The sequence below is a fragment of the Solanum lycopersicum genome, chromosome 7, assembly GCF_036512215.1.
Source record: "Solanum lycopersicum chromosome 7, SLM_r2.1".
NCBI classification, from domain to species: Eukaryota; Viridiplantae; Streptophyta; class Magnoliopsida; order Solanales; family Solanaceae; genus Solanum; species Solanum lycopersicum.
The window spans coordinates 14,940,158-15,084,336 of NC_090806.1; the positions used below are offsets into that span (position 1 = coordinate 14,940,158).

Genomic DNA, 144,179 nt, shown 5'->3' on the forward strand with positions numbered 1-144,179 from the left:
CTGAAATTTATCAACTTGTTATCATGTTAACAGTTTTATGGATATTTCAGACATTTTGATGTAAAAAAAAGTGTTTAACAGCACTTATTTGTCAAACACGTCAATAACTTTTTTTAAACTACAACACTTTTATCTAAATACATAACTATTTATTTTAAAAATAAGATCTAGCACTTTAAAAAGTTACTTTTAAAAAAATACTTTTTTTAAATCAATCCAAACGAAATCTTAGAAAAGAAAAGTGAAAGGAAGAATATTATCATTACACTTGTAGTGCACGTGTTGCCATAAAAATAATATAAAATAATAAGATGAAATTACTAAATTACCTTTAAGAAAATACATCTATTAGTGCATTTTGTAGAACTGCATAAAGCAGTGTTTGTACGCCCTCAAGTCGCACTTCAAATAAAGAGTCTCCCAATTGGTTGTGCATTGGATCTTAAAGAAGGTTGCCCCTCAATGGAGCATTATCACACAGTTGGAAAGGTTATAAAACCTCATTTCTCGAACCCAGAATTTCAAGTGCCTAAATGTATTCAGGGAAGCTAATTGGGTGGCTGATGCACTTTCAAAACACAGCCACAAGACAACCACTCCACAGGTTTACTTCTGTCACGACCCAAATCGAGCCGCGACTGGCACCCACACTTACCCTCCTATGTGAGTGAACCAATCAATACAAAACCCAACATTTCGAATATAATAACACAATATAATGCGGAAGACTTAAACTCATTAATGAAAATCAATTAAATAACTTCTAAAAACTCGACAACTATTATTATCCCCAAAATCTGGAAGTCATCATCACAAGAACATCTATCCTCAAATTACTAAAGCTAAGAGTATCTAGAAAGCTTAGAATAAATAAAAAGCTAGTCCATGCCGGAACTTCAAGGCATCGAGACATGAAGAAGAAGATCCAGTCAAAGCTAGAAGCGTTAGCTCACCCTGAAATCTGGTGTAATGAAGATTGGCTAGAGTTGCGGTTGAGTTGAAGACGACGGCACGTTTGTTGCACTCCACAAATAACAAGGAAAGAAACATACAAGTAGGGGTCATTACAAAACACGGGTACTGAGTAGATATCATCGGCCAACTCAAAATAGAAAACAATATATATCATATCATATCATAAATCAACTACAATACTCAATCTGTAGCGAAAACATGTACAAGAATCTGTGATAAATAACGTCAAGTACCCTCATGAGGACTCAAGCCTCCATATCATACTCATTTGAGAAATAGGTTCTTTTCGTTCGAATTTATTAACATAATTCCAAGATTCATTATCTTTATTCCTCTTGTGTAGTGACACTCCGCTCCCCTACTACTATGTGTCGGAACGTGACACTCCGATCCCCTAATTCTACGTGTCAGTTCGTGACACCCGATCCCCTAGTTCTACGTGTCGGTTCGTGACACCCGATCCCCTAATTCTACGTGTTGGTTCGTGACACCTGATCCCCTACTTCTACGTGTTGGTTCGTGACACCCGATCCCCTAATTCTACGTGTCGGTTCGTGACACCCGCTCCACTAATCTTATTCTGTTAATTCATCAAGCCTTCTTTTATACCAAGGCATCATCAATCTCATTACTTTAGTTCATCAAGCCTTCTTTTATACCAAGGCATCATCATTAACAAGGGGTTTTCAAGATTGGAGTTTTCAAGATTTGGGATTCAATAGCTTCATCATGCTTATTTCATCACAATTATATAATCATATTCATGCAAGCATACAATTAAGCATATAGAAGACTTTACAATACAACCCAACACATATCATTCGCTATTAAGAGTTAACTACGAATAGTATAAAAACCATAACCTACCTCCACCAAAGATTCGTGATCAAGCAAGCAATTTCCTCAAGATCTTTGCTTTCTTCTTCGTCTCCCTCTCTCTCTCTCGATCGTTTCTCCCTCTCTTTCTGTTCTTTTTTTTCTTATTCAAACCCTCTTTCTTTTACCCTAATTAGCATATAATTAAGTATAAAAGATGATGAGTTTAACCTACTAACTAACTCAAGGTTACCTCTTTTAACCCTCAACTAGTTAAATTATTAACATTAACCCACTAAATTTATAATTATAGCAAGAATAGTGCAAAACGTCCCTTAAAACATTTAAAGAAATACGACCCCACCTAGGATTACGCAGCCTGTGACGGGCCGTCGTGCCTGCGACGGTCCGTCCTGCTGCTTCCGTCACAGAGTTCAGAGACTCGAATTTACTGAAGGGCCTGTGATGGCCCGTCATGCTTGTGACGGTCCGTCCTGCCACTTCGTCACGAAGTTCAGAGAGTCGATTTCAGTACCCAAATTTCAGAATTCTAAGTGTTTTGGAATGAGACCGCCTCGACGGTCCGTCGTGCCCATGACGGTCCGTCGTGGGTTCCGTCGTCTCAGCCAGTTTTTCCAGAAATAAAATCTCCTGCTCAAAACGACTAAACAGGTCGTTACAATAGATACCAATTTACCCATTGTTCGTCCCCGAACGATCACAAGAAGAAAAACAAGGGCGAACTGGAGTACCTGAATCTGTAAACAGATGTGGGTATCTTTCTTGCATTTCAGCCTCTTTCTCCCAAGTGGCTTCTTCAACGGGTCGATTCTTCCATTGAACTTTGATAGATGCAATTTTCCTTGACCTCAACTTGCGAACTTCTCTATCTAAAATAGCAACAGGCTCCTCCTCATAAGACAAATTCTCATCAAGCAAGACTGAATCCCAACGAATAACATAGTTTCCATCCCCATGGTATCTTTTCAACATAGACACATGGAATACCGGATGCACCCCTGACAATCCTGGGGGCAAGGCTAATTCATAAGCTACCTCCCCCACGCGCTTCAGAACTTTAGATGGACCAATATACCTTGGGCTTAGCTTACCTCGCTTACCAAACCGCATCACCCCTTTCATGGGTGACACCTTCAGCAAGACTTGCTCACCCTCCATAAACTCCATGTCTCTAACCTTTCGATCCGCATATTCATTCTGCCTGCTTTGAGCCTCTAAAAGCTTTTCTTGAATAGATTTCACTTTCTTCAATGAATCCCTCAAAAGGTCAGTACCCCAAGGTCTAACCTCAAATGCATCAAACCAACCAATGGGAGACCTACATCTTCTCCCATAAAATGCCTCGAATGGAGCCATATCAATACTTGAGTGATAGCTATTGTTGTATGAGGACTCTGCTAAGGGTAAGAAGTTATCCCAATGGCCACCAAATTCTATCACAGATGCACGAAGCATATCCTCCAACACTTGAATCGTTCGCTCAGACTGACCATCGGTCTGAGGATGGAACGCAGTACTAAGGTCCAACCTAGTACCTAATTCAGCATGCAATGTTCTCCAAAACTTAGAAGTAAACTGCGTACCTCTATCTGATATGATGGAGAGTGGAACTCCATGCAATCGAACGATTTCTGAGATATAGATTCTGGCTAACTTCTCTGCATTGTAGGTCACCTTGACCGGAATGAAGTGAGTAGACTTAGTTAACCTATCAACGATTACCCAAATGGAGTCAAACTTCCCCAATGTCCTTGGAAGACCAACCACGAAGTCCATTGCAATTCTCTCCCACTTCCATTCAGGAATGGGCATTCTTTGAAGTGTTCCTCCGGGCCTCTGGTGTTCATACTTTACTTGCTGACAATTTGGACATTTGGCAACAAAATCAACAATGTCGCGTTTCATTCTACTCCACCAAAAGTGTTGCTTTAGGTCACGGTACATCTTGGTGGCACCAGGATGTATAGAATATCCGGAACTATGACCTCTGTAAGAATAGTGTGGATCAAATCATCAACACGGGGCACACATACTCTTCCCTTAATTCTCAAAACACCTTCCTCATCCATTATTGCTTCTTTAGCCTCTCCTCGCAACACCATATCCCAAATTCGGCTTAGTTTCTCATCATCAAACTGTTGCCCCTTGATCTTGTCAAGAAAAGAAGATCTCGCCTCCACACTGGCCAAAAATCCTCCCTTCTCATTTACTTCTAACCTTATAAAGTCGTTAGCCAGAGTCTGAACCTCTCTAGCCAATGGGCATCTAGAAACTTGTAAGTGGGCTAAACTACCCATGCTCCCTGCTTTTCTACTTAAGGCATCTGCCACAACATTAGCCTTTCCTGGGTGATACAGGATGGTAACATCATAATCCTTCAGTAGTTCCATCCATCTCCTCTGTCTCAAATTCAAATCTTTTTGAGTAAAGACATACTGTAGGCTACGATGATCTGTGTACACTTCACACTTAACCCCATATAGATAGTGTCTCCATTGCTTTAAGGCAAACACTACCGCAGCCAATTCCAAATCATGGGTCGGATAATTACGTTCGTGCACCTTTAATTGCCTTGAAGCATAAGCAATTACGTTCTTCTCTTGCATTAGCACTGCACCCAAACCCGAATAGGATGCATCACAATAGACAATGAAATTATTACCTTCCACTGGCAGGGTAAGGATTGGTGCAGTAGTCAACAAGGTCTTGAGTTTCTGAAAGCTTTCCTCACATTCGTCCGACCATACAAATGGAACATTCTGCTTAGTCAAGTTCGTCAATTGGGAAGCAATGGAAGAGAATCCCTTGACAAATCGACGGTAATAGCTAGCTAAACCAACAAAGCTCCTTATTTCTGACACATTAGTAGGTCTTACCCAATTCTTCACTGTCTCAATCTTAGAAGGATCCACCATCACCCCATCCTTAGAAACCACATGCCCCAAGAAGGACACCGCATCTAGCAAAAACTCACACTTGGAGAATTTGGTGTAAAGCTTTTTCTCCCTCAACATTTCCGATTCACTTCTCAAGTGCTCCTCATGTTCCTTCTTGCTCTTTGAGTATACCAATATATCATCAATAAATATGATCACAAAGAGATCCAGATATGGCTTAAAAATCCCGTTCATCAGGCTCATGAAAGCAGCAGGGGCATTCGTAAGACCAAAAGACATTACTACAAATTCGTAATGCCCATACCTGGTTCGAAAAGCAGTCTTTGGCACATCCGTTACCCGTATTTTCAATTGATGATAACCGGATCTCAAGTCAATCTTAGAGAAGACACAAGCACTTGTAAATGATCGAACAAGTCATCTATGCGAGGAATGGGATACTTGGTCTTAATAGTTACCTTGTTCAACTGCCGGTAGTCTATGCACATCCGAAAACTCCCATCCTTCTTCTTCACAAATAACACCAGAGCACCCCAAGGAGATGCACTTGGTCTAATGAAGTCTTTGCTCAACAACTCTTGAAGTTGGGCCTTTAACTCTCTTAACTCCGCGGGAGCCATTCTATAAGGGGGTATAGAAATGGGGCGAGTACCCGGTTCTAGATCGATGCAAAAGTCAATATCTCTATCCGGTGGCATACCAGGAAGATCTGCAGGGAACACATCTAGAAACTCACGGACTACCGAAACCGACTCAATTGAAGGTACTTGGGTAGTGTCATCCCTGAGATGTGCCAAGAAAGTTAAACACCCTTTACTAACCATTCTCTTAGCACAAATAAAGGAGATGATACGAACCGGAGTGGAAGTGTAGTCGCCCTCCCATAATAACAGATCTGTCCCAGGCTTGGCTAACGTCACAGTTTTAGCATTACAATCCAAGATCGCAAAATTCGGAGAAAGCCAAGTCATACCCAGAATTACATCAACATCAACCATTTCTAAGATAACCAAGTCTACATAAGTATTGCTCCCCACAAAAGTCACCAAACAAGACCTATGTACTTTTTCAACTATCACAGACTCACCCACCGGAGTAGAAACACGAATAGGCATGTCAAGCAATTCACAATGTAAATTAAGACCATAAGCAAATGAGGAAGATACATAAGAAAATGTGGATCCAGGATCAAACAATACAGAAGCCATGCAATCACAAACCAAAAGATTACCTGTGATGACAGCATCAGATGTCTCCGCTTCAGATCTCCCAGGGAAAGCATAACAATGGGCCCTATCACCTGTCTGCCCCTTGCCCCTACCATGTTGTGCTGTAGTGGCTCCAGTTTGTCCGTTACCCCGGCCGTTTTGGTGCCTACCATTACTTCGGCCACCGCGTTCTCCAGAATAACGGCCTCTACCATGACCACCTCTACCTCTAGCTATTGGGGGTCTATAACTCTGTTTTGGACAATTCCTCCTAATATGTCCAGTCTCCCCACATCCATAACACTCCCTGGAGTCAAGCATAGGTCTCTCAGAGAAGTGTTGACCAGTCTGAGGTGGACCCCCAACTACAGTCTGTAGTGAAGACTGAATTGGTCAGACTGAGTAACCTCCTGAACCCTGTCCTCTAGAGTAAGAACCATTAAACTCACCTCCCTTTAGAAACCTTTTTGATGTCGTTGCCATGGTGAAGTCATTTGGCTTCACTCCCTCTAACTCTATCACGAAGTCTACCACTTCTTGAAAAGATTTCGCTGTAGCCGCTACCTGTAAGGATGAAATTCGCAACTCTGGTCTCAACCCCTTCACAAAACGGCGAATCCGCTCTTGTGGACTGAAACATAGTTGGGTGGCATACCTGGATAATGCATGAAACTTAGCCTCATATGCAGTAACCGACATCCTAGCTTGCTCTAGGATCAAGAACTCATCTCTTTTCCTATCCCTCAGAGTCCGGGGGATATACTTCTCCATAAACAAGCTAGAGAATGATGCCCAAGTCATAGGTGGTGCCTCTGTTGGTTGACACTCAACATGTGACCGCCACCACATTTTGGCGTTCCCTTGAAATTGATAAGTCACAAACTCAACACCAAACCATTCTACTATACCCATCTTGTGTAGTAGCTCGTGACAGTCAACCAGAAAATCGTAGGCATCCTCAGATTCAGCACCCTTGAAGACTGGAGGTTTCAATTTCAAGAACTTACTGAAAAGTTCATGCTGATCATTTGTCATTATAGGCCCTGTAGTCAGATGAGAAAACGGGCCTATTTCCAATGAGGCATCCATGCGGGGAGCCACAGTAGCCGCATATTGTACCTCCGGAGCCTGAGGTGCTGGTGCAGAAAACACTGGAGGCGCTTGGCCTTGATCAGATAACCCGCTAAGATAAGCAAGAACCTGATTGATCATCTTTGGGGTAGGTTGGGGTGGTAATTCCTCATTCTGTACTTGTTCATTTTCCCCATCCTCCCCTTCTCTTACTACTTCCTCAGTCGGTGGAGGAGTCACCGCCCTAGTACTAGATGGGCCAGGCGTTCGTCCTCTTCCTCTAGAGGACGTCCTCCCGCGACCTCTACCGCGGCCTCTTGCCACTGCTCCTCTTTGAGCTACAGTCTCAGTGGCTGGCTCAGATGCATCTTGTCTTGCCGATGTTGATGTTGGCGCGGTTGTTGCTCTAGTTCTAACCATCTGCGAAATAGAGTGAAGATGGTCAGATACCAATTTGTATCACCTAGATACCAATTGGATCCAAGTAATAGCACGAAAGAAGGAAAGAAAGAATGGAATTTTCCTAAAGTCTTATAGCCTCTCAAAGAAAAGTAAAGGTGTCCCCCTACCGTTCCTTAAGACTTTACTAGACTCGTTCTTGTGTGATGAGACCAACGAACCTAATGCTCTGATACCAAGTTTGTCACGACCCAAATCGAGCCGCGACTGGCACCCACACTTACCCTCCTATGTGAGTGAACCAATCAATACAAAACCCAACATTTCGAATATAATAACACAATATAATGCGGAAGACTTAAACTCATTAATGAAAATCAATTAAATAACTTCTAAAAACTCGACAACTATTATTATCCCCAAAATCTGGAAGTCATCATCACAAGAACATCTATCCTCAAATTACTAAAGCTAGAGTATCTAGAAAGCTTAGAATAAATAAAAAGCTAGTCCATGCCGGAACTTCAAGGCATCGAGACATGAAGAAGAAGATCCAGTCCAAGCTAGAAGCGTTAGCTCACCCTGAAATCCGGTGTAATGAAGACTAGCTAGAGTTGCGGTTGACTTGAAGACGACGGCACGTTTGCTGCACTCCACAAATAGCAAGGAAAGAAACATACAAGTAGGGGTCAGTACAAAACACGGGTACTAAGTAGATATCATCGGCCAACTCAAAATAGAAAACAATATATATCATATCATATCATAAATCAACTACAATACTGAATTTGTAGCGACAACATGTACAAGAATCTTTGATAAATAACGTCAAGTACCCTCATGAGGACTCAAGCCTCCATATCATACTCATTTGAGAAATAGGTTCTTTTCGTTCGAATTTATTAACATAATTCCAAGATTCATTATCTTTATTCCTCTTGTTTCGGCACGTGACACTCCGCTCCCCTACTACTATGTGTCGGAACGTGACACTCCGATCCCCTAATTCTACATGTCGATTTGTGACACCCGATCCCCTAGTTCTACGTGTCGGTTCGTGACACCCGATCCCCTAATTCTACGTGTCGGTTCGTGACACCCGATACCCTACTTCTACATGTCGGTTCATGACACCCGATCCCCTAATTCTACGTGTCGGTTCGTTACACCCGATCCCCTAATTCTACGTGTCGGTTCGTGACACCCGCTCCACTAATCTTATTCTGTTAATTCATCAAGCCTTCTTTTATACCAAGGCATCATCAATCTCATTACTTTAGTTCATCAAGCCTTCTTTTATACCAAGACATCATCATTAACAAGGGATTTTCAAGATTGGAGTTTTCAAGATTTGGGATTCAATAGCTTCATCATGCTTATTTCATCACAATTATATAATCATATTCATGCAAGCATACAATTAAGCATATAGAAGACTTTACAATACAACCCAACACATATCATTCGCTATTAAGAGTTAACTACGAATAGTATAAAAACCATAACCTACCTCCACCGAAGATTCGTGATCAAGCAAGCAATTTCCTCAAGATCATTGCTTTCCTCTTCGTCTCCCTCTCTCTCTCTCGATCGTTTCTCCCTCTCTTTCTGTTCTTTTCTTTTTCTTATTCAAAACCTCTTTCTTTTACCCTAATTAGCATATAATTAAGTATGAAAGATGATGAGTTTAACCCACTAACTAACTCAAGGTTACTTCTTTTAACCCTCAAGTAGTTAAATTATTAACATTAACCCACTAAATTTATAATTATAGCAAGAATAGTCCAAAACGTCCCTTAAAACATTTAAAGAAATCCGACCCCGCCTGGGATTACGCAGCCTGTGACGGGCCGTCGTGCCTGCGATGGTCCGTCCTGCTGCTTCCGTCACAGAGTTCAGAGACTCGAATTTACTGAAGGGCCTGTGACGGCCCGTCATGCCTGTGACGGCCCGTCATGCCTGAGACATTCCGTCCTGCCACTTCGTCACGAAGTTCAGAGAGTCGATTTCAGTACCCAAATTTCAGAATTCTAAGTGTTTTGGAACGAGACCGCCTCGACGGTCCGTCGTGAGTTCCGTCGTCTCAGCCAGTTTTTCCAGAAATAAAATCTGCTGCTCAAAACGACTAAACAAGTCGTTACAACTTCAACATCCAACAAATGCCTAAGGAAGCAAGATCATACTATCACCTTGACTTGTTGCAGATGCGTAGCTTTAGAAGGAAGAAGACCAAAAGATAACCTCCTTGATTATTCTCACTTCTTTTCAACTTAGCTATAATTAAAATTATAGCTACTTTGAATAGACTAATTTAATTATAGGTTTTCTTGTAAAGGGAGAGTCTCCCTAGTTTATGTTTTCTAGATACGGTGTATTGGGAGGAGTCCTCTCATTAGTGCTTAGTATTTTGATTACATCTTTTTGTAAGGGGAAGAGTTGACTTACTTTGGGAAGTTGACTCCAAACCATCTTAGGTAGGAGGTAAGGTTTATGCCCCCCTCCTTGTATTTTTTTTTTTTGTTATTTATAATAAAACCGGGGGGTATTGCTCAGCCCCTGACCCACCTCAAGGGTCGTTTAACTAAAAAAAAGAGTAACATTTATTTATTTATATATCTATTCATTTTTTGTTGATGTTCTTTCAACAATTTAACTTCTTTTTATTTTTGTTTCCAAAGGAATTAGAATTATAATATCTTATTGGGTAACTAACAATACCTTTGCTTTTTGACTAGGATGATAGCGTTTGGTAAAAAAAAATTAAAATTGTTATAGATTAATTTAATTGTGTGAATGTTTCTATTCAATCTATTCCTAACATAATGTCTCATTAATGCATTACTTAATTATCTTTTAATGTATTTTGTGTAGCATTGTAAACGGATGATTTTACATCCTATAAAAGGGCATGCTTCACCCTTGTGAATGATAAACTTGAAGAGTTTAAATAATATTCTCCACTTTATACTTCTCAATAACATTTATCTTTCATTTCTTGTTTAGTATTATTGTATCTTCCTCTTATTTTACAACACGTTATCAGCATGGGTCTCTAACCAATTGAGACCTACTGAATTCGAAATTAATTCCAAAAAGTTAATCAACTTTCTTTTAGATTCAGATATAAATTTATGTGTTTATAACATCTGTAATAGGACTTGCATAAATCATTGATCTGTATTTTTATTACTGCATATATAAATTGCTTTAGGCATTATTATGATATTTTACTAGGCATAATAATCAATACGCTGCAAATTCATCTAGAAAAAGTATAACCCCAAAGTAAACATTACAAAAATCCTAAATTACTTAAATCATTGAGGACTTCTCCTTTCATTTAATTTTAGCACAGAGAAGTCTATGTAGTGAACTTACATCAAAAGAAGGGGGAAATCAAAAAAAAGCAAAATATGATAATTTCACAAATTGACAAAATATAAGTATATTACGTAATAACTTGTGAGAATTTTGCTGACATAGCTTTCTTGTATTCTCTACCAGTTTTTCTTAATGCCAAGAAAATTGACAAAAAAAGTCACATGTAAAAAGTATGTTAATAAAAGAGTCAAAGACTTAGACGAATTCACAATAGCCTTCAGTAAAGTCAATTTTATTCTATAAAAGCTTCTTATTGATATTACAACAGAACTAAACCTTAATTTCTAAAACTGAAACAACACATCCACTAGAATTGAATGTTATCACATATAAAAATTAAGGGAGAGCGTAAACAGAGACAATGGTGAAAGGTAAATTCAGAGAACAACGAACTGAAAGAGTCAAGGAATTAAAAAAAACTTGGACAATCAATCCTTTCTCAGACAACCCTACACTCCAAATATAGAGTTCTATGTTTTTTAGTCAACCAACTCCAACCTATTCTCTATCTTACTTTCTAAAAAATAATTTTCTTCTCTTCTCAATGTAACATTATTATTTCTATTTTGTTTTAATTTTCTCATTTTATAATCTAAATCTTTTCTTTGTTTTTTTCCAAATAGTCATCCTATATAATTTTCATTTTATATAAAAAAAATTGAAATTCTTTATTTATTATTAAATTATATTTCATTCTAAAATTCTAAAGTACAACTACGAATAATTGAAAAAGAAATTGATAATTACAATCACAATCATAATCACAACTTCTCTAAAGCATACACTACACACTTTCTTTTTCGAATATTAAAGACATAAAGTAACCACTGAATTTGTTTCGAATTTTTAAAAAGACATTTTAACTTTGCAACCGTCCTATTACCCCCACTAAATAATTTCAAACATGTCACGACCCAAATCGAGTCGTGAGTGACACCCATACTTAACTAACTAAGTGGGCGAACCAATGAATTTAACCTTAAATTATATTATACAAGAATAATGCGGAAGCTCAAAATCTGATTAATATTGTTTTCCAAAACCTAAAAGTCATCACAACAAGGACATCTAATCTCCAATTACAAAGTCTAAGAGTATCAAAGACACCAAAGTAAATGAATAAAATAGTTTATGTTTGAAAACTAAGGACATTATTCCATGACCAAGAGAATCCAACAAGCTCTTGAATGAATAGCTCACCCTTGAACCTGATATGCTGGAGGTTGACTAAAGCTGAGGGCAATTCGAAGTCATAATGTACACTCGTTGCACTCTATAAAAGGAAAACAAAGGGCTCAGTACGAGACAATATTTACTGAGTAGATATCATCATCCAACCCAAAATAGAAATTAATATACAATGAATAATAGTATGAACTCAAATATGACACTTAACAGGTGGTAGACAACAAACAACATGAACAAATGACTACATAATCAATCACAATATTAAGCACACCCATGAGGACTCATGCCTCCACGCCACGCTCATTTGGGAAATGGGTTCTTTGAGATTGAGTTTATTAAGTTAATTCAATATTCTTTTCCTTTAATGTTACTGTGTCGGAACGTAACACTTTGTTCCAATCATTATCGTGTCGGAACGTGACACTCCGATTAAAGAATACCGTGTCAAAACGTGACACTCCGATCCAAAAATACCGTGTCGAAACTGTCACACCCCTTTTTTTTCTCAAATCTCAATATTTTTTATTTTTATTTGTTTTGAATTTTTTTGAAAGAAAAAAAAGAGTTTTTCCAATTAAAGTAACATTTTGAAAAGGGATAATTACTATTCAGAGTCGCCACTTGGAATTGAGTTTTGATGTTACAAGTCACCTTATTTAAATCCCTAATCAAAAAGAAATTTGACTCTATCTTATATTGGTCTGCAAACTAGAAATTCGGGTAAGGAATTCTGTTGACCGAGGGGAAGGTGTTAGGCACCCCTCGAATCCCGTGGTTCTAGCACGGTTGCTTTATTAACTTTGATATGACTTGACTTAATTTCGGATATTATATTATTTAAACTTAATAATAAATTTTTATTTACCCAAATTATTGTTTAACTTATTTGAAACTGACTAATTTATATGAAATGATCTTATTTTTTTTATGCATACGTCCATTAATTTTAAACTTGAAAAATCCATTTATTTTAAATTATTTTTATTAACATTTGTGTGTATTTGTGTGTGTATGTTTATATTTTGAAAGTAGAATTTATATAGAAAAGAAATTTTAGTGTTTGAGTAATTTGAGGATTATTTTATTTTAGTTACATTTTTAAACGAGAGGTAAAATTTTGAGAGATTTACTATTAATTTTACAAATAAATTTTTTTTTAATGCTGCACGTTCTTTTAATTATCTTTGGTATTTTTTTATTTTTTTTATAATAAAGTAGTTTTTTACTTTTCGTTGACATTCTCTTGAACTCACTTTTTATCTTCTTTTTTTTTTTACTTTATTTTTATAAAAAACTTACCTTTTTGTTAACTTTTTTGTTATTATTTTATTTCTATTTTCCTTTTTTTTTATTAACTTTCTGTTTTATTAACTTTTTTTTATTTTATTTATAAAATTTGTCTTCTTCTCCTTTTTTATTTTATTTTTATAGATTTTGTTACTCTTCTTTTTTACGTTCTTTTTTTTTCATTCTTTTTTTTTTAATTTCTTGTTCTATATATTTTATAATTATTTTTTGCTTCTCTTCTTTTTCTTTTTCTTTTTTCATTTTTCACGTTCTTTTTTTTCTATTATTTTCTGTTTCTTTTTTATATATCTTATTTTTTAATGCTGTCTTCTTTTGTTTTGTTTTTTTTATTCTTGTGGTTTTTCTTTTTTGTTACCTCCTTTTTTTATTTTACGTTTTTTTTAGGTTCTACTTTTTATTTTATTAGTTTTATATTTTTTTATTTTTTTTTATTCTCCTTTCCTCTACTTCTTTTTTGTTTCTGTTTCTGTTTTTTTTTCTGTTTCTGTTTTTTTTTATGCTACCTTCTTTTTTCTTTTTTTTTTATTCCTCTGGTTTTTCATTCATTTTTTTTTACTCTTTCTCATTATTTTTAATTTTAGTTATGACTCTAAATAATATTTATGTATTTTCTCAATGATAAACTTTGATAATTCGAATTAGATAACTATCTTGTACTTATTCTAAAGATAATTTTTAATCCAAATAATGTGTAAAAAAACGCATTACACATAAGTTTTTCTTTTAATTACTAATCAATTAAAAAAAATTAGTTTACATCCTAGTGTAACAAGTTTATAAATTTTATTTTTATTTTTAGTAAAAAACTAGGCTCTAGAAGAACATTAACTTATTAAATTACAAAATCATTTAAATTGCATCTAATAAAAGTTTAGACAATAATAATAATACAAAAATGTATGATACATATTTTATTTTCATATTATTTTTTAGCAAGAAACATTTTTTTATTTCTCATTTTTCAGATCGAGAAAAAAAAAATCTTAACATGCATCACATATTGATATTGCATAATGATAACATACGATTCAAAGAACTTCATATTATTATATTCAAATTTTCATACAACATTACATTTAAATAATGCAAGAGTTTAGAATTACCCCGCTGTGAAGATGAATATCACGAAAAATAACTTCTATGATCTACTGATTTGAGTCACGAATTTGGAACCACGACAAAAAAAACTCTAACGCTGACCTAATTCTCAAAAGAATGACTCACTTTTCTTCTCTTTGTGTTTGCTCTATATATTTCTCTCTGTATTTCTCTCTTTTCCTCTCTGTTTTTCTCTGTATCTGTGTGTTCTCTATATTTCAATTGAACATGTTTTTTAATAATAATTTTGGTTGAGAGTTTGGTGCTAATTAAAAGGAACTTAATAGAGCTGGATTAGGATTTAATTTTAAATATTGTTGAGGGGATTGGGGTTGAGATAAGGATGGATATAAAATAAATAAATAATAATAATAGAAAATTAAATAAAAAAAAGTGAAATGAACGTCCAAAGAGAGAGAGAGAAGAAAAAAAATAAAAAATAAATGGGATGAGATTTTTTTAGTAAAATAAGTTAGGAAGTTGGGAATAATTAGGATAAGGGGAAGGTAATTTGAATATTTAGGACTCCCCTTTTTTCTTCTTCTACCATTATTTTTAAACTAATTAAAAGTTGAAGATTTAAAACAAATACCATAAATTCATAATTTTTATTATTAAAGTAATTTACACAATTTATTTATTTTTTATTTATTTTAAATATAACCCTTTTTTAAAAATTAGTGTTTGACTCTTTATATTTTGGTAAAAAATTAGGTGTTCACAGTATGCCCCTGTTTGCTTGAAGACATTAAGAGTTTTCATGCAAAGACGTGAACAATGTGACTAATGTTTTACTGAAATATTTATGTGAAAAAATTACAGTAGAGAAGAGGTTTGACTGTGTCCTAACTTTTAAAAACTACCTATCATATGTTGAGATGATAAGGAGCCAGGCGTAGTTCCAATGAGTTAGGTAGTCGAGTGAGGTTTTGTCGAGATTCCGATTCGTAGCTCCAGCTATTACATAAAAAAACAAAATGTAGAAGGAAAGATACGAAATCCTATCTATTCCGATAGTGCTAAGTCTTCATTTTGGATTCTCAGATGTCGCTTCACCCTCTTTGGGTAGGTTCATCTATTCCGAACTTTGCTCTGGACTTCTGAGTTTAAGACTTGAAACTTCATGACTTGACTTCAGCTACTGACGTTTTTCCGCATGATATTCTTGAAAACTTATTTTCTTGAAAGGATGAATTCTATTATTTTTGAACTGCAAATTTGTGTGCTATGTAGAAACCTGCACACAAAACAAATTTTTCTACCTAGTTTGCACTAGGAAATTTTGTGAGTTATTGATGAAAACTATAAAAGTCTATACTAATAATAAAAATAATGTTTTTATAGCCTATTACAGAATGTAAAAAAAAAAGACCAAAGGGAGTTTTGTACCCAAATTTCAATCAGGGGTTATTGTGCCCTGTGAAGACATGAAAATTAAAATAGGGGTTATTGTGCCCTATATGCAATCAAGAGGTTATTGCACCCTCTGAAGACATGAAAAATAAAATAGGGGGTTATTGTGCCCTATATGCAACCAGAGATTATTGTGCCTTTTGAAGAAAAATGATAGGGGTTATTGTGCCCTATATGCAATCAAGGGGTTATTGTGTCCTCTGAAGACATGAAAAATAAAATAGGGGTTGTTGTGCCCTATATGCAACCAGGGGTTATTGTGCCCTGTGAAGACATAAAAAAAATGATAGGGGTTATTGTGCCCTATATGTAATCCAGGGGTTATTGTGCCCTGTGAAGAAAAAAATGATAGGGTTATTGTGCCCTATATGCAACCAGGGGTTATTGTGCCCTGTGAAGACATAAAAAAAAATGATAGGGGTTATTGTGCCCTATATGTAATCCAGTGGTTATTGTGCCCTGTGAAGACATGAAAAATGATAGGGGTTATCGTGCCCTATATGCAATCCAGGAGTTATTGTGCCCTGTGAAGACATGAAAAATAGGATAGAGGTTATTGTGCCCTATATGAAACCAGGGATTATTAGGCCCTGTGAAGACAAAAAAAAATGATAGGGGTTATTGTGCCTTGTGAAGAAAAAATTAGGATAGGGGTTATTGTTCCCTATATGCAACCAGGGGTTATCGTTATTTTATTTTATTTTTATTTGTACATTGAACAAACTAAAAATAATATAATATGCCCCAGATTCAATAAAAAAATCATTTTTATTGTTATTATTATTTTATCACGCATATTATATGGAAAGTAAAGATTCAAGAACTTACCATCGCGGCGTTTGTCTCTCGCAAACTATTTACATGATTTTGCCTTATACCTGTTTTAAGTCAAAGAAATGTATTGTTAATTTTCCTACATAGTGGTTGGTTCATGACTTTGAATATTTTGTAAAGCTTGACTTCTGGATCCGCCCCGCTTGGAAGATTCATCCCATTGATGATTGTGCGAATATCTTGTAGATGTTTTCAAAACAGTCCTTATCTTTCCTTGAAACACTTTTCATGGACATTCTAACTCATCACCATTTTGTGCATGTTGTGTGGTTCATTCGTTCCCAAGCGACTCTTTTGCTTTATATATTTTCACTCGGTATAGATTTATGATATTTATTATCTCGATAGGTTCACAACCCTAGCCAATATGGTGCATGTTCCCAACATTCAACTGGAAATACCGTAGTCAATTTTGCTGATTTAATTTGATTTTCTCACTTGACACGAGTCGATACTGAGAAAGAAAAATAAAAACTCAAAGAAACACAAGCAATAATGACACGAATAAAAGGGTTATGAAGGAAAATTGTGTCTTTAGAAGTAGAAGATAAATAAGAAAATGTTTAAATGAGTGAAAAGAATCTTATCTGAAAGTACATGACAACTTTGAAACATGACATGCAATTGGACCGAACGTTTGATCTTTTTCGAGTTGTCTGAATCTCAGGAAACAATGTTGCACCTTTCAGTCTAAGCTTGACTTTTATCATGATTGCGCTCATGTCCAGACAAAATGTCATCATTTGATCAGTAACATCTTTCATGATTTTTCACCAAACCATCGTCTTATAGTGCCCGTAAGGGTTTTCACAACACTCTCTTCTTCATCTTTTCCATAGTTCACCAACATAATGTCTCTACCTTTAGAGAACTGAAGAACATGATTATCTTTTTATTGAGTGACTAGACCGAACCCTAATGAAGGGCTGCCTACGTATCCTTTTAGAAATCAGGTCAAACGTAGTTCAATGAACTTTCCGTGCTTTTTTTTTAATAATTTTTTTTTTAGTTTTTTTTTTCTTTTTTTTTTAGTTTTTATTTTTATTTTTAAACACCAGACCAGTGGTGTTTGAGATAAAAGAGGATACATTTTTATCTTCTCATCATAAGAATGAGAAGGAGAGCTAAATGTAGTATCTCTTGATCGAATCTGCATTGACAATTGTGTCAATTGCCTTTCCCTCCATATCCGCCAATTCCAAAGCTCCTTTGGATAACACTTGCTTAATAACATAAGGGCCTTGCCAATTTGGAGAAAACTTTCCCTTGGCCTCGTCTTGGTGGGGAAGGATACGTTTCACAACAAGTTGACCCACTTCAAAATTCCTTGGGCGTACTTTCTTATTATATGCCCGAGCCATCCTCTGCTGATATAATTGACCAAAACAAATTGATGTCAATCGTTTTTCTTCTATCAGTGCTAATTGTTCTAACCTCGATTTAACCCATTCTTTATCCTCGATTTCTGCTTCAACAATGGTTCGAAGAGAAGGGACTTCAACTTCTGCGGGTATGACAGCCTCAGTTCCATAAACCAATAAGTAAGGAGTTACACCGACTGACGTACGAACAGTCGTGCGATATCCCATGAGAGCGAAGGGTAATTTCTCATGCCACTTCCTAGATCCTTGCACCATTTTCCTAAGAATCTTCTTGATATTCTTATTCGCAGCTTCAACAGCCCCATTTGCTTTGGGACGATAAGGGGTTGAATGACGATGAACAATTTTAAATTGCTCACAAACTTCCTTCATCAAATGGCTGTTGAGATTCATTGCATTGTCTGTAATTATTTTTGGTATGCCAAAACGACATATGATGTTGGAATGAACGAAGTCCACCACCGCTTTCTTGGTAACTGATTTGAATGAGACAGCTTCTACCCATTTGGTAAAGTAATCGATGGCAACTAAAATAAACTGATGACCGTTAGATGTTTTTGGCTCTATTGGCCCAATAAGGTCTATTCCCTATGTAACAAATGGCCACGGAGCAGACATAGGATGCAACTCTAAAAGGGGTGAGTGAATCAAGTCGCTATGAATTTGGCACTGATGGCACTTGCGAACAAATTGGAAGCAATCTCGCTCCATGGTCAACCAATAGTACCCTGTCCGAATAATTTTTTTTGCTAGAACGTAACCATTCATGTGTGGGCCACATACCCCTGAATGTACCTCATTCATAATTGTTTCCGCCTCTTGATTATTCACACATGGTAATAAATTCAAATCCGGAGTCCTTTTATCTAAGATATCGCCACTTAAGAAGAACACATTGGCGAGTCGCCTAATAGTTCTTTTTTGATCTCTATCAGCATGCAGTGGATATTCTCTAGCTTTTATAAACTGTTTGATGTCGTGATATCAAGGCTCACCATATTCCTCTACCATAATTATATTGTAATAACCATGTTGATCCCTAACTTGGATTTCCAACGGGTCAATAGAGGTATTACCTGGGTATGAAAGCATCGATGCTAGGGTGGCCAAAGCATCAGCCAACTCATTGTGAAACCTGGGAATATATCTAAATTCAATGGACTTGAATTTTTTGATGAGATTTTCTAAACATTGTTTGTACGATATGAGCTTAATGTCTCGAGTTTCCCATTCGCCTCGAGTTTGTCAAATGAGCAAGTCGGAATCCCCTAAGATTAAGAGCTCATGTACACCCAGATTTATTGCATATTCAAACCAATGATGCAAGCTTCATATTCTGTTGTGTTGTTGGTAGAAAAGAACTGAAGTCGTGCTGTGGCAAGATAATGACAACCGCTTAGTGAGATAAGAATTGCCCCAATTCCCACTCCGTTTTTGTTGACAGCCCCATCAAAATATAATTTCCATACGGGGTCATTATCAGGAATTTCTTCCTCAATAGAGTTGATCTCTTCATCAGGGAAGTATGTCTTTAAGGGTTCGTATTCATCATCAATCGGATTCTCTGCCAGATGATCGGCCAATGCTTGTGTTTTCATGGCGGTGCGAGTAACATACACAAAATCAAATTCGGTAAGAAAAATCTGCCATTTTGCCAACCTACCCATCGGCATGGCTTTTTGAAAAATATATTTCAGAGGATCCATTCGAGATATGAGGTAAGTGGTGTGGGACAAAAAATAGTGCTTCAATTTTTGGGCGACCTAAGTTAAAGCACAACATGTTTTTCCTAATAGAGTGTACTTTGCTTCATAGGATGTGAACTTTTTGCTCAAGTAATACATGGCTTGTTCCTTTTTTCCCGTGACGTCATGTTGTCCTAGAACGCAACCAAAATAATTATCTGTTACCGAGAGGTATAAAAACAAAGGCCTACCAAGCTCTGGGGGACCAGTACCGGAGAATTTGCTAAATATTCCTTAATTTTTTCAAAAGCATTTTGACACTCACTTGTCCATTTAATAGCAGCATCCTTTTTCAATAACTTGAATATCGGCTCGCATGTAGTAGTGAGTTGAGCGATGAATCGGCTGATATAGTTTAATCTTCCCAGAAAACTCATGACTTCAGTTCTGGTTTTTGGAGGTGGCAATTCTTGAATGGACTTTATCTTGGAGGGGTCTAATTCAATGCCTCTTCGGCTAACTATAAAACCCAAAAGCTTACCAGATGGAACTCCAAATGCACATTTAGCCGGATTAAGCTTGAGATTGTACTTTCTCAACCTTTCGAAAAATTTTCTTAGATCACGCACATGGTCAATTTGCGTTCTAGACTTAATGATGACATCATCGACATATACCTCAACTTCGTTATGCATCATGTCATAGAATATTGTGGTCATAGCTCTCATGTAGGTTGCCCCTGCATTTTTTAGACCAAACAGCATGACCCTATAACAATATGTACCCCACGGGGTAGTGAAAGCAGTTTTTTCTGCGTCTCTTTCATCCATGAGAATTTGGTGATATCCGGCGTAGCAGTCCACGGAAGATTGAATCTCGTGTTTAGCACAATTGTCAACCAAGATATGAATTTTGGGTAGTGGAAAATTTTCTTTTGGACTTGCTTTGTTTAAATCTCGATAATCAACACAAACTCTGATCTTTCCATCCTTTTTTGGTACTGGCACAACATTAGCCAACCAAGTAGTGTATTGGACGACCCTAATCACTTTTGCATTCAGTTGTTTCATGATTTCCTCTTTGATTTTATCGCTCATATCTGCCTTAAATTTTCTCTGCTTTTGTTGGACAGGTGGAAAATCAGGATGTATGGGAAGTTTGTGAACTACCAAATCAGCACTTAACCCAGGCATGTCATCATATGACCAAGCGAAGACATCTTTGTATTCAATTAAAACTTGAATTATGTCGTCTCGAATAGTTTGATCGACATGAATACTTATCTTTATTTCTTTCACTTCTTCGGGAGTTCCCAAATTAAACACCTCTGTTTCGCTTAAATTAGGTTTAGGCTTATTTTCAAATTGATCCAAACCCCTTTTAATTTCTTCATCAGCTTCATCTTTATCATATTCCTTAGAATTAGGATTCATTGTTATGAGATCAGACAACTTTTTAGGATCTAATTGTAAACTCCGCATGCATATCATATTATTAAAGTTAACATAACTGAAATGAAAATAAAATGGCAAATATTAGAAAGAGTAGGAACACAGAAGATGACTAGAACTTTATTGCATTAAATGGTAAAGGATAGAAGGGTTAACAATAAAGCGAAACAACTAGAATGTGTGAATTACAACCCTGAGAATAATCCAAGGAAAATAAAATTAAAAAAAACAGCAAAAAAAACTACCATGACTCCTTTTTTGTTGGGAGAGGAGTGGCTTTCCAATTATTGAGTTGGACATTCGGGCCGATAAAATGCACATCCATATGACTAGTGCCCTCACCCTTCTGAGTCATATTTACCTCATTAAACATTTCCTTGATACCTTAACGCATTTCATCCACATCATTTTGGATTGGTAAGTCTGGACACGGTTCACCTTGAGATTTAATGAAAGATTAAGCAATATGGGGATCGACTTCGACAGATTCCAAGCATTTCTTTTATGATATTTTGCCCATTTTCTATCAAATCTAATTGGATTGGAACCCAAACTGAATGTATCTTGATTACACATTGGACTGATAGGATTCACAATCCCTTGCAACGACAAACCTAACCCCTTTCTTGGTTCATAGCCATTTTGTACCATTTGAGCCACCACCATGATGTAAGTAGAGGACAGAAGAGGTTGGAGGATAGGATTTCCTTCTAAGAACTGATTAATCATTATTATCTCTAAAGCGTGATAGTTGAGGGATTCACAACCTCTTTTAGCCTCAATGCATGGTATTGAAGGATCTCGGGTGATCGGGAGATCATCTTCACCATGGACAATGATTTCTTGTTTGTCATGTTCAAACTTAACCACTTGGTGTAGAGTAGAGTGCACAGCTCTAGCCATGTGGATCCATGGCCTACCCAAAAGCAGATTGTAAGACGTGTCCATGTCAATAACTTGGAAAGTGATTCCAAACTCCGCTGGTCCAATTGTAACTATTAAGTATATTTCACCAAGAGTATCCCGTTTTGCACCATCAAATGCACGTACACAAACATTGTTGGTACGAATCCTATCAGTGTTGATTTTCAAGCTTTGTAGAGTGGAAAGAGGGCATATGTCTACACCTGATCCTCCATCGACCATGACTCTCTTCACATAGTGTTCTTCACATTTCAGGGTTAAATTTAGAGCCCTATTATGTCCAGATCCTTCCAATGGCAATTCATCAACAGTGAAAGTGATTCTATTTACCTCAAAAATTCGATTGACCATCTTTTCCAAGTGACCTACTGTAATATTTTCTAATATGTGCCTCATTCAAAATTCTGGTCAACACTTCACGATGTTCTTTAGAATGTATGAGTAATGACAATAAAGAGATTTGATCAGGTGTTTTCCTCAACTAATCTATAACAGAATAATCTTGAGCTTTCATCTTTTTCAGAAATTCTTCAGCATCTTCCTCAGTGACTGGTTTTTTCATCGGCAACTGATTTTCTTTGATTTGTTTGTCCCTCCTTAATTCTTCCGGAGCATAACATCTTCCGGAACGAGTTAAGCCTCTTGTTTCATTTGTTTCTTCAACAATTTCTTTTCCCTTGTGAGTAACGACGACTTAAATGTAGTTCCACGGAACGGCCTTGGTGTTTGTGATAGGAAGTTGTGCTGCAATTTGTATCACAACTGGATCTTTCATACCTTTTTGATTTTGATCAAACATTGAAAATTTACAAGGAATGTAGCATTTTGGTCCATTCAAAGGTACATCTCCTCTTTTTATAGACTCAGGGACATACAACACTAGCTTCCTCGAGTTCCCAGAATTCGAACGTGCACCTTTAACAATTATCGGTGCCCTTTGTATGTGTTCTAAAACCATACTAGACTCTTCTCTTAAAACCTTGCTTTCCATTTTTGTTCTACTTGTTTGCTCATAATCTTCAAAAATGCCAACCATCCCCACAACACGCTCATTATTATGAGCAGGGAGTGGGTTATTGGTGACATTCGGTGCTTCCTCATTGCGTACCTCGATCACCTTATACTCAATTAACTTCTCAATGACTCTTTTTAGGGTCTCACAATTCTCTGTGCTATGACCTGGAGCGTTGGCGTGATACTCGCATATAACAGTTGGATCAAAACCTCTTGCATTTGGATTGACAACATACAGATTGACAGGTTCAACAGTCTCAATTATATCAATTTCCGTAACAAACTCGTATACGATTCCCCAATTGGGGTAAAATTTTCTTTTTGACCTTGTTCTCTAGTATAGTTTGACCGGGGACGTGGATTATATGACGCCTGGAAATTTTGTTGTTGTGGGCGAGAAACTTGTGGGGCAGTACCCCGCCATTGTTGGCGCGAAGGAGGCCGGTCATATGCCTGAGTATTGAGAACTGCATATTGGGACGGGTAATAATGCCGAGGAGAATTATATTGTTCTTGTTGGACTTGACAATAAGGACTGTTCATGCCTATTTGAACACCTCTTGATCCAGATGCCGACATGGACCCTTCCTCCTTCTTTCTTCGATTGGTAAAATTACCAGATCCACTTTGTATTGCTTGTGTGGTAGCTCTAATGGTTGCTTGACTCACAACCTTACCCAACTTTATGTCATTCTCTACCATTTCTCCGATCTTAATCACTTCAGCGAAAGTCTTGCCCATTGCGGCGAGAAGATAATGAAAGTAGTCAGGTTCTTGAGCCTGGAGAAAAACATCAATTAACTCATAGTCTTTCATCGGCGGTTTGACTCTAGTCGCCTGCTCCCTCCATCTTATGGCATATTCCCTAAAACATTCTGATGGCTTTTTTTTCATATTAGCTAAGGAATTGCGATCGGGAATAATATCAATATTGTATTGAAATTGTTGGACAAAATCTTGTGCCATATCATCGTAAACGTGCCAATGAGAAATGTCCTGATCGATAAACCATTCTGATGCTACGCCCGTTAAACTCTCTCCAAAGTAAGCCATAAGAAGTTCTTCTTTTCCTCCGGCTCCTCTCAACTGATTACAGAATCTTCTCAAGTGAGCCACTGGATCACCATGACCATTATATTTATCAAATTTTGGAGTTTTGAACCCTAGAGGCAAGTGAACATCTGGAAACATGCACAAGTCCTTAGATGAGACACTTTTGTGTCCTCCCAGACCTGCATATTCCTTATGTTTTGTTCCAAACTCATCATTTTTCTTGCAATTTCTTCATGTTCCTTATTCTTATTGTTTTTCTCAACTTCAACGGGAGAACTGTATTGGTGGTGGTAACAGTTAGGAACATTGAAAGTTAATTTAGTGGCATGACCTTGGCCGATTGATCTTTGAGTATAGGGTCTTCATTGGATTGTTGTACCAGTGTCGGTTGAGGGATTGTATTAGTTTGGACAGTAGGCATGAAAAGTGGATTATTCATCATTGATGGTTTTAACGGGTTTACTGAGGAAGTTTCAGCAATATTAGATGTGTTAATGTAGGGTCCAAATCCAGGTGGATAAACTGGGTCACTTGTTGAGACTTGGATGAGGAATGGAATATTCGCATTCAAATATTCTCGAATTGAAGGCGGAGGAGCTTGCCCATTCATCCAAGCTTCGTACATTTCGGTCATCTGTTATCTTAACATTTTCACCTCTTCTATAGGTACCGATTCTTGCGCAACCATTTGGGTTTGTGCGTCGTCATTTTCCAACTCTGTTTCATCTTTACGTGTCATTTTCTCTTTCCCTATTGATCTTGTATTATATTGATGAGATCCCAACTCTCCTCACAAACCAACCACCTTTTAAACTCTCTAAATTCTCATATATATATAAAAAATATGTGTTAGGATTCAACATATTAAGAATATTAAATTCACGTTGTATCTTATGCACCTAGATTTTCATATGTTATAATGTGTTTTGGAAGACTTTTATGTTTCATCCCGGCCTTGGACAACTTGCTTATGTCATTTGGTCTCCTACTTTACTTACTTGAATAATTTGAATGCATTTTGATTGAACCTATTAAAGGTTGCCTACGTATCATGTTTAAACATGAATCAGATCGTTACGTAGTTCATGTGGATAAATTTCTTCCAAAAGAAAAATACGACATTTGTTTAACTTGAAAATACCATTCAAATCAAAATAACCAAAATAAAACATCAAAGTACTTATTAAAAAAATGACGAACTAAAAAGAGGGAAAAATAATAATAAAAAAAAATCCATCTCCGACATTTCTTGATCATCAATTGCCCCCTAGGCTAGAGTAGACCTTGAACAAAGCTTTCAGCAGATGTGGGGCTAATGCACGCGCCTCTTGACCCAGGCTCTCATCACTTCGATGGAGATGACCACTATAAACATCAATCAAGCTCTCTGTCAACTGAAGCACTTGTCCTTTAGCCTCGTCCATATTCTCGTGACAATTCTGCAACCATTCTTCAGTAGTGATAACTGTATCACTCAGATGCTCTTCATGTGCTTGAAGCTCTTCAATTTGGTTATGAAATTCTTCACGCTCTTCCATCCATTGATTTCTTTCGGTCGCCACTTCTGCTTGGTACAATGTGAAACGGTTTGCGATGTCCCTTTCTCGTCCCATAGAGGCTTTTAATTGATTTTGTAACCTAGCTTGCGCATGTATTAAGAGGCTCTTTTCTTTCTTATATTCTTCCTCCTGTTGCTCCATAGCACCTGTGACAATGCTCAAATCTTCATGTAGGGTTCGAATAGTAGATAGATGCTTCTTTTCAACCCTTTTTTCAATCAAAGTAACTCTTTCCTCGAATATTGCATCACGTCGAGCCAACTCTTCTTTAACATTTTTTAGGTCATTGCTTAAGATATCTAAAGTAGACCTATAATTTCTTTCCAACTCGAGTCGGGCTGCTTGATTCTTACTTCAATTTCCTCTTCTCGATCTATGATTTCTCGCGCAGATCCTTCGGGCATTATTTTGAGAGGGGTTTGATCAAAGAACCAATGGAGGTATAAGAGGTCAACTTCTCCTTCAACACGATCATCAACCATAGCTTTCGAACTTAAAGTTCCACTACCACCCCAAATCTTTTGAGCTTTTGATTCTCGATATCGATCTTCAAATGATACTTCCCACATAAAATTCCGCGTATCCTCGGCTTCAGGTAAAATTTGTTTTTGTCCAAGTTGGCGTAGAACTCGGAGGGGTATGTATGGTTGGAACCCACGAAGGCCTGTCAGAACGAAGAATGGACGATAGGAAGACATAACAATTACCTCACTAGCAGGAAACCTATGATAGTTCCATGTAATTTTAGATGTCGTCGGTTTAAGAAGATAATGTCTCCATGCTTTGACACCTTTTGGCAATTTGTCTCCTAATTCATTCATCCTTTCTGGGTGGCTCAAAATATAATTCGTCCAATCAGATTTGAAATTCGTCGCAAAACGATGGCGATATAGGTGCTCTAAAAACCACATTTGCAGTAAAATGCTACAATCTTCAAAAAATCTCCCCCCCCCTCTCTACATTTAGTCAAAGCACGATAAATATCAGCCAACATCATCGGCAATATAGTGAATTTTTTTTTCTTTATCATAACAGTGACTATCCCTGACAAACGAATATCGATTTTTTTATCCTTCCTTGTAAAAACCATAGCTCCCAAGAATGCTACAATGAATGCTTCTTGTCTATGTTTTTCCCAAGTAGGGAGGTGTTGTCCATTTTTAAGTTGCTTCCCATAGCTTGAAAATCCTTCCTTCTTTCCATATCTTGAGTACAAGAACTCCAAAGAAACCAACCCATTATCAAAACACTCACATTCCTTATGAGTATAGATGATGTGCATCTGTTCTAAAAATTTACCTCTGCTGACACTCCTAGGGGCTATCAGTGTTTTAGTTCGAAGATCTTGGCCTAAGCCTGTGAAACCACTCAATTCTTCTAATGTAGGCGTCAACTCAAAATCACTAAATCAAAACACATTATTTGTGGAATCCCAAAATGGAATCAAAGCCTCGATCAAACCTCTGTCAGGACTAACTCTCATGATATCTGTAAGGAAACCAAGATGTTTGAATATCTCAGTCCGCCTAAATTCATGCATATCGTTCCACCAATTCATTAGTAATTGTGGGGTTTTATCTGTAATCATAAATTTTGGGGGATCATTGACCATTTTGACTGTTCATCCCTTGGTCTTTCCTCACACCTCATAGATCTCATGATTACCTGGATGAGAAAAAAGAAAATCGGAATTTTTAAAATCAACTTTAACTGTGAAAATTTTTTATAATTCGAAATTATTTATTGGAGTAGTTAAAAATAAAAATGATTCGGAATGTCTGAAGTGATTACTGATTCAGGTTGTTTTGAAAAGAAGGAACAATTTTGATAAAAAGAAAGAAAAATAAAAGGAGGTGTATATGTACAATTTAAAAGACAACATATATTATTAATATTATTATATTTATTATCTATGTATTATTTTAATAAAAGTGAAAAATAAAATTGAGGATTAGGTGTGAATGTATATATATGTGTATTAATTTATTTATTTTGAATCATTGGTTGAAAATGGGTAGAAAATAGATATTTATTTCTTTAGTCGATTATCCTAAAGCCGGTCAACATTTTGTTACAGTCTTCACATGATGCAACAAGTAGCACAAAAATGCACATGATGATCTCACCAATAGATATATGTCCTAGTCAAATTGGGCCCCTATGCTAAATTTCGCTAAGTTACACGCACACAATGCAAATAAATCGGAACCTAGTAAGCATATCATGTCTGAAAGTTTCAATTCTACTAAGGTAAGATATCTAGACTGGCTGTAAAACGAGCGGACAACTCGAGTCAGGGAGTAGCAACGTACCGGTAGCAGCGCTTTCCGGCTTTGTGCATGGGTGATCCCTATCCTAAAATGGTGTGACTACATATCCTTCACCATGGATCGAAGATCCACTGGCTATCTTGACATAAATGGGGTGCATAGTTGCAATTCCCATCCTATTTTTATTGAAAACTCAGAATGGTTCGGAAGAGAAGCAATTCAAATATTATTAAAACATTAAATAAATAAACAATTAGCATATTAAGTTAAAATAAATACATTATCCAAAAAGCGTAAATACATAGGTCATAGTCATACATAAATTAATATTTAAAGCTCGAATTCTAGTTAATCCCCAGCAGAGTCGCCATCTGTCACACCCCTTTTTTTTCCTCAAATCTCAATATTTTTTATTTTTATTTGTTTTGAATTTTTTTGAAAGAAAAAAAAGAGTTTTTCCAATTAAAGTGACATTGTGAAAAGGGATAATTACTATTCAGAGTCGCCACTTGGAAATGAGTTTTGATGTTACAAGTCACCTTATTTAAATCCCTAATCAAAAAGAAATTTGACTCTATCTTTTATTGGTCTGCAAACTAGAAATTCGGGTAAGGAATTTTGTTGACCGAGGGGAAGGTGTTAGGCACCCCTCGAATCCCGTGGTTCTAGCACGGTTGCTTTATTAACTTTGATATGACTTGACTTAATTTTAGATATTATATTATTTAAACTTAATAATAAATTTTTATTTACCCAAATTATTGTTTAACTTATTTGAAACTGACTAATTTATTTGAAATGATCTCTTTTTTTTATGCATACGTCCATTAATTTTAAACTTGAAAAATCCGTTTATTTTAATTTATTTTTATTAACATTTGTGTGTATTTGTGTGTGTGTTTATATTTTGAAAGTAGAATTTATATAGGAAAGAGATTTTAGTGTTTGAGTAATTTTAGGATTATTTTTGTTTAGTTACATTTTTAAACAAGAGGTAAGATTTTAAGAGATTTACTATTAATTTACAAAGAAAATTTTTAATTTTTTTTTAATGCTGCACGTTCTTTTAATTATCTTTAATTTTTTTATTTTTTTTTATAATAAAGTAATAATTTTTTACTTTTGGTTGACATTCTCTTGAACTCACTTTTTATCTTCTTTCTTTTTTTTACTTTATTTTTATAAAAAACTACATTTTTGTTAACTTTTTTGTTATTATTTTATTTCTATTTTCCTTTTCTTTTTTATTAACTTTCTGTTCTATTAATTTTTTTTATTTTTTTTATAAAATTTGTCTTCTTCTCCTTTTTTATTTTTTTTTATAAATTTTGTTACTCTTTTTTTTTACGTTCTTTTTTTTTCATTATTTTTTTTATTTTCTTGTTCTATATATTTCATTTTATTTTTTGCTTCTCTTCTTTTTCTTTTTTTTTTCTTTTTTCACGTTCTTTTTTTTTTCTATTATTTTCTGTTTCTTTTTTATATACATAAAAAATTTCTGTTATTTCTTTTATCTTATTTTTTAATGTTGTCTTCTTTTTTTTATTATTATTATTCTTGTGGTTTTTCTTTTTTGTTACTTCCTTTTTTTATTTTACGTATTTTTTTTAGTTTCTACTTTTTATTTTATTAGTTTTATATTATTTTTTTTATTTTCATTCTCCTTTCCTCTTCTTCTTTTTTTTTTTTTATTTTTCTGTTTCTGTTTTTTATTTTTTTTCAAATTCTATTATTTTTTTTTATGCTACCTTCTTTTTTCTTTTTTCTTTTTATTCCTATGGTTTTTCATTCATTTTTTTTACTCTTTCTCATTATTTTTAATTTTAGTTATGACTCTGAATAATATTTATGTATTTTCTTAATGATAAACTTTGATAATTCGAATTAGATAACTATCTTGTACTTATTCTAAAGATAATTTTTAATCCAAATAATGTGTAAAAAAAATGCATTACACATAAGTTGTTTTTTTTTAATTACTAATCAATTAAAAAATTTTAGTTTACATCCTAATCTAACAAGTTTATAAATTTTATTTTTTATTTTTAGTGAAAAACTAGGCTCTAGAAGAACATTAACTTATTAAATTACAAAATCAATTAAATTGCATCTAATAAAAGTTTAGACAATAATAATAATACAAAAATGTATGATACATATTTTATTTTCATATTATCTTTTAGCAAGAAACATTTTTTTTTCTTTTTCGTTTTTCAGATCGAGAAAAAAAAATAAAAATTTTTTAACATGCATCACATATTGATATTGCATAATGATAACATACGATTCAAAGAACTTCATATTATAAGATTCAAATTTTCATACAACATTACATTTAAATAACGCGAGAGTTTAGAATTACCTCGCTGCGTAGATGGATATAACGAAAAATAACTTCTATGATCTACTGATTTGAGCCACGAATTTGGAACCACGACAAAAAAAACTCTAACTCTGACCTAATTCTCAAAAGAATGACTCACTTTTCTTCTCTTTGTGTTTGCTCTATATATTTCTCTCTGTATTTCTCTCTTTTCCTCTCTGTATTTCTCTGTATCTGTGTGTTCTCTATATTTCAACTGAACATGTCTTTTTATAATAATTTTGGTTGAGAGTTTGGTGCTAATTAAAAGGAACGTAATAGAGTTGGATTAGGATTTAATTTGAAATATTGTTGAGGGGATTGGGGTTGATATAAGGATGGATATAAAATAAATAATAAAAATAATAGAAAATTAAATTAAAAAAGTGAAATGAACGTCCAAAGAGAGAGAGAGAGAAGAAAAAGAAAAAATAAAAAATTAATGGGATGAGATTTTTTAGTAAAATAAGTTAGGAAGTTGGGAATAATAAGGATAAGGGGAAGGTAATTTGAATATTTAGGACTCCCCTTTTTTCTTCTTCTACCATTATTTTTAAACTAATTAAAAGTTGAAGATTTAAAACTGTAACGACCTGTTTAGTCGGTTCGAGCAGTAAAACTATTTTTGATAAAAACTGACAGGGTCGACGGATCACGCGACGGACCGTCACGGTCACGACGGACCGTGATGGACTCCGCCGTCCCATACTTGTGTAATTTCTTATGTTGCTCTCCTCATTACCCTCGACGGCAGGTAGGACGAACTGTCACAGGCACGACGGTCCGTCGAGAGTCTCCGTTCCAAAACACTTCAACTCTGAAAATCAAGGTACTGGGAGAGACTCTCTGAACTCCGCGATAGAACTGCAGTACGGACCGTCGTAGATACGACGGACCGTCACAAATTTCTTTACTGAATTTAACTCTCTGAACTTTGTGACGGACCTGCAGGACGGCCCGTCATAGATACGATGGACCGTCACAAGCTGCGTAACCCCGACTGGGTCGGATTTCTGCTAAAAGTTTTAAAGGGGTGTTTTGGATTATTCATGATTATAATTATGGAATAAGCAGGGTAAGTTTAATAATTTATTTACTTGAGGGTTAAAGGAGGTAACTTTGAAATAATAGTGGGTTACTTTTATCATCTTTTATAATTGATTATATGATAATTAGGGTAAAAGAAAAAGAATCTGCAGAAGGAAAATAAAAAGAACAGGAAGAGGGGAGAGAGAGAGAACGAAGAGGAAAGCAAAGGCATTGAAGAAGTTGCTTACTTGACTTTGATTCTTTGGTGGAGGTAGATTATGGTTTATTTCTATGTGATAGATAAACTCTAAATAGCGATCGATATGTATTGAGTGGTATTGTAAAGTCTCCTATATGCTTGATTGTGTGTTTGTATGTTGTGATTATGTAATTGTGGTGGTCAGAATGATGAAACTCTTGAATCTTCAATCTTAAATCCTCTCTATTAAGATGGCGTCTTGAAATAAAGAAGGCTTGATGAACTAAAATAATGAGATGAATGGATCGGGTGTCACGTTCTAACACGGTAGTATTAGGGGATCGGAGTGTCACGTTCCGACACGGTAGTATTAGGGGATCGGAGTGTCACGTTCCGACACGGTAGTATTAGGGGATCGGAGTGTCACGTTCCGACACGGTAGTATTAGGGGATCGGGTGTCACGTTCCGACACGATAATGATAAAGAGAATGAATCTTGAATTATGTTAATGTACTCAAATTCAAAGAACCTATTTCCCAAATGAGTATGGTGTGGAGGCTTGAGTCCTCATAGGTGTGCTTGGTGTTGTTGTCAATAGTTCTTATACTTGTTGATTATCACCTGCTGAGTATTATGGTTGATTTTATAGTATTATTCAGTACATATTGCTTTCTATTCTAAGTTGGCCGATGATACCTACTCAGTACGTGTTCCTTGTACTGACCCCTACTTGTAATTTTCTTCTTTGTTATTTGTGGAGTGCATCAAGCACGCCATCGACTTCGACTCGTCCTCAACTCTAGCCAGTCTTCAGCACATCAGATTTCAGGGTGAGCTATTATTCCTAGCTCGTGCTGGATTCTCTCCTTCACGTCGTGATATCTTGAAGTTCGGACATGGACCATCTTTTTACTATTTTTAGCTTCTTAAATACTCTTAGATTTAGAAATTCGAGGATAGATGTTCTTGGTGTGATGACTTCCAGATTTTTGAATAATAAGTATTTAACTTTAGAAGTTGATTTAATTAATTTCGTTAATGAGTTTTGGAGCTTCTGCATTATTTTTATTATTTATAGTTGATATACTCGTAAATGTTGGGGTTACGATTTGTTGGTTCGCTCACCTAGGAGGATAAGGGTGGGTGCCACTCGCGGCTCGTTTGCCACTCGCGGCTCATTTTGGGTCGTGACAAACTTGGTATCAAAGCGTTAGGTTCGTTGGTCTCATCACACAAGAACGAGTCTAGTAGAGTCTTGAGGTGGGGACGCCCTTACTTTTCTTTGAGAGGCTATAGGACTTTAGGAAAATTCCATTCTGTCATTCTTTCGTTCTATTACTTGGATCCAATTGGTATCTAGTTGATACAAATTGGTACCTGACATCCTCACTCTATTTCGCAGATGGTTAGAACTAGAGCAACAATTGTGCCAACGCCAACACCGGTAAGACAGGGCGCGTCTGAGCCAAACAATGGGGCTGTAGCTCGAGGAGGAGCAGTGGCGAGAGGCCGTGGTAGAGGTCGCAGGAGGACGTCCTCTAGAGGTAGAGGACAAACACCTGGTCTTGCTAGTAATAGGGCGGTGACTCCTCCACCGACTGAAGAGGTAGTAAGGGTGAGGAAGGGGCAAAATGAACAAGTGCAAGATGAGGAATTACCACCCCAACCTACCCCAGAGATGATCAACCAGGTACTTACTTATCTTAGCGAATTATCTGATCGGGGCCAGACACCTCCAGTGTTTCCTGTACCAGCACCTCAGGTTCCGGGAGTACAACATGCAGCTGTTGTGGCTCCCCGCATGGATGCCTCATTGGAAGTAGGCACGTTTCCTCGATTGACTACAGGGTCTATAATGACGAGTGATCAGCATGAACTTTTCACTAAATTCTTAAAGTTGAAACCTTCAGTCTTCAAGGGTGCTGAATCTGAGGATGCCTATGATTTTCTGGTTGATTTTCATGAACTGCTACATAAGATGGACATAGTGTAACGATTCGGTGTTGAGTTTGTGACCTACCAGTTTCAGGGGAATGCCAAAATATGGTGGCGGTCGTATGTTGAGTGTCAGCCAGCACAGGCACCACCTATGACCTGGGCATCATTCTCTAACTTATTTATGGAGAAGTATATACCCCAGACTTTGAGGGACAAGAGGAGAGATGAGTTTCTGAGCCTAGAGCAAGGAAGGATGTCTGTTGCCGCTTATGAGGACAAATTTCGTGCGTTATCCAGGTATGCCACCCAGCTTTGCTTCATTCCACAAGAGAGGATTCACCGCTTTGTGAAAGGATTGAGGTCAGATTTGCAGATCCCAGCCTTACAGGTAGCTGCTGCAGCAAAATCCTTTCAGGAAGTGGTTGACTTTGTGATAGAGGTGGAGGGGGTGAAGCCAGACAACTTCACCATGGCTTCGACCTCTAAGAAGTTCCGTATGGGAGGTGAGTTTAGAGGTGCTTACTCTAGAGGGCAGAGTTCAGGAGGTTACCCAGCCCGACCTATTCAGTCTTCACTATAGCCTGTAGCTGGGGGTCCATCGCAGACCAGTCAACATTTCTCTAAGTTTGGAGGTTATCCCCAGACTTCGTCATTCTCATAGAGACCTATGCTAGACTCCAGAGATTGTTATGGATGTGGAGAGACTGGACATATTAGGAGGTATTGTCCAAAACAGAGTTACAGACCCCCAATAATTAGAGGTAGAGGTGGTCATGGGAGAGGCCGTCATTCTGGAGGACGTGGAGGTCAAGGTAATGGTGGTCACCAAATCAGCCGGGGTGGCGGGCAAGTTGGAACTACTGCAGCACAACATGGTAGGCGCAACGGGCAGATAGGTGATAGGGCCCATTGTTATGCTTTTCCCAGGAGGTCTGAAGCAGAGACATCTAATGTTGTTATCACAGGTAATCTTTTGGTTTGTGATTGCATGGCTTCTGTATTATTTGATCCCTGATCCACATTTTCATATGTATCTTCCTCATTTGCTACTGGTCTTGATTTACATTGTGATTTGCTTGACATGCCTATTCGTGTCTCTACTCCTGTGGGTGAGTCTGTGATAGTTGATAAGGTGTATAGGTCTTGTCTTGTGGATTTTATGGGGAGAAATATTCATGTAGATTTGATTATTCTAGAGATGGTTGATTTCGATATAATTCTGGGTATGACTTGGCTTTCTCCAAATTTTGCAATCTTAAGTTGTAACGCTAAAACTGTGACATTGGCCAAGCCTGGGACAGATCCGCTAGTGTGGGAGGGTGACTATATTTCCACCCCAGTTCGTAGTATCTCTTTTCTTCGTGCTAAGAGGATGGTTAGTAAGGGTTGTTTAGCTTTCTTGGCCCATCTCAGGGATGATACTTCCAAAGTACCTTCGATTGAGTCTGTTTCGATAGTCCGTGAGTTTCTGGATGTGTTTCCTGCAGACCTTCCTGGTATGCCACCAGATAGGGATATTGATTTTTGTATTGATCTAGAGCTGGGTACTCGCCCCATTTCCATACCCCCTTATAGAATGGCCCCAGCCAAATTAAGGGAGTTAAAGACCCAACTTCAGGAGTTGTTAGGTAAAGGCTTTATTAGACCAAGTGCATCCCCTTGGGGTGCTCCTGTTATATTTGTGAAGAAGAAGGATGGAAGTTTTCGGATGTGCATAGACTACAGGAACCTAAATAAGGTAACTATTAAGAACAGGTATCCTCTTCCTCGCATTGATGATTTGTTCGATCAGTTACAAGGTGCTTGTATCTTTTCAAAAATCGATTTGAGATATGGTTATCATCAATTGAAAATACGGACAGCAGATGTGCCAAAGACTGCTTTTCGAACCAGGTATGGGCATTATAAATTCTTAATAATGTTTTTTGGGCTTACGAATGCCCCTGCTGCGTTCATGAGCCTGATGAACGGGATTTTTAAGCCATATCTGGATCTCTTTGTTATAGTATTTATTGATGATATACTGATATACTCAAAGAGTAGGAAAGAACATGAGGAGCATTTGAAAATTGTATTGGATTTGTTGAGAGAGAAAAGGCTTTATGCCAAATTCTCCAAGTGTGAATTTTGGCTAGATTCAGTGTCCTTCTTGGGGCACGTGGTTTCCAAGGATGGAGTGATGGTGGATCCATCTAAGATTGAAGTAGTGAAGAATCGGGTAAGACCTACTAATGTTACAGAGGTAAGGAGCTTTGTTGGTTTAGCTAGCTACTACCGTCGATTTGTCAAGGGATTTTCTTCTGTCGCTTCCCAATTGACAAATTTGACTAAGCTGAATGTTCCATTTGTATGGTCGGACGAATGTGAAGAAAGCTTTCAGAGCCTCAAGACCTTGTTGACTACTGCACCAATTCTTACCTTGCCAGTGGAAGGTAAGAATTTCATTGTTTACTGTGATGCATCTTATTCTGGGTTGGGCGCAGTGCTAATGCAAGAGAGAAATGTAATTGCTTATGCTTCGAGGCAATTGAAAGTACATGAACGTAACTATCCGACCCATGATTTGGAGTTGACTGCAGTCGTGTTTGCATTAAAGAAATGGAGACATTATCTATATGGGGGTCAAGTGTGAAGTCTATACAGATCATCGTAGTTTACAGTATGTCTTTACTCAGAAAGATTTGAATTTAAGGCAGAGGAGGTGGATGGAATTACTGAAGGACTATGATATTACTATCTTGTATCACCCAGGAAAAGCTAATGTTGTGGCAGATGCTTTAAGTAGAAAGGCAGGGAGCATGGGAAGTTTAGCTCATTTACAGGTTTCTAGATGCCCATTGGTTAGAGAGGTTCAGACTCTGTCTAATGACTTTATGAGGCTGAAAGTACTAGAGAAGGGAGGATTGTTGGCCTGTGTGGAGGTAAGATCTTCTTTTCTTGACAGGATTAAGGAAAAACAGTTTACTGATGAGAAGCTAAGCCATATTCGAGATATGGTATTACAAGGAGAGGCTAAAGAAGCAATAATTGATGAGGAAGGCATTTTGAGAATTAAGGGAAGGGTATGTGTGCCCCGTGTTGATAATTTGATTTACACTATTTTTACAGAGGCTCATAGTTCAAGGTATTCTATACATCCTGGTGCAACCAAGATGTATCGTGACCTAAAGCAACATTTTGTTGCCCAATGCCCGAATTGTCAGCAGGTAAAGTATGAACATCAGAGGCCCGGAGGAACACTACAGAAAATGCCCATTCCTGAATGGAAATGGGAAAGAATTGCAATGGATTTTGTGGTTGGCCTTCCAAAGATATTGGGTAAATTTGATTCTATTTGGGTAATTGTTGACAGATTAACTAAGTCTGCTCACTTCATTCTTGTCAAGGTGACTTACAATGCAAAGAAGTTAGCCAAACTCTATATCTCAGAAATTGTTCGGTTGCATGGAGTTCCACTTTCCATCATATCAGACAGAGGTACGCAATTTACTTCTAAGTTTTGTTGAACATTGCATGTTGAATTAGGTACTAGGTTGGATCTTAGTACTGCATTTCACCCTCAGACCGATGGTCAGTCTGAGCGAACGATTCAGGTGTTGGATGATATGCTTCGTGCATATGTGATAGAATTTGGTGGCCATTGGGATAACTTCTTACCCTTAGGAGAGTTTTCATACAATATAGCTATCACTCAAGTATTAATATGGCCCCATTTGAGGCACTGTATGGGAGGAGACGTAGGTCTCCCATTGGGTGGTTTGATGCATTTGAGGTGAGACCATGGGGTACTGATCTTTTGAGGGAATCGTTAGATAAAGTAAAATTCATTCAGGAAATCTTCTAGCAGCTCAGAACAGGCAGAAAGAATATGCAGATCGAAAGGTTAGGGACTTAGATTTTATGGAGGGTGAACAAGTCTTGCTGAAGGTTTCACCCATGAAAGGGGTGATGCGGTTTGGGAAGCGAGGTAAGCTTAGTCCGAGGTATATTGGTCCATTTGAAGTTCTGAAGCGTGTGGGGGAGGTGGCTTATTAATTGGCATTGCCTCCAGGACTCTCAGGAGTGCACCCGGTATTTCATGTGTCTATGCTGAAAAAATACCATGGGGATGGAAACTACATTATTCGTTGGGATTCAGTTCTCCTTGATGAGAATTTGTCTTATGAGGAGGAGCCTGTTGCTATTTTAGGTAGCGAGGTCCGCAAGTTGAGATCAAAGGAGATTGCATCTATCAAGGTTTGGTGGAAGAATCGGCCAATTGAAGAGTCCATTTGGGAGAATGAGGCTGATATGCAAGAAAGATATCCACATCTTTTTACAGATTCAGGTACTCTTTCTCGCCCTTGCTTTTCTTCTTGTGGTCGTTCGGGGACGAACGATGGGTAAATTGATATCTATTGTAACGACCTATTTAGTCGGTTCGAGCAGTAGAACTATTTTTTATAAAAACTGACTGGGTCGACGGATCACGCGACGGACCGTCACGGTCGCGACGGACCGTGATGGACTCCGTCGTTCCATACTTGTGTAATTTCTTCTGTTGCTCTCCTCATTAACCTCGATGGCAGGTAGGACGAACCGTCACAGTCATGACGGTCCGTCGAGAGTCTCCGTTCCAAAACACTTCAACTCTGAAAATCTGGGTACTGGGAGCGACTCTCTGAACTCCGCGACGGAACTGCAGCAAAGACCGTCGTAGATACGACGGACCGTCACAAATTTCTTTACTGAATTTAACTCTCTGAACTTTGTGACGGACCTACAGGACGGCCCGTCATAGATTCGACGGACCGTCACAAGCTGCGTAACCCCGACTGGGTCGGATTTCTGCTAAAAGTTTTAAAGGGGTGTTTTGGATTATTCATGATTATAATTATGGAATTAGCGGGGTAAGTTTAATAATTTATTTACTTGAGGGTTAAAGGAGGTAACTTTGAAATAAATAGTGGGTTACTTTTATCATCTTTTATAATTGATTATATGATAATTAGGGTAAAAGAAAAAGAATCTGCAGAAGAAAAATAAAAAGAACAGGAAGAGGGGAGAGAGAGAGAACGAAGAGGAAAGCAAAGGCATTGAAGAAGTTGCTTACTTGACTTCGATTCTTCGGTGGAGGTAGGTTATGGTTTATTTCTATGTGATAGATAAACTCTAAATAGCGATCGATATGTATTGAGTGGTATTGTAAAGTCTCCTATATGCTTGATTGTGTGTTTGTATGTTGTGATTGTGTAATTGTGATGGTCAGAATGATGAAACTGTTGAATCTTCAATCTTAAATTCTCTCTATTAAGATGGCGCCTTGACATAAAGAAGGCTTGATGAACTAAAATAATGAGATGAATGGATTGGGTGTCACGTTCCGACACGGTAGTATTAGGGGTTCGGAGTGTCACGTTCCGACACGGTAGTATTAGGGGATCAGAGTGTCACGTTCCGACACGGTAGTATTAGGGGATCGGGTGTCACGTTCCGACACGATAATGATAAAGAGAATGAATCTTGAATTATGTTAATGTACTCAAATTCAAAGAACCTATTTCCCAAATGAGTATGGTGTGGAGGCTTGAGTCCTCATAGGTGTGCTTGGTGTTGTTGTCAATAGTTCTTATACTTGTTGATTATCACCTGCTGAGTATTATGGTTGATTTTATAGTATTATTCAGTACATATTGCTTTCTATTCTGAGTTGGCCGATGATACCTACTCAGTACGTGTTCCATGTACTGACCCCTACTTGTAATTTTCTTCTTTGTTATTTGTGGAGTGCAGCAAGCGTGCCATCGACTTCGACTCGTCCTCAACTCTAGCCAGTCTTCAGCACATCAGATTTCAGGGTGAGCTATTATTCCTAGCTCGTGCTGGATTCTCTCCTTCACGTCGTGATGTCTTGAAGTTCGGACATGGACCATCTTTTTACTATTTTTAGCTTCTTAAATACTCTTAGATTTAGAAATTCGAGGATAAATGTTCTTGGTGTGATGACTTCCAGATTTTGGGAATAATAAGTATTTAACTTTAGAAGTTGATTTAATTAATTTCATTAATGAGTTTTGGAGCTTCCGCATTGTTTATGTTATTTATAGTTGATATACTGATAAATGTTGGGGTTTAGATTTGTTGGTTCGCTCACCTAGGAGGATAAAGGTGGGTGCCACTCGCGGCTCGTTTCGGGTCGTGACAAAAACAAATACCATAAATTCATAATTTTTAGTATTAAAGTAATTTACACAATTTATTTATTTTAAATATAACCCTTTTTTAAAAATTGGTGTTTGACTTTTTCTATTTTGGTAAAAAATTAGGTGTTCACATGAACGTGACACTTCGATCCAATTATATCGTGTTGAAATATGACACCCCGATCCAATTATACCATTAATTTATCATTTATTATCACCACTTCAATTTATTGATGATATTTCATCAAGCCTTCTTTATTTAAGATATCACTTAGATAAAGAGGGTTTAAGAATATAATTTCACGGTTTCAGAATTTCAGACCATTCACAAAACACACAACCAAGTACATAGAAAACTTCACAATATCATTCAATGCATATCAATCACTATTAAGAGTTTACTATCAAATAACATAAGTCATAACCTTCCTCCATCGAAGAATTGAAATCAAGCAAGCTACTTCTCCGATGCATTTTCTCTTTTCCATGATTCATAACGTTTTCAATCTATCAAGTATATAATGTTCGTAAACAAACACGCTCAATTCTATAATCAAGTTCCTAATCCTGATGCCAATAAACAGGTCAAGATCACTCGTACTCGTTAAATTTTTAGTCAAGGGTTAAATCTCAATTCTATTACATACCTAATGTCTTAATATTTAATTATCTATCTCACTATATCAAAACTTAATCATATTATGATAACAAAACGAACACTTGCAAATACAAATTCACGTTAATCGAACAACCTATAATCAACAGCCCTTAATATATTTAGTTATCATTAAGTCATTACTGTCCGACAAAATATTATACCTTAAGTCCATAAAGGACCACATTACACTTCTGTTATCAAAATTTCATAAGTTAATCCAAGTAACCGTTTTCCTTCCACTCAGAGTACTATGTTAGTCGTTTCCTTTCCATGTGCTAACGCAACCCAACCAATTCATAATTTAGTAAAAATAATAATAATAATCCACACACAATTTCTTTCCAACTCAAGATATAATAATATGTTATTGTATAGCCTAGAACTAAAACAACAACTGACTTAGTTTCATATATATAGTTATATATAAAAAGAGTAGTATCAAACACTTAATTTCTTAAAGCAATAATAACAAATAAAATATGAAACCCCAACTTTATCTTCAAGTTACATACGGTAACTTGAATAAAAAAAAAACCATCCATCCTCATTATTCTTTCAATATCAATCTTAATTATTTTACAATCATTACGAAAGACCATTATTCAACAATTTAATACACCCAATTCAATAAATTGATGATGCACAGAAATCATTTTTTAAATTTCAAATCTCCTTTCAACTAAATAATAATAATAATACTACAATCATGCAACCATCAACATTTGCAAGGAATAGATTTCAATAAAAATTTGTTTACCTGCGATAATTTTGTTGTTCTCTTCTTTAAGGGTTTGTGCCGTACATAATTTATTTTGAAATAGAAATTTAATAATTTCCCTTTAATTTAATTTAACTTTTATTATCCTAATTGTATACCTAAATTATTATAAAAATAGTAAAAGTGATTCACTATTTATTTTAATGTTATTTTGAATTATCACCAACTAAATGAATTATTAAAACTATCCTATTAATTCTATAATTGTGATTACGAATAGTCAAAAATATCCATTTAGAATCTATCAAAAATTATTTTATGAAATAAAAAGCTCTAGTACTCAAAATAACAAAATGAGTCGTTACATAACAGATATTATATATTATATTATTTTTCTATCAGCCCCAGATTTTAAGAAGTAAGTGTGTTCACACATCAATCTTTACATGAAAAGTGTTAATTTAATTTAATTTATACTTTTTTTTCATTTAAATTTTTTTCTTTATCGCTCTCTCAATTTTTGACTTATTTTAATTTCATCTTAAATTTTACTTCATCTTCCATCTTCATTTTCAAGTGATCTAGGCCTCCATTTTCTTTCTTTTTCTTTGTCACTCACCCTCAACCCACCCCCACGTAAAGTTGAACTCCACTCCCTTTTTTTTCTTTTTTTTTTTCATCTTCTTCTGTCAAATTCCTTATAAAATTCATACTAATTTTTAGAATTTATTGAATTATTGATATCAAAATTAATTATTTTTCTAAAAAAATTAAATTTTTTGAAGGTATCATCAACTAACTTTTATCATATCATCAAAATTAGAAATGAAATTTTAAAAGAATCAATAAGTTCCTCGAAAATTGAAAGAACTTAATTGAAACCGAATAAAAATACTATATGATACTTCCTAATCATCTTGAAATCTAATGGGCTTATCAAATTATTTGAAATGTAAGAAAATGTTTAGATAAAATTTTAAAATTAAAGAGAGTAAAACTAATAGTAGTAAAAAAAGAAAGGTGAAATTGTGGTAAAAATGGTGATGTTGAAAGTGAAAAACTTCAGTGGAGATGACAATAAATTTTTTAAGAAGAAAGAAGAAAGAAATGGAATAAATCAAAAGGAAAACAATATGAAATAATAAGAAAAAAAAGAAAATATATTTTATACTAAAATACTTGAAAAAATAAAACTATATTAGTTATTTTAGGTTGCTCGTTCTCTTTGAGAGAGTGCACACCACTATCTATGTCAAGTGAACGAAAAATGATATAATAATGTATGTTCAAAATTGTTTAGTGGGATAATAGGATGATTGCAAAGTTAAGGTGTCTTTTTAAAAATTCGGCACAACATGAATGATAACTTTATGTCTTTTCTTAATCTAGAAACAAACTCTCGGATTACCAAATTATTATTGTGATTTTTAAAATATTATGTTATGTATTGTATTGTTGTCTTGTATTTAAATTATTATGTTATCTATTATATTTTTAAGCTAAAATTTGTATCTTATAATTTAAGTATTGTGCGTTCTTCATAGTGAAAATTAATAATAATATCAAATTGTATCACAAAGTGATGAAAATTTTAAAAATATATTATTAGTTCGAGATGAAAGTACAATATATTAAAGGGAAAGGGTTCAGAAATGCTCATAACCTATTGGAAATTTTTCAAAAATGCTCTCCTTTCATTTATTGGTTTAAAAATGTCCTTAACATTTTTTTAAGGTTAAAAAATACTCATTAATTAATAGAAATATGACATGAGATTTAGCTAAACAAATGACAATTTTATATTGGTCCACATCATTATTTACTCAATTAAAAAGTATAACTTACATAAATCTCATTGTGTAAGGACCTAAATTACTTTCTATCACTACTTTTTTTCAATTTACAAAAATCCCTCAAAATTATTGTTATTCTGATGCATAGCAAAGAAGTTGGATACATTAAATATGATACATTAAAACAAAATCAGTTACACTTTTAAAGGAAAGAGAATATAAAATTGATGTGAGTTCCCCAAATCACACTAATTTAGTTAATTTCAATCTCTCTCAAATCTTAAAACATTCAGTCAAATCAGAATTCAAATTTTCTTCTCTCAGTTCTCTTCCAAATCCATCAGATTCAATTCAAAATTAAAATTTTCTTCTCTCAATTCTATTCCAAATCCGTCTAGTTTCAAACAATGCAAATTTTCTTCTTTCATTTCTCACTCAAATCGTAATAGATTGAAAAAAGTTGAAAACAATAGCTTGTTTTATCGGTATGTGTATCTACAAATTTGGATAATTAATACATTGCTCAATGGATGAAGAATTAACTATTTTTTGTCCATTGTTAATTGTGCTCTCGTGTTATAGTATCCGGACTCCTCTTGAATGTTTATGCGAAGATATTAAATTTCTCATATATTAGTGGCACCATATTTGGAAGGAAAAAATGAAATAAATATTTTAAAATTCAGGCAAGGTGTGAATTTTGAAGTGGGAGGGGCAACATCACTTGATTCTGCCTACTTGTTGGACAACTGGGTTGGTTAAAAATATATGATATCTTCTTTTTACAAATTTCCTTCCGGTAATAGCCATGGGTAGTCCATGTTGATGCTATGAAATTATTCATGTGTATCCACAACACATTGAAACAATGTATAAAAAGGTTGAAGAGATACATAATTTTGATGAATACATGTTTGTGTGGTTATTGATTTGTATCAGACACATTTAATATAAATTTAAATTGATGTATCATGTCTAAAAAATTAGTGCATAATATATTACTATTTATGTATCCTATTTTGTTTGAGAAATATTGTATTTTATAAAAAGAAACATAATATATATAATTATTCTAAATAACATTTTTTTGTGTGGGATACATAAAACAACAGTGATCAGTTGATACATATAATTATATATATAATAAAGTTTGTAAAACTGTTGAATTTGATATATATTATGTATCATGCACCTATCAATTAATTTGATACACAGTGTTTTAGATACAGAATATTAAGTTTATGTATGAACTGTATTTATTGAGATTGATACAGTATTATTTGGTAATTGTTTTGTGTCGGATACATTTAGTATGAATTTGAATTTACATATCATGCCTAAAAAATTAGTGCATGATATATTATTATCTATCTATCTTATTTTTGTTCGAAAAATACAATATTTTATTTTTTAAAAAAAAATATTTTACATGTAATTGTTCCAAATAACATTTTTTTGTGTGATGTATAACATAAAGTTTATGTATCAAGTACCTTTATATTAAACATGATAAACACTAATCATAGATTCAACAACTAGAGTTATGTAGCATTACCTTAAATATGAACATGATACATTGCATAAAACAAAGTTATTGTAGCAGTGATGCATCGAATCAATGATAACACTAAAAAGGACTAATTTAAAAATCAAAATAAGCGAGATATATTGAAAATAAGGTAAAAAAAACTAACAAAATGAATGAATGAAATGAAGTGTATCAAGACCGCCATTAGAAATTTCTGAAACCATTTCAAATGCACTCCAAGATGTATTATGTGCATTAACAAGATTTTTCCACCTCTCTTCCATTAATAGACCGGGATTAAAAGATTAGTAATTTTTTAAGATAAAAAAATAAAATAAATAAAAAATTAAAGTGGATGAAAGAAACCTACCTCTTGAATAATTTGAAATTTTTTATTGGAAAGAGAAAATATTTGAAATTCAAAAATAGATTAATGAAAGTGACTGTGGAGAGATTTGTGGAGTGAAAAAAAGGGGGAAAAATTATGATTAGAAGATCTCAAATTAATATATCTAAAAGAAAAGGAATGATGAGAGAAAAAAAAAGGATTTTTGATATTTTTTAAAATGATAGGAAAAATATGATAATGATGTGTAATTAGGTAATTTTTTGTCACGACCCAAAAATGAATATGATGGCACTCGTCTTATCCCACCAAGACAAGTCAGCCTAAAATTCAATATCTAACAAAGTGCGGAAGTAAATGACAATCCAACAATAATTTCCATTATGAAACCAAGTCATATTAATTCAATTCCCAAAACCAAGTTGTCACGTGCACAAGCCTCTAATGTAAATATTAGAATTGAAATAAAATAGAAGTCTAAAATGAAGTTGTCTTTCAAGTAAAAACAAAGTCATAAACAGGAGTAGGAAAGTTCGCTGAGATGACAAACAACTACCTCACAAATCTCCTAGAAGCCTTGGAAAAGAAGAGAATGACAAGTACAACAAAAATTCAGGCTTAACAACCTACAAAAAAATTGTAGAAGCAGGGGGTGAGTACCAAACCACGCGGTACTCAACAAGTAAACCTCTAAACACAATCTAAGGGGATGAAATACGGGTACTCCTACCACCCCCAACCGAACCTCCACAACTACAACCTGCATTAAAATCAACCAAACCTAACAGCTCACAGTTTACATAGCACGTAACTCAACAAAAACATTTAGACAAATAACATATCCTCCACAATAACACTTTAACAAATTACATATCCTCCACAACAACACTTTAACAAATTACATATCCTAACCAACAACATTTTAACAAATTAGATATCCTTAATAGCAACAGTTCCAAAAATTTACATATCCTCAATAACACACTTCAACAAATTACATATCCTCAACAACAACACTTCAACAAATTACATATCCTCAACAACAACACTTCAACAAATTATATATCCTCAATAACAAGCTCAGTATTCAACAATCACAAGTTCCGCAAAAAGGCAATCACTAGATCAACAAAACACAATATCAAGTTCACTAATGATAAGTATGTGCAATGTAATGGAATGCAATGTCAAGTATAATGATGCATGTCTAACCTAGTGATACACACCCGCTGTCTCTCAGTCCGGGACCCATGGGGGACATATCTGTCCATGCATCTGTCGCGGCGCACGACACGATCCTTGATAATAGTAACCATCGCGGCGCGCAATACGTCCCTTGAAATATAGTATCCATCGCGGCACGCGATACGTCCCTCGAAATGGTACATCCTCTTTAAGTTATCATTCTTTCTCAATGCACATAACACTTTCACAACCATATCTCAGAATAATGCAAATGACATGTTCACACAAATAATGAGGAGATGACCATTTTCATAACATTGCACAGTTCACAATCACACAAACATGAAATCACATCAACAATGATTCAACAAGCCATCAAACCTTTCTCAACACATCACACATAAACAATTAATCACATTGCCTTTTGTTATCCTTTTTTTATCATTAGAATTAATTAATGTGGACAAGTCAACCCATCACCAATCCCGTTGCTCCAAAACATATACCACAAGGAAATACACGCATTCCATACACTTAACAAGAATTTAGAAATCCACTTTCTCATTTAGTCGAACAATCTTTTCGATACTTAAGTCTTCCCCCCTTTCAATGGGCTCCAAATCAAAACAATCTATCCAAACAATATACCACAATAAGATTTTAACATTAACAACACCCACGTTACTTAAGTGTTTATCCTTGATACAAAAATTCACCCAAATTTATAATCAAATTCGTAAATCTTGATGCCAATTAACATTTTAACAATCATATTTTTCAAGTTTTAAGCCTAAGGTTAAGTCCCAGTTTTTTTGCGATATTATAATTCGAATGGTATTCATATAATATCATATTCTTAATATTCAATTACCTATCTTACTATATCAAAACCTTAATTATAATGTGATAATTATCAATAAAAATCCAAATTTAGTCAAGTAACAAGGCAATACCTAAACCACAGACCCCTAGAATTGAGTCACAAAATCTATATACGCCTGAAATTAATTATATGCTAAAGTCATCATTTATCGTATCCTTTTCCTAATGATTGGCTAATAATTTGGCCATCATTCTCGTTAAACTTTACGCTCCCCTAAACCAACGGATCACAAACATAACTTATAAATTACTCTACCCCTTATATATTCAAATTCCAAATTTATTAGTAAATGTCACTTTTATTGTCATTATTGGTATATATATATTTCAAACCCTCAATTTCTTAAGCATGTTACTAACATAAACAATTGAAAAGGGAAAAAAATGAAAAGGGTCAGATAGTACCTGTGTTTGTCCTCTTTGACCTACGGCATCTCATGCTCTTCTTTTTTTTTTTTTTCAAGTTATAATAATATAATTGCTAAAATCAACTAACTTATTTTAATATATATGGGTCAAGTAACCCATGGTTTTAAATAAATTATTACTTTAGCCTTTTAACTATCGATTAATTAAGTCAAGTTACACTAATATTTAAAATTTTAAAAAATGACCTTTCGGATCATTACATTTTTCTATTAAAAAACCGAATCAAATACCAAAGCCAACATTGATCTTCCAAAGGAACCTTGTGAGTGTTCAAAAACCTCTTTGCAGGAAATAGAAATGTCCTTCAATTGAAGAACTTCAAAATTCAGTTCAGTACTTGTGAGCACATCCTCACTTGTACTCTCCAACGGACGATGAGTGGGATTCGTCATTGTCGAGGTAAGGTTGGACCACAACTCATTGTTGAAACTAAGTCGTCAAATCATGTATGAAGTGCAGAGGGTAGGTAGTTCTGCTTGTTCTACTACCAAATGTATATAAATTTTTTAGTACAATTCTAAAGTTAGTTTGGTTTTGAAATGCACAAGATTTCTGCTATGTAAGGCTTTAAACTGATGTTTAAATGAAAACCATTTCATCCTTATTTGATGGTGTACTTTTTGCCGTACTATTATACATTTTAACTGCTATTTATTGGGTTATAGCTGTGATTTTTGGATTTAAATTCTGCAATTTAATTAGCTGTTTTTTCTTTCTTTTGAGTTTCAAGTATTCATTTTACTTGTTTGTTTGTTGGGTTGAAAGTTGCTATTTTGAGCCTTAAGATTTGCATTTAATTGGTTTTGCCGAGTTAAATGCCTGCAGTTTAGCTGTTATTTTTTTTTATTGAAAGTTATCTACCATTTTTTGAAGAAAAAGACAGAGGAAAATAGAACAGAGAAAAATGTTTCAATCATCAGTGAAATGGGTCTAGGTATTGGGTTGGATTAGATCTTTTAATTGGGTAAAAAAAATTATGTGACCAATATAAAATGGCAACTTGTTAATATAAAGTTGGGTTGAAGATGGTGTTAGAATAGAAAAGTGTAGGGAGAATATTATCATCACACCTGTTGTACACGCTTTCCCATAGAAATAATACAAAATAATAAGACTAAATTACCTTTAAGAAAAACCATCTATCAGTGCATTTGTACAACTGCATAAAGCAGTATTTTTACGCCCTCAAGTCCCACTTCAAATAAAGAGTAATATTTATTTATCTATCTATTTAATTTTTTGTTGAAGTTCTTTCAACGATTTAAAAACTTCCTTTCGTTTTTGTTTCCAAGGGATTAGATTTATAATATCTTATTGGGTAACAACCAACACTACCTTTTCTTTTAGACTAGGATAATATCGTTTGGTGAAAAATTCAAAATATTTTTGTAAGTTATTTTCGAGTGAAATTTTATCATGCGTTTGTTATAAATTTTAAGAATATTTAATTTTTAAAAAATATATAGTTTATATTTATATGTTTAAAAATTTATAAATATTTATAAATTTGTATTGTCATTTTATACGGAATATATTTCATGAAAAGTCATTACAACGAACAAATTAATATGAAGAAAATTATAGAGAAATATTATGGATTTTGCATATGAAAAATTGCTAATTGTAATTGGAAGTGACTTTAGAGAGCAAGTTCGAATAAAAATTATGTATATAAATGTATAAATTTTATACAATAAAGTAGGACTGAGATATAGATCTCAGTTGTTTTCTGGGAAAAAGCTCTAAAATATATCAGAATTTTAATTGGAATTGTTGATCTTTTACCTCCAACAATATTTAATAATGTATTTTTAAAGATACATACATACCACGTGGATAATATAATTATTGCATCATTATAAATAGTAATGCGTCCACGTGATACATACATACCTTTAAAATACATTATCAACTAATTTAAATTCGATAAAAAATCTTTTATAAAATTTAATATCATAACAATAATTTCATTTAAAATTAAAATAGTTTTCATGCTTTTTTTCATATTTTCTTTAAATGAAAGACATATGAATCGAAAAGCATATTTAACCAATTAAGTTCCAAGACTTTAGATCTGAGCATTATAGTTAAAAACCATTAAGAGAATTTTTAAATAGAGTAATAATTTGATGTTTGAACCATTCATCTTCACATCGACCTTAGTCCAAAATTATAAATAATATGTTTTTTATAAAATATAAATTTTGAGATAATTTTTAAATTTTTAAAGACTCTCAAATATTAGAATTGATCTACATATTAATTTTTTTTAATATTTGAAAATTTGAGATATTTGTCAAAGGGAAAGATCCACATGGAGTCTCTCAGGTGTTTGAGCACCCACTTATAATTTTCTTACGAAATATGTATATTCATATAGAAATTAAAAAGTATTTGTATAAAATTAACGTAGAGCATCCAATAAATAAATGATCTAATTGATCCAATGACTCTTGGTGGATTTTTAACACTCTTTTAGTGTTATATAATCAAAATTTGAATTTCATTATTAATATTTATTTTTTATATTTTCACTCCATTACTTTTAAAATACCATCCACCTTAAAATTCTATTTATCTACATCGTTAAAGTACTCATTACCTTAAAATTTTATTTATCTTTCTTCGTCAAATAATTATAAATCATATGGCCAAACCACAAGTTTTTTTTTCTTTCAAATGTGTATGTATAAGCAGGTTCTGGACCACATGCCTTTTTCCAGGCAAAGGCATTTATGGTATTTTATATTTTTTTGTTCTTAAAAAGAATTGTATGATATTGCTTCATAGGTGTACTCTTTTTTGTTGGACATAAAGGACGTTACACGTGTTGCTCTTTTGCTGCTAATGTTACTTATGATGTCTTCTTTGTTTCGTCTTTGTTTTATCTGCTTTTAATACTTGTGGGACCTCCCATCACTTTTTTTTTAATAGAATTCTAATATTCTATTATGTTTTTAAATATTTCACAGCTCCTTGAAGATGTACGCTTTTATTTTAATCAATAAACGAAAAAATTGACTTGATATATCTTTTAACTTCAATATTTGGAGTTTGAGATGCTATATATTAAGAAAGTGATTTATATATCTTAATTATTGTACAAATGATTTTATATATATTTTGTTATAAAATGAGCTTATATATATCCGTTATTTAATGGAAATGAAAAAATTAGTTTAAAATTTATATTTTTTATTTTAATTTTTTCAAAAAATTATTTAGGCGTATATATGATTATTATGATGGAGTTTAAGGTATATTTTAATCATTCGTACGTAATTTATTTTTGATTTCTTTGATTATCATGATTTGATTTTCTTATTTTTATTTTATGTTTTCTTTCATTTCTTAGTGTAAATAAAAACAATTGAACTGTTTTTTGTGGCTATATTATAATTTAAAATTATTATTTTTTGTCTATATCATAATTTATGTTTGTATTTGAAGAAAAAAATTTGGTCATCTATAATAACTTTTGTGAAACACAAATAAATTTGACCATCGAAGTATAAAATTAAATTAGTCATTCAAACAAAAAAAATAAAAATAAAAATGTTTGAGGAGGATTAAATATATCCATATGGGATTATATTTTTAAAAAAAAAACTAAAATAACTATTTTTTTCATTTCCGTTAAAGGAAAACGTATATGTGAGCTATTTGTGTTTAAATAGGAGTATATATAAATTATTTTTATAACAAGTGGTATATCTTGTAACGACCTGTTTAGTCGTTTTGAGCAACAGACTTCAATTCTGGAAAAACTGGCAGAAGCGATGGACCCCACGACGGACCGTCAAGGGCACGACGGACCGTCGCAGGGTCTCGTTTCAAAACACTTAGAAAATCTGAAATTGGGTACTGAAAATCGACTCTCTGAACTTCGTAACGGAGTGGCAGGACGGACTGTCACAGGCCATTCACCCAAAATCAAGTTTCTGAACTATGCGACAGACAGCAGGACGGACCGTCGCAGGCGCGACGGCCCGTCACAGTTTGCATAATCCCAGTTGGAGTCGGATTTCTGGTTAAGTTTTAAAGGGGCGTTTTGGACTATTCCTGCTATAATTATATATTTCGTGGGTTTATATTAATAACTCAAATTCTTGAGGGTTAAAAGAGGTAACCTTAAGTTAATTAGTGGGGTATTATTGCCATCTTTTATTCTTAATTATATACTAGTTTGGGTAAAAGAAAGAGGGTTTGAATAAGAAAACAGAAAGAACAAGAAGGGAGAGAGAGAAACGATCGAGAGAAGAGGAAAGCACCAAGCTTTGAGGATTAACTTGCTTGATTTCAATTCTTCGGTGGAGGTAGGTTATGGTTTTCATGCTATTCGTAGTAAACTCTTGATAGCGAATGATATGTGTTAGTAGTATTGTAAACCTTCTATATGCTTAATTGTATGCTTGCATGAATGATGTGATTATGTAATTGTGAATAAATAAGCATGATGAAGCTATTGAATCCCAAATCTTGAAAAGAAACCCTAATCTACTTTGTTAATGATGATGCCTTGGTATAAAAGAAGGCTTGATGAACGAAAGTGGTGAGATTAGGGGATAGGGTGCCACGTTCCGGTACCAGGATAGAATATGGATCGGGTGTCACGTTCCGACACCAGGATAGAATATGGATCGGGTGCCACGTTCCGGTACCAGGATAGAATATGGATCGGGTGTCACTTTCCGACACCAGGATAGAATATGGATCGGGTGCCACGTTCCGGTACCAGGATAGTATATGAGGATCGGAGTGTCACGTTCCGACACCAGGATAGAATGTGGATCGGGTGCCACGTTCCGGTACCAGGATAGAATGAGGATCGGAGTGTCACGTTCCGACACCAGGATAGTATATTGAGGAGCGGAGTGTCACGTACCGACACGAGGGAAATAAAGATAATGAATCTTGAAATATGTTAATATATCCAATCTAATGAACTAAATTTCCAAATGAGTATGATGAGGAGGGTGAGTCCTCATTGATGTGCTTGGTGTTGTAACCAAGGGTTATGGTAACTGTAAATGCTGCATGCTAAGGATATTAGTTGATTTAATGATATTGCTTAATACATACTGTTTTCTATTTTGAGTTGGCCGATGATATCTACTCAGTACCCGTGTTTTATACTGACCCCTACTTTTATTGTTTTCTTCTTGTTTATTTGTGGAATGCAGCAAACGTGCCGTCATCTTCGACTCAACAGTAACTCAAGCCAGTCTTACTACATCGGAAATTCAGGGTGAGCTAATGCTTCTAGCATGGACTGGATCTTCTTCTTCAAGTCTTGATGCCTTGAACTTACGGCATGGACTAGCTTCTTATGTATTTTTTTAGCTTCTTAGAATACTCTTAGTTTAGTAATTTGATTATAGATGTTCTTGTGATGATGACTTCCAGATTTTGGGAATAATAATAGTTATTGATTTTATTAATGAGTTTAAGTCTTCCGCATTACTTTATGTTGATATTACCTTGAAATGTTAAGGTTTAGATTGGTTGGTTCGCTCACATAGGAGGGTAAGTGTGGGTGCCAGTCGCGACCCGGATTTGGGTCGTGACACAATTCTAAATGACAAAGTCGTGCAGTATACCTGACCCTTTCCTCATCTATAAAAATATGATAAAAATTGATATATTATATTCCATTTTGTTCTAACTTGTTTGATTATTTTTTTGGTAAAGTTTTACAAAATAAGAGTATTTTTATGTTTTGTGATTTAAAATAAAAAATTATGTCAATTTATTAAAATATCTTTAACATTATGCTCTTAAATTTACTATGTGAAAAATTAAAAATTAAAAAAAGTTGTTAGATAGAAAAAGAATCATTGAAAATGTGGATTAAATAATTGAAATGGATGGTACAATTTTAAGAATGAAATTGTATAACATTTTTACAACATATATTATAAACCACAACAGTGAACAATTTAAATAGAGATTACAAACCCACTACTCTTAAACATACGTTTTATGTTTTGAAAATTCTATAAATCACAATAAGTAATGATTTAAAATATTTTATTATATATTTAAAATGATGTTAAAAAGTGCTATAAATTACGATATTAACAAGTAAATAGATTTTTTTTTGAAATTCTATTAGTGACAAATGAATTTGAATGTGAAACAACATATATCATTAAAAGTTTGGTTGACTCTTTTAATTTCATATGTGTCACATAAATTAGAACAAAAGAAATAACATATATTATATAAAAATAATGGAAAAAATATTACAAATTATAACAAAATTAACAACTTAAATATTTTTAAAAAATATATAAAAAGTAATTAGCTCTCTAAATTTTATATATATCATTTAAGTTTGAGACAAAAAACATATATAAACTCACGCTGACATGAACACCTAATATCTGGTATTACTATAAGAGGCTGGGAAGCAGACATGTGTTTAAACTACCTGTGTGCTTCCTATCCAAGGGTATTTTTGGTGTTTGGGTAATGTTTACGCTTAAACAGTATTGTGCTTTCTTGTTTTATGGTTGTACCTGTAAATTATTGGACAATTTAACACCATTAGTTACCTTATTAGCCGAAAAGTTGGTTCTTGTCTGGGCCCATTTACTTTTCCCTCATTTCATGTCTTTGTTGATTTGCATTTATATGTTTTCAGTATATGCTCCTATCTAATTATATTTTCCAAACATTTTAATCCTAAATTTCTTCAAATTTAATTACTCCACTTGTTATTCTGTCTTTGTCCTCTTTTAGTTATCACGATTTTGTGAATCAAATTACAGGAGCTTTTTTGCAATATATTTTTTTAATTATATTGATATATAGAAAATTGTAATTTATAATAATTTTTGTATAATTTTAAATATTTAAATTTTTTATTTAAAATTTCAAATTAGCGTAATCTAATTTAACTTTAAAAATTATTTAAATGGACTTTCAAAAAATATAAGATAACATATAAAAGTGGACAAAGAGTGTATATTTTAGCTATAAAATATATTAGAGACACATTTTTTTTTAGAAAATTAAATTTTTATCTCGTTGACTCTTAAAATTTTATCATTATCGTATGAATTTAAACAAAGAAATAATTTACTATTAAAGTTACATAAAAGATGCTTTAAATTACGATAATTAGAAAATATTTTAAAATATTTTTTAATTAAGAAATTAATTTTTTTCTCTTTGACTCTTGAATTTTTATTATTGTCATATGAATTTGAACAAATGAGATAATTTATTATTAAAAGTTACATAAAAGATGTTATAAGTCACAATAATTTAATTATTACAAATATTTTAAAATCAAATAACAAATTTGGTTGACTAATTTGAATAGAAAAAGTAACATATATTATTTGAAAAAATATTAAAATTTCCAAAAATCGCAATAAGTTAGAAACTGAATATATTTATGATTAATCACGTGAATTGGAACAGAAATAACATATACTATTTAAAAATAATGTAAAAAAAATATTATAAATCACAATAGATTAATAACTTCAAATATACATATTTTAGATATACATATAAAATTATTGATCTTCAAATTTTATTTATTACATAAATTAAAATTAAAAAATCAATATATATTGAACTCATGTTGATACGACGCTACATCTCTGGGTTGGAAAATATTTGTGGACAAAAGCAAGTTTAAACAAAAAATGTGTAACAACCAATAAGTTCCAACTTGGTCGTCCGTCAGCTTTTGAAACCCGCAGTGATTTACATTTAACAACCAACACTATTCATTTGTAGACTATTTGCCAGCCTACAATTTGGCTGAAATTTCCCGCATAAACTTATATGCTTTCTTTTTTTGTTTCTGCTAGCCCTCATGATGTTTTATTTTGTTTTACTTTATTATCGCACGAATCATGATTAAGAATTTGACCGTTTTAATTCTTTTAAAAATAATAAATGTAAAATATTTTCAATGTTATTAAATAATTTTGTTAATATATGTATTATTTATCTAGTTTTATATATAAATATAAAAAAAATTATTAAATTGAATCCATCAATCTATGTGATGCCGCCTATATTTCTTTTTGTAAGGCAGGTTGATTCTAAGTCAAATTCAACTCAGCCGGTGTTGAAGTGCAAAGAAACTAGTGGTCAACTATAGCTGTTTTTTCTTCTTTAGAAAGTTAAATCTCTTTTTAAAAAATAAAATATTGATCAAAATTTTAATAATCAACACTATATTATTATGTTACTCATCTACTTATCTATTTATTGATAGTATTTGTTCAATATTCAATTACTCATACCTAGTGTATTACCATGGTTTATGATTACTTAGATATGACTCCTTCATATTTGATTAAAGGTATTGTTTTTTTAAATTTAGACTATGAAACTTTTTATAGATAAAATTACATAAATAAGCCATAAAATATAAAAATAATTAGATTTTCATATCTCAACTCAAAGTAATTTAAGAAATATTCACTTTCAAAAAATATTTAAAAAATTATAGCCCATACCCCGATTTATTAAGGTTGTTACTTTTCGTTTAGCTAATATAAATCAATGTCATATACTGTATTGGTACTATGAAGACTGATAATTTTGCTTAATTGATATTAAATAAGTATATATTTACTGTATTGGTAGCATGAAGGTTTCTTATTCAAATATTACTCATCAGTATTAATTAAGCTAAAATATCAGCCTTAATGATATCAATACAATATATAATACTGATTTAATATCAGTTAAGTAAAATTCGTTGAAAGTGCATACATATAGTGTACTTATGAGATCTCTGTAAGTATTTAATAAAATATAAATATAAAAAAGGTATTTGCTTAATTTCCCTTTATATGTATGACTTCTCTTTTAATGGCCTAATGTTATATTAATTTTCTGAGAAACTTTCCCTAAAATTATACTGATACATTGGACATACAAATAAGAAGCAATTTATTGGTCTTCTGGTTTGAGTTTTAATACGGAATTCCAGCCAAAATCAATTTTAATCTTCTTTAAAGTATCTCTAAAACATAAAAACTTTCAAATTTTATTTTAAAAGTTTACAATTACGCCAACTTCTAACAAATGACAATTTCACAAAATCTGATTTTTAAAATCCATGCTTTGAAACTTTTTAAAGATGGTCAATAAAGTTTTAAATGAAGTTCACAATACTAATAAAAGACAAAAACCTCCAAAGTCGGTCATCACAAAAACTTGACCTCAAATAATAGATTGAAAAGAACTTTAATTAAATTATCAAATCGATCTGAAAAGATAGGTTTAGTATTATTTAAGCCAAATTTTAGCTTATCAATCAAATTTTTTATACCAACTTCTTGAGGTCGAAATGTATTAACTTTTAGAAGAAAATTCATATTTATCTTTCTTTTATTAGTTATATATAGAATTGGTCTCAGCAAATTGATCCTCAATTATTTTTTTTAAATAATTCTTTATATGATCGACTTTAGAAAGTCGATTTTTTAGTTTAAAATTTGAATATTTTTTAACGAGTTAAGGTTGAATGCTGATCTTTTGAAAAAAAAGAAGCAAAATTAAAATTCTTATTATCTCTGTCCAATAATAGTGAGATTGAATGTTAATTTTTTGAAAAAAAAAGGAAAACTAAAATTTTTATACTCTATATGTCTAATAATAAGTAAGGTTGAATGCTAACTTTTTAGAAAAAAAAGTAATAGTTGTCACTGACTTAACACAATCCCTAATAAATAATAAACTATAGAAATAATATTACTATTTTATTCTTGATTTTATTAAATTTAATATTTTAAAAAATGTGTTAGCTTGCCACCATAAAATAAGCATAAAAATTGAATTTTCTAAATTAGACAAATATTAATTTTTAATATAACAAATATGGACGGAGGAAAAAAAAAGTAGAAAATGAATTGAAAGCGAGGAGTGATGAAATTGTAAAGTTAGTAAGTATTGGGAAATTGCTCTTCAATTACTTGCCAAGACATGCAACTTTTCCTTGCCCACGAAAAACACCCACTCACCTCACCATTAAATACATACATTCACCAATCACCACTACCAAACTTCCTTATTCGAGCCCTTTTTCTTTTTCTCTTTCTCCTCAATCGCCCTAAATACTCCACACGGGAGTTGAAAAATGGCTACTCTTAAGGTGACGATGGAGGTGGGAATCGACGGCGTTGCAGTGATCACCATTTTTAATCCTCCGGTCAATGCTTTAGCTATTCCAAGTAAGCTAATTCGTTTCTCTACCAATTTCAATTCATGTGTTTGGATTGGATTCTGATTCTGGTTGTTTCAGTTATCGCTGGATTGAAGGAGAAGTGGACTGAAGCGACGATGAGAAACGATGTTAAAGCTATTGTTTTGACTGGTCAGTTCTCACTAATTAATTCTTCCTAATTTGATGAGGTTTAATGACTCATTTTATACTAATTTAAGAATGCCTAATCCCCCTATACATACCTCCGGCAATTGTTTTCAACTATAAAATAAATTTAACTTTCTAAGGGACTTGTATATGAACTGTTACTGTGATATGTTGCTTTATGGATTTTTTAAAGTTGAATTATGTGGTGAGTTTTGCATAGCTGGTACAAGGTCAGCCTAAATAAAGGAGGTTGGTAATTAGTTATAATATGATGAAATCATATTGGAGTTGTAGTATTCATTGAGGCGTATATGTGTTTTGCGTTTGAGTCTTCCTTTGCATCTCATGTTTATCTTCTTTGTATTTTTATGCAGGAAATGGGGGGAGATTTTCTGGTGGTTTTGATATCAATGTTTTTCAGAAGGTTCATGCGACTGGTAGGATTACTTTGTTTTCATCTTTGTACATTTCAACTTGTGTCTTAGTGAATATATCCTTGTTGAAAAATGGAATTGGATTGTTGCAGGGGATACATCTCAGATGCCTGATGTTTCTGTTAATCTTGTGGTTAACATGATGGAAGGTAGTTGACACTGTTTAAATTACAATTTCATATCCATTATACAGCTCTTTTCTCTCCCGGCGCTTCTCACTATCATTCTATAGTCCATTGTCATTTACAAATCTCTCAATCCTGTTATTTTTGTAAGTTTAGATGGTAAAAAGCCTGCAGTTGCTGCTATAGAAGGACTTGCACTCGGAGGTGGCTTAGAATTGGCATTGGTTTGTGATCTCTATAAACTTGTCCCATCTTGTATCTATTTCTTGGAGATTCAATTAAGTAGTGTATGCTTTTGCAGGGATGCCATGCACGAATTGCTGCACCACGAGCACAACTGGGGTTGCCAGAGCTCAGTCTTGGAGTCATGCCTGGATTTGGAGGTAACTCTGCAACATAATGCTTGTCGCACTTGAGTGCAGGTTTTGAATTCTCTTCCTTTACCAACTAACTAAGCATAGAGAAAATATTTCTTCTTAAGGTACACAGCGTCTTCCAAGGCTTATAGGGTTGTCTAAAGCTGTTGAACTTATGATGGTAAGTCATTTGTCTTCTTTTCAGTAAATAAACTGGAACTTGTGACTTTTTTTCCCCTGATTTTTAACTGTGTAAGATTCCCAGGCTAATTTATTTGATCTATCAATTCATTTCCAAATTAACTGTTGGGGATCAATGCATGTCCTGTTTGGACCATGTTAATATAACTGTTTACAGTTATTCTTGTCACTATATTATGATTGGATATCTCTTTGTTCACAACTCCTAAACAAAATGGAGCAAAATTATGATGTAATGTCCTTAGATGTGAGCATGGTTCGACTTCTGATCGTTTGCTGCTCTCTGTGTTCTAAAGTTTATATGCTCATCCTGACAATGACCTCTATTTAGTTTCCAATATTTGCTTATCAGATTGTTTCTGTTCTTACTTAAATTTTGTAAATCAATCAAGTGAATCATCGAAATGGCGTTATATATTGCAAACAATTTTTGCAGACATCTAAGCCAATAATGTCGGAGGAAGGGAAGATGCTTGGTCTCATTGATGCCATTGTCCCTTCAGCAGAGTTATTAAAAGTATCTAGACGGTGGGCACTTGATATTGCAGAAAGGCGCAAGCCTTGGATGCGTTCCCTTCACAAGACAGACAAAATTGGTTCCCTTTCAGAAGCACATGAAATACTGAAGGTGGCTAGGGAACAAGTGAAACAGACAGTTAAGAATATGCCTCAGCACATGGCGTGCATTGAGGTAATTGAAGAAGGCATCATTCATGGAGGATATAATGGGGTTCTCAAGGTATCTTTTCCTAGTCAACAAGAACAATATCTTTGTGTCGTAAACACCTTCTCTCAAGATGGCATAACAACTCTTTTGAATGTTTTGCAGGAAGCTAAAGTATTCAAGGACCTTTTAATGTCAGATACATCAAAGGGTCTTGTTCATATATTTTTTTCCCAACGGGCAACTTCGAAGGTATGGTACAGTAAATCCTGAACCGTGAAGGGTATGAATCTACACTGTTTAGATTTGTGATGCTTGCATGAAGCTTGGAGTTCCTTGTAAGCATATTTATTTGAGCAGGCAAGAATGAATAGGAAGTTTACTGGGATGACTACAACTTATGCACCCTCCAAGTCTTACCTATCCTCTAGTTAGCTGCTTTAGCTTTGACTCATTTTCTTTAAACTACTGTTTATTATTAAACTGGATTCTTGATTGCAGATTGTCATTTTTTTTAAAATTTATGTATCAGTAATTCCATATTTAAGAGATTAATGCATTAGCCGTGACATACAAAACTATCTGCTTACATAAAAAGTCTCTATAAAGAATGATTACACGTGTGATTAAGCTATAGCTCGTTGATCCTTTTCTTTGCTAATTTAGTTTGGTTTATTCTTCTTGAGATTTGATGTTGGAATGGGTTTCCTTGATGTGTGTAAAGTTTGTTATCAGAAAAATTTCCTATGGTGATATAGATTCTTTGAATCTGTTTCATGTAATGAACTTGTACAGTTACTAGTTTATATTTTATACCATTTTCTTTAAGTTTGTATACTAATAGCTTTTGATCCGCTCCCAACTTTTGAATTTTTGAAATGTACTAAGACGTCTACATTCCCTCCGAGTCAATCTATTCTTATTGTATGATGACCTTTGGTTTCATAACTGACCAGGTACCTAATGTCACTGATATTGGCCTCAAACCTAGGACAGTCAAGAAAGTTGCTGTAATAGGTGGAGGTTTAATGGGTTCAGGCATAGCTACAGCCCTTGCCCTTAGCAACACAATTGTTATACTTAAGGAAATTAATTCTGAGTTTCTTCAGAAGGGGATGAAAGCTATTGAAGGTTGTCGTAACACATTTTTTATGACAATTAAATTTCATACCTCTAGTCATTTAGTCGATGATGCCTGTTATTCTTGACAGTCCCTTAGTGGTCCTTTATGTGTAGAAACTTATGAGGATGTATCATATATTACAGCAAATGTCAGCGGACTGGTAGCTAGAAAGAATTTGCCACAGGATAAAGCAGATAAAGCCCTTTCAATGGTTAAAGGTGCACTGGATTATTCAGATTTTAAGGATGTGGATATGGTCATAGAGGTGAGCTGCTGAACTTATGTTTTGCTGTTAAATGTTCATAATCTTTTCCTCTTTTTCTCATTTCTCTTCACGTGGATTCTTGAACACCCTAGTATGAGAAATCAAGACTCAGGAAAAATATTAGTATTCAAATACATAAAGTATATATTGAGCCCTATTTATATACAGTCTTCACAGAATACATAACACCTATCTACCAAAGTGGGATATTCTGTATAACTATCTAATGCAGAGCTTTCAAGGGTGCGCATAAGCCTTGAAGCAAAGCTCTAAACATGTTGAGCACTTCGCCTCACTTAATGTGTGCTTCAGTGTTGTCATCAAGGTTCTAATACATACTTCTCCTTACTGCTGAGCCTTTTTTGAAGAGGCAACACAAGCAATTAATATTTCACGATTTTTTTTTCAAGTTCTTTGTTCATATTTTTCATTCATGCTTATAATTATTAGTCTCTATACACACACACATATGTACACAATAAAAGGTCGTTAAAAAGAGGGTAGAATCAAATGGCTAACAAATGCAAGTCTTAAAGGACACCAAAAATATAAAGAAAATATAACTTAGAATGACCGAGGATATGGGATTGTCTTGTCCATTTTCTTTTGTTTTTGCTTAAAACCCATTGACTAAATTAACTAAGGGAAGAGTTTGAATAGCTGAAATTTGAAAAAAGTGATTTGTCATCAGAAAAGGGATGAGTTCATGACCTCAAAAGAGTATTGGAGTGTGAAATACAAGCAACAAAATTATCAGCAAAAAGGTACTAGTCTGAACAATAGAGGCTACTTGTGGAGATGTCTGCATACTAGCTCAATACTTAAAAGAATTCATTATATCTTTCTTCATATAAATAAAACATAAAGTATTTTTGGGGGTCAACTGTGCAAAGTCTATGTACACTAACCGAATTTAGTTAAGATCTTGCAAGACGACCTCCTTCCGTCGATTTTCCATGATCTGAGATGTTCAATTTTTCATTGTTTGAGATGCGAGAATAGAGAGGAGGCAATGGTTGGTGATGAGATCATTGCGATCGGGTGATGGAGAAAGGAGAAATCAGAAAAATAGTTCATGTAGAAACAGTAGGACTAGCGAAAATCTAGTTGCGCAAGGAATCAAGGTCATTAGGAAGTCCAACTAGTGTAAGAACTAGAAACATCTTTTGTCGTTGCTCCTGTGTTTGTCAACACTAGCAATAAGTCAATAACTGGCATTAACTTCTCAAAGAAGGCCGTGAAAGTCTATATCTGTCCTAATTAAGTACAACTATTTAACACCTACTATTGCAACAACGGGGATGATCAGAATTTTGATTCTTGATTTGTTGTAATTCTGGCGGTCTCACTCTCATCTTGTTTGCAGGCTGTCATTGAAAATGTTCCACTAAAACAGAAAATATTTAGCGAGATTGAGAAGGTATGTCCTCCACATTGTATTTTGGCAACAAACACATCTACTATTGACCTCAACATTATTGGAGAAAATACCACATCCAAGGATCGGATTATCGGGGCCCACTTTTTCAGGTATGAAGTCATCCATGGCAAAGTTTTGTATAGTTGTGATTAATCTGCGAAATATGACCACTAAAAGAGAAGGGTAAACGTGCAATTTTAAAAATAGAAATATAACAATGTGAAACAAAAATTTGATATTGAATACTTGCTCGTGAGACAGCTTCGAGGGACAGGATTGTTTTTCATGTATCTTATACTTCAATTCCTCTTTATCTTTTGCGCTTAGTGGATGTGGAAGATGAGATTTTTAGAAGTAAAAGCTAAATTAAACTGACATCTAGTAAACATATTATTGGATCTGAATACAGATAAATGAATAGCAACGTAATGATTCTGCTAGAAGAGGGTTATCTTCAAGTTACGTAACAAATCTTTGAATGTAGATGCAGGCAGTTACCAATTTACTACAACAGCATCTTTTCCTGTTCCAACTGCTAACTTGGTTATTGTTATGGTCAGTCCTGCTCACATTATGCCTTTGCTGGAGATAGTACGAACTGAGAAGACATCTGCCCAAGCAATTCTTGACCTTATGGCTGTTGGAAGGGCAATTAAAAAAGTACCTGTTGTGGTGGGAAATTGTACTGGTTTTGCTGTCAATAGAACCTTCTTTCCCTACTCCCAGGGTGCACATATTCTGGTCAATCTAGGAGTGAATGTATTCAGGATTGACACACAAATTGCCAGCTTTGGTCTCCCTATGGGTCCCTTCCAGTAATTCTCTTCCTTATCTAAATTTACCATATGTAGCTGCATTTTCATTTCATACAAGATAAAACATATCAAAACGAAACCGGGTAGCTGATCTCTGCTGATGCAATTATTTTTCATTTCTTTAGCTTATAACAGCTTTAAGATGACTAGTCCTTGTGTTCCTTTCTATGTAACACTCCATCCTTTTGGTTTTTTTAATTCATTGACATCTTTCTATATTTGGAAACGCTGTAATATGCACATTCCCATCTGACCTTTAATGTCATGCTCCGATAAGAATGATGTGGCATGATGGATATCACAAGATTTTGAGATATTTTTGGTAGGTAATATTCATATAGCTTATGTGTCAGAAGTCTTCTTTTTTTCTTAAACTCTGTACTTAGTCAAACACCAACATACAACATGGAATGAAGGGAATATTATATTTCAATGATACAAATTTTTAAATGCATCCACAGACAGAAATATCAGTGAAAAATATTGTTCAGATTCAGTTTTCTATACATCAAAAGGGAGTGCCATGTTTCTTGACTTGTTAAGAGGCTTTTACTGATTGATTTAAAAGCACCAAGAGTGTGGCCTGGTGGTCATAAAAGTGGGTTGAGAATCATGGCTCTCAGGTTCAAATCCCAGCGGAGAAAAAAACACTAGGTGATTCCTTTCCATCTGTTCAAGCATCTATGCCGGTGAGGTAGCAGTTACCTAGTGGAATTAGTTTAGGTAAACACAAGCTGGTCCTGGTGGCATATTTTTTTGAAAAAAGCTGGCATGTCAACAAGTGGTTCTTCCCATGCTATCATAGTACAAAAGAAAAGTTAGAGAACGAAGCAGTTGTCTTCTGTTATATATTATAGGTTGTGAAATTGAATAGGTGCACGCCTCCTGCCCCTTTATTTTAGTTAGATTTTGATGATTGTTACAATATACTGCATTTGTTTGCTTAGAAATTTGCAAGGAACACAGAGGGAAACAGTCATCTTCTTTTTTAGTTGCTATATTAAGGTGATTGTTGGCTCAAATGGCATGCTTTGTACTCCTATTCATAGCTATTTTAGTTTGGCATGAAAATAATTGCTTAAGCATCTTGCAGGCTTCAGGATTTAACAGGATATGGAGTGGCTGTTGCTGTAGGGAAGGAATTTCGTTCTGCTTTTTCTGATCGCACTTTTAAGTCTCCGTTGATCGACCTTCTAATAAAAAGTGGTAGAAATGGTAATGTTGCAAGTCTGTATGCTTTGTGTTGTTGCTTCACTGTCTTGCTTTTCACCATTGATACTGGTTTTGCAGGTAAAAACAACGGAAAAGGCTACTATATTTATGAGAAGGGAAGAAAACCAAGACCTGATTTTACTGTGCTTCCAATTATTGAGGAATCAAGAAGGCTCGCCAACATAATGCCTGGAGGAAAGGTATATCTATCTAAGAAAAACTCTTGCAAAGGAAAAATCTTTAAGTAAAATGGGTTTAAAGATGCAGGAATGGACTATATGTTCAGAGGGGCCTGTTGGGTTCTAACTTAATGAGAATAACAGTGTTTGTCTTTTTTGTGAATTTTCTCGCAGCCAATATCTATCACTGACCAAGAAATTGTTGAGATGATACTCTTTCCAGTTGTGAATGAGGCATGTCGTGTTTTGGATGAAGGGATAGTAGTCCGAGCCTCTGACCTTGATGTCACATCTGTCCTTGGAATGAGTTTTCCATCTTACCGGTTAGTTTGTCTACGCTATTATGGAAATCAACACTAATTTGTTACCCTCTGTATTAGAGTCACCCTCCATGTTAAAGTCAAATTACGTCTTGAAACTTGTTCCAAGTGATTACTAGTTACTACTAAGGATGTCAAATGGGCGAGTTAGGGCAAAATTTGGGGGGTCAAAATGAGCTGAGATAACAAGTGGGTTGGTCAATGATACTTCCAGGTCAAGAAACGTGTCATAACCAGCTCGACAATTCTTACTATATATATTTTTAGTTTCTTTGTTTAATTTCTTTTACTTTGTTTAGTGCCTAATAAATATTTTGTTTATTATGGATATCTACAAAATATCAATTAAAAAAAAATGTTGTCTTACAAATATTTTGATTAGATTTCTCATGGGTCAGTTTTAGCTATATCAGACCAACTTTGATTGCTGAATTGAGCAAGTCAAGATGGAATGAATTGATAAATGGGCGGGCCAGAATGGGTTAGGTGGATCCTGCTTTCATGGGCGAATTACTACTGATTCAGATGTGTGGACGATGGGAGCTAACATGAAATCTTTAGAAAGCTTTCAATAAGATAGGAGTGCTTGTGCATCCTTAAGATAGAGCTGAGTGGAAAGAACAAAAGGATTGAGAAAAGTCTTCAACTAAAACAGCTACCACTATATTTCCTCTACTCCCGAAACCTAAGGATGAGAAATCATGACCTTGTATTTTAAACGCCCGTCCTAACATTTCGTATTTGGTAATACTATCTCTATTAAAATTTTAATCATCTACAAAATGATTTTGACAATGATGCTGTTTTTGGCAGAGGTGGTATTGTTTTCTGGGCTGACACTGTTGGTGCTGGACATATCTATAGAAGTCTTAAGAAGTGGTCAGAACTATATGGTAATTTCTTCAAGCCCTCAAGGTTCTTGGAAGAGAGAGCAACAAAGGGCATTCCCTTGGTAAGAACTTGACTCATTGCCATTATGCATTTTAACATCTTTCAAGCTGTCCACTGTATCTTAGCTTCAAATTTGTTCATTCTGTCTATTAATTTTGATAATCAATATGCATATACAGTTGAAATTTCAATAATTGATTACCAACTGGTAAGTGTCAATAGCTAGTTAGTAGTCCCCAGTTCTGAGCTTCCACTGTTGCCAAACCAAACAAAAAAAAGGGGCTGTTTAGTCATGTTTTGAAGGGATAATGAACTAGGGAAAGGACATGATGATGTAATTGTTGCACTGTCCCTATCTGTCAACATCGTCGATATGTGGTCAATCTGGGACAAAACATTGCCGCTGACTGCTGTTAATTGCATTCATTTTAACTCAGATTGCTTGTCATATTAATCTATGCATATGTTAAATCATTACTGATTGGTATATCATTCCTTGTGCTACAGAGTGCTCCTTCTACGTCTTCAGTTTCAAGGTCACGCATGTAAGCAGTGTGTACTCAATGTTCCTACAACTGGGAAACAAGATGAATTTGAAATATAGACCTGTAGAGGGGCGCGTAGGTCATGCCTATAAGCAGTGCATGTATAGTGTATTGCAACATTTCCTTGGCTCCTAGTAGAGTTCATTTTCAAGTTAGTTGAGTGAATGCACCAACTTTATATATTCTACCCCCACCGAAGGGTATGTTTATTGGATAAACTGAACCTTTTTTGAAGTATGGCTGTTCATTTATCCAGCCATGTTAAACTTCTTTTCATTCGTATTATGCTTCCACCCCTTTGTTAATTGTTACGCGTAAGGTGTGTTAAATTGCCAAAGCAATGAAGCAACAATGAAGGACTATTGAATATAGTAAATGGCGATAACTACAAATGTGCAATAAAAGTAACTAAGCTTTATAATAAGAAAGAGACCAGAGAAACAGTATCCCATATGAACGTGGCAAACAATGGCATACACAAGTTATCCATTTGCCTTGCACAAGTTCGTGCACTAATACCACATACTTAATTGGCAACTCCATACACTATCCACGCGCTTGACATCCACAATTTCCACAAAACTCCTCCATGGATGTTCAAATAAGATCTAACTAAAGAAACCTTGGTGAAGGAAAAAGAGGACATATATCTTTAAATACGCATTTGGTTGATGCTTCATTAAAAATCTTGCTAGGAAAATCAAATCGGACAAAACCTAGTCTAAGGAAAAAAGAGTACTATGCTTATTCTACTCCCCTTGATGAGGACCACGTTTTATATTATTAAATCTTCACATACCAAATTTGTGTACCATCTTCTCAAGAATTGAGTCTGGTAAAGATTTCGCAATAATCCTACTGGATTATCACATGAACAAATTTATTTTACATAAATATCACCATTCTTCTGGAGATCATGTGTGAAGAATAATTTTGGTGAAATGTGCTTCATTCTATCTCCTTTTATGAAGCCTTCTCTTAGTTGAGCTATGCATGTAGTATTGTCTTCAAAGAGCACTGCGGTTACCTTGACATTACACTTCAAATCATATCTTTCTTTGATGAAATGTGTTACCGATCTCAACGATACACAACATTCTCTACTTTCTTCATGAATAACTATTGTCTGAACATGATTTGAAGAAGTAGTGATAATGAATTGCTTTGTAGATCGCCAGATATAGTAGTACCTCCATGTGTGAACGAATAGCCTGTTTGAGATCAACCTTTATGTGGATCAGATAAAGAACCTGCATCTGCATGACTAACAAGATCTGCACTATCTGTGTTATTATAAAATAGACACATATCACTAGTCCCCTTTAGATCTCGCGATATATCTTTAGTTCCATTCCAATGTATTTGTGTAGGGGAAGAACTATATCTTTCTAATAAATTAATAGAAAATGCTATGCCAGGTCTCGTAGCATTAGCAAGATATGTAAGTGCACCAATTACACTAAGATAAGGTATCTCAGGACCATGAGGTTCATCATTCTCTTCTTGAGGTCGAAACGAATCTTTAATAACTTCAAGTGATCGAACGACCATTGAAGTACTTAATGGATGTGCTTTGTGTAAAATCGTTTCAAAATTTTCTTAGTATAGGCAGATTGATGGATGAAGACTCCGACTAGTAAATGTTCAATTGGTAGACCAGGGCAAAATTTTGTCTTTCCTAGGTCTTTAATCTCAAATTTTACTTTAGATCAGTTGCCTTTTGAGGGTTCAAATGAAATTTATGTCATCAACATAAATGACAAGTATAACGAATTCTTATGCCGTTTTCTTAATAAAAGTACATGGAGAAACGACATAATTTTTATAACCTTTACTTATCAAGTACTCACTAAAGCAATTATACCACATAAACCCAGGTTGCTTCAGACCATACGATGACCTTTGTAAACTAATTGAGAACATTTCCTGAGATTGTGAACTATATGCTTTAGGCATTTTAAGTCCTTCTAAATTTTTAATATAAATTTCATTGTCAAAAAGAAACAAAGATAAGTTGTAACCACATCCATTAGATGTATATTAAGATTTTCATGTACAACTAAATCGATAAGACATCGAAATGTTATTGCATCCATAATGAGGGAATATGTTTTTTCATAGTTGATGCCGGGTCTTTGAGGGAATCCTTGTGTAACAAGGCATGCCTTGTACCTTACAATTTCAATTCTCTCATTTCGCTTTCGCACAAAAATCCATTTATAGCCAACCGATTTTACACCATTTGGGGTTTAAACTACAGGTCCAAAAACCTCACGTTATTGAATCTCCTCTTTCCATTTAGGCCAATCACATCTTCATCGACACTCTTCGATTCAAGATCTTCATTGTCTTGCATAATGTTGAGTGCAATGTTATAAGCAAAAAAATTATCCACCATAATTTTTGATCGATTCCACTATATTCCATTATCCGAAGAACTTATTAATAGTTCTTTCACTTGAGGCTCGAGGTCATTGATTTATTCAGAAATATCATGATTAATCAGATCTTGAATCTCTTAGTGGGATTCTTTTATAGTGTCATTTTTCGTACTTTTTTTTATAGGGTTTTTAATCCCTTGAATCCAATGGTCTTCCACACTTCAGACGTGTATGATATTCAGAAGGTATGACACTATTAGATGGTCCTGTTGGAACATCAATTAGATAGGCAATTTTCTGCGGGAATATGAGACTTAGTTATTCTTTTGAAATCAGTAAATGCGTTTGGCATTTGATTTGCTATATTCTACAAATGGACGATCTTCTGAACTTTCTGTTCAAATATAGGGGAATGTGGATCAAAATAAGATAATGATGAGATTTTTCATGCAATTTCACTTTAAGTTCCTTTTTCTCTCCCCCTAATTGCATAACAACCTGCTAATCTTGTAGTGATAAAATCTCGCGTCAATGGTTCAAGGTAGCAAATTATGGACGGTGAATCAAACCCAACATATGTATCTAACCTTCTTTGGGGATATTGGCATATGAAACATATCCAAAAATTCATAGATGAGCAATATTTGATTTATGACCAAACACCAATTGTGACAGAGAGTATTTATTATAATGAGCCAGTCTTAGATGAACAAGTAATGTTGTATGTAAGGTAGCATGACCCAAATGGTAGTGGGAAACTTAGTTTTCACAAGAAGAGATCTCTCTATCAATTGTAAGCATTTAATAAATGAATCTGCAAGACTTTTGAGTATGAACATGAGCAACAAAATGTTTGATTCTTATCCCAATTGATAAAAGATAATTAAAAAAAGCTTCGAACGTCAAAATTCTCCAGTATTATCAAGGCGAACGACCTTAGTAGGATATTCTTGGAATTGCTCTCTTAATCTTATTATTTGTGCCAATAACTTTGCAAATGCCAGGTTGCAAAATGATTAAAGACACGGATGCGACCACCTTGAAGATGCATTTATGAAGACCATTAAATAACTAAAAATCCCACTAGATGGGTGAGTAGGTCCACATAAATCCCACATATATGTTCTAAAAATTGAGGGGATTCAATGTTAACTTTCATTGGTGATGGCCTAGTAATCAACTTTCCTTGACAACAAGCAACATATGAAAATTCATCATTTGTAAGAATTGTCAGGTCCTTTAAAGGATGTCCATTTGAACTTTCATGATTTGTCTCATGATTATTGATACATGATGATCTATATGGTAACACAATCAAAAACACATTTAAATCAGTAAACTTCTTATTTACAATCGAAAATGCTTCGATTGTACTAATTTCTGCATAATATGGGTCAGAAGATAAAATTGGTAATTTATTCAAAATACATTTCTGGCATAAGATAGTGACTCAATATGATATCCATTTTAGTGGATATCTTTGAAACTTAACAAGTTTCTTGGGGATTTAGAAGAGAACAACACATCTTCCATGAAAAGTTTTGTCCCCTTAGGCAGAAATATAGTAGCTCTTTCGGAGCCTTAAATTAATTTCGAATTACCGGAATTCAGTAATATATACTTTTCTCCTAAGCAAGTAAGAAAAATATTTCTCATCATTAAATATGGAATGTGTTGTTTCACTGTCAACTACACAAGTATCTGCATGATCGACTATTGATCCACATGAAATTTAGGACATATCCATATTTTCTTCAAAAAAGGATAGAAACAATGTCAAATATTACTATAAACAGGGATATTATATTTACAAGGATTGGAAAAGCATAAACACACCAACTAGTACAGAACAAACAAAAAAGGAAATTATCTAAATTATGGCAGGCTCATCACTGATTGTTCTCCTTTAGGGAATACAAAGAAATCAGCTACATCTAGATGCATAAGTTCAACGTTATCTTCAGAGATGAAATTTGCTTCTTCATTATTATCCATCTTATGTACGAGCTCAATATTATCTTCAAAGATAAAGTTTGCTTCTAGACTATTATCACTCCTTTTTCAAGGATGTGTGATAGAGTTAAACTAAACGCTTAGATGATCGTTAGGCACGTGACTAGTACCCCATTCCTCTACTTCTATGACATACACTTTCTAAAATATTTTTTGCATCACTTCTTGTATTTTACCTGTCCTTTTATATTGCTGGTCTTTTTGGTGAAAGAGAATATCATGATTATAATTTATTTTACGATCATGGTCACGGTTACGACTGGGGTCACAACCACGATCTGAGCCGCAACCTCTTTCATAATTTTTCATCAAAAGGTCATTACGTTGTTCAACCATTAGAAGATGTGAAGTAATTCAAAATATTTTTTAAAACTCATTTCTCAATATTGCTGCCGTAGTAGCATACTCAAGGTAAGAAATGTGGAGTATGTTTTTTCAATCTTAGCATGTCCACTAACATCTTCTACGCATATATATAAATGTGATATAATTCTATACATGGAAGAATTATATTCAGTTATACTTTTAAATTTAAGTAACCAGAAATTGGATCAATCATGACTCACCTGTGGAAGAATGACCAACTTCAGGTAGTGATATCTATCTTTCAAATTATTTCACAATATAAGGGGCTCTTTAATAGTGATGTATTACATTTTCAATCCCTCGTCAAGATAGGGGCAGTGAAATATCATAGCTTTGGCCAGATCTTGGCTGGATGCCTGATCATTATCTTTGATGGTATCTATCAGACCCATAGAATGCAGGTGAATTTCATTGTCTAGTATACATGCCAAGTATTATTTATCTAATATATCCAAGGAAAAAAAAATCCAATTTTAGAAATATTAGACAATCTTAGATAAATAAAATCCTTACCCTTTTTACGTACTTAGAGTAGTTCGAGTTGGTGGAGTCTCATGCAGATAATGTGCCACAAAATAAAAAGTAACTTACTAAGCTTTACAATAAAATAGAGAGCAGACAAACTGTATATATATTACTTTGCATCTTGATTATCTTTCATAATGAAGTAAATAGGACCTTATATTGCCCATATGAATGTGGCAAACAATGGCATATACAAGCCATCCATTTTCCTAGCATAAGTTTGTGCATTAATACCATATACTTAATTGGCAAGTCCATACACTATCCACACGCTTGACATCAAGAATTTCCACAACAAAATAAATTTTATAGGTTCCATACCCATTATAGATAAACTAAAAGGAAGTTAAGGCAGTAAGTTGTATAACAAATTGCTGCAAGAGTTTGAAAAAATGATAGATTTTGTGGTTGGAAAATTGATAAGATTTCCAACCTTTTGAAATTTGCTACATTTGCCTATTTCGCTAGTGACATAGGAATGATTTTATATTCCTATAAATAGAGCATTCTTGCTTATTTATAGAATACACCATGATAGAGAGAAAGAATATTTGAGAGCAGAGTGAAGTATATCATAAACTATATAAGAAAAATAGAGTGAGTAATATTTTAGTAAGGTGATAAATCAAAAGAGTATTCTTTTTGAGTGTGTCGTAATCACTTTGAATATTATATTCGTGACTATACAACATAAAAATTCCTCGCTATAGTGATATCTGTTGCTCCTCTTGGCCTGTGATTTTTCCCTTATTTAAAAGGGTTTCCACGTAAAATTCTTGGTTTTATTGTTTTTCCATATTATTTCATTATTTTTTACCATAGAGTTTTTATGCTAGTCCATATTATTCCAACAAACTAGTATTAGAGCCAAGGTTTTATCCGAGTATGCTCTGTGGTTGCAGCACAACCTGAATTTGCACATTAGAAAAGATTTACTTTGGTTTGCAATAACTATATGTTTTAGGGAAATGGATGGAAGCCAACAAAAGTTAAATTAGTTACTTTGAATGGTATTAATTATGTCATTTAAAATGAGGAAAATATAGCTATTTTATGTCGATGTAGCTTGAAAATACAATAAACCAAGAGTGGAATCTATTGCTCAAGTTTGTGGATTTATTAGGCAATGCCTTGACGATAATGTGATAAACCATATATCTTGAGAAACACATGCTTGAATAATCTAATCTCGATTAGAACAGAAAAACTCAAGAGAAATTTGGCTCGGAAGAGTAGAAATAATAAGATATTCTTGCTAAAGTAGATGCTAAATTTAAAATATCATAATGGTTTTCCAATGATAGATCACCTAAATAATTTTCACGGGATCATAAATTGATTATTTGCTATGGGCATCAAGTTCGATGAACAAATTCAAGACTTTCTTCTTTTTTCCCTACCAGACTCTTGGGAAACATTTAGAAATTCTTTATCAATTTCTACCCGGATGGTGTTTTTCTATGGATTTTTCCAAGGGTAGTGTCTTGAATGAAGAGATGATAGGAAAATATCTAGGTTATTCTTCGCCGGATGTCGTAGTGACTATCCTAGGGGGAGAAACAAAATTTGTGGTTCTCAAAATAAAGAATGAAACAGGACCAAATTTAGAGGCAGACTTAAGGATATTGAGTGCTATCATTGTGGATTAAAAGGCCACACAAAGAAGGTTTACCGGAAGTTGAGAGGGACAACAAAGACAAAGAGGAAAATAAAGAAATATATATGATCAGAAATAATAAAAATAAAATGGGATTACAATGACACCAAAAGTTTTACGTGGAAACCTTTTTAAATTAAAAAAACCATGAACCAAGAGAAGCAACTGATATTACTATAGCATCAAATTCTAAACTTTGTAGTAACAAATACAATATTCAAAGAGAATACAACATACTATAAAGGAATAACACTCTTTTGATTTACTACCTTACTAAAATATCGCTAAGACTCTATTTGTTCTCATATAATCTATCAAATGCCTCATTTTTCTCTTAACTATATTTTCTCTCTATCTTGGTGTGTTCTACAAATGAGCAAGAAGTCTATATTTATAGAAATATAAAACTATGCATGATGTAATAGCCCATATCTAAAAAGAAGTAGTGAAGTATTTTAAGGAAATTTCAGGTGCCATCCACGACCAGAAAACCATGGCTTGTGGACAGACCCATGAACCGTAGGTAGGGGTCTGTGGATTGGACACCTTGGTTCGATTTAGGACCTTCAAACCATGGACCAACCGACGATCTGTTGAAACATGGACTGTGGTCAAAGGTCCGTAGGTCGAGGGCTAAAAATCAAGTTCTAGAGGAGGAACCACAGTCAACCAGGATGGACTGTGAGTCGATCGATGGTCCACCAGTCATGGTTTTGTGGTTGGTGACTTGGCGGTTAGTTTAGGGACTTAAGGGTCTTTTCCGGTTTTAATTAGAACTAAGTGGTGTCATTTTCCCTAAGCCCAGGACACCTATATAAGGAATTTTAACCCCCCAAACCCCTCATTCAACTCATTCTCTCAAATCTAAAAAGAAAATCCTCTCAAATATTCTCTCTTTAGAAGTTGGAAGAAGAAGGCATAAGAGGAAGGTAGGTCAAGATCATAGATCCAATTTGCAAGATTTTGGGGGCATTGTAACCAAGGTATGATAGTTATTCATCCATGGAAAATCTTCATTCACGTAGTCCCCTAAAATTCCCCCTATTTGATGAAGAATTCTCCAATTCTAGCTAGGGTTTCTTAAATTATTGTGGGTTATGCTGATAATGGATCCAATTGAGTGGACTATGATTTTTTATGATAGAATTAGTATAACTAAAAATTTTAGAAAGAAATCACATGAATCTATGCCTATACTATGATTTTAACTTAGAATTTGAGATAATTGAGTAGATTCCATGAAGGAAAACTTTGTAGATTTATATGTATCCTTATAGGATTGATGAATTATGAATAGAATTGTTTGAGAATTATGATTATATGATAATCATGAAATCTAGGTCTTGAGAGTAAATCTTTAGATAGGATATGTTGTTAATAGATGTCATTGTTGTAGAAGGGATACATCCTACATGAATTGATAATTATAAATGTATGAACGTGAAAGGCTTTCTCAAATGAATGATCCTAGGTTGAAAGAATTTCTCACCTGAAATGAATCTAAACTAAAGGAGTATGTAATTGATGAGGCTTGAGGCAATTACCCTTGACCTCCATATGAATGGATATGAGGCAATTCCCCTATTCCTTAGAATTTAACAAGAGGTCAGTCCCCATGTTCTTATGATGTTGAGTGAACATGGATGCAAATACTCATGATTCCTATGAAATAACGTGAAGACGAGTACCCAAAATTATATGACGAATGATATGGAGGCGAGTACCCGCATCATGTGAAGAGGTTGTGGATGCGAGTACCCGCAATCTAAAAATGAGTAAGGCAAGAGGCGAATACCTGTTCGACTTTATAAGCTAGGATAAGAGGCGAATACCTATGTATTTAAAAGTAAGTATGAATGATGAGACTATGATGTAAAGAATGAATAACTTGGACTGTTTCTAAAGGTGCCTTCCACGTGGTAAGCTTGAATAGAGGCGGATGGCACAAAGTCTTGTCTAAGGATGAGTAAGGTTTCTTAAAAAGTATTCCTTTCTTATTATGATGATTTATTTATATGAATGATTATGCTTATAGTTTATATTGACTATGATAGCTATTATATTTAGTACTTGATTGTATTAACGCATACCGTGCCTACATTTTTCTTATCAAATGTAGGGTCCCGCGACATATATTCTCACACTCATGGTTAGATTCTTTGTTGATAAAGTAGTGAAGATTTGGTTAGTAATCACTGTATTCGAGGATATGATCACCACTTTATTTTATGCTATTCTCTTAAGTCTTGGATGATTGTATGGGTTGTGTTCCAAGATTTTATTCTTCATGTTTAGACGGTTTGAGAAACTGATGTTAGTTTTTCGCTTCGTTTTATATATAAAGACTTTGATTGTATTGATAAAGTTTTAACTTTCCGCTCATTTCTGTTACTTTATGTTATGATATGCTTAGTGGGTTGTATGAGACCTCTCAGGGTCTTATATTCCTTGTTACATCTAGGGGGTAACCTCGGGTCGTGACAAACTTGAAAATCAGAGCACAAAGTTTAGAATGGTTCGAGGATGTCACAAACCACGTCAAGTAGAGTCTTTTTCGTAAGTGTAAAATGCGCCATATTTATGAATGAGAGGCTACTAAATGTTTAGCATGCAGTCTTTCTCCTAATCCTTACCCGATGGTTTTCAGGATATGACTACTAGAAGGGATAATGCTAGAAGGATAGAGGAAGACAATGTGGATAAAAAAGTTCCTTCCAAAGCTCCTCCTGTGACTGAGAATGTAACCAATGTAGCGTTTAGGTCGGCGTTCCAAGTGTTGGCTCAAACCATGACGGCCCAAGCCAATATATAGGTGGTAGCTCCCATGAACCCAAATGTGGGTACATCGGAGGCAAGAGTGAGGGACTTTACAAGAATTAACCCTCCAAAATTTTATGTCTCAAAACATAAGGAATATCCTCAAAAATTCATTGATGAGGTACATTATATACTTTCTATCATGAGGGTGACTCTGGTATAGAAGGCGAAATTAGATGCTTATCAACTCAAATGACATTCTTAGATTTGATTCAATTAATGGAAAGAGGCAAGGCTCGAAGGAGCAGTCTCATAGAGTCGGAAAGGTTCAAAATGCTTTTCTTGATAGGTTCTTTCCTCTAGAGATGATAGAGGCCAATATACTTGAGTTCATTAACATTCAGAATGGAAATATGAGTGTGAGGGAGTAATCTTTGAGGTTCACTCAACTATCTAAGTATGCTCATTCTATTACGACAGATTGTAGGACCAAGATGAGTAAGTTTGTGTCAAGAGTGTCCAACATGATTTTCAAAGAATGCTTCACAACCATGCTTGTTCATGATATGTATATTTCTCGCCTTATGGTGCATGCCCAACAAATTGAGGAATAAAAGCTTAAGGAGTGATCTAATGAAGCAAAAAGGGCAAAAACTAGTGATGGTAACTTTTTACATTCCAGGTTCGGTGGAAATGGTCATTCAATGTTTTGGTAAAGGTTTTTCGGGTAGGGTTATTCAAATTCTCCTCCAAGGTCTAACAATGAAAGGTTGTATAACCCTAAACCTTAAGTATATGGTAATAAGTCCTCAATGCCTAGTTGTGCTAAATGTGGGAGAAATTATGAGGGTATGTGTCTAGCAAGATCCAATGCTTGCTTTGGAAAGGTCATAAGATAAGGGATTGCCCTCGGTTGTTAAGAATGAGGGAGATACTAGTCTAAGTGTGCAACCCAACTCCTTATTTGATCCTAATGGTTCGGATGCAAGTGCTCCTAAGAAAATCCGATTCTATCCTTTTGAAACTAGAGTTGATCAAGAGAGTTCACCCAATGTAGTGGCTGGTATATTAAGTGTTTTTCAAATTGATGTGTATGCTTTGCTTGACACCGATCCTACTTTGCCTTTGTGACTCCTTATGTGTCTATGGGGTTTGATGTGCTCCCTGATGTTCTATTATAGCCTTAATCTGTTTCTACCCCCATTGGTGATTCTGTGTTGGTTGAGAGGGGTATATATAAGGTTCCCATCTCCTTATTCCATAGAGTTACTCTTGTTGACTTAGTAGAACTTGATATATTAGAATTCAATATCATCCTTGTTATGGATTGGTTACATTCATGCTATTCTTCTATTAATTGTATAACTAGAGCGGTTAAGTTTCAATTTCCAAATAAGCCTACCCTAGAGTGTAAGGGGAAGGAAAGGATATTCCATACCTAAGAGTTGGTTTATATCTTGTATTAAAGCTAGAAAGATGAATGCTAAGGGTTTCTTGTACCATCTAGTGAGGGTAAGGAATGTAGAATCCGAAACCCCTTCAGTTAGTTAGTCCCTATTGTAAAAGAGTTTCCTGAAGTGTTCCTACACTATTTACCTAGTATTCCTTCCGAAAGGGAAATATATTTTGATATTGACCTTCTTCCAGATACACCTATCTCTATTCCTCATTATGAAATGGCTTTGGCGGAACTTAAGGAGTTGAAGGAATAGTTGGAAGATCTGTTAAAGAAAGGTTTCATCCGACCAAGCATCTCACCTTGGGGTGGTTCAATGTTTTTTGTTAAGAAAAAGGATGGTTCACTCAGAATGTGTATCGAGTATCGACAATTGAACAAGGTGCCTATTAATAACAAGTATTTCCCCCAGGATTGATGATTTGTTTGACCAACTTCAAGAGAAAAGTTATTTCTCTAAGATTGATCTCCAATCAGGTTATCACCAATTGAGGGTAAAAGAGGAAAATATTTTGAAAATGGCTTTTAGAACCCGATACTGCTACTATGAATTTCTAGTAATCTCATTTGGATTGACTAACGCTCTGGGGACGTTTATGAACTTGATAAATATGGTGTTTAGAGAATATCTTGATACGTTTGTGATTGTGTTTGTCGATGACATTTTGATCTACTCAACGAGTGAGGATGAGCATATTGACCATCTGATGGTAGTATTGCAAGTCCTCAAGGAACAACAAGTTTTTTCAAAATTTAGAAAGTATCAGTTTTGGCTAAGATTGGTAGCTTTCCTTGATCATATTGTGTCAAATAAAGGTATAGTGGTAGATCCTTAGAAGACATATGCGGTAAAAACTTGGCCTAGACCTCTATCACCTTTGGACATTAGGATTTTCTTGCGTTTGGACGATTATCATCGATGATTTATTGAGGAGTTTTCTTCCATTGACTCTCCATTGACAGCCTTGAATCGAAAGAAGGATAAGTTTGTATGGTTCGAATTATGTGAGAAAAGTTATCAAGAACTAAAAGATAGAGTTACATCCTCTCTAGTTTTGACCTTATCAGAAGGTACAAATGGATTTGTGGTATATTCTGATGCCACAAGAATTTGGTTGGAATGTGTGCTCATGAAAAAAGGGAAGGTTATTACGTATGCTTCAAGACAACCTAAGGTACATGAAAAAAATTATCCGATCCATGATCTTGAATTAGTGGCAGTGGTTTTTTCCTTAAAAGTATGAAGACATTATTTACATGGGGTACATGTAGATGTGTTCACTGACCACAAGAGCTTGCAATATGTGTTTAGTCAAAAGTATTTGAATCTTCATAAAAGAAGGTGGCTTGATTTATTGATGGATTATGACATGAGTGTCCTTTATCACCGTTGAAAGACAAATGTAGTAGCAGATACTCTTAGTAGGTTGTCTATGGGTAGTGTTGCTTATACAAGTGATGATAGAAAAGAGTTGGCACGAGATGTGAATAAAATGGCCTTGTTGGGTTCGATTGGTCGACTCCTCCAAGGGTAATATTATGGTCCATAATGGTTATGAATCATCTTTGGTGAGTGATGTGAAAGCTAAACAATGTCTTGATTCAATTTTGGTAGAATTAAAAAAAGCAGTACTCAAGAAGTCCGTTGAGGATTTTCCCCAAGGGGGAGATGGGGTACTTGGATTCTAAGGTCGATTATGTATTCTAAGTTGATGAGATAAGAGAACAAAATTTGGCAGAATCCCATAGTTCTCGATATTCTATTCACCCAGGAGCCACTAAGATGTATCGTGACTTGCTGGAGGTCTATTGGAGAATGGAATGAAGAAGGATATTGCGGGATTTGTGGTTAAGTGTCCGAGTTGCCAACAAGTGAGGGTTTATCATCACAAACCGGGAGGTTTATTGTTCACAATACATTATCATTACTACTTTGAAGCGGAAGATGTGAATATGGACTTTATAGTGGGGTTGACATGTTTTCCGTGCCAATATGATTCGATTCGGGTTATAGTAGACCGCATGACGAGATCAACCTATTTCGTTCCCCTCAAAGTTTCTTATGTGGTGTAAGACTATGCCAAGTTGTATTTGAGGGGAATGATAAGATTGAATGGTGTTCCATTGTCCATTATATGCAATAGAGGTACTCAACTTACTTCTTAGTATTGGAAGTCATTCAAAAAGGGTCTTGGTACCAAGGTGAAACTTAGCACAATTTTTCACCCACAAATCAATGGGCGAGTGGGGCAAACGATCCAAACTTTAGAGGATATTTTTAGCATTTGTCATTGATTTCAACGGAAGTTTGGATGATCACTTTCCATTGATAGAATTTGCTTATAATAATACCTTTGAAGCTATTTATAGTAAAAGGTGTAAATCTCCCATATGATGGTTTGAGGTGGGTGAGGTTGCCTTTATTGGGCCCGAGTTAGTTCATGAGGCTAGGGAAAAGGTCTGGCTTATCAGATAGAGGTTGAGGACAACCCAAAGTCAACAAAAGTCCTATGCCAACGTTAGAAAGAGAGACCTTGAGTTTGAGGTTAGTGATTGGGTCTACTTGAAAATCTCACCCATGAAGGGTGTGATGAGATTTTGGAAGAAAGGGAAACTTAGTCCCCAATACGTAGGCGTATCAAATTTTAAGACGGTGTTGGTAAGGTTGCCCATGAGCTTGATTTGCCAAATGATTTGGAAATAGTGCATCCTATTTTCCATGTCTCTATGCTTAAAAAGTGTGTTGGATATGCGAAAACCATAGTTACTCTAGTAGGATTGGGATTTGATGAAAGTCTCTCTTATATAGAAGTTTGGGTTGAGATTCTAGACCGGCAAGTTAACAAATTGAGAAACAAGGAAGTTGATGATATAAGGTATTGTGGAGAAACCACTTAGTTGAGGGTGCTACTTAGGAGGCCGAGGTCGATATGAAGTCCTAATATCCTCATCTTTTTCCTTCTTTTCTAACTTGAAGTAATGAGATTCCTCAAGATTTCTTTTATGATTTGAAGTCATGTATAGTTTAGATGTCCCCATGATTTCACAATGTTATGCATGTTCATGAGAACTTGTGTTTTGAACGAAAATGAGTTTATGTGATTGATTATCCTCATATTGTAGTGCATTGAGTATAAGTTGCCTATAGACTCCATTAGATGAATTGATAAACATGTGTAAATATGCTTTTGAGATTGAATTGCATAAGAGCTCCATGAGATTGTGTTGAACATGTTTTTAGATGGATAAGGTAGTTCCTCCTTTAATATATGAAATCTTAAACTATCATGCATATTGGGTTGCTAGACCTCCTTAGTTGTGTGCATTTTGATGTGTTGCAAACATTATGGACTTCTAGTCTTGAGTTTTTTTTTCTCTAGAAACGTTGTTAGAATATCATTTGAAGATTAATAATCCCAAGGGGGGAGATAATGTAACACATTGTATACGAAAAGGAGTAGGAAGTATTTTAGGGAAATTGTAGGTACCACCACCACCAGCCAACCACGACTCGTGGCCACCTTGGGTCGATTTAGGACCTCAAAACCACAACCTGACCAATGGTCCATCGGTGAGACCACAGTTCATGGTCGAAGGTAGAGGCAAAATCGAGTCCCAGAAAAGGAACCACGGTCTACCATGACGGATCGTGAGTGGATCGACGGTCCGTCAGCCGTAGTCTCATGGTTAGTGATTGGTCGGTTATTTTATGGACTTAAGGGTATTTTTCGATTTTAATTAGAACTAAGTGGCATTGTTTTTCCTAAAACTAGGACACCTATATAAGATTTTTTAATCCCCAAAACCCCTCACTCAACTCATTCTCTTAAATCCCTAAAGTAAATCCTCTCAAATATCTCTCTCTAGAAGTTGGAAGAAGAAGGAAAAAGAGGAAGCTAGGTCAAGATGAAAGCTCCAATTTGCAAGCTTTTGAGGGTATAGTAACCAAGGTATGATAACTTTTCATCCATGTTCATCTTCCATACACGGAGTCCCGTAGAATTCCTCCAATTGGATGAAGAATTCTTCAATTCTAGCTAGGGTTTCTTCAATTTTTGCGGGTTATATTTATTATGGATTCAACTGAGTGGAATATGATTGTTTATGATATAATTTGTTTAATTACATGTTTTTAGAATGAAATCACATGTATCTATGTCTATCCTATGATTTTAACCTAGAATTGAGGTAATTGGGTATATACCATGAAGGGAAACTTTGTGGGTTTAGATGTATCCTTATAGCATCGATCAATAATAAATAGAAATGATTGAGAATGATGCTTAGATGATGATCAAGAAATCTAGGGTGTGAGAGTAAAGAATATGATAGGAATTGTTGGTGATAGATTTCATTGCTGTGGAAGGGATACTTCTTACATGAATTTCTAATTATAAATGTATGAATGTGAAAGGCTTTCTCACATGAATGATTTTAGGTTCAAAGGACTTCTCACCTAAAATGAATCTATAATAAACGACTATGTAATCGATGAGTCTAGAGGCAATCACCCTTGACCTCCATATGAAAGGATATGAGGCGATTCTCTTATTCCTTAGAATTTAACAAGAGGCGAGTCCCTATGTTCTTATGATGTTGAATGTACATGGATGCAAATATTCATCATCCCTATGAAATAATGTGGAGGCGAGTACCCTCATTATATGATGAAAGTTGTGGAGGCGTGTACCCGCATAATGTGAAGAGGTTATGAAGGCGAGTACTTGCAATCTAAAAGTAAGTACGACAAGAGGCGAATGACTATTAGACTTTATAAGTTAGGAAAAGAGGCGAATCCCCATGTCTTTAAAAGTAAGTATGAGTAATAAGATTATGATGTAAAGAATGAATAACATGGATTGTTTTTAGAGGTGCCTTCCATATGGTAAGGTTGACTAGAGGTGGATGACCCATGTCTTGACTCAGGATGAGTAAGGTTGCTTGAGAAGTATTCCTTTCTTATTATGATGAATGATTTATAGGCACGATTATGCTTGTGATTTATATTGACTAACCAAGATTTTTTTGTTGTTTATGCTAGCTATCACATTTAGTACTTGATTAAACTAGCACATACTTTGCCTACATTCTTATCAAATGTAGGGTCCGATGATATAGATTATCATACTTATGTATAGATTCTTTTTTGATCAAGGAGTGAAGATTTGGTGAGTCCTCATTAGATTCGAGGATGTCGTAATACCTTGGATCTCCAAACGAAGAAAATCCTAGTTTTCAGAAATTTGGTGCTAGTATAGTTGGAACCACCCATGGAACGTAGGTAGGACCACAGACGCAGGTGCCATTCCATCATTAAGGTCCAAGTTTTAATAGTCTATGATCCCACCCACGGTCGACCAGTAGGGTCCGTGGTTGGACCTATAGACCGTAAGGGAGGGTCATTAACCAATTGAAGGGAATTGTCTATTGGGTCAACTTCAAATGGTCATAAACCTTAGCACAAAGTTAATTAGGTGTCCATGACTTACCAAATGATAGATAATTGAACCGTCTTTCTAACGCCACTGAGTTCTCTAAAATCCCATCTCCGAGTAAAATGTTATGCTCAATTTAGTGAAGCCATATGGGGCAGATCATGAATGATGAACCCAATCAACGGACAGTAGGTCAAATGATGGACCGTCATCCCCTCCGTGGATGGGCTTCACCAAAATTATGTTAGGGTTGTTTTTGTCCTTTCCCCTATGTGTTGGGCACGTGAACTAGGTCATTTAAACCCTAAAATACATCGTTTTCTCAGATTAAACCTAATAACCTAATTAGAACATAACCAATACCTTTATTCACTAAATATTGATCAAACTAGAGCAAAAACAAGAAGAAGCAGTCAACCAATCCTCTTCAAGAAAGCAATAAGTTTTCTTCAGTTCCATCCCAAAAATTGAAAGATTTTTCAGTGAATTTTGTAACCAGGTATGTGAGATTTCACTAGTGGGTTCCTTTCACACATTAGGTCCCTAAAATTTAGTCAGATTCTTTATTATCTACATCATGTTTAGACCTCGTCCTTCTTGAACTTTAGAATGTGTTATGATTCAGTTGTTAGACTAATCCTAATCAAATAATCTTGTTTTTGAGTAATTGTTGCTGAACGCCGTGCATGAATTTCAGAACCCTAGTTGTGTAGATTCATTTTGTTCATGATTACACTTGCTAGGTCATTTTATTCAGATATACATGCTCCAGTTAAGAATGTTTCATTATCAGTACATTAATGTTGCATTTTAGTGAACATGTCAGTATTTTGAGATAGTAAGTATTACATAAACTTAGTTATAATGTGTTACTTACATATTTAGTTAGGATTAGTCTTAACACCGAGTTGACTAGGGCCAATCATCCTTATAGTCCCAGAACTATGTGCCTCCGTAGGTTAAGTCCCCTTTATGGGCATAATATTTAGTGATCACGTCAGTCATCCCTTTATACCTTGACAAGGTATATTGGGTCCTCTTGATGGGTCGTATACATCAGACTCTACAAATAGATCTCGTGGATTTATGTCGCTTAATGGTAGCTCCCATTGTCAGACTCTAGTGAATTGACCAGGTTACCAGTTACAATTTAGTATTCAGTCTCAACATGTTATGAACTTGGTCATTGCATTCAGTTAGCTCCGTATTCAATATATTTCAGTATTTACATTATGTTTAAATTATATCATTGCTCTTATTACTTTGTTCAATTATTTATATATTATTCAACTTTATCCTATCATGCATGCTTAGTACCTTTCAAGTACTGACACATACTTTGTGCTACATCTTCTCATGCTGCACTAAGCATGCATGATAGAATAAATTTGAACAATATATATTTAGGTCCTCACCATTCAAATCACGCATAGATTGGTTCCCGATCTCTAGTTCAACAGTATCAATGGTGAGTCCTCATTTTTTGAGGACGAGTGGCATGTTTTCTATTCTGTCTTTCTTTGTTTTAGTTTCAGTTTTGCTAGAGTTAGCTTGGGGCATGTCATAGTATCTTTAGTTTGTTAGGGGGTTATTTTAGAAAGATTATTAGATTCAACTTTAGACTTGAGTTTGATCTTTCAGTTGTTATGAAACTCATAGTACATTTCTTATATTCATAGCAGTTAGGTATTCCCCACCTTCAATTATCACTAATTTTAGCTTATGCATAGCATCATTTATTTAGATTATTTTAATATGCTTATGATATGCCAGCTTCAGGGTTAGGTTGGGGTGACTCGTGATCCTAAGTCCTATGTTTATGTCAAAGGTTTAGCCTAGGGGCGTGATAGACTGATGTGATCACCACTTTCTTTTATGCTTTTCTTTTAAGTGTTGAACTATTGTATGAGCTGTATTCGAAGATTTAATTATTCATGTTTATATGGTTTGAGACAATAATGTTAGATTCCCATTCACTTCTATTACTTTATATTTTGATATGCTAAGAGGCTTGTATGAGGCCTCTTAGGTTCTTTTACACCTTGTTACATCTAGGGGGTACCCCTGGGTCGTGACAAATTTACGAAGGTTGCAAGTCTTACAAATTTTCCAACAACCAAATCTATATTTTTTCTAACTCTTGTAGGATATTCATTTTCAACAATTGCTGCCTCAACTTCCTTTTGCTTTATCTATAATGGGTATGGGTCCTACATATCTCCCCCTCCATATCCATTCACCGGAATGAGACATGTTTATTTTCTTTAGGTAGAGCTCATACCGGAAAGTTCTTTGCATAACTCTTACTTGTCTTTCGGTATCGTCTTGTCAGCATATCTAGAGGATTTTCACTTGTATGTATCTTTTTGATGTGAAATGATTCACTCTCCACTTCCTTATGAATCCAATGATATCTAACATCAATGTGTTATGTCCTTTTAATGGTAAATGGAGGTTTTACTCAAGTCTATGCACTCTGGTTGTCAGAATAGACAATATACTCGATCTCATGCAGACCAAGCTCTTGAAGAATTCACTTGAGCCATATATTCTCCTTGTCGACTTTCTTAGCTGCAATATATTCAAGCTTTGGTTGTAGTGCAACACATTTCTACAACTTTGACTGCCATGATATAGCTCCCCCTAAAAAATTAAACAAATATCAAGTAGTAGATTTTCTGTTATCAAGGCCACCTGCCATATCAACATATGTATAGACCTTCAAGATTGGATTTGATGATCCAAAACACAAGCATTAATCTTATCTTTCTCTAAAATATCTACATATCCCCTTCACAACTTCCAAATGCTCTTTTCCCAGATTGTCAAGAAATTTGTTGACAAAACCAACTGCCTGAGCAATATCAGGTTTAGTTCATACTATTAAATACATCAGACTTCTAACCATGGAGGAATATGGAACTTTGTCCATGCTCTCTTTATCCTCTCTATATTTAGGATATATCTTTGATCAACTTCATATGACTAGCAAGAGGTGTACTAACATGCTTAACATTCTTCATATTGAAGCGCTCTAGTACATGTTCAATGTACTTCTTCTTTGACAAATAATTCTTCCTTTCATCTCTGAGATGAGTAATTCTCATGCCCTAAATTTGCTTTGAATGACCAATTCTTTCATACAAAAAGACTTACACAATATTTATTTCAACTCGTCAATCTTGGAAGTATTCCTACGCATAATTAACTTATCATCCACTTAGAGTGAAAGGATGATAAAATTATCATTAATGTTTTTGTACAAATACACAATAATCTGAAGAAGTCTTCTTATAGCCTCCCCCCTAAAATATATTCAAACTTCTTGTACCATTGCTTAGGAGCTTGCTTTATGCTATAGTGACTCTTTTTGAGTTTGCACAAAAATATTTATTGACCATCTACTTTGAAGACCTTAGATTGTTACATATAAATATCTTCTTCTAGGTTATCGAAAAGAAAACCATCTTCACATCTGTATGCTAAATATGTAAATTAAGATAGCAACCAACCCAAAAAGATACAAATGGAGGACATTTTCATGGACACGAGAAAATATTTCATCAAAGTCAATGTCCTCCGTTTGACCAAATCCTTTAACAAACAATTGATTTTTTACCTAGGCTTCAAGTATTGTTCTTCAATTTATAACTTTGAACACCCACTTTTCTTCAAAGCTCTCACGCCCTTGGGAGATTTCACGAACTCATATGTGTGGTTCTCATGTAGAGAATTCTTCTCATCTTGCATAGATTTAATCCATTTGATCCTTGTGAACAGCTTCCATGGCTACCTCATAACATTCAGTTTTCCCCTGTTAGTGCATAACACATACTCATTCAGTGAATAACAAGAGAAAGGAACCTGCTGTCGTGTGGACCTCATAATTGGAATACTAGATTCATCCATAACTTTATGAGTAGAAGAATCATCAATAAAAACATTATTTTTACTATCAACATCAATATGTTGATTCAATTTATGATTATGGGCGTCACCTTGATCATCAAGCCCAATAACTGTAAATCTTCAAAAATCCAAGACATGTTCTAGAGTCTAAAATAAGTGTAAGGTTTAGACACTGTTTTAAGGTCTATTTGAATGATTATAAGTCATTTAGGAAGTCTAGAAACCAAAATGTCCAAGAACATCCATGACGTCCGAAATATAGTTCAATGAGGTTCTAGTGTACCTTAGCCTATTTGACCAACTTTTTGAAGTCGGAAAATGATGAAAATTTGTGGAAGGGTGTCTAAAATGTGTTTACGTTGATTCATAGTTGAAACATCTGGGCACGACTCCCCAAGGATCAACCAAGGGCCCTTGAGGAGGATCCTTACAAAAGTTGGCAAAAGTTGTCAAGAGACAGTGTCACCAACGGATGCCACAGACAGGTTGTCGGTGAATCGAAGGGTCGTCAATGACACCCGTCGATGAATACTTAGACAATTTTCTGGGAAGTCTTTTGGCAAAGTCTCTGACCAAAACCACGGATGTGTAGCACAGAAGGAGGCATTGGCCGTTGGTGGATCAACGATCCGTCGATCGTGGTCTCGTCGATGGGGCCTGTGTTTTAATGGACATTTGACTTGTTCCTTTTAATTAGTTGAATTATTTAGGTATTTAATTAGGGTTTAGGTAAAGTCTAAATTATGTGAATTAACCCCCTATATAAAGTCCTAACCTAAGTAAGACTAACTAAACTCTCATAACTCACAAACCCAAAACTCTCTTCCTGCTCTCTCTTTCTCTCTCTAGTGAAGAATACCATTGAAGATCAAGATAGGGGAGGGTTTAATGTCTGAAAAAAGTCAAGTTTTACCATCAATCTTCAGCAATTAACAAGGTATGGTATCTCTTTCACCATTGAGACCTCTTTCCTCAAAGGGTTCCATCAAATTGATTTCAAAAGTTGATATTTTAAGTGGATTTCATCCAATCTCGGAATTGATATTATGAATTGATTTATTTATGATTTATTTTGGATATTATTCATATATTAACATAAATTCTAACTCAATTATGATATATATTGATGGATTGGTCTAGTTTATAGAAGATGACCTCTAACCCTTAACCCTAGGTTATGATCTTGATATGAATTATGTTATATTGATTCAATTGACTTGGTTATTGGTTGAATTAATAATATATTATGTTTTAATGAAAATAATTAATGAATTAGGGTGATTTGTAGTCCTTTAATGCTATTTATTGAGAATTGATCTAGGTTAGGAACTATTTTATGAGTTTTACCTAAGTATCTTGTCTTAAGCTATGAAGTAGTATTGTATTGTGATGTAGTGATTCTTTTAGCCATATTATCATGTTTATCATTGAATTATGATGATTTTATACCCTAATTGGGATTGAATTAAGGGTTTATGGTAAGACCTTGATGATGAACTATGAAGGAGACTTGGTAAGTCTTATGATCCCTATCCTTTACTTCAAATTGTGGTTAATTGTGATTAAGTCATGATGTTGTATTGGAGTATGCCTTGTATTAGGATTTATAGGCTGGTATGATGTTGAATTGAAATATCTTGACTATGATTTGTGAGGTGTTGGATTAAGATGTAAATGTTATAAGGATGCTGAATGATTTACCAATGTGCCTTATTATAAAGTGATATGTAAATGTGCTAATCTCAATTATACGAATTGTAATGAAAGGATTTAACTCATCCAATTGTTATTGAGCTATGATTATGATGATGATGTCTATACAAGGGTTAGGCCCTATGACCTACACTAAGCTATGATGATTAATAAAGACATTAAAGACATTTCAAAAGGGACTCTAGCTTAGCACCGAGTGAACTAGAGTGAGGAGTGTCCATTCCCACATAGGTAAGTAGGATAACTAATGTACTATTGAGATTTGAGACTACAATGTATGTATAATAAAGAGGGTCCAACTATATCTCCTAGTTCGTGAACTATGTTGCCCTCATAGGAATAGTAGCTACTGGATCCACGTAGTTGCTATGTTCATGTTTTTGTACTACCTTGGCAAGTAGTATGCCTTCTTTCGGTGTAGGTTTCCATAACACCGGTTTCCACATTTTCTCATGTGATCTATGTCAGTTAGAGAAAGATGTTCCCAAAAAGGTAAAATGAACTAAATGATTGAATTCTAACTAAGATGACCTAAGGGTTTTAGCTTAGTCTAGGTAGGGGTATGAGACTCTACCTATACATTGCACTAGTTATCCTTAAGGGAAGTCTTATGAGGATATTCTTATGTATGTATATGCTTATAAATGTAAATGATATCTATATGATGATCTTACATGTTAATGATAATATGCGATGTCCATTACTCCTATGAACATGTAATTCCTCTATACTGCTAAAGTATGATATTATGTACTCTTAAATGCTATGCTATGTGAAGTAGGTTGTTGGTCATGATTCTTATTGAGTTACTTGATTGAGAAAAGTTATGAGACTTTGCTTGGTCATTGTACTTGTTTACTTGATAGGGGTTGTAGGAAATTGTCTTACTTTGGTTATGTTATAATGAACTCTTATTCATGCTTGTTTAGGTTATGACTTTATGATAGAGTTGCTTTGACTATATGTATAATTACTTGATATGCATGTTGACTTGAGTAGTTTTGATGTTATTAGTCATGTGATGTACATGCCTATGACTTAAAGACAATGTCTTATTGATTTGGTATGGTCTTGTTGAGTGTGCATAAAGGTTTTTAATAAAAAATGCATACTTAATGAAATGCCTGTTTTTCTTAGTATGATTCCAAAGTATGTGTGCATATGGTCTCATACTTAGTACAAGTGGTGTACTAACCCCATTTCTTCTTTTCCCCCCAATATTTTAGGTTCCGGTCGTTTAAGTGCCTATGGAGACGACTTGAAGAAGACTTGGATCTCTTATTCATCCAAGTAGGGTAGAACCTTAATTTCCGAGGGCGATGCCACTATCAAGCCATGATGTTGTTTTTAGTATTAAGACTAATCTTATGTTTCTTTCCTTTCATTGAGTACTAAATATTTGTATGACCTATATGTGGTCTTGTTATTGGTGTATGGGCTAGGCCCAATTTGGTATACTCTTATTAGATGATTATGAGATGATATTATGACTATGTTATATTTTATATACTTATATCCAATAAAATTAGAAGACTAAGTGATCTTCCTATATGAAGGGTCTATGTAACTCGATATATATCTATTTCATGTATGTAAAGGTCTATGTAAACCTCAATGTAGAAGTAGTAAAAAGTTTCAAATTTTTCGCTAAATTTGACCCATGAATGTAATGATGTAAGATGACATGCTAGTATTAGTCCTCAAAGAGGACGACGACGCTGGTTACGTCTAGGGGGTATTCCCGGATGCGACAATAACACTATGCACACTTGTGTGAGGAACTTTATCAAGATGAACTATACCATCAAAACTTGAAGATTTTATCTTCTTTGCTTTGTCAATATCTTTAATAGTTTGATTCACCATGAAAACAATATCATGACTTCTCACAAGTTTCTTCTCAATTAGATCATATAGCTTGTAATCAAATTCATCAAGTCCATATCCAAAGAAAATGCACTGCATGCCTTGTCATGATATAGAACTTTGACGTCTCATCTTTTGGCACATGTAATTAAAGCTTTGCAATCAAATACTCTCAAATGGTCAGAGGAAGCATCCTTTCCTTACCAAAATCTATTTTGAACATCACTTTGCACATAAACAACAAAATATACATTAATAACATATGTAGCGGATAATAAAGCCTCCCCCCAAAATGAGTTCGGAAATTTACTTCAGAAAAACATCTAAGTCCTTCCATAAAGGTTTTGTCATCCTTGTAGCCCGCCATTAAGCTGATGAATCTCAGCCAAACCTTGATGCATGTAGTCTTTGTCAATAATCCACAATAGTCACCACCATTATCATTACAAATACATTTCTTTCTAGTTTTTATTTCAACTGAAGCTTGAAATTGCTTGAAGACATCTAACACTTGGTCTTTAGTCTTTAAGACATAGAACCTAATTTTTCTCAAGCAGTTATCAATAAAAGTGACAAAGTAAAGTGCACCACTCAATGTCCTCTTCTTCATTGGATCACATAAATTAGAGTGTACTAACTCAAGCAACTCTTTTTTTTTGTTGAAGGAGGGTTAGACTTAATGGAAGCTCTATTTTATTTACCAGAAAAGCACTTCTCATACTTTTCAAATGTAGCACTTTGGAAATCTGACAACAATTTTTTCTTGTGAATAACATTAAGTCCTTGTTCCACAACGTTGAAAAGCTATTGCTCTCAACTACATTCGACTAGTGGTGGCAAATGGACGGGTTTGATCAAATGGGAAACAAAAAATTGTATAGTAATTCAACCCGACCATATTTAATATGGGTAAGAATGGATTGGATAACAAATGGGTTGGGTAAAATACTAGTTTAACCATATTTTTATGAGTAAATAGTACTCTACTTAAGAATTCAACATGAAAAAAAATATTTTAGTAATTTTTTAGATAGAAGAAAAATGTTGAAAATATTTCATTTAGTTTTGTTATAAGGAAACTTATATAAATATACTATAATAAAAAATATTTACCATTTATAGCAATAATATTTTTTTCACTTGATAACTTTTAATGCATTTATAATACATGCTTAATACATATTACAAAAAAAAATTATTATTCACACATAATACAGGTTTTATTGATGCATAATACATTAAAATCACATTTTAATACACTATTAATACAATGTGTCAAATTCTTACAAAACAAACATAATATATTATAAAAAAATTATTATAATACATATATGTTGCATATGTAATTCACTTTTAATTCATATTGCAGATTTAACTTAATATTTCTATGTATGGCTATAAATGGTAATAAATAAAAGTTTTGCTAAATACAAGTAATTATTTATTAAAATGTACCAATTTAAATACTTCTTCCTTTATTATATCAAAAAAGTAAAATAAAAATATCCTTTAACTTTTCAATATGTAATGTCCCGAGCTACCCCCGAGATGCGGACAACCTAAGACTACAAGTGATCCCAAGCTAACCCTGTTGGCATCATCGTGAGCATACTAAAGATAATAAACTTATGCGGAAGCTAAATGATACTTAAATCTGAAAAGATAGGGAATACCCATATTCTATAATTGAGATATTTGAAAACAATGAGTTTAATACAAAGAAAATACTAACTCAATACTAAGTTGAATCTAACTATGCTTGAAATAAGCCTCTAAATTGGACTAGAAATACTGGGACAAGCCCCCAGCTAAATCTAACAAAAACTTAAACTAAATGACTAAAGACTGAAATGACACTCATGACTGTTGTCCTCGGAGAATTAGGAATCACCACTGAACCTACTGAACAGGAGATCGAAAATCGTTCTAGAGAAGATGTAACGCACGTATGCGTCAGTACTTGAAAGGTACGGAGCATGTAGGATAGATTAAAGCTGAAATAAAACATAACCGAACAAGCATAATAGCAAGTATAATAATCTGACATGATAAACAGAATTATTAGCTAACTGGATGCATTGACAAATTTATAACATGCTAAAACTGAATATTGAATATACTGATAAATGGTCAATGCAGAGAGTCTGACTGATCTGTGGGAGCTACTAATAACCGATAATAAAACCACATAAGCTAAATATGAAGTCCGATGTATACTCCCCATCGAGAGGACCCAATACCCTGCCAAAGATATAAAGGCATGCTGGCGTGTTCACTAAACTGATTGCCCATAGAGGGGAATTACAACCTACTTGGCTAGTAGTTCTGGGACTATTGGGTACGCTGAACCCTAGTCCAGATCGGTATTATGCTACTCCCATGAATTATGTAATTTACTGATTATGACTGAGTTTGTGTAAATACTGGATAACTCGAAACTGAACATGCAAACTAAGAATGCAAAAATTAATTTGGTAATTATGCATTTATAACTGAGGCATGCATATCTGAAGTTTCTGAAATATCTGACCTAGCATGTGTAATTCAATAAATAAAGAAATACAAAGCTAGGGTTCTTAAATTGATGCAATAAACTGAATAATAACATGATAATCTGATTTGGAACATAAAACTAATAACTTTTACAAAGTTCTGTTGAAGTTCTAGAAATCCTAGATCTGATCTTGATATGGGAATCAAGAATCTAACTGCAAACTATGGACCCAATGGGTGAAAGGAACCCACTAGTGAAATCCCACACACCCGGTGATGAAATCCACGGAAAAATACTTAGGTTTCGGGGCTGGAACTGCTGGAGCTTGTTGCATTCTTGAACTAGGGTTCTTGAGCTTTTTCTCCTTTCTTGCTTCTAATTTTTCAAACTTTTGATTAAATGATTTTACTTAAATATGTTAAAATTATTTTTCTAGGCTTAAAATGACTAAAATCTGATTATTTAGGGTCAAAACGACATAACTTAAGGTTTAAATAAAGTGGGAAAAGACCAAAAAAGTTCCGTGGGTAAGTTTCGATTGGACCAAATGACGGCGAGGACTGACGGTCCGTCATCTGACTGACGCCATGTCGTTGGGTCCATCGACTGGTCCTGTTCGATAGGCGTTTACTAAAATGGGCATAACGTTTTACTCGGAGGTCTGATTTTAGCAAGGTTGGTGACTATGGAAAGATAATTCAATTATTTATCTATGGGTAGGTCATGGAACACCTATTCATTTTGTCATAAGAATTATGACCATTTGAAGGACCCAACTGCTTTTCCCCTTAACTTTCTGCAAATTTTCCACCTACGGTCAGACCTATGGTCCGTAGCCGGTCATTTGTAGCTCTTATCAGAGAGCGGGTGAATGGGTGTCTCGATCGACGGTCACGGACTACAGACCATCGTTTGACCTTCGAACCATAAGTCTGTCCATCGTCCAAGACTTAACCAATTTTCTAGTTTGAAATTTTGGGAGTTTCTGATCCCATTGGCGGTTGTGCAGGATAGACCGTCGTCTGACCTACGGATCGTTGATGCCACTGTTGGTTGCACCTGCAGATTTTTTTTCTGTAATTTTTTTGGTCTGTGTGGACTACGGGGTGTTATATTATCTCCCCCTTGGGAACAGTCTTCCTCGAATGAAGACTAAATTAGCTTAAATAGAGGGAGAGAGCTGCAAACCCTACTACTAAACATTGAGAACTGAGTTTCTGACTGAATTGAGTTCCGAGTACATGCAAATACGCTTAAAATGCAAGTACAAACTGAGGGAACATGGTTCTAAGACTGAATTGACGCATGAATGACTGGAAAACTAAAGAGTAATTATTACCTCAAGTTGGAGTGGAATTGAAAGGAAAGAGGTGAGGATACTTGGCTTTCATGGCTACTTCTACTTCCGAAGTAGATCCTTCTACGGACTGACTCCTCTACAAAACCTTGACTGAAGCAAATTCCTTGTTTCTCAACCTTCTGAACTGACGGTCAAGAATCTCAACTGGTACATCCTCATAAAAAAGACTATCTTTCACCGCCACACTCTCTAATGGCACAATAGAGGCTTGATCACCCACACACTTCTTCAAGAGTGAGATGTGGAAGACCGGATGCACTGCTGCTAATTCTGCTGGCAGCTCTAACTCATATGCCACCTTGCCAACCCTTTTCAAGATCTTGTAAGGGCCTACATATCTAGGACTGAGCTTCCCTTTATTTCCAAATCTCATAACCCTTACATAGGTGGGACCTTCAGAAAAACCCAATAATCAACTTGGAAGTCTAGTTCCCTTCTTGTTGCATACATCTACATAAGATTTCTGACGACTTTGGGCTGTCTTAAGTCTATATCTAATGAGTTGCACTTTCTCCATAGTATAAAGGACTGAATCTGGTCCTATCAAAGCTGCTTAACCTACTTCAAACCTACTAACAGGAGATCTACATCTACGCCTATATAAAGTCTCATAAGGGGCCATCTGAATGCTTGAATGGTAGCTATTATTGTAGGCAACTCGATAAGAGGAAGGTGATCATCACAACTACCTTTGAAATCGATCACACTAGCTCTCATCATATCCTCTAATGTATGAATGGTACGCTCTGCTTGCCCTTCCATCTGTGGATGAAATCCAGTACTAAGGTTAACTTGAGTACCAAGACCTTTTTGATATGACTTCTAGAAATGGGAGGCAAACTGAGGACCTCTATCAAAGATGATAGACAAATGAACACCATGTAACCTCACAATCTGATTAATGTAAAGCCTTGCATAGTGTTCAGCGGAAGATGTACTCTTGACCGCCATGAAACAGGAAGACTGAGTCATCCTATCCGTTATCACCCAAATGAAGTCATGTTGTCTGAGAGTACGCGGTAATCCTGTGATGAAGTCCATATTGATCACATCCCACTTCCAAGTAGGAATATCGATATCTTGAGTCATACCTCTGGTTTCTGATGTTCTACCTTGACTTGCTGCAATTGGGGCACTTACTCACAAAATCTGCTACATCCCTCTTCATTCCATTATACCAATAGACTTCTCGGAGATAGCAGTCTATCTTAGTGGAACTTGGATGAATAGAATACCTAGAGTTATGGTCTTCTGCAAGAATATTCTGTCTCAATCGCCCACATCAAGAACAAACAATCTACCCTGGTAGCAAAGTACACTATCTCCCCCTTGGGAGAAAACCTCCATTCTCTGATTATAGACTACACCCTTAAGTTAAAGCAAGATTGGGTCACTGTCTTGCTTTTCCTTAACCTCTACTACAAAATACGATTCTTCCCCATTCTGAACTTTTACACTATTGTCTGATATGCTCATAAGGCAAACTCCTAAGAGAGCAAGCCTATGAACATCCTTCACTAGCTCCTTCCTTTCTTCATCAACATGCGCTACACTACCCATAAATAATCTACTAAGAGAATCGGCTACTACATTCGCCTTACCAGGATGGTAATGCACACTCATATCATAAGCCTTAAGGAACTCAAGCGTTTTATTTTGGCGAAGATTTAACTTTTTCTAGGTGAACACATACTGAAGGCTCTTATGATCGGTGAACGCATCTGCATGGACACCATACAAGTAGTGTCTCAATATATTGAGTGCAAACACCACTGCTGGAAGCTCGAGGTCATGAGTTGGAAAGTTCTTCTCATGCGCCTTAAGCTGCCTAGAGGCTTAAGCTATCACCTTACCTTGCTGCATCAACACACAACCTAGGACAACTACGGATGCATCACAATAGATCACATAACCATCTGAACCCTCTGGTAAAATCAAGAAAGGAGCTGTAGTCAATCTAGTTTTCAATTATGCGAAGTTTTTCTCACAATCATCTGACCTTTGGAACTTGACCATCTTCTGCGTCAACCTAGTTAATGGTGAGGATATGGATGAAAGTACTTCTACGAACCATATATAATAGCCCCCTAAGCCTAAGAAGCTTTTGATATTTATAGCAGAAGTAGGTCTGGGCCATTGTTTCACTGCTTCTATCTTCAGTGAATCCACTAGGATCCCTTTGCTAAATACAATGTGACCAAGGAAAGCAACGTATTGCAACCAGAACTCACATTTGCTAAACTTAGTGAATAACTGGCCATCCTTGAGAGTCTGCAGAACAACTCTCAAATGACTTGCATGTTCTTCCTCACTCCTTGAGTAAATGAGGATATCATCAATAAAGACAATAACAAACAAGTCCAAGTACTGTTAAAAAACTCTGTTCATCAAATCCATGATAGCTCCAGGAGCATTAGTTAGTACAAATGACATAACTACAAACTCATAATGACCATACCAAGTTCTGAAAGCTATTTTTGGAATGTCACTATCTTTGACTCTGAGCTGATGATAACCCGATCTGGGTCTATCTTTGAGAATTGGCTAGCACCCTGAAGTTGGTCAAACAAGTCATCAATCCTGGGAATGGGATACTTATTCTTGATTATGACCTTGTTCAACTGTCTATAGTCAATGCACATTCTTAGAGAACCATTTTTCTTCCTTACAAGCAACACGGGTGCACCCCATGGTGAAATACTAGGTCTGATGAAACCCTTATCTAGAAGGTCTTTCAACTGCTCAGGTCTGATGAAACCTTTATCTAGAAGGTCTTTCAACTGCTCTTTCAATTCCTTAAGCTCTGGTAGAGACATTCTATAAGGAGGAATAGAAATAGGCTGGGTATCTCGAAGGAGATCAATTCAAAAGTCGATTTCCCTTTTCGGGAGGGATTTCATGAAGATCTTCTGGAAACATTTCTAGAAATTCACAGACTACTGGAACGGACTCAAGATTTGCGGTTTCAAGGATAGAATCCTTAAAATGAACTAGATGATAGAGATAACCCTTAGATATTATCTTGCTTGCCTTAAGATAACAAATAAATCGACCCATAGGCACTTAGCTACTGCCCTTCCATTCTAAGATTGGTTCTTCTGGAAACTGAAAACGAACAATCCTAGTTCTACAATCGACTGAGGCATAACATGAGTGTAAACAATCCATGCCTAGAATGACATTGAAGTTTAACAATTCTAACTTTACTAGATTTGCTGAGGTGACTTTCTAAGAGACTCTGACAAGGCAATTTATGTATACCCGTCTAGCTATAAATGGGTCACCGACTGCAGTAGAGACTGAAAAAGGTTCTGAGAGAGTTTCTGGACTGACATTGAATTGGACTTATATGTAAGGAGTTACAAAAGAAAGAGTAGCCCCTGGATCTAGTGATGCATAAACATCAAGGTCAAAGACACGTAACATACCAGTGACATTATCAGGAGAACCTTCCTGATCCTAGCGAGTATTAAGAGCATACAACCTGTTCTGGCGCTGAATGCCACCTATACCAGATGAGTTAACCTGCTGAGTTGGGTGACTTGCTGGTGATTCTTAAGTTGTAGACTGAGCTCTACCATTACCACCTTTTTGAACTTGTCTAGAAGGAGAGTCTCTCAACCTGTGTCCAGACTAACCACACTCAAAACATCCCTCTTTTCCTGCAAGACACTCGCCTAGATGGTTCTTACCATACTTAGGGAAAGTGGGGTAAGTCTTGGTGCCTGAAACACTTCCCTGAGATTTAGAGCCTGGTTCTCTACCCTTCTGGTCATACTTGTTCTTGGAGGATGGAACACTAGCTGTTGAAGGGGCTGGGGCCAAAAACTTTTGCCGACCCTGCGAGCGATTTCCACTACCCTGATTTCTACTTAGAATATTCATAGTTCACAGTCCTAGCCTTCTTATTTTCCTTAGACTATTCCCTAAGCTTATTACCCTCAACCTGTTGAGCTTGACTCATAATCCTAGAGATGTTCATATCTCTAAGTAATATCGCATTTCTGCACTCAATTTTCACTAAACATTCTATACAAAAACTTATTCATATGAACCCTGGAGTCAGCAACCATGTGAGGAGCATACCTGGAGAGTTGGTTAAACTTGAGTCCATACTTTTGGACTGTCATGTTACCCTGCCTTAAGTTCATGAATTCCTGATTTCTTTGCCTCTCTCAACTCTATTGGGAAAAACCTGTCGAGAAAAGTCGCACTAAAGCAATCCCAAGAGATAGTAGCCGCATTTGCACCCCTATTCTCCTTCCACTAAATGTACCAGATATGAGCAACATCCTTCAACTGGTATGATGCTAACTCAAACCAATCATTCCCAGTGACTTGCATTAACTCAAAGATTTTCTTGATCTCATCCAAGAAATTCTAAGGATCCTCATTAGCTTGCGATCCTAAGAACTCAGGAGGATTCATCGTAAGAAAGTCACAAACCCTTGCAGCCACTAATCCACCATTTTCATTCACATGAGCATAAACCCGATTGTTCTGGTTAGTCATACTCTGAGCCAACATATGTATGACATTCCTGAACTCAGCATTAGAGGCTTCCTGATCTGGGACTAAAGGAGTTGCCTTTGCATTCCTGCTGTTCGCATTCTTAACATTAGCTTTAGAAGGAGGCATGATCTGAAACATAGAACGCAATTTAGAATGGAATAAAATCGTACCTCATGCACAATAAGAATACCAAGAAAGTGAAGTTTTTCCTAAAACACTTCATTGCCTCCCTCTCATTAGATGTGGTGCACTTCACACCCATAAAAAGGACTCTACTTAGTGCGGTTTTCAGACATCCTAGGACACTTAAACCTAGTGCTCTGATACCAAGTTTTATCAGGCCCCGAGCTACCCTCGAGATGCGAACACAAAACCTAGGACCACAAGTGATCCCTGCTTGCATGATCATGATCATTCTAAAGATAATAAGCTAATGCGAAAGCTAAATCATAATTAAATTTGAAAAGATGGGGAATACCCATATCTATAACCGATATATTTGAAAACAATGAGTTTAATACAAAGGAAATATTAACTCAATACTAAGCTTAATCTAACTATGTCTGAAATAAGCCTCTAAACTGGACTAGAAATACCGGGACAAGCCCCAAGCTAAATCTAGCAAAAACTTAAACTAAATGACTAAAGAATGAAATGACACTCATGACTGTTGTCCTCAGAGAATGAGGACTCACCACTGAACCTGCTAAACTGGAGATCGGAAGTCAATCTATGCATGACCTGGATGCTGAGAACCTGAACCTACATCACGAGAAGATGTAGCGCACGTATGCATAGTACTTGAAAGGTAATGAGCATGTAGGATAGAGTAAAGCTGAAATAAAACATAACTGAACAAGCATAATAGCAAGTATAATAATCTGACATGATGAATTGAATTGTGAGCCAACTGGATGCAATGACAAATTTATAATATGCTAAAACTAAATAGTGAATATACTGATAAATGATCAATGCAGAGAGTCTGACTGATCTTTGGGAGCTACTAATAACCGATAATAAAACCACATGAGCTAAATGTGGAGTCCGATGTATACGCCTTATCGAGAGGACCCAATATACCCTGCCAAAGGTATAAAGGCATGCTGGCGTGATCAATACACTGATTGCCCATAGAGGGGTCTTACAACCAACTAGTAGTTCTAGGACTATTGGGTGCGCTGAACCCTAGTCCAACTCGGTATTATGCTACTCCTATTTGTTATGTAATTAATTGATTATTATGAGTTTCTGTAAATACTGGATAGCTCGAGATTGAACATGCAAACTGAGAATGCAACAATTAATTTGGTAATTATGCATTTATAACTGACGCATATATATATGACGTGTCTGAAATATCTGACCTAGCATGTGTAATTCAAGAACTAAAGAAATACAAAGCTAGGGTTCTGAAATTCATGCAATAAACTGAATAATAACATGATAATCTAATTTGGAACATAAAACTAATAAATTCATAAAGTTCTATTGAAGTTCTAGAAACCCTAGATCTAATCATGATATGGGAATCAAGAATTTGACTGAAAACGAGGGAGCCAATGGGTGAAAGGAACATACTAGTGAAATCCAAATACCTAGTGATGAAATCCACACAAAAATATTTAGGTTTCGGGGCTGGAACTTCTAACTTTTGATTTAATGATTTGACTCAGATATGTTTTAATTATGTTTCTATGCTTAAACTGACTAAAATATGTTTATTTAGGGTCAAAATGACGTAACTTAAGGTTTAAATGAAGTGGGAAAAGACCAAAATACCCCTGGGTAAGTTGTTGTCAGACCAAATGACGGCACAAACTGATGATCTGTCGTCTAACCGACGCCTCGTCGTTGGCCCGTCGACTGGGCCTGTTCGACAAGCCATTACTAAAATGGGCATAACATGTTACTCGGAGGTCTGATTTTATCAAGGTTAGTGGCTGTCGAAAGATAATTAAATTATTTATCCGTGGGTAGGTCATGAGACACCTAATTAATTTTGTGCTAAGAGTTATGACCATTTGAAGTTGACCCAACAGCATTTCCAATAACTGTGTGCAAATTTTCCAGCTACGATCAGAACTACGAACCGTAGGTCCATTTACGGACCATGCTGGTCATCCGTAGCTCTTGTCAGAGAGTGGGTGAATGGGGGTCTCGATATACGGTCACAGACTATGGATCATTGTCTAACCTATGGATTGTAAGTTAGTCCGTCGTCCAAGACTTAACCAATTTTCTGGGCTAAAATGTTTGGTAGTTTCTTATCCCATCGACGGTTGTACAGGACGGACCATCGTCTGACCTACAGACCATAAGTCTTTCCATCGTCCAAGACTTAACCCATTTTTTGGGCTAATATTTTTGGCAGTTTCTGATCCTATCGACGGTTGTGTAGCACGAACCGTTGTCTGACGTACAGACCGTAAGTCCGTCCGTCGTCCAAGACTAAACAAATTTTTTGGGCTGAAATTTTTGGGACTTTCTGATCCCATCGACGGTTGTGCAGGACGGACCGTCGTATGACCTATGGACCGTCGATGCCATCGTTGGTTGACCTGCAGATTTTTTTTCTTTAAAGCTGGTTTTTGGTTTGTCTGGATTACGGGGTGTTACACAATATAAAATAAATTTATGTAATGACAAGGGAAAAATATTTTTAATACAAAGTAATTGAATATTTGCATTTTAGGACTAAAATATGTTTAATGCACTTTAAGCAATGTTAATACTAATACATGATTTACTTATTTACACTATTATTTATTATCCTATATAAAATTATAAAAATAAAAAATATTTAAGAAATGTACATTTAAAAAATATATTTTTGGAGATCCAAAGACTTTACCTTTTCAATTATAGAGAAAAATTATTAGTTCTATAGAAGAACATGAAAAGGAAAAGAAGTTACAGTATTTTTATTGATATCATGAATTTGAGTGAACAAAAATTAGAAGCTTTACCCATTCGTCTAATCCATATCTACCCATATTTTACCCATAGTTAACCAATATTTTACCCATATTTTTATGGGTTAAATATGAGTATCAACCCATATTTTATCTATGTAAAAATTCACTCATCCAACCTATTAAAATTTGGGTGGTTTACCAAATATGAGCTCATTTTGCCGACACTACATTCAGCATATCAAAACAAGTAGAAGATGTAGTCCAATATAAACCACACCATTTGTTTCCAGGAGCGGCAATCAAGGTCCTTAATGAGTTTCTACTTTCCATCACCGTTGGTACTAACATATACTTCATTATCCAAAACACCACAAAAAATTAGGTGCAGACGAACGTGAGGAGCATGTTTCACATTATTCAAAACTAGTTTAGTTTTACTGGTTTTCAAGTAAATTGTACCAATACCAACCAATGTGTATATAATATCATCATCCGTGCTCAAGGTTCCAAAATAACTTGGAGTATAGGAAAAGAAAAAAACCCTTCCTTGATGTTACGTGAGATGTATCATCAATGTCCATAACCTAGCTTGGCCTATAACAAGCAATATTTATCAAATCTACATGAAGGATGGTAACAAGATCTTCAATAGTGACGGTGGCAAGGCAATTTTGATCGCCATCTTCTTTAGTTTCCTCTTTTTCCTTGTTCTCTCTCTTCACCTTCCAGTAAAACTTCTTTATGTGCGCTTTTATGCCATAATTATAACACTCAATATCTTTAAGTTTTCAAGAAATAAGAAGTTTCTTCAGTTTGTTCACTCTTATTTTTCACGGTCTAATGAAGACAAGGACATTAGAAGATGCACTTTACTTTTTCATGTGTATTGATGACTGCTCGAAAAACATAGGGTTTATATATGAAGATTAAAGACCAAGTGATAGGTGTCTTCAAGAAGTTTTTAGGCTTTAATTGAAAGAGAACTAGAAAAAACTAAAATATATTCATACTAATAACAATGGTGAATATTGTGGACCATTTGACGAATACTACGAGCCTCAATGTATTAGACACACGAAGACTCCTCTAAGACTCCTTAGCTTAATGGTTTGGCTGAGGGGATGAACATGACTTTGATCGAAAGAGTTAGATTTGCCTTTTGAAGCAAAGTTGTCGAAGTCATTTTGGGGTGAGGCTTTATCGACCAATGCACATGTTATCAATGTATCTCCTGCTATTGATTTGAAAGTTGATGTTTGTGATAAAGTTTGTCATGGAAATGATATTTGCTATGACCATTTGAGAGTATTTGGTTGCAAAGCTTTGTACATGTGACTTGATAAATTTGGTTACAATCTATATGATCCAGTTGAGAAGAAAATTGTGAGAAGCCGTGATATTGTTTTCATGGAGAATCAAATTATTGAAGATATAGACAAAACGGAGAAGCTAGAATCTTTAAGTGTTGATAGTATAGTTAATATTTATGAAGTTCCTCACTCAAGTGTGCATTATGTTTTCTGGCTTGATGATCATAGTGACACCACTAATCATGTATCATATCAATAGGTTGATGCTGATAATAACAATGATGTTGTGATTGATGATTTTCATGTTCACAAAGTTGTGGATGAATCAAGTATTCCACTTACGATGTCCACAAGACAGCGTGTTACTACCTCTTTGTAACACCCCAAATTCAAAAAAATACCAAACATGTAGTTTTTCAAGATTTGCATATGCCACCAATGAGGCCAACCCACGGCCCGTGGTTTGAACCATGGATTATAGGTATTGTTTGTGGTTGGCCACCTCAACTTGCTCTAATTTTTTTCTAGAAAGTCACGACCTAAGATCAGACCTACGGATCGTAGGTGGGACCATGGTCCATGGTCTGGGTTTATGGATCATGGCTTCTCAGACCCAGTCCCTGACTTATATGACTCCTTCTAAGATAAAGTGTCGGTCGGGCCAGCCGTTAGCCTCATCATATTTTAAGTAAAGGGTCATTTGGTCATTTCCCCTATCCATAGGACATCTAAACTACATAGTTTTGTCATCTTAAGACTAATAAATTAATCAAAACTTACCCTAAGTGATTCATTCTCTTTTACCAAAAGTAGAGCAAAAGGAGAAGAAATAGTCAACCAAGCTTTCTCTAAGATTGCAATAGTTTTTTTTTAGTTCCAACCTTCCATGAAATTCGTAACTAGGTATATGGTATTTCACTAGTGGATTCCATTCATCTAGTAGGTCTTTAGAATTTAGTGAGATTCTTGATTTGCTATATATTTCTTAGACCTAGGGTTTCTAAAACCTCAGATATTTGTTGTGATTTAGATGTTATAGTATTTTAAATCAGATTATCATGTTTTTGTGAAATCATTGCTTAGTTCCTTGCATTAAACTAAGAATAATAGTTGTGTAGATTCTCTTAGTTCATGAATTATACATGCTAAGCCAGTTAAATAAATATACATGTTCTAGTTAGGAATGTTTCATTTTCAGTATTTAAATGTTGTATTCTTAGATTTTGCATGTCAGAACATTAAGTTATATAGTATTTATAATATATTTGTTTATACACATTCCAATTGTGAGTAGGCTTAGAGCGAGTTGGACTAGGGTTCATCGTACCCACACAGTCTCAAAACTACGTGCCTTTGTAGGTCTATAAGTCCCTTATATGGGGAATCAAATTTAGTGATCACGCCAGTCATGCCTTTATGCCCTTTTTATGGTATATTGGTTCCTCTCAATGGGGTGTATACATCAAAATTTACGTTTAGCTCACATGGTCTAATGCCGGTTAATAGTATCTCCCACAGTCAGAAATTAGTGCAGTTGACCAAGTTTTTAGTTATAGTCTCAATATGTCATGTTCATGATTAGTACTTTCTCATTCAATTTAGATTAATCTTTAGTATACTTCATTATTTATATTTAGTTCAGATTATATCACTGCTCAATATGCTTTGTTCAGTTTATGTTTTTTATTTATCTATATTCAATATCCTGCATGCTCAATACATTTAAAGTACAGACACATACTCCATGCTACATCCTTTCATGATATAGGTTCAGGTACTCCTTATCTAGATCACGCATAGATCAATTCTCAATCTTTACTTCAACATCTTTAGTGGAGAGTCCTTATACTTCCAGGACAATAGATATGTTTTGTTTTGCGATTCAGCATATGATTTTAGTTCAGTTTTTCTAGAGTTAGCTAGGGAAGTGTCTAAGAAACGTTAGTCGTTAGAATCTTTTCAAGCATTATATTAGATTTAGCTTTAGATTTGAGTTTGATCCTTCAATTTTTTTAAAATTTATAGTAATTTATATATTCAGATCAGTTGGGTATTACCCACATTTTGTTTTAAGCTTCTGCATAGTATTACTTATTGGTTATATTTCAGTATGCTAGTGTGCCAGCTCAAGGGGGTATCCTCAGCGCATGAAAAACTTAGTATACTAGAATTAGGGTTTAAGAGTTCTAGGATGTATGAAAGCCGCACTAAGTAGAGTCCATTTCATGTGTATGAAGTGCACCACATCTTGAGATGGAGGATAAGAAGTGTTTTAGAACAAACTACACTTTTTTACTATTCTTATCATGCGCAGGATAGATATTCCTTCTAATTCGTCCTTATGCAGTTCAATATATGCCCCTAGTACAACTTACTCAAGGAATTCTATGCACGCAATACAGTTTCTCTAGTCCTAGACCATGAGGTTTCGAATATAGAGTTTCAGAATGCTATCCAGGTCTTAGCTCAAAGTGTGGCTAACCAGAACAATCAGTAGTCCCTAGTTCCTACTAATTCTTATAAATACCTCATCAACAACCACGGTTCGAGATTTTATTCAAATGAATCCCCCAGAGTTTCTAGGGTCACAGGTTGGTGAAGACGAAAAAACTTCATTGATGAGGTTACAAAAATCTTTGGAGTAATGCAAGTAACTGGTAATAATAGGGTAAAGTTGGCATCCTACCATCTTACAGATGTAGCTCACATTTGGTTTACTTAGTGGAAAGGAAACAGGGATACAAATTTAATTCCTATTACTTGAGAGTGTTTTACTGGAGCTTTTCTGGAAAGGTTCTTCCTGAGAGAGTTGAAAGAGGAAAAAGATAAGAAGTTTATGAATTTGAGACAAAATACAATGTCATTCAAAGAGTATGGGCTGAAGTTCATTCAACTCTCTAGGTATTCTCCCCACATGGTTCCCGATCCAAGGGGACAAATGAGCAAGTTTTTGTTTGGGGTATCCGACTTAGTGAGACAGAATGCAAGAATTCTATATTGTTAAAGGATGTGAATATCTCTAGGCTTATGGCTAATTCTCACCATGTTGAGGGAAATAAGCTTAGGGAAATGGTTAAGGACAACATGAAGCCGAGAAAATGCAACTATGAGTACTCTCAACAGAAATCGGGTGGTGGAAATCGCTCCCATTTTAAGAAGAGGTCTAAACCCCAACACCTTTATCAACTAGTTCTCCATCCCCAGGTTTTTGACAAGATCCGAAGGGTAGGGAGTCAAGCTTTAAGTCTCACAGGAGTAATTCAGGTAACAGGACCTTCCCAACTTGTCCAAAGCGTGGTAAGAACCATCTGGTTGAGTGTTTTCCAAGCGAGGAATGATGATTTGTGTGTGGTCAATCTGGCCATACGTTGATGGATTGTCTTTCTACCAGGAAAGGGAAAGGAGGTAACAATAATAAGGCTCATTCTACAATTCCAGTAACACCAACAGGTCGTCCAACTTAGCAGGGTGCTTCATTTAGTACATGTGGCAGTTAGTGCCAAAACTGGTTATATTCTCTCCAGGTTCAACTGGCCTATGAAGATTCTCCTAATAAGGTCACTGGTAAATTACATGTCTTTATTTATATATTTATGATTTTTTAGATCTAGGGGAGACTCTTTCCTTTGTAACTCGTTACATAGTAGTAAACTTTAGAACCTTTCTTAGTCTGTACTCCAATTCATGACCTAGTTATAGCTAAAAGGATATACAAAAGTGTCCTATAACAATCTCTCTTAAAGTTATTTCAGCAGATCTTGTAGAGTTAGAAATGGTATATTTTGATATCATTCTAAGCATGTATTTCTTACATTCTTGTTATGCCTCATTCAATTGTTAACATTAGAATTGTTTGATTTTAGTTTCCAATTGAACCAATTTTAGAATGGACAGGTAGTAGCTTGGTGCCTACGGGTTGATTAATTTCTTACCTTAAGGTAAGAAAAATGATTTCCAATGGATATATCTACCATATTGTTTGGGTCAAGGATTAAAACTTCAAATCCCCAACTTTTGAGTCAGTTCCAATAGTAAATGAATTTCCAGAAAATTTTCCCTGAGTTCCTACCCAAAGAGAAATCGACTTCAGAATTTATCTCTTTCAAAATACCTGACCCATTTTGATTCCTCTTACGGAATGACTCCGGTTGAGCATAAGGAATTGAAAGAATAGTTGAAAAAACTTCTATAAAAGGCTGCATCAGACCTAGTATTCCTCCCATGAGGTGGACTAGCGTTGTTTGTGAAAAAGAAATATGGTTCTCTTATAATGTGCATTGAGTATCATACGTTGAACAAGGTCAACATCAAGAATAAGTATCCCATCCACAGGATTTATGACCTATTTGACTAACTTCAGGGTTCGAGTTTCTCTTGTAAGATAGACTTCAGAGCCGGCTATCATTAACTCAGTGTCAGATAGTGACATTCCAAAGACAACTTTCAGGACTTGGCATGGTCATTATAAATTTTTAGTTATGTCTATTGGACTAACAAATGCTCATGCAACTTTCTTGTACTTAATGAACATGGTGTTCATAAAATATTTGGATTTGTTTGTTATTGTCTTTAATGATGATATCCTTATTTATTCCTGAAATGAGGTGGAACATATGACTCATCTGAGTGACATTCTACAAATCCTCAAAGATCATCAATTATTCTCTAAGTTTATAAAATGTGTATTCTAATTACATTCAATCACTTTCCTTGGTCATGTGTTATCTAGCTAAGAAATCCAGGTGCATTCTCAGAAAATAAAGGCAGTGAACAATGGCCATACCCATCTCTCCAACAGATATCAAAGGTTTCTTAGGTTTCGATAGTTATTATAGGAGATTTCTTGAAAGATTTGAATCCATAACCTTTAAATTGACTAAGTGACATAGAAAGGTTATGTTTCAGTAGTTAGATGAGTGTGAGAAACGTTTCTCAGAACGAAAGACTAGGTTTACTACAACTCTTGTCTTGACTCTATTAGATTGTTCTGATGGTTATGTGATTAACGTCATGCATCCATGGTCGGTCTAGGTTGTGTGTTTATGTTACGAGGTAAGGTAATAACTTATGCTTCTAAACAACTTAAGGTTCATGAGATGATCTACCTAACTCATGACCTCGAGCTTGCAGTTTTAGTGTTTGCCCTAAATATTTGGAGACACGACTTGTTTGGTGTGCATGCTGATGTATTCACAGATTATAAGAGACTTTAGTATCTATTAACCTAGAAATAGTTGAATATTCATCAAAGGATATGGATTGAATTCCTCAAAACTATGATACAAATGCGCTTTATCATCGTGGTAAGGCCAATGTAAGAGCTGATGCTCTTAGCAGATTATCTGTGGGTAGTGTAGAACATGTTGAGGAAATAAGAAAATAATTATCTAAAGAGGTTCGTCGGCTTGCTATCTTAGTATTGTTTTTATGGACATGAAAAATAAGGGGTAATAATTCAGAATCAATATGAATCTTGATTGTGTGGAGGTTAAGGAAAAACAAGAGAGTGATCCTATATTACATCAGTTGAAAGGTACAGTCCATGAGCAGAAAGTAGAGGTTTTCTCCTAAAAGAGAGATGGTGTGCTTTTTTATCAAGGTCGCTCATGTTATCAGGATAGGTGAGTTATGGAATTAGTTCCTTACAGAAGACCATAATTCTAGATATTTATTGATCAAGGTGCCACTATAATGTACCTTCGGGAAGTCTGTTGGTGGAACGAAATGAAGGGAGACACTGCAGATTTCATGGCTATGTGTCCTAATTTTCAACTGGTTGAGGTAAAAGATCAGAAATTAGGATGTATGACTCAAGATAATAACATTACTATATGGAAGTGGGAAGTGATAAACATGGACTTTATCACAGTTTACATCGTAGTCACAGACAACACAACTCCATTTGGGTGATAGTAGATAGAGTTACTAAGTCCACTCTCTTCTTGGTTGTCAAGACTACAAATTCGGAGGAGTATTATCTAAAACTCTACATTAATGAGATAGTCAGGTTTCATAGGGTTCCTATTTCTATATTCTTAGATAGAGATCCTTAGTTTAATTCTTATTTATGGAAATCATTTCCGAAAGGTCTTAGTACTCAGGTAAATCTTAGCACAACATTTCATCCACAAGCAGATGGTCTGGCATAGCGTACCATTCAGACCTTAGAGGACATTTTAAGATCTTGTGTGATCAAATTCAAGGGTAGTTGGGATGATCACGTACCTCTTACAGAATTCACCCACAACAATAGATACCATTCCTGTATTAAAATGGTCCCTTATCAGACACTATATAGGCGTAGATGTAGATGTTCGATTGATTGGTCTCAAGTAGGTAAAACAACATTGATTGGGACAGATCCACTTCATGAGGCAGGTAAAAAGTACAACTCATTAGAGATAGAATAAATACAAATCAAAATTGTTAGAAGTCTTATGTAGAGGTGAGGAAAAGGAACTTAGAGTTTGAAATCGATAATTGGGTTTTCCTAAAGGTGTCACCTATGAAAGGGGAGATGAGATTTGAAAATAAAGGGAATCTTAGTCCTAGATATGTAGGTCATTATAAAATCCTAAAAAAGGTTTGTCATGTGGCATATGAGTTAGAATTGCCGGTAAAACTAGCGGCAGTTCATCTAGTCTTTCACGTTTCCTTGTTGAAGAAGTGTGAGGGTGAACTAGCATCAATAATACCATTATAGAGTATGACTGTGAAATATAGTCTCACTTATGAAGATGTACCAGTTGAAATTCTTGACCGTTAGGTTTGTTGGTTGAGAAATAAATTATTCTTAGTGAAGGTTTTGTGGAGGAGTCAGTCCGTAGAGATAGCTACTTGGGAAGCAGAATTCTATTTGAGGTTGAGGTAATATTTCCCCTCCAGTCTCTTAGATTACTCTTGCCTAAATTCAGTCTTAATATCATGTTCCATCAATAGTTCTTCCATTTTCAACATATTTGTTTGTTCTTGGAACTCACTTCTGTGAGAAAACAATTTTTAGCACTTGGTGGTAGGGATTGCAACTTCTTCCCTCCATACCCAAATAATTCAGCTTTAATTTGAGGAAGAATGTTCCTAAGGGTAGATAATATAACACCCCGTATTGGAAAAGGACCAAGCATGCAGAATTTTAGAATTTGAAGGTGCCACCGACGAGGCCGACCCACGACCTGTGGTCTGAACCACAAATTGTAGGTGTAGTCCGTGGTTGACCACATCAACTTTATCCAAAATTTTTAGAAAGGCACACTCTACGGGTGGAACTATGGTCCAAATGTGGTTCCACGATCAGTGGTCCATGTCCATAGACCGTGGCCCCTTAAACCCAGTCTCTACTGCCAAATGATGCCTTCCAGGAAGGAACGTCGGTCTAGCCTCATTAGATTTTATGTAAGGGATAATTTTGTCATTTACACTTTGTGATGGACATCTAAACGACGTCATTTTAACCTCTAAATTACGTAGTTTTGATAATTTTAAGCCTAATAACTTAATCAGAACTCACTCTAATAGATCCATTCGCAAAGATTTGCCTAAAGTAGAGATAAAGGAGAAGAAATAGTTGACCAAGCCCTCTCCAAGAATGCATTAGGTTTTCTCTAATTCCAGCCCCGAAATTGAAAGATTTCTATGTGAAATTCACCACCAAGTATGTGAAATTTAACTAATAGATTCCTTTTACCCACTAGGTCCCTAGAATTAAGTTAGATTCTTAATTCGATGAGTATATATATATATATATATATATATATATATATATATATATATATATATTGCTCAGACATAGGGTTTCTAAAACTTTAGATATTGGTTGTGATATATATGTTATAGTATTCTTAATCAGAGTCCTAGTTATTCTCTTAGTTTATGAATTACACATGCTAGGTCAATTAAACAAATTACATGCTCCAGTTACGAATGTTGCACTATCAATATTTAAATGTTGCAGTGTTGCATTCTTAGATTTTGCATGTCAGAACATTGAGCAATCCAATCTTTCAGTTATATTGTTTATACACATTTCAGTTGGGAGTAGGATTAGATCGAGTTGGACTAAGGCTCAGCGTACCCTCATAGTCCCAGAACTATGAGCCCTTTTAGGTTTACAAATCCCCTATGTTGGACATCAAATTTAGTGATCATGCCTGTTATGTTTTTATACCCTCTGCAAGGTATATTAGGTTCTATCGATGGGGATTATACATCGGACTCCATGTTTAGCTCATGTGGATTTATGTCAGTTAGTAGTAGTTCCCATAATAAGAAATTAGTGCAGTTAACAGGTTTTCAGTTATACCTCAATATGTAGTCTTAGTATGTCATGTTTAGGATTAGTACTTGGTCATTGCGTCTATCTTAGTATTTATATTTTAGTATTTATATTCAATTTATATTATATCATTGCTCAATATGCTTAGTTCAGCTTATGTATTTTATTCACCTATATTTTATTGTTTAGTTTATGTATTTCATTTAGCTATATTTAATATCCAGTTTGTTTAGTACATTCTAAATATTGATTCATACTCTGCTCCACATCCTTTCATGATATAGGTTTAGGTACTCAACATTCAAATCACGTATACATTGGTTTCACTTCAGCAACTTTAGTGTTGAGTCCTCATACGTCAAGGACAATAGGCGTGTTTTCATTTACTATTTAGTATTTCATTTTAGTTTCCTTTTTGCTAGAGTTAGTTGGGGACATGTCCCAATAACTTTAGTTAGTAGAGGATTTTTCAGACATAGTATTAGATTCAGCTTTAGATTTTAGTTTGATCCTTTAGTATTTTTAAAACTCATAGTATTTTATACATTCAGATTAGTTGGGTATTCCCCACTTTTAATTATCTTATGTTTTAAGTTTATACATAGTATCTATTTTTAGTTAACTTTCAGTATGCTTGTGATATGACAACACAAGGTTAGCTTGGGGTCACCTTGATCCTAGGTCCCATGTTTACATCAACGGGGGTAGCCTCGGGGTGTGACACTTTTGTTATTCACCCAATAAATATGTGTTACTGTTGATGGGGGTGATCCTGCATGTTATTAGGAGGCCATGGAAGATGATCACAAATATCTATGTATTGAAGCCATGAAAGATGAGATGAAGTCTCTGCATGAGAACAACACTTATGAGTTTGTGAAATCGCCAAAGGGCATAAGAGCTTTGAATAACAAGTAGGTGTTCAAATTTAAGTTTGAGGAACACAACTTGAAGCTCAAGTACAAAGCTAGGTTAGTTTTTGAGGGATAAGGAAGGGTATTGACTAAAAATATATTTTCTCCCGTGATGAAAATGTCCTCCATTCATAAGGTTTTAGGATTGGCTGCTAGTCTCAATTTAGAGATTTGGTAGAGAGATGTGAAGATGTATTTCCTTCACACTAACCTTGAATAAGAGATTTATATTGAACAACCTAAGGACTTCAAAGTAGATGGTAAAGAGAATTTCATGTGCAAACTCAGAAAGAGTCTATAGAAAAAAGCAAGCTCCTAGACAACGGGACATTAAGTTTTTATCTATTATGGGGGAGCAATTCTATAAAAATACTTCTTGAGATAATTGTATATATGTACGAAAAAATTATGACGATGATTTTATCATCCTTTTATTTTATGTGGATAGTAAGTTAATTATGGACTAGAATACTTCCAAGATTGACAAGTTGAAGTAAGAGTTTTTAAGTATTTTGCTATAAAAGACTTGGGTCATGCTAATAAAATATTGTGCATAAGAATACTTGTCCCAAAGATGAATGGAAGATTTATTTGTCATAGAAGAAGTACATTGAACTTGTACTAGAGAGTTTTAACATAAAGAGTTTTTATCATGTTAGTACACTCTTGCTGGTCATGTGAGGTTGATAAATTAGATGTGTCCTAAATCTAGGGGTGAAAAATAGATCATGGACAAAGTTTCTTCAATCGTCGTAAGTGTAATGTATGCAATGGTATGCACTAGACCTGATATTTCTCACACAATTTGTGTTTTAAGAAAATTTCTTGAAAAATTGAGAAAATAGAATTATGAATCAATGAAGTGGATACCCGATACGTTATAGTAAGCTCAAATGAATGTTTGTGTTTTGGAGCATCAGATCTAATCATGAAGGGCTATACATAGGCTGATATGGTAGGTGATAATAGAAAATCCACTAGTGGATATTTGTGTACTTTTTTTGGAGAGCTATATCATGACAGTCGAAGTTGTAGAAGTGTGTTGAACTATCTACAACTGAAGCCGAGTATATTGCGGCCACAAAAGCCGGCAAGGAGATGATATGGCTCAAGCAATTTCTTCAAGAGCTTGGTTTGCATCCGATGAAATATATTGTCTATTGTGATAATCAAAGTGCAATAAACTTGAGGAAGAATTCTTGTACCAAACAAGGACGGAAAAAAACATATTGATGTTAGATAAAAATGGATTCATGAGGAAGTAGAGAGTGAATTATTTCACATCAAAATTATCTACATAAGTGAAAACCATGCATATATAATAATCTAGACGATTCCAAAATACAAGTTAAAGTTATGCAAAGAACTTGTTAGTATGAGCTCTCTTTGAATAAAATTAAGATGCCTCATTCCCGTAAATGGACCTGGAGGGGGACATCCTCGTGTCGTCAACCATTGGGAGATATCGTACTATTTCGCAGAACTACTCGGTGATACGGTGACTACTCCCTTCTTCTGCCGATTTGATCCTTTTCTTTAGGACCCAATACACTGGAAGAAAAGGCGAAGTATGCCGCTCTGGCAATCCGCCAAGTGGACTCAGCGATCCTCAGACTTCCATTTCTTCATTTCTTCTCAACCATTTTTTCCATTATGTGATATAGTTTCCATGCTTTTCCATCAAACTTCAAATTCCTGAAACTTAAGAGTGTTTATTAGACATTGAGATAAAATAAGCATTAGAGGACACTATTAATACTAAAATATATCCCTAAATGAGTCCAATCTGTGGACTCATTATTACAACCCTCAAAATGAACTAGGATAAATTAGATCTCCATGTGATTTTCTTGAGTTAATGACTTGATAAATTAATTATAAACAATAACCAAGGGATGGAATGAGTGAATTTTAGGTCAAAACATCAAAAGGAACGATCAAGATGTCTGAAAACTAGTCTTTTTGTGTGCTACTTTGTCCTTGTTTGTTGTATGTATTTTTGTGTGTTGTTTGGAGTCTAAAATAAGTGGAGGTGACCCTAGTTTCTTAATAATTGTGTTTAGGGTCAAAACCTTTGGGTAAGTATCCTCAAGGACCACCTTAAGGGTGCTTGAGAAGGACCCAAACATTGGGAAAAGAAGCTGCCAAGGTAGCGTGTGGACAGTAGGTACAGGAAGCTAGTCTGCGTCGTGGACCTATTCCACCGAAGACAAAAAAGTTGGTCCACTTCATCGGAGCTATTCCAGACCTCTCTGACCTAAAATTTATTTCCAGAAACTTCAGGGAACACCTCCGCGACGAGGACTTGTTCCGCGACAAAAATTCCCAATATAGAAGTCAAGTTTGACTTAATTAAAAGGTCCGACTATTGTAGGGGTGTTTTGGATATTTTGAGGGTGTATTATATATTGAATTTGAGTCATTTCACAAACATTCCCACACCAAAACAAATCCCCCAATCAAAATCCCAATTGCTTTCACTACTCTCTAAAATTTTCTCTCTACACAAATCCTCCATTAAAGAACCTCCAAGATCCAACGAAGAGGATAAATTCTCAAAGGTTTCAACCCTAATTTCGAGGATAGGTCTTCAAAAAGGTATGGCGATTTCATCCTTGATTCTTCTATCATTCAAGGATCCAATTCAAAAGGCTTTTCAAAAGATCTAGAAAATCCTAAAAACCCTATTTTGAATTCTAAAGCATGGGTTCTTGCATTAAAAAATTTAAATGGATGATTTATGATGTTTTTAATTTTAATTGATGGTTTTATGATAAAAAACTCCATGATCCCATGATCTTCGTAATTCTCTAGGTTTTTCTTGTAAAATGAGTTTGATAATTGCGATTGGTAATGAATGGAGTTATATTTAGATTTCTTTATAGTATAGATTCTTATTGTTATCTATCTCTATATACGATGAATTGAGGATACAAGGATGAGTTTGTGATCTTGGCCTTATGGGCATGAAAATTGGTAAAATTCACTTGTTATATTTGAAGGTGAATAATGGTGAATTGTGATATTGAAGAATGTGTGAATTGGTTGAATAACTTAGTATAGTAGGATTTCTTGGGTATGGATTGATCCACCTCTAGTGGAGGTGCTTACTTATTGTCTTATTTTATTGTGATCTTGATGGCTCTATGATGTAAATTAGAGGTTGGTTATGTTGTTATGTGGAAGATAAACAAATTGTGAGTTTGCTATATGACATTAAGACAAACTTATATAAGTGTCACAACCGGGGAGCACCCCCTAGAAGTAACGAGGTGTAGTTGACCTGTCGGAGGTCTTATACAAGCCCATAGTTATCATTCATCGCATTATCGTAGTAAATTTAGTGGAAAATTTAAAACTTTTCGTAGCACATCATATGCTAGAATCATCACTTCATATATGTTTAAAATATAAGTCATAATACATATTTAGACTCTAAGTCTCTTTTGCCATCTTAGACTCAACATCATAGTATAGAATAGGGACACGAACCTTTAAACATCATTACATAATATTTAAGCTATTACAATACATTGAATATAAACTTGATATAGGAAATCCTTGGAACATAAGGACCCCTTTCTTGAGCTTGGGAAACACATATGAAGATCCTCACCATTAAAGACATCCTTTGAGCATCCATAACCTACACTTTTTGTAAAAAGGTAGAAAGAATGGAATTAGTACAAAAATGCACTAAGAATGACAACCATGCATTTAAAAGGGACAATTTTACTTAAAACCATGCATCATGTCTTTTTGTGAAAACTTCATAAAACTTTGATACAATAAGAATTATACCATTTACATACTTAAGTTAGGCATATTTAATGGTCATATATCATATAAAATCACAGATTGTATTTAAAGCAATTTAGGACCACTTTATAGTAAGCTCTTCCCTATTTACAGTAACCTTCTTTTCCTCTTTACAGTGAGCTTCTTCTTATTCTAACTTCTTGACTTTCCCAAGTAATCCTCTAGTGACACTTGGTGAAATATTTAGATAATGTCCCATAACACTATCGATACTCAAGCATCACCTTAAGGCCACAAGAAAACCATACCTACAACCTTTCAACTCAACGCATACATCTATAGGATCATTTCATATAACAAGGCCGATACTTCACATTACACTTAACATAAGACTTTAGTCAATTACATGTAAAACAAATAGGACCTTTATTCATATAGCCTATATGACCAACATTATTGCACATAAGGAGAGACCTCATCATATAGACCCATTAGGACTCATACCACGTATATCATCACAATAAGTAGGGAATACTACAATGCCATGCATAAAGACATAAACATATACATATACACTAGAACACCTTCCTAGAACTCCCTTCAATAGTTACTTGTGCAATGCAGAGGTAAGGTCCCATACCCCCACCTAATCTAAGCAACTCCCCTTAGGTTATCCTAGTTAGGGTCTATTTCTTTAGTTCCATTGTCCATTTCACTTTAGGGAAACTATAGCCTTAACCGACACTAAGGCCATGGTTCTATATGAAATTCGGTGTTTTAGAACCTTAAACAAAAGAAAAGCGCTCCACTTAGCCAAAGTAGAACATTAACACATGCTAATATAGTAAGTAATATCACTTGTTAGATCCTATGGGGCAAGCATAGTTTTATGGAACTTGGAGGTATATGTGGAAACCCTCTTTATGCCGAATGAGGCATTGTAGTTATCCACTTTATGAAAATATCACTCTAAGCCTTTGGGGCTATGAAACTAACCACCTCGTTAGGACTATGGTGAACTTACCTTCCTATAATGGCAAGGGACACCCCTCATCTTCAAGGTCACTCGGTGCTAAGCTAAGTTCCCTTTATTGAAAAGCCTTAATTAACATTACTTTATAAAATTAGGCTTATGATCCCTTAAATGCTTAGTTTCTTGGTCACGGATAAGAGTTCATCAACTTAAGTCATGTGAGAAGCCCTTTCACATGTACATAGCATATTAAAGCACCATCTAGTTTAGGGTACACTTGAGAACACCTTTCAAGGTCCCTCTATTGAATAGATCATTATACAAGTGTGTGTATATACATACATGTGAGCAATTCTTTCACACAAACCCATTAAGACCACACATGTTCATATATAAACATAATCATGCATTCACATTCAAGTACATAGAAAACCAAACATAGGAACTATCCTATCAAGGCACACATGTGCAATGCATAGACAAGGTCCCATACCATTGCCCATACAAGTACACCTATAAAGTCATCCTTGTTAAGAGAATACATAACATGTTTCATAGACACATACATTACATGCATAGTAGTAGACACAAGTGCATATGAGAATACCTTTCATTAGACACCATGAACCTATACTACTTTGTAAGCATGCATGAAGTGTGAGTGTGTGTACATTGGTCAACATGATCACCTAATGGCTATGAACAACACATTGAGTCATCCTCCCTCTTTGTACCACAATGCACATTTAAAAATAGACCGCACACCACAATTTAGCATAGGAGACAAGGTAACTACAACACTTGCATTCGAGACTCCTAACCATAAATAATCACACATTCGCGTAGGGTTATGTAGGTAAGGGGACATCAACCATCACAAATCATCAACAGCATCACCTAAACCTATCCCTAAAATAGTAATACACATGCTTATACAATATCCAAACAACCAAGATCATAACTAAAATAGAAGACTAGGCACGAGACTACACATTGGGTGATCATCACCACCACACATTCAAAATACAATTGGCTTTAAGTACATGATAAAATCACATATCTAATGAAAATACAGTAAACGTTGCCACCATAAGTGGACCATACCACACAATGCCATACAAGTCCAATTATCGAGCAATTTCAATAGAGAAGTAGAGGAAGTAGGCAATCTTACCCATTTACCAAGGACTTGATCATCATTGATCAATACCCATATTTCATCAACAATTCATATCTAGGGCAGTACCTAACGCTACACTAACATAATCAAAATCCTGAATTAATTATTGCAAGATTAAGATCATATCAAGTATACTATATCATCAATCTATAGAATGTGAAGGAAAGTAGACCACTTACCGATTCTACCATAATTTGATCATCAATGATAAACCTTGATAATTCATCAAAATACAATATATAAAAGTAGGTACAAGTATCTTTACTTAAACAAAATCCTACTGACGCCCCATTCCTCAATCGACCACCCTCGATGGAAGGCATTGCTCAAAACTTAGAAGTGTGATCTCCATAATCCAAGAAGGAGTTTCATTTGTAAATGACGGAGCAGTAGGACGACTCGTTAACCAGACGACGCCCTATCGACTACTCTCATGGATACAGCCTGCAACTGCACTGCCAAGAACGATTTCTCATTAAGGGGTGAATGAGAAATTTACTCAATGTACTATCCTAACCCTAGTGGTTTATTTGGTTAGACTTCTCTCTCCCAAAATATCCTCTCTAAACACCTCCATTGGAGATAAAGCTCAAGAACAGCTTGGAGCTTTGATTCCCATGGGTTCTTCATCAATTTTAAGTGTTTTTGTTCTATAATGAGGTATGGTGATCCTTCATCTCTAGGTAGCCTTTCACCTAGAGAGTTCCTTTTAATGTTTTCAAGGAGAAATTATGATCAAATTTCTCTTCTTCAATCTAGCTATGGGTTCTTTCTCAAATTGATTTCAAAAGAATACTTATGATGAATTGTTGATTATATGTTGATTTTAAAGTGAATTTCAATCCAATTCCATGTTGAACCCTTGAACCCTTCCCATCTCGTTTTAGCCTATGTATTGGTTATCATGATCTTGATGTAAGGAGGATTATAATGTGATTCAATTATGTTAAATTGATGGTTAGTAGTGCCTACTATGTAATGTGATGATGAACTATGTGTTGTTGGTTCGATGTGGATTTATTCTTGAAGACTTGTTAAGAATTAGCCTATATTGCTCTACATCCTATCGATTGTTGATGTATGGTATTCACTGTGATCTCGAGATCGTCGATTGACACTGCCAAGGCAGTGTCTCAACAGCCTTTGGAGTCCTCCTTGAGGGACTTTGTGGGGACCTTGGGATGTCGTACACAGGTGTTTACAACGTTAATACTCACCTTAATATGTAAAAGAACTCTCACATCAGTTTCATAAAAAAAACACTCGCAACACATCCAAACATGCTAGGGACACTCACGTCACACATGCACGTCTCAAGGGCTAACTTTCAAACTTCTTGGACGTTTGAGTTCCAAATGACTTTTAATAAATCATGCATACTTTAAAATACTTAATTAACATGATAAAAAGCTTATATACACATGTGAGTCTCTAGACACCCTAAATTGTTTTGGGGGTCTCACAATATCCCCACTTGGGAACATTCGTCCTCGAATGACACTTGGAACACTTTAATCACAACAAGGACTTCAATGACCTATAGAGTATCTCATAAAATTCATAAAATCATTTCATAAAATTCAGTGTACCAAACTTACAAGGAACACCAGCCTCCAAGCCACTTAGCACTCAATGTAACAGAAGCAAGCACAAAATTTTATTCGCTCACTTTCAAAATGCATCAAATACAAGGCATCACTCATGTTCATAGAAAGAATATCCTTCTCCTAATCATAACATGTTATTTAAATTCCAATTTATTAAGATCTCATTATGCAACCATATTTAAGTTACACTTGGGCAGATTTAAGATCACTCAAGAAGCAATTAGGCATTCATACTCCAATGCACATAGACTTGAGTCAAATAGGTTGAGAACAAGGGGTTCTTAGTAGTTAAGCATAATTCCATGTGGTCAACTCAACCATACCATGCTTAGTTATGTTTTAGGGAGGGATGTCCTTCTCCTTAACACACTTACACGTCTCATGAGTTCACACCCAAGCAACGCGCAAAGGTATATATATTTTAAATGATAATTTCTCAACTTTTAACCAAAACATTCTCATACTTTTTTCCTAGTGAAAAAAAAATGGTAAATCACACCACACACATCACAACTATAAGAAGCCATTTCTCAAAATTTAGTTTTTTAGCATAACACTAGCCTTCATAAGCAGGCATCGATTTGGCAAAATCTCACAATTTATAGGCACACATAAGGACAATAGCTAAACATGCCTTCACTTTGCAAGAGTGAGCCTTAATTCATAGCTCCCAAATCATAAAAATCACATAATCTTCAAGATACTCATCATTTTCATTTCAAGGATACTTAAAATTTTTCATTATCAGGCTAATACTACACAATAAGGGTGACTTCAAACATGCTTCTTACCTTATCTCATGAAGTTAAATGCACAACTATCATAGCAAGATGCACAATCAACATGAAAATCATGAATCTCATCAAAAATGCTTTTTAATGCATATTTAGAATCTTTTTAACATGCATAACATAGTGCCAACTAAGACATACAAAACATATGGAGAACATGCAATTCATACCTTTAATGCAAGACTCCTATCATGAACAAGCTATTATAAGCTCTTTAGCTCAAGCTCAAGTAAGAATAGAAGGACAAGATAGAAACATCAACAACCTTACTACTCAGATCACCATCCCCCACTTAGGGTAAACCCAATTAAGAGCAACTTAACTCAACCTCTAGATGATATTAGCTTATCAACCTTCTCACCATCACTTAAAAGTGATTACCAGCTAAAAGGAACTATAGTAACTTAACATAGGGACATCAAAGGCATAAAATCCTATCGTCTAGGCACTCCATGCCCTCCTTGGGGTATGCCTATTGACCTCATCCCCTTGAACACCAAGGTCAAGATAAGTCAAAACCTATCCTTCATACTTTTCATTCAAAAAGGTTTAGTATTATTGAGGTTTTCCACTCCTAATACCTCAAGGATCTAACTCAATCATAACCATCCCTCTAGGCCTAACACCCAAAGGAAATACATAAAGCACAAGTTAGGTAATGCTACCCAACCACATAACTGTTTTATCATACAACATTAGGGGAAAATAATTAGAGAAAACTTAGCCATAAGGCCTCTTTATTTTTCTTTCAATACTAGAGTAAGGTAACTTCTAGGTCAATCAAACCCACATCATCACCCTACGAAGTAAGCACACTACCTTCACTTCTAGGACCACTCTATACAAAAGGCTCCATTCCATACAAGGCAACCATGAAGGTGCACACATGCACAAAGGGCAATATTTCAACCCTTACACATAGGTAAGGAAACATTAAACTATTAGACATACATATATAGGCACATGTATTCTTGAAATTTTTACCACATTCTTCAAGCATTTCAAGTCTAAACCATATCATAAGACTATAATCATGCAAAGTCATCAAGAAACTTATAATCCAAAAAGTGACTCATTACAACCATAACAACTTCTAACATGCTTTAACCATATCATGATATATATTTCTCAACATAACATGCCATTTCACGTAGATCTAATATATATCCACAAAGAGTATCACATCAACATAAACCAAAGTTAACCTTCACACATACTCATCAAACCATAAAACCAAGATAAGCATCAAAACTCACTTTTTCTCCCTCAAGCATAGAGATACCATCTCATCCAAGCAATCACATCTAAGAGATCACCGGACAAGAAAACATAAGAGAGAGATCTTATAGAGTTAAGTTCTATGACACAACATGAGAATAATGAAGAAGGGAAACTCTATCGTCCTATAGCCTCTCGCTCATAGATGTGTTGCGACTCACAACCATGATTGAGGCTCTACTAGATGTGGAAATATGAGACTTTTGGACCCTAAAACCAATTTCATAAACCACAAGCTCTGATACCACATTTGTCACGATCGGGGAGCACCCCCTAGAAGTAACATGGCGTACTTGACCTCTCGAAGGTCTTATACAAGCCCATAGTTATTATTTATCGCATTGTCATAGTAAATTTAGCGGAAAATTTAACACTTTTCATAGAACATCATATGCTAGACACATCACTTCATATATATATATATATATAATTAATTTAAGTCATAATAAATATTTAGACTCTAAGTCTATTTTGCCATCTTAGACTCAACATCATAGAATATAATAGGGACACGACCCTTTAAACATCATAACATAATATTTAATCTATTATAATACATTTAATATAAACTTGACATAGGAAATCCTTTGAACACAAGAACCCATTTCTTGAGCTTGGGAAACACATATAAAGCTCCTCACCATTAAAGACATCCTTTAAGCATCCATAACCTACACTTCGTATAAAAAGGAAGAGAAGAATGGAGTTAGTATCAAAATGCACTAAGTATGGTAACCATACAAAACATGCATTAAAAAGGGATAATTTTACTTAAAACCATGAATCATGTCTTTTTGTAAAAACTACATAAAACTTTGATACAATAAGAATCATACCATTTACATAGTTAATATAGGCATATTCAATGGTCATACTTCATATAAAATCACACATTGCATTTAAGGCAATTTAGGACCACTTTACAGTAAGCTATTTCCTATTTACAGTAACATTCTTTTCCTCTTTACAGTGAGCTTCTTATTCTTATTTCTTGACTTTTCCAAGTAAGCCTCTAGTGACACTTGGTGCAATGTTTAGATAATGTCCCATAAAATATCCATACTCAAGCATCACCTTAAGGCCACAAGAAAACCATACCTAAAACCTTTCAAATCAACACATGCATCCATAGGATCATTTCATATAACAAGGCAAATACTTCACATTACACTTAACATAAGAATTTATTCCATTACATATAACCCAAATATGATCTTCATTCATATAGCCAATAAGTCCAACTATATGCACATAATGAGAGACCTCATCATATAGACCCATTAGGACTAATACCATGCATATAATCACAATAAGTAGGGAATACTACAATTCCATGCATAAAGACATAAACATATACATATACACTAGGACACTTTCCTAGAACTCCCTTCAATAGTTATGTGTGCAATGCATAGGTGAAGTCCTATACCCCCATTTATGCTAAGAAACTTCGCTTAGGTTATTCAAGTTAGGGTGTAGTTTTTTACTTCAATTGTTCATTTTACATTAGGGAAACTATAACCTTAACCTACACTATGACCATGGGTGCTACATCAAATTTGGTGTTGTAGAGCCTTACACAAAGAAGGGAAGCATAGTTTATGGAACTTGGAGGTATATGTGGAAACCTTGTTTATGACAAATGAGGCATTGATTATCCACTTTTTGGAAATATCACTCTAAGCCATTTGGGATGCGAGTTTAACCACCCCCTGAGGACTATGGTGAGCCTACCTTCATATAATAGGGAGGGACACCACTCATCTTCAAGTTCATTCGGTGCTAAGATAAGTTCCCTTTATTGAAAAGTAACATTACTTTATAAAATTAGGCTTAGGAGAGTTAACCCCTCATATGTTTAGCATATAGGTATTTTATGAGATCTCATCAACCTAAATCATATGAGAATCTTTTCACAGGGACATAGCATATCCAAGCACCATCTAGTTTAGGGTACACTTGAGAATACCTTTCAAGGACCCTCAATTGACTAGATCATCATACATGTGTGTGTGTATACATATATATGTGAAATCCTTTCACACAACATATTAAGAACACACATGTTCATTCATTAACATAATCATGCATTCACATTCATGTACATAGAAAACCAAACCTAGGAACTATCCTATCAAGGCACATATGTGCAATGCATAAACAACTTCCCATACCCTTGCTCATACTAGTACACTTATCAAGTCATCCTAGTTAAGGGAATACATAACATGTTTCATAGACATATACCTTACATGCATAGTAGTAGACACAAGTGCATATGAGAATACTTTTCATTAGACACCATGAATCTATACTACTTTGTAAGCATGCATGAAGTCTTAGTGTGTATACATTGGTCAACATGATAAGCTAATGGCTTTGAACAACATATTGAGGCAGCCACCCTCTTAGGATTACAATGCACATTCAAGCATACACCACACATCACAATTTAGCATAGAAGACAAGGTAACTACAACACTTGCATTCAAGACTCCTAACCATAGCTAATCACACATTAATGTAGGGTTAAGTAGATATGGGGACATCAGCTATCACAACTCATCAATGGCAGCACCTAAACCTATTCGTAACATAGTTATACACATGCTTATACAATAGCCATACAATCTAGATCACAACTAAATTGAAGACAAGGCATGAAACTTCACATTGGGTGATCATCACAACCATATATTCATAATAAGATTGCCTTTAAGGCCATGATAACATCACATATGTAATGAAAATAAAGTAAACACCGCAACCATAAGTGGAGCGTACCACACAATGCCATACAAGGCCAATTATCTACCAATTTCTATAGAAAAGTAGAGGAAGTAGGCAATCTTAACCATTTACCGAGGCATTGATCATCATTGATAAATACCAATATTTCATCAAGAATTGATATCTAGGGAAGTAGCTAAAGTTACACTAACATAATCGAAATAATGTATTAATCATAACAAGATCAAGATCATATCAAGTACACTACATCATCAATCTATAGAATGTGAAGGAAAGTAGACTACCTACCAATTCTCCTTTACTTTGATCATCAATGATCAACCTTCATAGTTCATCAAAATAAAATATAGAGAAGTAGCTACAAGTATCTTTACTTAAACAAAACGTTACATTCATGTACTATAGGGTCAAGATCACAGTGAATACCATACATCAACAATCAATAGGAAGTAGAGCTATATAGGCTAATTCTTAACAAGTCTTGAAGAATTAATCCACATTGGAACAAAAAAACATAATTCATCATCACATTAAATCATAGGCAGTATCTAACTATCAATTTGACATAATTGAATCACATTATAATCCTCCTAACATCAAGATCATGATAACCAATATATAGGCTAAAACGAGATGGAAAGGGTCATGGGTTCAACATGGAATTTGATTGGAATTCACTTTAAAATCGTCCTATAATCAACAATTCATCATAAGATTATTTTTGAAATCAATTTGAGAAAGAACTCATGGCTAGATTGAGTAAGAAGAAGTTTGATCATAATTTCTCCTTGAAAACTTTAGAAGGAACTCTCTAGGTGAAAGATTACCTAGAGAAAAAGGATCACCATACCTCATTATAGAAAACTTGATGGATAATCCATGAGAATTCAAGATCCAAGCTGTTCTTTAGCTTCATCTCCGATGGAGGTTTCTAGAAAGGATATTTTGGGAGAGGAAAGTCTATTTTTGAATCATGGACTGCGAATGGGGTTGTCATGTTTTTAACAAAATTAATATACCCAAAAATAACCAAATAAACTACCCAGTGTAAGGTTAGCATGTAAGGGTGAATTTCCCATTCACCCCTTAATGAGACAACGTGCATTGTAGTGCAGTTGCAGGCTGCATCGATGAGGGCAGTCGACGAGGCATCGTCTGGTTGACGAGTTGTCCTGATGCTCCGTCATTTCCAACTGAAACTCCTTCCTAGGGGTATTATATCACATTTATATGTGTTGATTGATGCCTCCTATCGACGGGGAATCTATTAAGGAACGGGGCGTCAACTTGGCTCGTCGAGTGTCTCGTCAACCTTTGGGGTCCTCCTTGAGGGCGTTTTGCGGGGCCTTGGGGATTCATACCCAGGTGTATCCAACGTAAATACAGACCTTAATATGTAAAGGACCTTGCACATCAGGTTCAATAAAAACAAACACTCACAACACATCCAATGATTCTAGGCACAGTGAAGTCACACATGCATTTCTCAAGGGCTAACTTTCAAATGTCTTGGACATTTGACTTCCAAATGAATTCAAATAAATAATACATACTTTAAAATAATTAATTAACATGATAACAAGCTTATATACACATGTGTGTCTCTAGACACGCTAACTCATTTTGGGGGTCTTACAATAAGGCTATGCGACATTGTGAATGAAAGCATGTTTCCTCTAAATGTTTGTATGTGATGATGAAAGAATATGAAATTTCTGTATATGTTGATATGATGTCTTTTTTAGGTAGACCTAGTGTCCCAACTTGAAAGATGAATGATAAGTGAGGTATTGTTAAGGATGTCTTGGGGATTCATACCCAAGCGTATCCAACGTAAATACAGACCTTAATATGTAAAAGACCTTCCACATCAGGTTCAACAAAAACAAAAACTTGCAACACATCCAAATATTCTAGGCACAGTCAAGTGACACATGCATTTCTCAAGAACTAACTTTCAAATGTCTTGGACATTTGACTTCCAAATGAATTCAAATAAATAATACATACTTTAAAATACTTATTTAACATTATAACAAACTTATATACACATGTGGGTCTCTAGACACCCTAACTCATTTTGGGGGTCTTACAATAAGGCTATGTGACATTGTGAATGAAAGCATGTTTCCTCTAAATGTTTGTATGTGATGATGAAAGAATATAAAATTTCTGTATATGTTGATATGATGTCTTTTTAGGTAGACCTACTGTCCCTACTTGATACATGAATGATAAGTGAGGTGTTGTTAAGGATGTCATGGGGATTCATACCCAAGTGTATCTAACGTAAACACAGAACTTAATATGTAAAGGACCTTCCACAGCAGGTTCAACAAAAACAATCACTCGCAACACATCCAAACATTCTAGGCACACAGAAGTCACACATGCATTTCTCAAGGGCTAACTTTCAAACGTCTTGGACATTTGACTTCCAAATGAATTCAAATAAATAATACATACTTTAAAATAATTAATTAACATGATAACAAGCTTATATACACATGTGGGGCTCTAGACACCCTAATTCATTTTGGGGTCTTACAAAAAGGCTATGTGACATTGTGAATGAAAGCATGTTTCCTCTAAATGTTTGTATGTGATGATGAAAGAATATGAAATTTCTGTATATGTTGATATGATGTCTTTTTTAGGTAGACCTAGTGTCCCTACTTGATACATGAATGATAAGTAAGGTGTTGTTAAGGATGTCTTCAACCGGTAGACCTAAGAATGTTGCCCCTTCTTTATGAATCTAGAACACTAAGTGAATATAAAATTTTGAATATGAAAAGGTTTATAATGAAGTGAATCAGATAGACCTAGCATGGTACCCATTTCATGATTGAGATATCCTAATGAACCTTGATTGTCAACCTTTGTGGAACCCTTCTTAGAAATGGTATTATGAGTTGGTAGGGCTTAGATACGGTACCTTCTGATACTATTATGTGAATGAACTTACTGTATAAGAACCAAGACAAAGCACTGAGTGTATATGCTTAAGGTAGTAGCGCTACTTGAAGTATGAGACTAGAGTACAAAAAAGCCTTTTGATATCCATGAACCATGTGCATACATGGGATGTGTACTTAGTTCTACCTTTGGCAAGTAGAACACCTTGCACAGTGTGGGATTTTATGACTCCGGATTCCAACTTAAATAGTATGGTTTATGTAAATTAATTTCTATTCTCATCATGTGGGATGTGCACTCTAGTTATTGGATAGGTTCTACAACATGTAGGTAGTGGAATGAACACTATATACACATGTCACGAGTAGAATTTATAGATGCTAAAGTGAGTTCCTAGGTCTTTTAAGACCATTATGTGAAGTCCCTTAAATGTATAAATGTCCCCTTTAGTATCTTTAATAATGAATGTTGACTGGTTGTGGTTGTGTTGGAAAAGAAATATCCTTATCTTTGGTAGTCTTAAGGAACACTTAGGTGTGTATTGAAGAGGTTGTATGGTCGGTCTCTTCATGTCTTACTTAGGTGGATCTTCGGATAACCTTAGGTAGAGGGTATAAATGTCTAAATGGGTTATTTACTGATTGTGGCCTTACCTTGAAAATTATGTGGATAGTATCTTATATGTTGGTGATGGAATTGTAAGATGGCTTTTATACTTGTAGTATGAAGATTTTATCAAACTAGCATGAAAAACATATGCAAACTAAATGTCCCTTTTCACATGGTTTTCTTGCATGTTCACCGTACGTAGTGTTTAATTGTACTAATTCCATATTTTGCTCTATTTCTACAATTGTAGGTGGCAAGTGAGGATCCCTAGAGTTCAAACTTGGGAAGTAGAATTCTCTCAAGATTGGGTATGTCCTCATATGTTCGAGGACATGGATGTTCTTTATAGTTTTTTTTCATTTAAGACTTTAGACATTAGTTTCATTTAAATGTAAGGGCCATATACCTAATTGGATATTCTTAACATTTGAGTCTAAGTTGGCCTATGTGAGACTAACTTCCTACTTGATTATTAATACTTCTTTAAAAATGTTGATTCTTAAGCCCTATAATTTATGTAAAGAGTTTTAAATTTATGTACTATTTTATGACAATGCGATGAATGAATTCTATGGGCTTGTATAAGACCTCCGAAAGGTCAAGTACGCCGTGTGGCGACTTGGGGGTGCTCACGGGTCGTGACACTCACCAGCACCCTCAACTTAAACTTTTGATTGTGCTCTAGTAAAACTCAAGTTCAATAGTTCAAAAAGGGTGTCTCGCATAGTGCTCACAAAACTCAATCGCAAATGTACATAACAAGATTCAAATTACTTATGCGAGGATCAATTGTATACTCAAAGATTCAAGTTGTGACTCATCACTATCAAAGATTCTCGAGCACGCATTACTTGCTTCAATTGCAAGTTGAAGCTCAGCAAAAGCATTTGAATGCCCTGACACATATAATGATTCCATTTTCACACAAAAGTGTATAATTAATTTAATGTTCAGGAATTAGATACATCGTCACTTTGAAAAGAGGAACGCTATGCATGCTTTCAACCATAGGTTTGCCCTTATTTTCTAGTCAATATTTGTTTCAACTATCTCTAGATAAAAATGGTATTTCTAAGGCTTGTATTGGTTTGAGTGCAAAGGTATGGTCTTTTATGCTTAGTGACTAACGATCCTCATGAATTGTGGTGCTCGTAAGTTTCTTATTCCTTACTCATCTTTGTTACTTCTAAAGAAGACTTTCCTTTCACTTCTATGACTTTACCTTTTTCTTTTCACCATACACCCCAACTTAGGATTTTGGCCTAAGTTGGATATTTCAATCAAACCAATCATTCATGAGGATTAATTGAGATGGATCAAGAAAGGTCTAGTCTTCATCAAATTTCTTGCAAAGAAGATTTAGACTCAAGGGGTGTTCAAGAAGGTTAACACACTCACAAGGGAGGTCAAAATATAGGTCACAAGAGAGGTATATGTCAAATAGGCTCACGCTCAATAAAATTATCTAAGAACATATCAAGGGAAATCATTACTTAGTTGACTAGACTAATGAGGCAAATTCTAGGTGTTGTCATGCATAATTCAAGGTAATCTTATCACACAAGGCATTAATACTTATGTTAACCAAGACTTTACTCTTTCGCTAGTGTGCAACAATCATTACAAGAGAGTCAATTTGACAATTGGCTAATCACAACGAGATTAAAAGATTTCACATATTTTCTAGCAACTGCAATTGGTCTCGTCGTAATGGCACGCTCATGTTTGTTAAATTGAAAGCAATATTCAAGTCATCGGTATTGATCAAAATTGAATCTTATATTTGCAAGAGAACAACCACTTTCAACTTAAGAGGTGACACATAATTTGGACAAATGAAAATTTCTCGGAAGGGTCAAAACCATTTTTGCAATTAGAATCAACAAATGCCATAGGCTTAAACGGTCTCACAAGCAGCATAAAACAATTTTAAATAGACAACATAAAGATATACACAAGATAGAATTTAAAACAACAAAAAGGTGAGTCTCACCCCATAAAAAAATATTTATCCTCAAATGCGAATAATTAAAGTATCCAGGAGTGTAGTCTAAGTAAGATAGAGAGAGGTAAAGAAGGATCCTGTCTATGAAACCTCTCTACATGTCAGGGCATCAGTACTCCGAACAGTAGTCTGTGCTTGGGTATCAGTTCCCGGGTTAGCCTCACGAAGAACAACAGTTCTAGATCCACTAGGATCTGCTATGGACGTCTCGGTAGGCGATGTCTGGATCTCCAACTGTACAACTGTTTCTACCAGATCTGGAAAATCTCTAAAGATGCTCTCCTATTGTCTATTTTATATCTCTTCCTCGTGCGCTGCTACCAACCCCTCATCAATCTTTTCATCTGAAGATCTATGTGCTACATCTCCCATATGCACATCTCCTGTGGTAGCTGGAGGAATCTCTGAGGTCACAGAGGCACCTCTATCTTAAGCGACTTCATTATATTGTTGAAGTCAACGGTAGTAAGTTATCATCATCCTTCCGGAGATCTCTGACATCATCTTTTAAACTGGTATTTCAAATTCAAAGCATCGATAGAGGTATGAAGGGGGAGTGAGTGCAGCAGCTATGCCACTCTTGATCATCCCTGGAACTTCTATGCCCATTTTGGCCACCCTCGCCTCAACTGATTTGGCAAAGCATCTTATTTTCAAGATCGTGGTCTGAGTAATTTTTATTGGCTAGCCAGAGGAAGAAGCACCAGGATCCTGCAAAGCGGAGGAAGGAATTGGTGATACTCGATGGCCTAGAGGAAGAAGTGGGTGCATATGCATCTGTTGGTAACAAATCAACATCAATCTCTGGAGAGGTACTTGTTGCATCTGTTCTCCTTCGGTCAGCCTCCTTACGTATGTACTCGACGTTAATATGTCGGATGTCAGTGGAGGATGAAGGGGTGACCTCGATATCTCTCACAATATCTAGAGGTACTCCATCATGATCATACATTTTACCATGTGATTCAATAACCAGATAATCAAATAAGTTGATGAAATTGATGCTTGACATGATTGTTAGTAAATTATAATCCTAGATCAATTCATTCCTTGATTGTTTAAACATCTATTTTTTCTTAGTTAAATTTATTTTTAATTATTTATCTATATTTTTAGTTTAGTTAATATATTAATCTTTTGAAATGCTCCCCTTAAATAAGTAATTAGAATTAGTATAACATAGTAAGAATAATTAATTAACAAGTCCTTTGGGTTCGATAATCCGATTCTTTTAAGAGCCACTATATCACTTATTTGACCGCGTACACTTGTATGTGTGATTTTGATGCAACATGAGCAACTGATCCTTGCATGAGTAAGTTGAGTTTTGTTGTGTGCATTCATGATTGAGTCTTATTTAGCACTGTTTGAGACATCATTTTGGAACTACGGAACTTGGGTTTCACTTGAGGAAAGACAAAAGTTTAAGTGAGGGTATTGATGAGTTCGGGATTTGTACTCATTTAGGGATTTGTTTACATAGATTTAGTGTTCTCACATTCTTTTTTTAATCCTATACAAGAGGATTTCCAACAACACTTGACGTGCATCGTGTGGCTCATCAGACTGCCTAAAGTTCTAGTGTTCTAAGCTCCGAAGGAAAGAGCCAAGTTGGCAATGAAAAGGAGAAGTCGGTAGATAGCCGTTGCAATTGGTAGAGTTCAAAATCATTATTACAAAGGTAAATCCAGACCTATAAGGAGGAAACACAATAATGTAAGATTATATTTGACAAATGGTACCATTAATGTTGATTATGTCAAATCTTGTGATAATCTTGCAGATCTTCTTATGAAGGCCTTAACAAGGGAAAAGGTCTGGAGCACATCGAGGGGTATGTGATTGAATCCTACAAATCCTTGAGTCATATATGAGGAAACCAAACCTGGGGACTAGAGATCCTATAACCAGGTTCAAAAGGAAAAACTAATCATATGATGACTTGTTGTGGAAAATGCACTATTTTTTCCCTCCCTATGATGTGAGTGTATTGTTTCATGTAGTTTGTGAAGGTCGAGTTGATAAACTCTTAATGAATATCTGTAGCCCGTATGGGTGGAGTGTTAATCCTACAGGAGCACTCTCAACAGATTTCACCTATGTGATGTGTGGAAGTAGGTCGCTTCCTATGAGAATTGGGCTTATTCTCAAATGCACTCATGAAATCGGGATAACACATGGCCATAACGTGTTGGCTGTTAAAACTCATGTCAACACCTTGATTATTATGTGTGAGAAGTGATATTTTATTTCCCTTAAGCAGTCATAGTTCAAGTCTGAGACCACTACGACTCTGGAGTAGACGTTACTGTTTCACTAAGTGGAGGTTCAATGCAGAGCACACCTTCATTATGCATAGTAGTCTTCCTTCAACTGATATACTCTCTTATCTAAATATTAAAATGAGTGGATGATTGTTAGGTTATTAGAATTTTAATTTTAATATTTAACATATTAAATTGCTTTATTTTGCAGTTATAAGAATGACCATTGGTAGACATTTGTGTTTTAAACTACCAATTTAATCATGCTATTCATCTTTGACTTGGTAGCCATGTAATGCCATTACTTTTGGCTTTATTGGCTGAATTCATTGTGATATAAAAATATTCCAATTAACATTGGAATGGATAACTTCTACATCATCCATTAGCATTGGTTATCCATCACTTTATTTCATTATTAATTCCTCCATTACTCTTTGTAACATATGTAACTCCTTTTGTAACCTATGTAACATATGTAACTCGTATTGTAACCTATGTAACCTATGAAACCTATGAATCTCCTAAGACCATTATCTTCACTATTTACTGCCTCCATTATCTTCCTATTCATTGCTAGGAAGACTTCTTGTAGTATAAATAGTGGTGGTCTTCATTTGGTTTGGCACACACACTACACAAGAGAAAAAACATAAAGTGAAAGTGTTAGTCTGAGAGGGTGTTTATTAGTTGAACGGAGGTGTTCTTTTTTGAGGAGCTTTTGACTCAAATTCTTGTCCAGAGTTATTGAGTTATAATTTGTGAAGGCTGTTGTATCCTGGAGGGGACAAGTCAAAGGGGACTACTGCTGGGCCGGTGAAAATGTTTGCTGCAATGGTCTTGAATCTCCTTAAAGAGAGAGAGATATCCACGGCTCAACCTTGAAGAGATTTATTTTTTTCATTTTTTATTTTCAATTGTAATCTTGTATTTTTTTTTATCTAGTAAGTTTTTCACTAAGAAAAAGAATTCACTTGATTCAGGGTAAGTGTTCGAGAAAAAATTACCTCCCTTACATCCTTGCCTACTCACTAATATCTAGCTATTTACAATAGTTGCAATTACCCATATGTCTATATTAGTCTATAATCGATTACATCCAAAGAATCCGTCTCATTATTGTTAGTTCGTATTGTTTGTAGTTGATGATCAAAAATCAAAACCCCCACTTGACATTTGTGTCACCCTTTGATTTGAGTGATGAATATATTTGATAATTTTTATTCCTATGGCAGATTTAACCGCATTTATACCTCCCGATTGAATCTGAAATATATACCACTCCATGTAGGATTTGACCCCGACTCATTTAGTTTGATTTTACACTGATTTACAATAGTTGAACACCTAGAATTGGATGAGGTATGCTTGAAATGTTAAATCAGGCTCAATCGACCCCGAACTTTCTCATTGCCATCCCTTTGAGCAAGAGAGAAATGAAGAAATGAGAGAAGTTGATTATGAAAATATGAGGTCTTAACTACCTTCTGTTTATGTTGAATTACACTTTAGTTGCTTAGGAATTTATGTGGAACTTTTCTTAATTTATGATATTGTTATAATAAAATATCATCTGTAGATATAATTTTATTTTTGAGAAGGACACATGTATATCACTGCAAAGTATCCGTTTGAAATTCAAACACTTCTCTAATTCATTTAGCTGCACCACCTTCTCTATTTTCTAATTCTTTCAGGTGCACAACCTCCTCTTGTACCTTCTTATTATTGAAAAATATCCCAGGTTTAAGTGAACTCTCAAAACTAACTCTTGATGTAGCCTCAATTAATCTTCCCGGGGCCCCTTTTTCGTTTCCAAATTAGCCCATTACACAATAATCTTGACACCATCAACACAATAATTAACCTTTAACATATTGCACTAAAAATAGCTAGTGGCTGCTACAAAACATTTCAAATGTTGTTAATGAAATGTTGTTACAAATCAAAATTTGATGTTGAAGATCAATTAACTTCTTCAATTGAGATACGGGATATAGAGAAAGATGGAGGATACTCTAAATAAAAGACATTGTCTCCACCTTTGCAAAACTCTGTATAGACCGTAGAACTGAACACTTATGTTGTGGTGCATTCTCATAATCACTGAGGCTTGTCCATAAGTATTAGAGTTTTAGATACATAAGGTACCCAACCACTAGAGTTTCGTCAGTTCTATTATTGTTAGATCAAAATTTGATGAGAGAGGGAGCTTTGCATCAAATAATCTTGTTTATATGTATATATATTTGTTGGGCTATCATTTTAACCGTTTGATGTATGTAAAGGCATTAAAACCCGGTGAACTTATTGTGCTTAAGATAAGAAATCAAGGATTTTATATAGGGTGTCTATTTGATGAGAATTAAGGTTACAAGAAAACACTAAAATAAAGTTGTGTTGGAAGCTTTATCATCAATTAAGTTTTAATGTAAGCTCGTGAAAGTTCTTACTTCAAAAAAGCATGTCTCCTAGAATATGAGTTAAGAGGTGAATTACCTATCAAATTGAAGGTTTTAAGTCTATTTTCCGAAGCATCAAATCAATTGGACTTCACTATAATCTCTTACACACATATCAGGAGAAATTTTCCGCAGCATGCATTTTATATGCTAAAAACCTATTATGATATACTCCAACATATCAAACATAATTGGGGCAGATGAGATTTAATATATACATATTTTCTCTAAAAAAAGAAATTCTTTCAATCCCTAGGTTTTTTTTATCGCCTCTTCTCAACCTCCAACACCAAGGTAAGTTCCTTTTATGTTTTCCTAAGTGTTCCTTGCATGTATTCCTAAGTATTTTTAAAAAACGCTACTAATTAGTAATTATGTATTGTTAACAATATTTTACAATAGAATTCTTGGGATATTTCTAGAAAACCCTTTTGAAGGCTTAAGAACGGATTGTTTTGGAGTTCTTCTTCAAGTGTTTTGGAACAATCACACACACACACACACACACACACATATAAAAGAAAACCTTAAGCCCGCCTATGTGGCGCCACCAGAAATTAGGATTTCTTTTTAATATATTTTATTATCAAAACTACCCTTCCCATTTTGTCAAAAGTAATGTCTTTTATAAAAAAATCATGACTTTAATGAAGAGTTGTGACTTTGATGAAAAGTTGTGAGTTTATGAAAAGTTGTGACTCTTATGAAAAATTGCAACTTTAATGAAGAGTTGATACTATTATAAAAAGTTGTGTCTTTTAGAAAAGTTGCGACTTTGATGAAGAATTGAGACTTTTATGAAAAGTTGTAAGTCTTATGAAAGGTTGTGAGCTTTCCAAAGGTTTGAAACTTTTCCAAATAGTTGAAACCTTTCTGATGAAGCACAATAACCATTTTTTACACTACCCTTTGTTGTCTATAAATAGAGGGATTTCCTCTCATTATAAAACTACGAAAATTCTACACCTCTTAGTATTTCTTTTCCTTCTCCTTCTCCTCCTCCTCCTCATTCACAATTAAATATTTGTGTACGTATTTCTTCTCCTTCTTCTCCTCCTCCTCCTTATTCACTATTAAATATTTGTGTACTTGCTCATGTTGAATGACTCTCTAAGACTATTGCTTATGGTATAAATTCTGGTATATCTTTTAACAAAAATTAATTTATGCTTATGTTATTAAGGATAATGGTAAGATGTAATAATTTTTTCATTTTCCTTTAGATTATTAATGTTTGTTATTACGTAATCTTGAATGTAAGATAATATAGTGCTTTAGTGATAATGCCGGATATACTTTAAGTAATACTTTATAAGTTTTGTGATACTTCATTCCCGCGCGAAGCGCGGATAGTTTTACTAGTATATTTATAAAGAGAACCATAGTCCCACCTAAGTGGCGCTACCACATGCCTTTTGCTATTTCCTATACTATGTTTTCACGTCTATGAGCTTCCCAATAAATTTGAGTTATGATGAGGAGCTTATGAATTGTCATGATGTAGGTTATTCTTAATCTTCATGATGTTATTCTTCTCAAGTGTATATGCTTTTATTAACTAGAAGGCTGAACAAGCATGAATTATGGTTTTCTTCAAAAAATATGATTTTTTATGATTTTCTACCAAAAGTATGAATGTCTATGAGCTTTCCTACATAAATAAGTTAAGAGTTATGACGAATAGTTTATGAATTGTCATATGATGCTATTAACTCTTATTCTCAGGTGTCTATAGGGTATTCAACAACAAGTCTTAACACACATGAATTATGATTTTCTTTAAAAGAAATTTGATTTTTGATAATTTTTTACCAAAACTATGAATATCATGGTTTTCTCAAAGCTTAGGCTTTAATGTTTATGATATGATTTTTATAATAAAAATGAACTTCCAAAATTTATGAATTGTTATGTAAGAACTTTCGAGCTAATTATGATTTATTAGCTTGTGAACTGATTATTTTGAGCACATGATATGTTTTAGTTGGATTATTATTAATCGATAATGTATGAGTTCATATAATGAATACCCAAAATTACATATTCCAGTGTAGGTTAAGAATTGTGTCATTGGCCTAGGAATCCTCTACGTGCCTCTGATGAAGACATTATTATGCATCCACATGTCATTTTAATGATGAAGCGACGACCAGACATCATGAACTGGCATGGTTTTATGTCAATTATTTGAGGAATTCTTCCATCAAAGGTAGATATTTTAAGAAAAATGATTTTTGGTCGTGGCTAATGTCATGATTTTACTTTATGTTTCACCCACGATTTTCATTTATACACTTTACTTCATATTTCATTGAACAATTTCAAAATAATATTATTGTACATGTACTTTCATTCATTTATCAAGGAAACAACATTTAAATGGTGCAGTCTTAGGTATTTAGGGCGGTAAAGCAACATATTAAGGTATACATTGTTGTTGTTGGTGGACTCTATTTGTTTTTGTAGCATAGTTGTACATTTAGTTTGTTTAATTTATGATTATGTAGGGGATCTTGTTCCAATAGAGAGTTTATTCAGTCATTTTAGAGGCTTCATAGATAGACAATTCTATAAGGTTCAGTAAACCTATAGTTTTGACCTTGGAGTCACTATGTCGTATAACTAAAACTTTTATTTCATCAAAAGTTTTCCTTAAATATTTTTATGGGTGAATTTCTCTTTATAGACTTTAATCTATAATTTGAAATCATGTCATTGGTTTCCGAAATATATTTCAATAGAAATGTCACGTTAGTTGGTTCAGTTGAACAAGTTAAGGCATCGAGTGCTAGTCTCACCTAGCCGAGGGTTGTCATATGACAAACTTGATATCAAAGATATAGGTTCAAATGTCCTAGGGAGTATATGAATCCATGTAAATGAAGTCTCATTTATCATTGTGAGGGAACTATTTGAAAACTATTTCCAAAAACAGGTTCACTCATATGGTTTGTGGTCCCAAAGAATGGTCCATAGAGTGAACTATATAAGTGATCGTTGTTCAATTATCTTCCCAAATTTTTTATACTTCACAGTCCGTGGACCAGGTGGTGGTCTTTGAAATTCACTCATAGAAATAAGCCAGATGCTTGTCAAATTCTTTGATAAAATGAAAGGCCAGTCAACAGTCCCATAGGCCAGAATGATGGATCTGTCAACGGCGTATAGACTAGAAAGATGCCTCAATCGATAGTTTGTGATCTTAGTGATGGTTTATGATTTAGATGACAGTTCATTATCCTAATCATAAAAACTAATTTTCCAAATGACTTAAATAAAACTCTAAGTCATTTCCCGAATATATATGTTTCAAGTGCAGAACATATTTCTTAACCCTAGTAAACGATAAACTTTCTCCAAAGGCTAGGTATGCCTTATACTTCATTCCCATAGTTATTCTAATGTTTCCTAACAAGATATAGGGTTCTTACTCCAAAGTCTATGATTACGAACAATCCCTATTTCAAATTTCTCATTGTTCATTATACCGAGAATATTGTACTTCATATAATTGGTGATTCTTGACTGACAGTTCATTCTTACCACATGACTTTAAGCGTAATATTAGAAAGCTTTGTTAGCATTCAGTTGTATTACTTTCATGTATAAAGTACTATTAAGTTCCAATAGAAGTATTTCAAGAAAGAGTTCTAGAAAGTATATATAACTTCAAGTGCATTATTTTAGAAAGAAATAAAAGTCAAATTTTTGAAAGCAAAGTCATATTTAAAGGAAATAAAGTTCAGCTTAAGGAAGTATTGATCATATAGTCAAAGATAGAGATTATCAGTTTTTCCCTAAGGTTGAACACCTTGAAGTTATTGAGCATTATTGTTTCATTTTAAGAGTAGTATTCAATACCGACATGTTTAATGGTTCTAATAACCCAAGCCCTAAAACTATACCATCAAGATAGGATCGTGCCGTTAGGTCGGGCTACTCCTCATTTCCCCCTAGCAATAGATCAAATTTGGAACCATAAGGGAAGGCTTTGTTCCATATTACGTCAAGGTATTGATTGACTTTTCCAACATGGAAAAGACATTATATCGTCATGATGCTCATCCCCCCAAAAAACGTACTATATATTTTTTATCAGTATTTGTATTGACACATACTTTTGGTTGTAAAGTTTTGTTGTTAAAGTACACAATCCTTCTTTACTATTTTGTAATGCAAATTCATGTATATAGGATTGACATTGGATGCACCACTAGTATAAGTTTCATTCGATATTGTTGAGGACTCCTTTCTTTCAAAGGGCTCCATTTATCTAGATTGTTTAGTAGTTATTAGGTGTTGCTAGTAGAGCATTCTTGTATTGAAGGATCTTCTCCTGTTGCTATTTTTAGTACAATAGTGGCTTCATAGTTGAGTCAATTGAGTTATAATTTCAATTATTTTTTACGAATATTTCTATTAATTCATGTTTCATATTTTTAGCTATAAAGTTATTGAGTTAGCTTTCTATAAAATTTTTGCATGCTCATTCTTTAAAATTTTCTGAACTTTTATTATAACATTTAGTTTGTAGCATCCAAGCCAAGGGTTTGCTCGGGCCATTAGTTGTTCCAAGTATTGATCATACCTAGGGTGTAGGTCAGGGTCATGACAAACATTGTATCAGAGCCCTAGGTTCAAGGATCCTATAAAATTAATAAATATGCATCTAGTAGAGTACATGTTATGAGTGTGAAGTACGTTACACTTATAATAGGGAAGCTATAGGTAATTATGGAATACTGACGTGAGGTCAATATATATATATTTTAATCATTATTTGCCTCATATTTATTATTTATATTTGTGATTTTTGAGCATAAATTTTATGGATTTTTCGAAATAAGATATATTTTTTGTAGAAGCAAATTGGTGTAAAGATGAAGAAGTTTGGAGCTAAAACGAATGAAAGATAAAAGTTGAACAAGGAAGTCAAGCAGACAGTTTAATGTATAGAATTGAATATAATAACATTAAATTGATATGAATTGCAGTTAAGGAAAAAAGAAAAGAATTGAAGTTGAATAACCAAACTGCCAGTTGTAGTCACTGAAGGCGGTGGAAAACAATTTCACGTGAAAAAAGGATTACAATTCCCTTTAATTTTGGTTTTCTAATTTGACTTGGACTCAGTTATTTTATTTAGAATTTTCTATATTTATATAAATAGTTCATGGAAATAATTATTTTGGAAGGAGAAGATCAATCCCAGGGCATTAAAGTATAAAATTGTCAATACTTTTTAGGGTTCTTTTTTTCTTCTTATTTTTAGAAAATATTGTAAACTTTTGTTTTTGGTATGTTGCAATTATTGGTGCAAAACTTAGAAAATTAATTTCCGAAAGTTTGTTTATGTATTTCAAAATTGGTTTTGAATTAAAGATTTCGGGTTTAATCTATTCTACTTGTAAGTTCATGATTTATTTTAACTCAATTATGAATTGTGAACGTTCAAGCCTGAGAAGGTAAATCCACAACTACGGTTGTGGTAATAATGATTGATTAAAAAAGTATGAATAATAATTAAGTAATTTTATAATAATGTTTATTAATGTATTGTGAATCTTATTATTTAAAAGTCTTTCTAGCGAATGAACAATGTAAGAACTCGCCCCGTTCCAACTTGACCATACCAAGGGGGTAATCAATGAGAAAAAGATTTAACAACAGAGATTTAGTTAAGGATTTGCTGCTATCTAATAGTCTGATTTTAATCAACTGAAGTGAGGGTGAAAACTCAATTAAACTTACACGATGACAAACCTGGGGTAATTATAAGAGATAATAAAGGACACATTCGTAGATTTACTAAGTCGCGAGTGAAAGTTCCTACGATGAATACCATTCACTTCGGGATACTAACCTATCAACCTTGCATGTAAACACTAGGATATGATTACTGCATTAAGAGGTTGTCTGGAACACATATCTATAGTTTCCATCTAATATTGATATCTAAAATTGTAAATCTTCTTTAATTGTTACTTAATCATTTAAATCTCAACAATCAATTATATTAGTTAGAAAATCCCTTGTTTACTTTTCTCACAAATAGTTTGACTAAAAAGAGATAATAGTGAGTTAAGTTTCGGTCTAAACAATATTACTCGTGGGATCGACCCCAATATACAAGTGGGTTCTTTATTTGGCAATGACCACTTATACTTCTTTTGGGAAGTGTAATTTGGGCATATCAAATACCACCTTTATATCATACTCTGGTTCATGTGATAGAGTTTAACTCTAAAAAAAATTTCCTAAGTAATTGATTCACACATTTTTTTTATCATACCTCCATAGCATACCACTAACTAGAGGAATATTACAAATGAAGAGGTTCTTGCTAAAACCAACATGATGAAACTAGGAATGAAACTCGCTTGATGAATCAAGACGTTAGTGTTAGAGCTCAAACTATACCATCTAACTATAACACCTTATATTTTTGATAAGGAAAGGGAAATGTTTTGGCCTATTTTTTTGTTCAAGATCTTCTTCAAATCGTTGAAGACATATATAGAAAGTGGAAGAATAAATTTTTTGAAAATCAAGACTCGGTACCTCTTTCTGCATTCACCAGAAAAGCTTGTCAAATGGACTACGAGTTGTGGTCCAAGTTAAGTTCTATGGTTAGGGTCTATGGATCGTAGGAAGTACTAAAGACCATAAAAGTATTCCACAAAAATTTGGATAATTTTCATGGTCCTAGTACTTGGTCTATGATTGACCAGTATAAACCGTAAAAAGTAGGTCTAATCTGTAGAACATTTTGACAATTAAATTTTAGGGGCTTTGTGTTCTTTTACTTATTATTTTGAACCTACAATATGTTTTCTTTACTTCTATACTAATCCATATATAAAGATTTTAAGTTCTCAAACTATCTACTCAAAGCCCATTCTCCTATTCCCAAAAACTCAACAAAATTAATTCTACCAAATTTCCCCCACGCCCAATCTAAGGAAGAATAAGAATATAGAGTTCATTTAAGGGCATAAATTCACCATTTATCTTGGAATTTGAGTACCAAGGTATGTGGATATTCACCCATGAAGTCTATTCCTCCATAGCGCCCCCATGGTTTTCAATTCCACCATCTCAAATTCAGTTGATCAAATCAGGTTTCATCCAACTTTGATTATTATTGATGATTAAGATATCTAATGAGATATTTAATTTTTATGCATGATATTTAGTTGAAATTATAATGAATCATGCATGATTTATGATTTAAAACTATTAATACATGAACCTATGAACTATGAATTATTTGAAAGGTTATGCATGTCTTAAGAAAATGATGTTTATGATGATAAGGTGCTTTTAGATGAAAGTATTCATGTTGTTGTGAAAGGATTACTCATGTAGGAGTATGGTCATTCACATATGAATTCACATTGGTTAAAGGTTTTCTCATCTCTACTTGATTTTTGTTTTGAGGAGCTACTATGTGTTTTGATTTTAAAGATGTAGGATTGGCATTAATCATTTTTCCTATTCCATAATATAATTTTAATTTTAATTATTCCATTGGGATTTATACATAGTAGCGGAGGGTTTTGAGGTTGAGGCTCAAGCAGGGTAGTCTCTAGTACGAACCTCTAGTCCCTAATTATGTGCCCCATTAGGATTATCTTAAATTACCTAGCTAGTGGATCCACTTTAGCAAAATATAATATGTACAAACTCTATATTGCAAAGTGGAATACCCTTCTTTCAATATGAGAGATATAGTGGATTCCATGGTATATCTCTCATGGTCCTATTGTCAGTTAAAGCTTATATCCCACAAAATGAATATGTTATTCAAGATCTTTTCTTATGTCTCTTAATTTTGCTGCTCTAGCCCTAGCTGCTCTACGCGGATACGATCTTTCCTTACTGAATAGCTTCCCCAGATCATGTTACAATTAGAGTTGCGGAGATAGAGAAGGCTCATTCTCCTTTAATAGCAAAGGCAAGACCAGGCAACCTAATGGAATGTTTAACCGATCCATTCCGGATCGACCGAGCTGGAAGGCCAGCCGGGCCGTGAGCGCGGTGGGAACGGGCTTCCCAAGAAGCCAGCCCGGGCCGGGGTCAGCATAGAATGAAGGGGACGGCCCTAATCTTGTGTTGGCTTTGCCAACTTATTGGGTTGAACCAGGGCAACAAAAGTGGAGCATACGACGATGCCGCCCGTTTTCATTTCGTGGAAGTCCCCGGCAGAGGAAAGGGCTGTAGGTGATGATTTAAATGTATTTACCATATCTTATGATGTATATGTCGTTGCTTCTTTAAGCCTTTAAATTCTCAAATGTTGGTTATATCTTAAAATTATTTCACCTAAAACCTACAGCCAAGATGTAACCGACATATAAGACATTGAAAAAGTCTCATACAAGCCATATAGCATGTCATTACATACGATGATAAAAATAGTGCAGAATTTAAAACTTTTCTTTAAATCCATACAATCAAAATCATTCAAATTAGTAGAAGTGTACTAGTTTCACATGGCCATCTAAATATATCTTTGAATCGAAAGTAGAGTCAAAAATGTTTACAATTGAAAGTCTAAACAAAAGTCTAATACAATAAGAAACATAAAATGACAACAAAGTACTTCTCCTCGAATCCATGAAGACATACCACTAGTCTTGGGGACACTCAATTCAAGGTTGAACTATAGGAAACTAAACTCACTTGCCAGAACCTAAACCTTGTAGAAAATAGGAGAAATATGGGTTAACACATTTAATGTACTAAGTATGATAAGCATGAAAAACCCATGCTTAAAAGGGACATTTTGTTTGAAAACCATGCTATATGTCAATTTTGAGAGAATATCATGAACATAAGAAGAATATGTATGAATACAACATAATCATCATATAAGCCATTTCAACATATTAAAACATCACCTTGGATAACCTTAGGCTTACTTGTGCAATGTAAGAATATCATCTCATTCTATTATCCCCACTAAGTACCACCTTGAGTCCACTATAGATGAACTTACCATTATTCATACTCATCTTTAGTCAATACTTAAATAAAAGGAACATACATTTCATGGCAAGGAAAGTAACTTGTAATACCATCAAAGTAAAGCATGCATTATTATATTAAGCATTTAAACCAACAGTCTTCATTACCTTCATTAAGAGCACATTCGTTCAATAGACATTAAGACTTTGGAGAAACACACCATGAACACTTTCAAATCTTAGTTGTATAATGCATGGGTAAAGTTCCATACCCTAACCCACACTAAATAGTTCATTCTTGAGAAGCCATAGTTCATTATCAATCTTTGTGGGGGCAAGTCTTAAATAACATATACCATGTGAGCAACTAATGGAATTCCGGTGTTATCCACACCATATAAAGGATACCTATTACCTAAGGTGAGACCGTTACTTTTAGCTTAGGTCAATCCACTAGCTAATAACCTATGTGGGCACATAGTTATGGGCTAACAAGATTGCTACTAGATATCCCACCTCAACTTATGCATGTGAATTTATCTCAAGATGGCTACTATATACCCCTCCTTAATTCACAAATGAGCAGCCATCCCAATCCATATCCACTAGGTGTTTAGCATTATTCCCCACAAAAAGTAATTTTCATTCATTTCTTGTGA

The 144,179-nt window shown here is 34.8% G+C and overlaps 3 protein-coding genes across 3 annotated transcripts; 2 read left to right on the forward strand and 1 right to left on the reverse strand.

Annotated features, from left to right (window-relative positions):
- Positions 1-22,745: 22,745 nt before the first annotated feature.
- On the reverse strand, positions 22,746-24,752 carry LOC104648288 (uncharacterized). Its single transcript, XM_010325222.1, has 3 exons — positions 24,450-24,752; positions 23,468-24,307; positions 22,746-23,399 (listed from the first exon to the last, which is right to left on the reverse strand). The coding sequence occupies exons 1-3, from the start codon at positions 24,750-24,752 to the stop codon at positions 22,746-22,748; spliced, it is 1,797 nt and encodes a 598-aa protein (XP_010323524.1).
- An 8,188-nt stretch (positions 24,753-32,940) lies between these two features.
- LOC112941899 (uncharacterized) lies at positions 32,941-33,531 on the forward strand. Its single transcript, XM_069286750.1, has one exon. It carries the CDS (start codon positions 32,941-32,943, stop codon positions 33,529-33,531), a length of 591 nt encoding a protein of 196 aa, XP_069142851.1.
- A 23,491-nt stretch (positions 33,532-57,022) lies between these two features.
- On the forward strand, positions 57,023-66,377 carry LOC101248790 (peroxisomal fatty acid beta-oxidation multifunctional protein AIM1). Its single transcript, XM_004242886.5, has 18 exons — positions 57,023-57,405; positions 57,477-57,548; positions 57,920-57,982; positions 58,072-58,128; positions 58,261-58,328; positions 58,406-58,487; positions 58,586-58,641; positions 59,098-59,400; positions 59,491-59,577; positions 60,282-60,456; positions 60,592-60,713; positions 62,080-62,243; positions 62,694-62,948; positions 64,042-64,163; positions 64,239-64,360; positions 64,514-64,662; positions 65,473-65,611; positions 66,058-66,377. The coding sequence occupies exons 1-18, from the start codon at positions 57,312-57,314 to the stop codon at positions 66,097-66,099; spliced, it is 2,172 nt and encodes a 723-aa protein (XP_004242934.1). The 5' UTR covers positions 57,023-57,311; the 3' UTR covers positions 66,100-66,377.
- The last annotated feature ends 77,802 nt before the right edge of the window (positions 66,378-144,179 follow it).

Excerpts from the sequence above, each read along its gene's own strand:
- LOC112941899 (XM_069286750.1), top strand. The coding sequence starts at position 32,941 with ATGGTTAGAACTAGAGCAACAATTGTGCCAACGCCAACACCGGTAAGA.
- LOC104648288 (XM_010325222.1), bottom strand. The coding sequence starts at position 24,752 with ATGACCGAAATGTACGAAGCTTGGATGAATGGGCAAGCTCCTCCGCCT. Across the intron at positions 24,308-24,449 it reads TCAAAGATCAATCGGCCAAG|GAATATGCAGGTCTGGGAGG; the intron begins GTCATGCCACTA and ends ACAAAACATAAG. Across the intron at positions 23,400-23,467 it reads GGCGGGGTACTGCCCCACAA|AGAACAAGGTCAAAAAGAAA; the intron begins GTTTCTCGCCCA and ends AAACTATACTAG.
- LOC101248790 (XM_004242886.5), top strand. The coding sequence starts at position 57,312 with ATGGCTACTCTTAAGGTGACGATGGAGGTGGGAATCGACGGCGTTGCA. Across the intron at positions 57,549-57,919 it reads TAAAGCTATTGTTTTGACTG|GAAATGGGGGGAGATTTTCT; the intron begins GTCAGTTCTCAC and ends ATTTTTATGCAG. Across the intron at positions 60,457-60,591 it reads GGGGATGAAAGCTATTGAAG|CAAATGTCAGCGGACTGGTA; the intron begins GTTGTCGTAACA and ends CATATATTACAG.